This window comes from Homo sapiens, chromosome 8, assembly GCF_000001405.40.
Source record: "Homo sapiens chromosome 8, GRCh38.p14 Primary Assembly".
Lineage (NCBI taxonomy): Eukaryota > Metazoa > Chordata > Mammalia > Primates > Hominidae > Homo > Homo sapiens.
This window is the reverse complement of record NC_000008.11, coordinates 59,998,199-60,142,377: the sequence shown is the minus strand read 5'-3', so window position 1 is coordinate 60,142,377 and position 144,179 is coordinate 59,998,199. Positions and strand designations below refer to the sequence as shown.

The following is a 144,179-nucleotide window of genomic DNA, read 5'->3' as shown; positions in this document are numbered from 1 at the left end:
TGAATGATTTTTATTGTTTTCATTCTGCTATTTAGCTCATTCAGTACACTTTCTAGTTCTGGAATTCTGTTTTCAGTTGTAAAATGTGCATTTGGTTCTTCTTCATAGTTTCTATTTTTGTTCTGAGATTCTCTATCTCTTAATTTATTACAAACAAATTACCTTATGTCTCTTTGAGCATAGCTATAATAGGGGCTTTAAAATAGTTGCCTAATAACTCCAACATCTGGGTTTGCATGATGGTATTAATGTTTGAGAACTGTTGGGAAATTTGTAGGTCATAATCTACAATTAAAGCTCTGCAAATTGGGGGGTAACTCAGCATTCTGAAAATCACAGATTCAGCTGAGCCAAACTCTTTTTTCCTCTTCTTCAATGTTGTTTATGATGCTGTCATATTCCTCATCACTGGTCTGGTTACCATCCATCTGAGATAAAATTCTTTAGGCCTTCTGAGTCTGTCTTTTCTGAATAAGCCATTGAGGATTTTCAGGCAAAAAGAGACAGCCAAAAAACTGTATAACTGCTGGAATTGCTTCAAGTTCCAACATGTACCTATCACACCTGATTACATAATATATAACTTTGTATTCAGCATATCACCTAGTAAAGTATCTTGTACACAGTAGGCATTTGGTAAATGTTTTAAGAAATAATACAGAAGCACCTGTGTATCTAAATTTTCTGTATTAACTAAACAGAAAATAGCTGTGCTTTATACTCATATAGCCTTATTTTTTGCAGCCTCTCTTCTGGATCCTTTAGCGCTGCAAAATTACTTGCACAATAATTCCTTCCAACCAAAGCATTCATTATTCTAGATATAACCAGAGCTCTTCTGGAACAGTCTTCAGATGAGAGTTAGAGATCAGATTTTCCTTGTTTTTAGTGACCTTGACAATTTTGAGGAGTACTGGTCAGGTGTTTCATATAATGTCCCTCAATTTGACTTTGTCTAATGTTTTCCTTATGGTTTGGCTGGGCTTGTGGTTTGAGGAAGATCACAGAGATGAAGTGCCATTCTCACCATATCATATAATAGGTACATGCTGTCATCATAAGTCATGATGATATTAACCTTAATCTTAACCTTCATTTCTAGAAGAAGGGAGTGTTTGAAATAGGCTGTGTTAGGTAAATCTTAGATTTGCAATCATATATTTGCTTTTTATTTTTCTTCTGTAGAAATTGACTAATACTTTAACAAAAGCTGATTGGCACAAAAGGAAAAATTGGAATATAGATAATAGAATTTATTTAATAATCCTGAGTAATTGCATGTTAAATATTTATAAAGTCTGTTGTTTTTATGAGTTTATTTATGAAAGATGGATTTTTTCCCAGGGGGCTTAAACTGATTAAACTTTTTCTGAGGCTATTTGATAAGAAAGGAATAGTTTCCTATATTTTGTTCACAAATAGTAATATTAATAAGTAATATGACAGGAGATAAACAGAATAAACCATGTTACAGCACATATTGCATTTATAATAGTATACATTTGCAATTATGTGTAATGACCAGCATTAAATACAGTGTATTAAATTATTCAAATTGCTCTTCAGTATAAATTATGCCATTGATTAGATTTATGGTGGTAGCTGTGAGATGTAAACTAAATATTGTGACATTCTTTAATTGAAATAAATGCTTGTACTTCAATTAATGGTAATTTTTTAGTTCATTAACTCTAGAAATTTGTTTTTATAGTCTATTTGGGATTTTACAGTCAAATGAATTGAGATATAGGCTATATAGGGTTTATTAAGAACAAATCAATGGTCATATAAACCTGATAATTTTTTTTGATACAATGATAAGGTAGCACATAAGATGTGAAATGTAATGAAACAAAATGTCTATGTCTGTCCCTCTTAAATGTTGTTATATTAAACATGTCCACTTCTCAAAGCATGGTTTGTGGGCAAATAATACCTTAAGGTGTGTGAATTTTGCTCTTCTAAGCTCATCCCAGAATTCTTCATTAGCCTTAGTGAAATGTAGCCACATTCATACCTAGCCTAAAGAGTAAGCAAAGTTAGTGTGGTTTGACCAGAGAGAGATAGTGAGTAGATGTCTTCTGGAGGGATGGCAGTATCTTTATAAATATTTAATGAGACTTTACCAAAACCTTATAACCTCACTTTAGCAGTCTTTAATGGGTAAAATATTTGAAGGAATTGAACAATATCAATGTCTAAATGATATTTCTCGAAGTATGGTTCAAGGAGTACACATTAAAATTGTAGACCCCCTGAATCAGATGCTTAGGAATTTGGGTGGCAACTGCATGTTTACCATCTTTTAGATGTCCTTATGCAAAATGAAGTTTGAAGTCTACTGGTGTGAAGGGTACTGTTTCGTTCATAATATGTAAAGGAGAATAAGAATAAATACATGAAGTTCTCTATTAGAAAGCTCTTCCTACCAAATCAGAGGTCTGTGAGAAGCTGTTCCATGTTTCTGAGGGTGTCGTGTTCCATATAGATGGTCTTCTCTTTGTTCATTTTAACACTTTGTGGTTATTGCCTGTGTTACACTCAGCCTTGTAGTTATGATAGATCTGCAGAGTAGATCATGATCTCCTTGAGGGCAGGAATCATGTGACTTCATTTCTACATCCTTATAATCCTATTTAGATTTGGGGGACATACATATTTCATAATCTGAATTAGGAAAACATTAGCTAATTAGATCAAAACAAAGTGTAACTGCCATCTATTTTTGTTATTGTCATGCCTAACAATACATTATGATAAGTGATACTGAAAACAACCAGCATAGCTTCTGCTCACTAGGAATGAATACAATTAGTTCTCCAGATTCTTTCCTAACATTTTCCATGCAAGCATATACCAGGATAAACCTCTTTCATTACTTTGCTTTTCATTACATTTATATAGCAATTTCTCCCCGCCCTTGAGGGACATTTTTTCTGAGGTGCATATAATGTTTGTTAGGCGATGTTTGGATTAAATATATAATGGCCCTCATAAGTATTATTTATGATTTTTTAAATAATAATAAAGATAATACAGAAAAACATGTTAAAGATACTTAATTCATTCTTACCTAGTAATAACAGGTGAACAGGTTTGATTTGCACTTTCCACCTCTTTCTTGCTAGAAAATTATGAGATCTCCTTCCGTCTATTCCCTCAATGAACTCACATGTTTTTCCTATCCCTTGGAGAGTTGGGCAGGGAGAGCAAGACTGAATAGATACTGTGGTTGTATTTTTTCTGACTTCATTAATCTGGGCTACAGGACTGTCTCTGAATGGCAGGATAATAGCACCATTTTAAAGGTCACCTGCCTTCTGGAGATGTCATCACACATAGGAATTATTACTTTGCAAATGTAGTGCTTTACAGAAAAATTGAAGAATTGCCTCCTGTAGGCTCAGCTCTGTGCGGTCCTGTATGGCCGCTGCAGGTCACGTTAGGGAGTGTATTCAAACTCAGTCCCTCCCAACAGGGTTGCACTAGCCTTAGTGTCCTGCTCTGGGTCTCAGTATCTGGTGTTTGAGGTGAGTCTTTCTTGCTAGCTCTCTGTGTGTGCTCTGTCCCTAGCATTGGTTCTGGTGTGTGCTCTAGCTCTCTGGTGGATGGGAGTCTTTCCATGAACTCCAGCTCTCTTGGATGGGACCCTGGGGCCTACCACTTTCCAAGTTCAACTTCTAGCGCATGGGTCAACAGTGACTGTTGACTGCTTTTATCAAACAAGAGAGAGGTCATTTCTGGTTTCTCCACTTTTGCCTGCCACTCCAAATTGTGAAGCAAGCCTCAGGCAACAATTTTATCCATCGGTTTCTCAGAAGACTTGTGCCACTTTAGGATTAAAAACAAAGTTACAATTTTGAAAATCTGCAATAAGAAAGCCAAGATATTTAAAGCGTACACAGAAAGGATTTTAAGTGGAGTTACATGGTACATAGCTCACCAGTGCTTCATATCCAAGACCAGTTGAAGAGGTGCAGGCTAAGGCAGATGGGTGACCATGACTTGAGTAGGGGGCAATTGACATTCTTTCTGGTTACCTAGCATACATTACCCCTTCTCTCTCTCTCTTTCTTTTTTTTTTTTTCTGTCACACAGGCTGGAAGGCTGGAGTGCAATGGCGCGATCTCGACTCACTGCAACCTCTGCCTCCCGGGTTCAAGCGATTCTCCTGCCTCAGCCTCCCGAATAGCTGGGATTACAGATGCCCGCCACAGATGCTAATTTTTGAATGTTTAGTAGAGACGGGGTTTCACCATGTTGGTCAGGCTGGTCTCGAACTCCTGACCTCAGGTGATCCGTCCGCCTCGGCCTCCCAAAGTGCTGGGATTACACACGTGAGCCTCCTCGCGCGGCCGCATTACCCCTTCTCTATCCAATTTCTCTTTGGAGAAATACTTCTCCACAGTGCCGCGTCTGAGTGGGATGGTAAATTCAAGGGCCAGCTCAGCTGTGAGGGGAGCTGGAGGGATCCCCGAATCTCCTTCCGCCATCTTGAGCAAGGCTCCGAGGAGCTGCTTCTTGACTTTTCCAAGCTGGCTCTTCAGTCTTCCCTCCAAACTTGGGAGATTTCCCAGATTTTTCTAATATATTACCCTATGCTTTATCTAGCCAGAGTTCAGCTTTTGTTTCTTGAAATTGAAGACGCCTCCATCTATAAGAAAGGTAAGTGGTGGAGGGTGATGCATTGTCTTAGAAATGCTGTCAGTTAATCTGTTTTGTTCCAGAGGGGGCAACGGATATTTTCATCTTTATCACAGTATTGTTAGTTTCAACCAATTGTTAAGTTTAGGGTTCTAGCCCATGAATCAGAAAAATATGTTCACTTTGACCTTCTTTACATCCTAAAGAATTTACAAAGGAAAAATTTACACAGCAGTAATTCCTGTGGATGATGATGTCTCTGGGAGCCAGTTGACCCATCAAATGTTGTCATTAGCATCACATTCTGCAGATAGTCATGTGTCACATCTTTTAAACTTTACATTAATCAAAATCATTAAAGAAATTAGCCACACAAGCCAGCCTCATTAGATCTAATTCATTCTATGATGTGTAATAAAACACAAAGAACACGTGGCCTGTTATCAGGAGGCAGGATGTTCTCAGTGGCTCATGTCACTGGGATTAAATGGATATTTCTTCTCACCCAATTCACAGGTTTTGATTGCTACATAAGCTTAATTTAATTCATAATTGACCCCTTAGCCTTTCCATTCCAGAAAGCTGTCATTGCTTACTGATTTATTTAATTTAGGGTCGGGAAAAAACAAAAAAGGGTCTTTGTAGGATTTGCAATTTTGAAGCAAAGCACTAAAGACCACAAACATCAGTTAGAAAATGTCACCTTTTGGGAGGCTGAGGCAGGTGGATCACGAGGTCAGAAGATCTAGACCATCCTGGCCAACATGGTGAAACCCCGTCTCTACTAAAAATACAAAAATTAGCTGGGCATGGTGGCAGGCACCTGTAGTCCCAGTTACTCGGAAGGCTGAGGCAGGAGAATCGCTTGAACCCAGGAGGCGGAGGTTGCAGTGAGCCGAGATCATGCCACCGCACTCCAGCCTGGGCGACAGAGCGAGACTCCATCTAAAAAAAAAAAAGAAAAAAAAAGTAAATGTCACCTTTCAGCTTCTGAACCTCAAACTGTCACAATCGAACAGCTTTTATGAAACTTTAATTTCCATTACAAAGAAATCCAAGCAACGCATTAATAACTTGTTTGTGTTTGTGGAAGTTTGCAAAGAGGTATCATATGAGACTTTGTCTTTCAGAAGCTGATTTGTAAGTTCTCTTTACTTTTCACTTCCAGATTTACACCAGTGGTAGAAAAGAGTGGGAAGCAAGTCTTGTGGCGAGATGGTGCCATCCCGTATTAAGAACTTTCGCAGCAGAATGCCCAAAATATGTGGCAGGGTTGCGGTAAAGTCTTCAAAGCAGGCTGTTTCTCAGTCGCTGCGTGTGTTCAGTCATGGGACTGTTTCCTTGGTAAGTGTCATTCCTGCGGAATGGGGCTGAACAAGGAACCTTCAGTTATGTCAAAAACTGATGATTCCCACTGTCGCCACCAGAGGATGTTCTAGGCACGTTTTTGTCAGCGCAGCTCACGTTGACTAAAATAGCCAATCCTTCCAACAGAAGTAGCATAACGGCTCTGAGGATGTGGAAAATCTCAATGTCAACAGCAGCTCGTAAAATGGAAAAGAACATGGCATCAGCTATGTGTTTAGAAAAGTCTGAGGCATTTAGCCTAACTGTTCTTGAATCATTACCATGATACTGACAAGCAAAGTATTTCTGAGGAACCTGTCGTATTTAGGCCTTGACTGCATGGCTAATAGAGAAAATAGCTTAGGCTACCCACACACCACAGTTCTTTTCAAGGTTTGGAAAGCAGCCATTTTGGTTGATACATTTTTAAAAATTATTATTTTATTGCCTTAATTCTTGTGCTGAGACTTGGGTAGGTAGAGACAAAGAAGAGAAAAAAGGATTTTTTTTTAAAAGGGGAATTTAGTCTAGTGTTCCTTAGATAGGGAAATCCTAGGAAGGATTGAGAAACATGCCTTACATTCATCCAAAAAATAAACTATAAAACACTATCAAAAGGGTAGCAAGATCACCTGTTATAGATAAGAGCTTTAAAAACCGATATGTAATAGCAAGGTCTGTCATCAAATGTCAAGTGTCAGGCACTACTTAGAGGCTGAATCTCACATTGGTGCCAAGGAATATACATTGAAGCTGAAAAGCAACCTGACTCCCATCAGTTTGCCTCATTATAGAAATGATATTCTTTTTGCATGCTGCAAGAACACTGAAGGATATGTAATATATATTAAAATGAGTAACTGTAATATGTTGTTGAAGGCAGATCATTTGCATCTGTGTGCATGTGTGTGTGCATGCAAAGACTAAAAGCACAAACTATAGTTTTCAGGTTTAACGGCATGTTTTTTAATATCATACCTATTTTATGGAATATTCTCTGCTTTTACTAAAAAAGGTGTATTTTACATTTATTTTATTGTGGTAAGAACACTTAAGATGAGAGCTACTCTCTTAACAGATTTTTCAGTGTGCAATAAAGTGTTCTAAAGATATGGTGTTACACAGCAGATCTTTCTTAAGGCCGAATAATATTTGTGTGTGTGTGTTTGTGTGTGATATTTTCTTTCTTCATTTGTCTATCAACGGACATTTAGATTGTTCTCACATCGCAGCTATTAGGACTAGTGCTGCAATGTATTTATTTTTATAAGGTTCTCATTTTTATTAAGTTCCCTTACTAAAATAATTAAATAATAGTGTAAATTTTAGTGACAGCTGCAGTTCTTATGACAAAAAGAATTGACAAGTGGATGTCTACAGGCAGGGAGAGCAGCAGGCAAGTGGACTTCAGGTATGGATCGATCCTGCTTGCTGTTCTATGGGGCTTGAGGAGCATGGCAAATACCTTCTTCCCCAGAAATGCTGGGAGACAGGCAGTGCATAACATAACATCTGGAGTTCTGCTGCTACAATACTTACCTCTTGCCCATTTTTTACTATTATGGAAATTCAAGCCATCTAGGCAACAAGAGACTGGAGTAGCTCACAGGATTATTGTAAAAATGACCAGAAATACTAAGTGTAAACTGAGTAGCCAATGCCTGGACTGCCGTGGGCATTCAATAAATACCAGCTATCATTATTTCATTATTTTTTATTTGTTGTCAGCCATAGTTATACTGTGAAAAGGCCACACTCCATTGCCTTTGTGGGGCAGGGTAGTGGAAACTCTGATCTTCAGAAAGTTTGAAGTATCACCTGAATTATTAGAAAAGAAAATCCCATGAAAGGCCCTTCCAGGCCCCTACCTAGAGTGCACCTCACCATAATCATATCGTTAAACTTTCACCACCCTGATGGTTCAAGATGGGCTGATTTTTATCAAAGGGCTGAGGGTGACACAGGCAGCAGTGAATCTTGGTGTCCTGAGGCTAGCAAGGAAAACCCGAGGTAAAGCAGGCCTGCGCTGGACTCACTGGAAGGCACTGGTGGCAGGCATCGGGGCTTCAGGAGAGCCTGTGCCAAAGGCCTGCCCCTCGGTGGGCATGAAGGGAGGGGCTGCAGGGGAGGGAGAGATGACAGAGAAAAGCTTCTTTCTGCTCACTGTGAGTCCGGTATCCAAGCGAGACCATGATGTTGATATTTACCATTACTGAACAACATAGTTTTCTTTAAATTATTTTAAAAGCCATCTGGAGAAAAAGATCTGAACCTCATCACTACTTATCAGAAACAAATGCATTTATCAAGTCTTTCCCTTCACACCCCTCTTCAATCTATTTTTTAATATTATGCTAGTTACTTCAAAATAACTATGACCAAGGTTGTTAGATTTTATCAGAACCAGAAGGCCAAGTTTCCCATCAAAATGCGATGTTAAAGAGAATTTGGGCCTCAAATTAAGGATAGACTTTACCTTGTTTAAGTGTATTTTGTAGAGAGTTAAATTTAAAATCTGATTTTGAACATACATACATAAATTTGAAGGGAATTTGGTACATGACTTCTTGATATATGTATGCAAACATATGAAAAGCAACTTCAATTTACCTTCTCTCTACTCCATCGTTTCTCTTTAACTTCCTCCAGTAATACCTGTATCTTCCTTAAATTTTATTTTTAAGTCTGGGCATTCTTCTTTGATGAGCCTGGTATTCTTATTTCTATTTTCTTTTCTTTCTTTTTCTTTTTGAGACACAGTCTCACTCTGTTATCCAGGGTGAAGTGCAGTGGTGCAATCTCAGCTCACTGCAACCTCTACCTCCTGGATTAAAGCGATTCTCGTGTCTCAGTCACCCGAGTAACTGCTATTATAGGCGGGTGCCACCATGCCGGATTAATTTTTGTATTTTTAGTAGAGATGGGGTTATACCATGTTGCCCAAGCTGGTCCCGAACTCCTGACCTCAAGTGGTCCGCTCACCTCGGCCTCCCAAAGTGCTGGGATTACAAGCATGAACCACTGCACCCGGCCTTGTCTCCCATTTTGTTGAATCAAATCTCTCTTCCTCCTCTACAGTCTCTCCTTCTTCATTGGTTTCTTTCCCTCAGCCATCAGTGATTCTCAAGCGGGTCACCTAATCTCCTAAAATGCCTTCTTTTGAGTTTATGGCTTTTTTCCTAGCTGTCACTCTTCAAAATGTTAGAAAAGTATATAACACGTGCCTACACTTCTGAACCATGGAGCACTAAAGCTACAAAACTAGTAAGGCACAGTCTCTGCCCTCAAGAAGTTTAGAGTCCGGTATGGTGAGACAGATGTGTAAATGCTTTGGGACACTAAGTGCTGTCAGTGTAAGCTGTCTGGGAATGGTTATCATGTCCCAGGAGTCAAGAGCACTTTCTCAGAGTAGGTGAGATTTGAATAAATGCCAGAGATGAGTTGGTAGTTACCAGTTAGATAGTAGTGGGGGTGAGAAGGACATTCCAGGCACACGTACAAGTGAGATCCAAGCTGGAAGAAATAAGAAATAATAGACACACAAGGGAAACCTTACAAGTGATTCTGTATCATTGGAGTATAATATGCAGAGGACAGTGCTTGGTAATAAGTGAGGTTGAGAGGCTTGACCAACTGCATTCTTTTTCCAGGCATCTAATGGATCTTCAGGAGGTTTCTCATCTCAGCAATTCCCCTTGCATTTACCTGTTTAGGGATGCATTGACTAGGCAGACTTTCTGTAAATTGGGCTTTTCACTACATTTCTCATTCCCAACACATTATACCTTTGGCTATGGGACTAATTACATGAGAGGCCACTAATCAGGAAATGTTAATGTATGTTGATGGTTTCTGGGTCAGGAACTATCAGGTGTCCACCAGGACCATTCTCACTGTTTCCAGTAATAGGATGGCAGGGTATAGGTGTACCGACAAAAGACTCCATTTCCCAGCCTCTCTTGTAGGTTGGTGTGTTCCGGGCAGTGTGGCATAAGGAGAAGTGATGCTGCCATATCTCCAGTTCATGCCTCCAAAAAGGTATGTGCTCACACATCTCTGGCATTTCCCACTCTTTGGGTGAGCAAGACCTGGAGCAGCTGCTGTGGACTCAGAGATAGAAACCATGTGATGAACATGGCAGGGGCACCCAAACAGCTCAAGAACACATTTTCCTGGTCAGTTATATAAGAGAGAAGCAAAGTTCTGTTTGTGTCATGTCTGGGTCTCTTTGTTATAGCTGCATAGCCTATTTTGTAACAAATACAGTCACAGAGTGTTATAATAAATTTTAAAGCATTGACTCAAGATAATATAAATGACTTAATAGGAATGTTCAATAAAGAATGTCTTAAATTAAAGCAGTTATCCAGATGTTGGGCATCCCAGATGCATGAGTATACTGACAAGGCAGCTCTATTCAGGCAATGGGGTCCTATGGTACTCCTCAAACTACACCTCAAAAATAGCAAAGCCATCCTAAAAATAATGTCTGTATGCTCCCAAAATACCAAGGGCAAGAAACACAAAGCAAGTGAGAGGAACTATTTCAGATTAAAGGAAACTAAAGAGACATGACAACTAAATGCAACGTATGGTCACAGACAAGGAAAAAAGAGCTGTAAGGACATTATGAGAACAACTGATAAAATTTGAACATGGACTGTCAATTAGATAATATCAATTCTAAAAATCTTGATTTTGATAACTGTCTGGTAGTTACATAAGAAAATATTCCTGTTCTTAGAATAATTATTTAAGGTTAAAGTACTGTGATGTCTGCAACTTATTCTCAAATGGTTCTGAAAGAATATGCTAATACACACACACACACACACACACACACACACACACACACACAGAACTACACATAAACACAGAATGCTAAAGCAAATGGAGTGAAATATAAGCAATTGGTGAATCAAGGTGGTAAGGGGTAGTGTATAAATCAGCAACTTTTCTGCAAGTTGAAATTATGTCAAAATAAAAACTTAAAAGAAAAACAGATAGGAGCACAATTTTCTCTTCTTTGAAAATCACCAACAGCATCAACAGTCACACACTTGAATTTGAATATGGCTTGCCAATTAGATCATTGCTATTGGCAAAACATTTGGCAGGGCACCCCTGCATGCGCTCTTCCTTTTGGGCCCATTTCCAGCACTCTAACTTTCCTCTGAAGCAAATTTGTCAAAATAATTGTTGAATAAACTCACTTTTTAGAAGTTGTCAAAACAGAACTAGTCCTCATCTTTGATCCAAGGACAGATGTGATCTTTGGGTATGAATTTGAGGTAGAATTTCAGGCTGATTTTTTACCATGGACTGAAATTCAATTAGTGTGATTTTATTCAATTTAGTGATATATTCTATTCATTCCAAATTGAGGGACATTCCACAAAATAACTGCATGTACATTTCAAAAATATCAAGGGTAAGAAACACAAAGCAAGGCTGAGAAATTGCTACTATTCAAGCAATACAACTCTAAAATTTTCCTAAAAACATTCCTTTTTTCCATTCTCTGTGTTTCTACCTACTGTAGTCTCCCCACAATTATAGTTATTTTAAAAAAACCTAACAAGCAAGGTGTTCCAAGATGGCTGAATAGGAGCAGCTCCGGTCTGCAGCTCCCAGCATGATTGATGCAGAAGACGGGTGATTTCTGCATTTCCAACTCAGGTACCTGGTTCATCTCATGGGGACTGGTTGGACAGAGGGTGTAGCCCACAGAGGGTGAGCTGAAGCAGGGTGGGGCATTGCCTCACCCGGGAAGTGCAAGGGGTTGAAGGATTTCCTTTTCCTAGCCAAGGGAAGCTGTGACAAATTATCTGGAGAAACGGGACACTCCCCGCCCAAATATTGAGCTTTTCCCAAGGTCTTAGTGACCAGCAGACAAGGTGATCCTCTCTCGTGCCTTGCTCAGCAGGTCCCATGCCCATGGAGCCTTGCTCACTGCTAGCACAGCAGTCTGAGATTGATCTGCGAGGAGGCAGCCTGGCTGGGGGAGGGGCATCCACCATTGCTGAGGCTTGAGTAGGTAAACAAAGCAGCCAGGAAGCTTGAACTGGGTGGAGCCCACTGCAGCTCAACAAGGCCTACTGCCTCTAGACTCCACCTCTGTGGGCAGGGCATAGCTGAACAAAAGGCAGCAGACAACTTCTGCAGACTTAAACGCCCCTGTCTGACAGCTCTCAAGAGAGCAGTGGTTCTTCCAACATGGCGTTTGTGCTCTGAAAATGGACAGACTGCCTTCTCAAGTGGGTCCCTGAACCCCGTGTAGCCTAACTGGGAGACATCTCCCAGTAGGGCTGGCAGACACCTCATATAGGTGGCTGCCCCTCTGGGATGAACCTTCCAGAGGAAGGATCAGGCAGCAATATTTGCTGTTCCACAACCTCCGCTGGTGATACCCAGGCAAACAGGCTCTGGAGTGGCACTCCAGCAAACTCCAAGACCTGCAGCAGAGGAACCTGACTGTTAGAAGGAAAATGAACAAACAGAAAGGAATAGCATCAACGTCAACAAAAAGGTCTACACCAAAACCCCATCTGTAGGTCACCAACATCAAAGACCAAAGGTAGATAAAACCACAAAGATAGGGAGAAACCAGAGCAGAAAACCTGAAAATTCTAAAAATCAGAATGCCTCTTCTCCTCCAAAAGGTTGCAGCTCCTTGCCAGCAATGGAATGAAGCTGGATGGAGAATGAATTTGACAAGTTGACAGAAGTAGGCGTCAGAAGCTTGGTAATAACAGTTTTTCTCCAAGCTAAAGGAGGATGTTTGAACCCATCGCAAGGAAGCTAAAAACCTTGAAAAAAATTAGATGAATGGCTAACTAGAATAAACAGTGTAGAGAAGAAGTTAAAGGACCTGATGGAGCTGAAAACCATGGCACGAGAACTTTATGAAGCATGCACAAGTTTCAATAGCCAATTCGATCAAGTGGAAGAAAGGATATCAGTGATTGAAGATCAAATTAATGAAATAAAGTGAGAAGACAAGGTCAGAGGGAAAAGAGCAAAAAGAAATGAACAAAGCCTCCAAAAAATATGGGACTATGTGAAAAGACCAAATCTACATTTGATTGCTATACCTGACAGTGATGGGGAGAATGGAACCAAGTTAGAAAACATTCTTCAGGATATTATCCAGGAGAACATCCCCAACCTAGCAAGGCAGGCCAACGTTCAAATTCAGGAAACAGAGAACACCACAAAAATACTCCTCGAGAAGAGCAACTCCAAGCACGTAATTGTCAGATTCACCAAGGCTGAAATGAAGGAAAAAGTGTTAACGGCAGCCAGAGAGAAAGGTCGAGTTACCCACAAAGGGAAGCCCATCAGACTAACAGCTGATCTCTTGGCAGAAACCCTACAAGCCAGAAGAGAGTGGGGGCCAATATTCAACATTCTTAAAGAAAAGAATTTTCAACCCAGAATTTCATATCCAGCCAAACTAAGCTTCATAAGTGAAGGAGAAATAAAATTCTTTACAGACAAGCAAATGCTGAGAGATTTTGTCATCACCAGGCCTGCCTTACAAGAGCTCCTGAAAGAAGCAAGAAAAATAGAAAGAAACAAATGGTACAAGCCACTACAAAAATAGGCCAAATTGTAAAGACCATCGATGCTAGGAAGAAACTGCATCAATTAACAGGCAAAATAACCAGCTAACATCATAATGACAGGATCAAATTCACACATAACAATATTAACCTTAAATGTAAATGGGCTAAATGCCCCAATTAAAAGACACAGACTGGCAAATTCGATAAAGAGTCAAGACACATTAGTGTGCTGTATCCAGGAGACCCATCTCACTTGCAAAGATGCACATAGGCTCAAAATAAAGGGATGGAGGAAGACCTACCAAGTAAATGGAAAGCAAAAAAAAGCAGAAGTGTGCAATCCTAGTCTCTGATAAAACAGACTTTAAACCAGCAAAGATCAAAAGAGACAAAGAAGGCCATTACATAATGGTAAAGGGATCAATTCAACAAGAAGAGCTAACTATCCTAAATATATATGCACCCAATACAGGAGCACCCAGATTCATAAAGTAAGTCCTTAGAGACCTACAAAGAAACTTAGACTCCCACACAATAATAATGGGAGATTTTAACACCCCACTGTCAATATTAGACAGATCAACGAGACAGAAGGTTAACAAGGATATCCAGGACCTGAACTCAGCTCTGCAACAAGCAGACCTAATAGACATCTACAGAACTCTCCACCCAAAATCAACAGAATATACATTCTCCTCAGCACCACATCACACTTATTCTAAAATTGACCACATAGTTGGAAGTAAAGCACTCCTCAGCAAATGTAAAAGAACAGAAATCACAACAAACTGTCTCTCAGACCACAGTGCAGTCAATTAGAATTCAGGATTAAGAAACTCACTCAAAACCACACAACTACATGGAAACTGAACAACCTGCTCCTGAAGGACTACTGGGTAAATAATGAAATAAAGGCTGAAATAAAGATATTCTTTGAAACTAATGAGAACAAAGACACAACGTACTAGAATCTCTGGGACATATTTAAAACAGTGTGTAGAGGGAAATTTATAGCACTAAATGCCCACAATAGAAAGCAGGAAAGATCTAAAATTGATACCCTAACATCACAATTAAAGGAACTAGAGAAGCAAGAGCAAACAAATTCAAAAGTTAGCAGAAGGCAAGAAATAGCTAAGATCAGAGCAGAACTGAAAGAGATAGAGACACAAAAAACCCTTCAAGAAATCAATGAATCCAGGAGCTGGTTTTTTGAAAAGATCAACAAAATTGATAGGTCACTAGCAAGACTAATAAAGAAGAAAACAGAGAAGAATCAAACAGATGCAATAAAAAATGATAAAGGGGATATCACCACTGATCTCACAGTAATACAAACCACCATCGGAGCATACTATAAACACCTCTATGCAAATAAACTAGTAAATCCAGAAGAAATGGATAAATTCTAGAAGAAATGGATACACCCTCCCAAGACTAAACCAGGAAGAAGTTGAATCTCTGAATAGACCAATAACAGGCTCTGAAATTGAGGCAATAATTAATAGCTTACCAACCAAAAAAAGTTCAGGACCAGACAGACTCACAGCTGAATTCTACCAGAGGTACAAAGAGGAGCTGGTACCATTTCTTCTGAAACTATTCCAATCAATAGAAAAAGAGGGAATCCTCCCTAACTAATTTTATGAGGCCAACATCATCCTGATACCAAAGACTGGCAGAGACACAACAAAAAAAAAGAGAAATTTAGACCAATATCCCTGATGATCATTGATGTGAAAATCCTCAATAAAATACTGGCAAAACGAATCCAGCAGCACATCAGAAAGCTTATCCACCACGATCAAGTTGGCTTCATCCCTGGGACATAAGGCTTGTTCAACATGCACAAATCAATAAACATAATCCATCACATAAACAGAAAGAACAACAAAAACCACATGATTATTTCAATAGATGCAGAAAAGGCTTTTGACAAAATTCAGCAGCCCTTCATGCTAAAAACTCTCAATAAACTATTTATCTCAAAATAATAAGAGCTATTTATGACAAACCCACAGCCAATATCATACTGAATGAGCAAAAACTGGAAGCATTCCCTTTGAAAACTGGCACAAGACAAGGATGCCCTCTCTCACCACTACCATTCAACATAGTGTTGGAAGTTCTGGCCAGGGCAATCAGGCAAGAGAAAGAAATAAAGGGTATTCAATTAGGAAATGAGGAAGCCAAATTATCCCTGCTTGCAGATGACACGATTGTATATTTAGAAAACCCCATCATCTCAACCCAAAATCTCCTTAAGCTGATAAGCAACTTCAGCAAAGTCTCAGGATACAAAATCAATGTGCAAAAATCACAAGCATTCCTATACAGCATTAACAGACAAACAGAGCCAAATCATGAGTGAACTCCTACTCACAATTGCTGCAAAGAGAATAAAATACCTAGGAATCCAACTTACAAGGGATGTGAAGGACTTCTTCAAGGAGAACTACAAACCACTGCTCAACGGAATGAAAGAGGACACAAACAAATGGAAGAATATTCCATGCTCATGGATAGGAAGAATCAATATCATGAAAATAGCCATACTGCCCAAAGTTATTTACACATTCAATGCCATCCCTATCAAGCTACCAGTGTCTTTCTTTACAGAATTGGAAAAATGTACTTTAAAGTTCACATGGAACCAAAAAAGAGCCCGCATTGCCGAGACAATCCTAAGCAAAAAGAAAAAAGCTGGAGGCATCAGGCTACCTGACTTCAAACTATACTACAAGGCTACAGTAACCAAAACAGCATGATACTGGTACCAAAACAGATATATAGACCAATAGAACAGGGCAGAGGCCTCAGAAATAACACCACACATCTACAACCATCTGATCTTAGACAAACCTGACTAAAACAAGAAATGGGGAAAGGATTCCCTATTTAATAAATGGTGCTGGGAAAACTGGCTAGCCATATGTAGAAAGCTGGAACTGGATCCCTTCCTTACACCTTTTACAAAAATTAATTCAAGACAGATTAAAGACTTAAATGTTAGACCTAAAATCATAAAAACCCTAGAAGAAAACCTAGGCAATACCATTCAGGGCATAGGCATGGGCAAAGACTTCATGACTAAAACACCAAAAGCAATGGCAACAAAAGCCAAAATAGACAAATGGGATCTAATTAAACTAAAGAGCTTCTGCACGGCAGAAGAAACTACCATCAGAGTGAACAGGCAACCTACAGAATGGGAGAAAATTTTTGCAATTTACCCATCTGACAAAGGTCTAATATCCAGAATCTACAAAGAACTTAAACAAATTTACAAGAAAAAAAGAAACAATCCCATCAAACAGTGGGCAAAAGATATGAACAGACACTTCTCTAAAGAAGACATCTATGCAGCCAAGAGACACATGAAAAAATGCTCATCATCACTGGTCATTAGAGAAACGCAAATCAAAACCGCAATGAGATACCATCTCATGCCAGTTAGAATGGCGATCATTAAAAAGTCAGGAAACAACAGATGCTGTAGAGGATATGGAGAAATCGGAATGCTTTTACACTGTTGGTGGGAGTGTAAATTAGTTCAACGATTGTGGAAGACAGTGTGGTGATTCCTGAAGGATCTAGAACTAGAAATACCATTTGACCCAGCAATCCCATTCCTGGGTATGTACCCAAAGGGTTATAAATCATGCTACTATAAAGACACATGCACATGTATGTTTATTGTGGCACTGTTCACAATAGCAAAGACTTGGAACCAATCCAAATGTCCATCAGTGATAGACTGGATTAGGAAAATGTGGCACATATACACCATGGAATACTATGCAGCCATAAAAAAGGATGGGTTCATGTCCTTTGCAGGGACATGGATGAAGCTGGAAACCATCATTCTCAGCAAACTATCACAAGGACAGAAAACCAAACACTGCATGTTCTCACTCATAGGTGGGAATTGAACAATGAGATCACTTGGACAGAGGTCAGGGAACATCACACACCAGGGCCTGTCAGGGTTGGGCGGCTGGGGGAGGGATAGCATTAGGAGAAATACCTAATGTAAATGATGAGTTGATGGGGGCAGCAAACCAACACGACACATGTTTACCTATGTATCAAACCTGTACGTTATGCACATGTACCTTAGAACTTAGAGCATAATAAAAATAAAAATCCCTAACAACCAAAATGGCTGCTTTTCCAAGAATCAAAAAGAATTATAATGTGAATATTACAGTATTGTTCACTCCTTGAAATTACCTTAATAATAATAATTTAATTATATCATATTAATTTAAATAATTTTAAGTTAACAGTAAATAATATAATTAAATAAATAACATTTGTTACGAACTATAACATTAATGTAACATTTAACATTACTATTTAACATAATATTAAATAATACCATATATGCTTATATAAATATATGTAGAGAGAGAGGAGTACTAGTTGGAGTGTGCATTAAGGCCACCTATATCACAAATGCTATCCTATGTCAGAAATACCTTGCAATCCAGTAAAATCGTCTTACCTATATTGAAAAGACATTCCACAGATGCATTCACATATCAAACACCTCAGTGACTACTTCTTAGTTTATCAATAAATTCTAAAGGATCGTTAAATTACTCAGGCATGGATGCTGGGTAGCATTTTAGCCAATTTTCTTCAAACCCTGGTTGGAAATTTATTCATCATTCATTCAAAAAGTGCCTTTGCGCACTGCTAAGTGGCAGCCACTGAATTAAGTACAAAATTACAGTTTGCCTTCCAAGTGCCCATAGTTAAGAGATAGAAGGAGTGAGAGGTAGGGTTAGGGGAGAACCTTCGTCATGTAAGAATTCATTCATGTTGTGTCATGCAATACTATTGTCATTTTCTGGCATTTCCTCTTAAGATACATAGGTTAAGGAAAGGCATATACAAATATTGTTTACAAATGTAACATATGGAAATCACGTACATTTCCACCTAAAGTCAAAGAGAAATTCAAATAGTAATTTTATAATAACACAAATAAATATAAACAGATTTACTTTCTGGTTAAATATTATGTTAAAATCTCAAGGTGGGATTTTGGTGAGCTTATTACTCATTCCTCTTTCCGTCATGGCTTCATACAAAGAGATTTACATATAGCAATTCTTAGTAAAACACCAACGTATTAATAGCTGGTAATTATCCTGTCATCTCCAATGCAGTCCTGTTTGGTAATACCTGTGCAGGAGAGCACGGCTCAGTCTTAAAGCTTTTCCTCTGAATTCACAAAACTGTATCTGAGAAATCTGTTTACCACATGGAGGCAGGAAATGAAAAATGGCCACACAGCCTGGGTCTTGGCCCCTCCAGTTGATAAAGCCCAGTAAAGGTCCCACATTTTGTCTAATAACAACCTCTCTTCATTTGAGGACAGGAGGTGTAGAAAAGGACATTGGGATGGGGACAAATGCTCCCTTTTTCAACATTGTATAGTGTATTTATGAAAGAGGTATTTATTAAAGATTGGGTGGATTTTAAGTCTCTGTATGATTGTAAGCTTCTTGAGAGCAGAAGCCACATCTTAACACATTTTTGTATTGTCTCTAGCTATAACAATAAAGACTAATACATTTTTGCTGATGGACTGACTTTAATTGTTTATGTTTAGGTATTATTTTGTAAAAGGCATTTTGAGATCTCCAGGTGCCTTCAGGACATGATTATAAAAGTCAGTTTCCATTGTATTTTACATGTGCACAAGTCTTGGCTAATAGATATTTATGAATAAAATAGCTTCTACGTGACTGTAGTATGCAATATTAATAGTTTTACAGTATCTGTGTCAGTATGGCACAACATTATTCAATAGCATAAAGCTGACAGTAATTGCCCAAAATGAAGTACAGTGCTAGCTGCTTTTGAACTGTCTTAATATGAGGTTGACACTGCAGGACTGAGCAAAGGGAAAATTATTCCACATGAAGGGCAACTTTCTGGAGATTGTGTTTCATACAATTAATTTTTTTCTCTTGGGGATCTTATTAAGCATTAACTTTATTATTACATAGTTACTTGTCCCAAAGGTCAAACATTTACCAAGAGGCTTCTGGAAAATGTTCTGAAGGTATTTTGTCCAACTCTTAGCTTAAAATTCTATCCATTCATGATCAATTAGTAAGTTTCTTGTGAGTATGTGCTGTGTCATATATGTTCATATCCCTCGCATGTCTATTGTCTTGTATGTAATAAACATGTAGCACATATTTATTAAATGGATTCATTGCCTTATGTTGAAGAATTGGCTAAAAAGCAAGTTTACACAAATATCTGAGGCAATTCATTCTGTCAACAGCTTTCTAGTTGTCCTTGGGGTCAATGTATTAATCTCAATAACGATAAATTGTGGAGAATAAGATCGGGTCATATAGACTCCAAATTTCTGACAACTTGAAAACACCTAATAGAATCACGCTGCATTCTGTTAAATGGCCAACAGCTGAACACCATGGACATAATCATAGCTTGGAAAAGCTCAGTGAGCACATCTATGTTCAGTGCCAAGAACCAAAAGATAATTATATTATTGACGTATTGCAAAGTGGTGAATGGATTTACTGCTAACTATAGTTAGAAATTAATTCCCTCAGCCCGGCGTGGTGGCTCACGCCTGTAATCCTAGCACTTTGGAAGGCCGAGATGGGCGGCTCACGAGGTCAGGAGATCGAGACCATCTTGGCTAACACGGTGAAACCCCGTCTCTACTAAAAATACAACAACAACAACAAAAATTAGCCGGGCATAGTGGCCGGTGCCTGTAGTTCCAGCTACTCGCCACTGCACTCCAGCCTGGGCGACACAGTGAGTCTCCAGCTCAAAAAAAAAAAAAAAAAAAAAAGAGAAAAAAGAAAGAAATTAATTCCCTCTTTGACTTGCTAATTTATCTAGACAAAAATTATTGCTATTTATTTATTTATTTTTTTATTTTTTTTCGAGACGGAGTCTCGCTCATTCGCCCAGGCCGGAGTGCAGTGGCGCTATCTCGGCTCACTACAAGCTCCGCCTCCTGGGTTCACGCCATTCTCCTGCCTCAGTCTCCTGAGTAGCTGGGACTACAGGAGCCCGCCACCGCGCCCGGCTAATTTTTTGTATTTTTAGTAGAGACGGGGTTTCACCATGTTAGCCAGGATGGTCTCGATTTCCTGACCTCGTGATCCGCCCGCCTCGGCCTCCCAAAGTGCTGGGATTACAGGCGTGAGCCACCGCGCCCGGCCTGCTATTTAATTGTCTTTGTGATAACTGAGGAGGATAATTTGGTGATGAGTTTGTATTCTACAGACACATCTAAAGTAAAGCCATTTCGCCAAACCATGTAATTGACCAAACATTTGGCTTCTGGAGTAGTGTTTTTTTGAAGTGGAGTTCATGATTTTCTTCTCCAAGTTTCAATACTCCTCTAAGAAAATGTCTTATTTTGTGTTTGCACTTAAAAAATACTTAAAAATGGTATCATCAGCAAAGACTGTACTATTAGGATTCTCTGGATCTCTCAGGTGATATTTTTGATTGAGTTTTGCCATGTATTTTTGCTGTCTGTGATTCTGTTTACTTTTGAGACAACAACAAACTTCACACTGATATCTTTGCTTCTCTGGAAGTCTAAAGACATACACAGGTTGAATATTCATTATCTAAAATGCTGGGGACTGGAAGTGTTTTAGATTTTGGATTTTTACAAAAGATTTTGGGATATTTCCATATACATGATGAAGTATCTTGAGCATGGGACCTAAGTCTAGACATGAACTTTTTTTGTTTCATATATACCTTATATCCATAGTATAAAGACGATTTTATACAATTATTTGACGTATTTTGTGCATGAACAAAGTTTTGACTCTGTTTTGACTACGACTCATTATGCTTAAGTAATCAGATGTGGAATCTTCCACTTGCAGCCTCACATTAGTGCTCAAAATATTTTGGATTTTGGAGCATTTCAAATTTCAGATTTTAAAATTAGGGATGCTTAACATGTATTCCTGGGTCCTAGATATCTAAATTTGAAAAATACCACACAAGAGAATAGAGCACTTGCAAAGAGCTCCACTTTTCTTAGGTCAGAGAACCAGTATCCACTCCTTACTCTGCTAGAAAATAGATTAATTAAAATAGATACATACTGTTAATGCCATTGATACTGTGAGATACTGCCATGGAAATTAACTGGAGGAGAATGGCCCTAGTGTTGTTGAAGAAAGTAATCACATCTTCCATAGAAATCCTGAAAGATTTTGTCATTGACTCAGCCACTGAGATTCCATACATATCAAAAAGAACTTAACCACAGTAAGGGGCCTGGAGATTACTATGTGTGATATAGGGGAACCATGGAATTTGTTATTTGAGTGCCTATTTTAGATCCTACAACAGGTAAACTTTAAAACATTCTTTTTGAGTAGTTTAATTTTAAAGTGATCTCTAATAAATTTTTCCTCAAGCACATTTATTCTAGATTTTTCCCCCTTGTAGACATTGAATCTGCATGCCTCTGATTTATTTACACCAGACTCATCAGAATGTGTTTTTAAAGTGTTTGATGTCCAGGGAAACGAAATAACATTTTAAAAATGTTGAAGTCTGGAAATCATGTTTGCCAGCATAAAACACTCACTCCTTGGATAGAGGCAAACTTGGGTATAAAAGCAAGAAACCTATATTCTCTTCCTGCCTCTACGCTGAAGAAACAATGGAGTGCTATATTTAAAAGTGAAATGTTTTATTTGCAATTAAATTCAAACAGCTGTTTCACTTAAGGGAAAATAATCATCTAGTAGCATTATTATCAGTAGTGAGAATATGACAGATTTGGAAACTTTAACTAATTGAAAAGAATATGAGAATTCCCTGAATTTTGGAGAAACTAAGTTTAGGCTAACGCCGGAGCATCTCTCATCTTGCTTTGATCTGAAACAGATGTGTCTTCTTCACTTGGCAAATGTACCACCAGTGCAGTTCATTTAAGATGTTTGAAGCTGCCCTTTGCAAACAAGGAAGATTTTTCTGACCCATCAATTTGGGGTTATTCACTGAACTGCAGAGATGGGCATGCCTCATGTGTCTGTGTGGCCTCACCAGTTCCTCCTCATCATCTCACCACAGATGCGAGAGATAGCCTTGGGCTGCAGCCAAGTCAGAGCCAAGGAGCAGGGTGCATGTAACCGGCTCAGACAGCAACCCTATCCATGACTGTGGTTGGAAGAAGCTCAGTCAATGGGCCACAGCACATGCTGGGAGTGAGCGAGGAACAGCCGGCAGGCATGAGACGCGGGAGGCTGATGAGCTACTTCAAGAAGGTTAATGGTAAAGGCAAAGAAAAATACAACCTGCACTGCCCAGTACAGTACCCGTAGGGCCCTTACTTAAAATTAAAATTAATTAAAATAAACTTGAAAATACATAAAATAAAAAACTCAGTTTCTCAGTCACAATAGCCACATATTAAGTGCTCAATAGCCTCATGTGGCTGGTACCTACCATTTGGACAACATGAACAGAGCATTTACATCATCACAGATATGAACTATCTGTGCTATATTTCCCAATGTGACAAACTTTACTCCAGAGTAAAAGCAGTCTCACTTTTGCCCAATGAAGCATGGTCATACTAGCTGTTTTGACTGAATGTGATGAACGAAGGAGAGATGTTACTTCTAGGAGTCACTGCCAAATTAGTTAGAGACCAGTGTTTCAAGAATGGAATGCAAGGCTGATTTCTGATCTTTCCCTGAGATAAGGCATCTCTTGGGAGTCTCAAAATCTCCAAGTATCCTAAATGCCCTCTTCACATAATTACTTAAAAATACCATGTTTATATATCAAGTTATTCAAAAGATACTTACTGAACATTTAATAGTTTTCAGACTATGCAAGATAAGGGATTCAAAGTCATAATGCATTTTGAATGAATCTAGCTTTTCAGTGTGGCCTGCCATGACCCACATGATATGGCCTCTGTCTTTTCCCACCTTCATCTCATATACCTCCTCTCATTTACCATGCTTGAGACACACTGGGAACTCTTCTGTCTTCTGAATACAACAAGCTAGTTTTTGTACCAGACACATTGCAATTGTTGTTTCCTCTGTCTGAAACATTCTTCCCTTAGATCTTTGCATGGCTGGTGCATGTGCCCTGACACCTCAGCCTTCAGGTGTTAGGTCAAATGTCATCCTTGTGGCTGGCCTTCTTTGACCACCCTGTCTAGAGTACTTGCTTCCAGCTCTGTACTCCTATAGCTCCATGTGATTAATCTGTATTAGTCTCTTTACAGTACTTGCCACTTCTGGAAATTAATTACTTGTTCATTGTCTGTGAGCAGAGACTGTATACTCAGTGCCTAGGACAGGGCCTGTCAATAAGTATTTGTCTAAAGAAAGAATAAATGAATGCATGAAGCAGATATAGCCCTTCCTTTTGCAGTAGGTACTTACACTTTTTTCCTTTTTTTATAAAGGTAAGGTTTTACCATCATCTCTGAAGAGATGGGGTTTTGCCCAGGTTGGTCTCAAAGTCCTGGACTCAAGCAATCCACACGCATTGGCCTCCCAAAGTGCTGGTACTTACATTTCAGTGAAATATTAATAGCTGACAGGTGAGCATGTACTATGTAGAAACCAACTTCCCATGATTTATCTAACTTACTAATATACCAACCTGATAAAAATACTCTTATTTCACCAGCTAGGCCAACATGGTGAAACCCCCGCCTCTACTAAAAATACAAAAATCAGTTGGGTGTGGTGGTGGGCTTCTGTAGTCCCAGCTACTCAGGAGGCTGAGGCAGGACAATCCCTTCAACCTGGGAGGCGGAGGTTGCAGTGAGTCGAGATGGCGCCACTGCTCTCCAGCCTGGGTGACAGAGGGAGACTTCTTCTAAAAAACAAACAAACAAACAAACAAAACTCTTATTTTCCCTGTGTTACAGATTAAAAATTTGGGGTCTTAGATGAGTTAAGTAACTTGTGCAAGATTAAAGAGGTAGTAATGAGTAAAGGCAAAACTGAACACAGGCAGCGTTGCCTCAGAACTATGCCTTAATCAGGGGCCATCTCTCTTTCTCTCTCTCCTCTCTATGTACACTTTTAAATTAATTTCCTCAATTGGTTCTATGAGTCTTTGATGCTTGAATCTTACTTTGAATGAATAACAATAATAATAATCTACAATATTTATAAAATTCTTTTTTATATGGTGGATGCACATGCTATCTCTTTGTAGTTTTCATAACTGTCCTGTGAGCTAAGCAGAAAAGATATTATTATCAACAAAATTACCCAGTGAAGAAGATATTCAGCATAAAGAAAGAAATCATTATTTTTGCATGTGAGAAAAACAATGTCACCCTGATTTTAAATGTCACCCCAATTTTGAAAATAGCCTCTGGCTTCTCCGTGAAATCACTGGAATGAATGGTAGAAGACAAGAAGCACTACTCTGCATGAATAAACCATGAAATATATTTGACAATAAAATTTTCAATTAATGTGGAAATATTTGCTCTGAAATCTTGGCTCTTGAGAATTTAAGTCTCGGCCAAATATTAAAAACATGTTTTATTTCATTTTACAAAGTACATTGCAGACTTTTAGATGCCTGCAAAACGGAAAACTACTGTTTTTGAAAATTCTGAATATAGATTAGGCTGATGGATTGATTGTGTTGGGTGAATTGGATTTGCCCCAACACTTAAAAGGAGGCTTTACCCTTGCGTGGTGCAGCTCTGTTAGGAAAATAGACGCTTTTATCCTGAACAACTTTTAGGTGGCGGTTTTCCTGGGCCTTTTGCTACTCATTAGTATATTTGTGGAATCCTTTTCAATTCAGTAAATGTAGAGAGAAAGACAGAGATTGATCAAGATTTTTGACCAAAGCATTTATTTAGAATTGTGTACTTTAAAAAAAGATCTGTCAGATGTCTCAGACAAATATACAATAATACATTTGAATTAAAAAACATTTCCATGCAGTGATTTTACTCATCATCTTAGTATATCTCTAATTTTAAGAGTTCTGCTTTGCTAAGACTTGGCATTTGCTAGTGATCTATACCCAGGTTTGTTTATTTAAAGTTCTATTTGATGCATGTAGAGTATCTTCTATGTGTAAGTCATTATATGCTAAATGCTAACACACAGCCCTGTACCCAATAATATGAGACAGGAGAAAGGAATAAAAAAGGAGAATGAGGGTGGGGTGGGGTGGGGTGGGGTGGTGGAGGAGGTAGGTAGTGGGTGAAGGAGATAAAATAGACAAGACACATGGCACCTTCACCCACCAGAAGGCTAACTCTGCCATCCCTCAGGGCTTCCTTCAGGTGCATAAGTGCTGCAAAAGACCTTTGGCTTCGCAAGGTAAACCACATAAACATTCTCCTTGAGGAACTGGAGAATGCAGAGCACTTGGTTTTTCTGCATAAACAGTTTCTTGCTTTGTGTTCATTTCAAACAGGTGCAGTTTGTAAAACCATACAATACATGAGAACAGGAATTTGCAGATCAGAAAGTGTAGTTAGGGGGTCATGTCATTAAAACCACGTATTGAAATGGACATTGTCAGATTATTTTTTAAGTAAAAAGGATTCTAAAGTAAGTAACAGGTTATACATTCATGGCATCATTTCATAGCAAGAGCAGCTCTTGCAACACACACTTTTGCAAACCTGGGTTGCTGGGAATTGGACCAAACAGATGACCAATTGCTTTAATCCAGACTCACCTGTTTTCATCATGCCACTCTCATGCATTTGTTTTTCCATTAAACAAATATTTATCATGTGTGTATGTGATGGGGATTCGTTATCCAATAAGAAAATTTCAGATCCCAGATGTAGAGAAAGATGCAGACAAACAACCAGATCCTCACAGAATAATGAGATCAATGTCCCATCGTGGATGCATTTCATGAAGAGCAAGGGAGGGAGGCTTGATGTGGATATCGGTAGTAAATAATAGATGTAGAGCTCCGATGGCCTCTGAAACGGAACTGTAGGAGTAGTGGATGTGGCCACTATAAACATCAGAAATTGATTGAAAAAGTAAATTGTAAATGAAGGGTGACAAAAATAATGCAATACATTTATCTCTACTATAAAAAAAAAGTTGACTAGGGACAATTATGACAAAGGCAGAAGTTGGTATTGAGTTGATGCAAAACAAAAACAAAAACAAAAAGTCTTCTAACTAATCCAACAAAAAAGCTCTTGATTTTGAAGAATGCCATTTGTTTAAGGTCCCCTTCACCTAGGCCTCACTGTCTCTATAGCACAAATGGTTCTTCCAAGGCTAAAAGTAAGTAAAACTCAGGTGATCATGATCAGGTGAGGGAATTAAAAAATGCCTTGTAAGGATAGTGACCTTTGAGCTGGACCTTAACCAACATGTAGGCTTTTAACGGATGAAGATCAAATGAGGCCAGGAGAGACTCTTCAAATGGAGGACAACCTGAGCAAGGAGAGAGGGCAAAGGCCGAAGTTGGATTTAGGAAACATCAGGAAGCCTGATTGTCCGTAGCAGAGAATTCAAGATGGCAAATGTTGGATATTAAGGTTGGAAAAGGAGGTTTCTAACATATTTGGGCCATCTTAAATTTACTAGAAATTAGGGCCACCGAGGACAGTATAAATGCGTAAATATATGCATATTTCAAAAAAAATTCTTTTAATAATGGTGAAAGTTTCATTCAATAAATTTAAATAGAAAAATTTTGTCCAAAATTATTATTCACATTCTCCTTAATAAACCCTCCAAATATTACTGATGCTGAGGTATACCTTTTTTTAGTGTTTTTCTGCACCTATATAACACTGCAGATTGTAAACATTCTGTGGATGTTTATGCTGCTTTTTTTTGAACTCAAATAAGACTTTGCCAATGCCTTTTTATTTTTAATGTGTCTTCTTGTTATACAAGCATCATAATTATTGGATAAATAAAACAGTTTCCTTATTATTCTGTTGTTGACTATTTAGGCTCTTGTTTTTTTTACTTTTAGTACTATACACAACTTTTAAATGAATGTTTTGTGTCTACTGTTCCCCTCATCTTGTTTCCTTGTGTGATTGTTAGGTACAAGATTTTACTTATTCTACTCTATTCCTCTTTTCTAGCCACACAAGTACCTCAGGCCTTTGCGCTCTTTATATAATACACATTTTCTCCAAGTCTATAATATTTGTTAAAAATAATTTTGGTCAGTTAACTTTTGCCCTTCTAAAAGGTACAAAAGAACAATTATATTTTGTGGGAGTTATTTGTTATTAGAGAATTTGAAAATACCATTTTCCATAGGCTAGAAGCCTTTTACAGATTATCTTAATAATTGTATTAATTTATATCTTAATTTTCATTTATTCAGTCTATTTTTAGTACATTTTAATAATTTATATGGTAGTGTAGACTCTAGAATCAAAGAGCCCTCTATTTGAAAGTAAAATCTGCTTTGTGCTAGATATATGACCTTGGGAAATTTATTTAACCCCATTAAGCCTAAATGTTTTAGTCTATAGATTAGACTACTATTACCTAACTCACAATATGATTGTGAAAATTAGATGATATCCGAATATAAAGATTAGTTATTAGTAGTAATGTTTAATTTGCATTTTCTAAATCTGTTTGCAATTTATAATCAAAATCACTAATTCAATAAGTATTTATTGATTATATGTCATGTATTGTTATGTAAGCTGCTGAGACATAAGTTAGATCGCATGTTAGTGAAGACCAACAGACCAACTTGTACACAAACAGTGGGTGACCTCAATTTATGGCAATATGAAATATTAAAAGCATAAAAATCCTCCTGCTACAAAACACCTAGAAATCCTGAATTTATAGAAAAGTAAACCAAATCCATAGAAATCAAAATAAAGGGAGATCTAAGTGGATAACTATTTGCTGCTCTAACAGGGTGTTATCTCTCTTAGTAACCAGGACTTTGGGTTATAGGACCATTCATAGATAGGAGATGGGGCATTGGGCCTAAAGGAGGTAGGGTATTGGGATGAAACACCAACATAAGGTTGGGAATTCTTGTATGTTTTATTTCTCAGCTATAGGGTAGACCTGGCCTGGCAAGGTGGCTCGTGCCTGTAATCCCAACACTGGGATGCTGAGGCTGGTGGATCACCTGAGGTCAGGAGTTGGAGACCAGCCTCACCAACATAGTGAAACCCCGTCTCTACTAAAAATACAAAAATCAGCTGGGCGTGGTGGTGCATGCCTATAGTCCCAGATACTCAGGAGGCTGAGGCAGGAGAATTGCTTGAACTTGGGAAGCGATGGTTGCAGTGAGAGGAGGTCGTGCCACTGCACTCCAGCCTGGGTGACAGAGTGAGACTCTGTCTAAACAAACAAAAAATAGGCCTGAAAAATGATTGGCTACCACACCAGGCTGATGAAAACTGAGCTATTGGCCTGATCATGGAGATGAGGTAAGAAGAAATAAATTAGCCTATTTTAACTAAGATTTGGGTAAGACTTATACTATCTGTTTGATGTTAAAGATCTTGTGCTGAGAAGGACTTTTAAAAAGCACTTAAAAATATTCCAAGCTAAAAATAACCTTGGGACATGAGGTTGAAATAAAGGAAAATCTGTCTGGCACAAAATATCCTCAGCCTAGGACTATCTAAATATGAGTTTACAACACACAATTACAATTCTACAAGGAAGCAATACACCATGAGTGAGTGTCATCAAGCACAGTACACAATCAAATTCAGTCTGGAGGAACTGAGATAAAAGTTTAGATAGCATTTTAAAAATAATTGAAGGTATAAAAGATAAAGTCAAAAGATGAGAAAGTAACAAGACAAGCAAATTTCCCTAACATTTTATTATAAGAATTTTCAAGTGTAGAGAAAGTTACAAGATTTTATGTAGAATACCTAAAACTATGCTATAGTTAACATTTTGTTACATTAGCTTAAAAACATCTTAAAATGATAGACAAATTTATATATCAATTTATCTTATTTCGTGATGTTTTTAAATTGAGTTGCAGATATCAGTATGTTTCATGCCTAAACAATTCAACATATTATTATTAACTACATTTGTACATATTATTAACTACATTTGTTAACTGTATTGAAAGATTACATTAACTATACCCATTTTCATAAATAACATTAAATATATTATAAATAAAAATATTTGTTTATGATTTTTGAAGTAAAAATTACATATATTAGAATTAACAAATTTTAAGTGCATCATTTAATATGTTTGATAGATGCATACACCTGTGTAACTCAAACCCCTATCAAGATACAGAACATTTCTATGACTTCATACCCCTTCTAGCCAGTAATACCTTCTGACTCTACATCTAGCAACCACTGCTTTTTCCTTGTAGAAAAATTCTGCTTATTCCAAACATTCATAAAGATGGAATCTTTAGGTTTGTACTCCTTCATGTAGATTACTTTCACACAGCATAGTTTTGAGATTCATCTATTTTATATTAAAATACCAAGATTCATTTATCTACTCTCTTATTAATGGACATTGGGTTTTTTCCAGATTTTGGCTGCTATGAATATTCTTGTACAAGTCTTTTTGTGGATATAGATTTTCATTTTTTTCTGGGTAAATATGCAGGAGTAGAACAGCTAGGGCAAAGGGTTTGTTTAGTTTTGGAAGAAATTTCTAAGCCTTCTCCTCAATTAAGTTTCCCTAGAGTATATAGAGACATGATAAGGTGGATTAAAAAGTTTAAAATATATCTAGTACAGGTTACAGAGAGATTGGAGAGAATTAGTATTTAAGGCATGAATTTTTCCTATATTTCTGAACAACATGGGATTTTCACATTCAGGAAACCTAATGAGTCCTAAACAAGATAAGTAGAACTAAATCCACACAGTCAAATCATAGGAAAAATGTATAACATCAAAGGCAAAGACAAGACTTTTAAAAGCAAAGACAAAGAAACAACACAAACTGATATGTGACTTCTGAGCAGTGATAAGGGAAACCTGTAGAGAATGGAACATTGCTAAAGCACTGAGAGAAACTAATGGCCAAATTAGAATTGTACACTCAGGTAAACTTTCATCAAAAGATGAATATGAGGTAAAGACAATGAAGATATCTTCAGATTAACAAACATGAGCTAGAGAGAGAGAGAGAGAAGAGAGAGGGAGAGTTTATTACTCTCAGACTCTTGCAGAAAGTATTACTAGAAGACATTATTCAGGAAGAAGAAAACTGGAACAAGAAGAAAGGAACACTGAATAAATAACTTGACAGACTTGAGCAAAATCAAGCCTGTGTAGTATACTGTCATAAATATCGTGATGGTGAAGAGCATGGATTCTGATGCTAGACTGGGTTTGAATCCTGTTTCTGCCACTTACTAGCTGTGTTATGTAGTCAATTAACTTCTCCCATTCTAGGTTTTTCTCACTCGAATGAGGACTCAAGGAGTTAACATTTGTTATGTGTTTAGAACAGTATCTGGTACATAGTTAACGATATATAAATATTTGTTAAATAACACTTAAGGAGAAGTTTTACTAGTTAGCAACAATGTATTGTTTATTTAAAAGTAGCTAGAAGAAAGAACTTGAAATGTTCCCAACACATAGAAATGATAAACACTCAAGATAGTCATCACACATTCTATGCATGTAACACATACTCACATGTACTTCATAAACATGTAAAATATTATGTATCAATAAAGTAAAATTAAAAAAATAAATACCTGATGGGTAATAATATGATCTTTAAGAAGCATAATTATAGGCCGGGCGTGGTGGCTCACGCCTGTAATCCCAGCACTTTGGGAGGCCAAGGCGGGTGGATCACCTGAGGTTAGGAGTTCAAGACCAGCCTGGCCAACATGGTGAAACCCCGTCTCTACTAAAAATACAAAAATTAGCCAGGTGTGGTGGCATGCGCCTGTAGTCCCAGCTACTAGGAAGGCACGAGAATCGCTTGAACCTGGGAAGTGGAGGTTGCAGTGAGCCGTGATCATGCCACTGCACTCCCACTCCAGCCTGGGTAACAGAGTGAGACTACATCTAAAAAAAAAGCATAATTACAAAGCTTGATGTAATGAACATTCTCAAAAATCAGTGGTGAAAAAAAGAAACAGTATTATGTGTCATATGTAAATGCCAATTATATAGGACAATAGTTTTACAGATGAAGTTGGAGAGTCTTTTTAATACAAGTTAGAAATAAAATTTATAAAAATTGTAAGTGAAAATATTAACAAAACTTACCATATAAAAATTTAAAAAATTATGTCCATGAAGGCCACATAAGAAAAAAAAGTCAAAGACTGCCAGAAGATATTGACAGAATATATAAATTCATGGATTACTACCCGGGAAATAAAAAGGCCTCTTTCAAATCAGTAAGCAAAAATCAAACAACTACATTAAAAAGTTGGCAAAGGATAGAAAATAGGTTACTCACAGAATAGGAAATGCAATTGGCCAATAAACCAGTGAAAAGTTGCTCAGCCTTAATAATTCTTATAGAAATGAAAATAAAAATAACCATGAAATACAATTTCATATTCATCACTTTGAAAAAAAAAATCAGCTCTACAGTCCAAAGAACTGACAAGTATGTGAAGCAATGGGGAGTCTTATATACTGCTAGTGTACTGCTAGTGCACACTAAGCAAGATCTGATAATGCTCTGAGATTTAGTATGCAATCCAGGGGCACTCACAAAAGCAGACCCAAACATAAAAAGGTGTTATTTCAACATTCTTTGGAAGAATGAAATACTGGATCCAACCAAAATATCCATCAGTAGAAGAGAAAATACATTGTGCATAGTAATACAGTGGAACAGTAATTAAAGTGAGTGAAGCAGAACTACATCATGGATTATATGTCAAAACAAAATGCAGATTAAAAAGGAGCAAGATGTGGCCGGGCATGGTGGCTCACGCCTGTAATCCCAGCATTTTGGGAGGCCGAGGTGGGCGGATCACCTGAGATCAGGAGTTTGAGACCAGCATGACAAATATGATGAAACCCCGTCTCTACTTAAAAGAAAAAAAACAAAAATTAACTGGGCATGCTGGCATGTTCCTGTAATCCCAGCTACTTGGGAGGCTGGGACAGGAGAATCGCTTGAACCCGGGAGGCAGAGGTTGCAGTGAGCCGAGATCGCGCCATTGCACTCCAGTCTGGGCAACAAGAGTGAAATTCCGTTTCAAAAAAAAAAAAAAAAAGATTAAGATGCAAAAGTATCCATATAGTATACTGGTAATATGAAGGTACAAGCATGTAAACTTGCCTGATTATTTTATACGTGAGTATGAAGGCTAAAGTGTGAGGACACACACGGTAAAAGTAAACATCACCGTAGGACTTGGGGTCAGGGAGATGTACTCAGGAGGTCTCAGCTATATTTGTGAGTGGTAGCTTCCTGGGTTGTTGTTACTTATTTCCTTTACTTTTCAAAAAGCAAAAATATTTCATCATAAAACGACAGAAGCTCCTTTCTCTGAAATAGTTGCAACAGTTTGGTAATTGCTGTAACAGCGTTGTATACAGAAAGCAGGAAACCGCTGCTTAGCACTTCGAAGGTTTCTGAGAAGCGGACTGTGCAGCTGACCTGCAAGATGGATGAGGTTGTCTGGGCAGTGAGGGAATTCCAGCAGAAGAAGGCCACAGCCAAAGTAGCTGGAGCATGACAACACTTGATGTGAATGGAAACCAATGTCAGTAATTCAGTGTGGCTGGAGCACATACCAAGATCAAAACCATTTAAATACATGCAGGGTTGTGAGGTGCTTCAGAAGGCAGAATCTGCACCATCTGGATTCAAATCCTGGCTCTGCCTTTTATACCATCTAACCAGAAACTAGTTATTTAATCTCCCTGTGCCTCTGTTTCTTCATCTTTGAAATGGGGCTGCATAGACAATATTTATTGTTAGGTGACATTGTGGCTGTGATGATGATGAATGCTTGCAGCAATTCACCTGCTCCTACAGGCACACACTAAGTTTTGTGGATTCTCCATATGAATATTTCTAACATGACTCCCTTCCACTCCATGTCAAGTCCTCTGCTTCAATTCATTTGTCTTTCTCAGGATGATTTGCAGTGCCTACAAAATCAAGCAGGGAGTCTTCAGCACCCCATGGCAGGCCTTCCCTGCCCCAGGCTTGCTCTGCTGATCTGGGGTGCCATCGCAAGTGATATGTATGCATCCCATGACTCCACACTCTGGCACATATCATGTGCTTGGTGCAGCATAAAAATTTGGCACAGAGAAAGATAATAGAAAACAAAAGGGAAGTCTTTTATTTTTGTTTGCTTATATGCCTCTTCACTAGATTTAACTCTTTTCCTCTCTCTTCACCCTCTTGTTTTTGTACTTATTATTTCTAGTTTAGTGCAGTTTTCTTGCCCCATATCTGGAGTTGGTACTAAGAATTGGTATCTCTCCTTTCCCTGTCTCATCATTTTGACTTAGGAGGTAGAATGTGCATCAGCTATTAATGTCATTTTTTCATCTCCTCCCATTGACATTCTGCAACCCTTCCTTGACTCTGATGTAAGCTCATTGGATTGTCAACTTTCACTTGTATGCTTTCTTGGATATCAAAAGAGATCTGATCTGGATGAGGCATTTCTTTGAATTCGTTAATTCATCTGCATTCTAATCTAGAAGTTCCATTGAAGGCGTTGTTTTTTAAAAAGAAGTGACATAGTATGTACTCAGTTTAGTATGTGCTGGTAGAAATATGAATTATGGACAGAATGGAATAAAGCCAGAGACAGGGAAGGTAGCTGGCATTATTGGGAAGAATAGGCCAGGATTAAGGGCCTGAGCTAGATAGAGAGCAGAGCAATCATAGGGAAAGAATGAACACCAAATACATTTGTAGGGTAGAATCCACTGCACTGGAAACCAGGTGGATTTGGCTGGATCATGATGAACATTCAACAGATCAGTAAAAGGAATGGTCTCACATTTTTCACCTGGCTGACTGAGACACTAGTCTCTTTCCAGAGCTAGGAAACACGTGATGACACAAAGATGAGTTCAATTATGCACATGCTGAATTTAGGTGCCAGTAACATAAGTCCTCACCAAATATCATCCATAGGTTCTTGGAAACTGTGACTTCAGGTGGAATTACTATAATGAAATCAATTCTACCATAGACTAGTTGATATGAACAAGAGTTAAGTTCCTATGACATATTCCTAGTAACAAAACCATCACCAAACATGTAAATCAATACTCAAAACCCTTCTAACATTAACTTTTGAAATAACTGTGTATTATATATACATTTAAGAAAGATTAATAAAAACAAATAAGATAATGACTTATTCAATTTTTGGCAAATCAGTGAGTTATGGTGGTCATAGCAGTGGTGGGGTTAAATCAAGGAATAACAAGAGAAGGATATTGAACATTCCCAACATAAAAAATAGTAAGTGTTTGAGAAGATGGATATGCTAATTACTCTGGTCTAATCACTATACATTATATGTATTGAAACATCACTATATACCCCAAGAATATGTACGATTATTATTTTCAATTAAAAAATTAAAAAAGGAATAAATATTTTCGAGGAGAAAATTTTCAGGAGCACCTCCTCCCACCACACAGTTCAAAACCAATTCATCACAAACATGGCAGGCTCACTGAGTACTTTCCTCTTGCATTGTTTATTGTTATGCATCTGTATGATTCTCATAGACTTTAAGATTTTTATTTTATAATAATTTGTATTAATTCATTTTCCAACATGCTTATTCCAGTTCAGGGTGTCAGGTAGCTGGGGCCGATCCTGGCAGCTCAGGGCACAAGGCGGAACCAACCATGGACAGGAAGCTGTTCCATCACAGGATGCACTCAACACACACCCATATGTACTCACACCGGGACCATGCAGACAAATCAATGAACCTAATGGGCCCCCATATGCACTCATGCTGGGACCTTGCAGGCACACCAATAAACCTAATGGGCACAGCTTTGGGATGTGAGAGGAAACTGGAGGACCCAGAGAAAAATCCATGCAGAAGTGCAGAGAACATGCAAACTGCATTCAGACAGTGGCTCCGGACAGGAATTGGATTTTTTCCCCATCAAAATTATAATGAAAGCACATTGAATGAAACAATGTTATTCGAGAACCTGCTTCATACAGAATCTATCTACTTTAGTATATTTCTTTCATATTTCTGGAATGGGATTTCCTCTACTATTTGAGAATTCTTTAAATATAATTATAGATTACCCTAATTAATGTAATTATTCTCTTCAAGCAATCACTTGTGCATTTAAAAACATGTATTTTTGTTTATCCAAAGACCATAGTAATAATACAGTGGTAAAGGCACTATGGGCATTGATTTGTATACATTTAGGTGATATGCTATTTTTCATGTGCTCAGCCACTCCATTCTTTGGCGAGAACAAAGCTATTGGCAGTACTTTTTATTTGTGACCGTATGTCATGAAATAGTGAGCGATTCCTGCCAATGGGAAAATGAGACACTGCTAAATATTACCCAATGTGTTAGGTAGTTTTCAAGGAGGACCATCAACTTCTTCCCTCACTATGCTCTCCTGCTATTCCTCCAATCAAAGGTGGAATCTGTTTTCCCCTTCCCTTGAATTTGGAGTGCCCTTGTCACTTGCTTTGGCCAATACCACGTGGCAGATGTGAAGCTGTGCAGCTCCAGACCTAGCCCTTTAAGCGTTTGGAAAGTTCTGCTTTTGTTCTTCAGGAACCCAGCTGCCATGCTGTAGGAAGGCCCAGACGATGTTTCTGGAGAGAGAGTCCACTTGAAGAAGCTGTGGAGGGAAAGATGCCACATAGAGGGGACCCCAGTCTTCTTGGGCCTCGTAGCCCATGGGTGACAGCAGGCTACATCAAATGGAGCCAAAGATTCACCCAGCTCACAGAGAATCCAGTTAAATTGTCCACATGGTTTTAAGCCACTAAGCTTTGGGAAGATTTGTTACACAGCAATAGGTGACTGAGACACTCAGGTAGTTTGTATGCTCATCACTGAGAGACCAGAAAATGATAAACTGTGTGCAGACGTTTATAGGGATACTTTCTCTCACTTCTCTAACATTATCTTTATTCTACTTGTCTGCATCTATCAGGTTTTCATTTTTTTCACTTTCTTATATTTCTTTTTATTTATATATTTTAATTTTAATTGGTAAAATTATATATATTTACTGTGTAAAAGATGAGGTTTTGATATATGTATACGTTGTGGATTGGCTGACTCAAGCTAATTCACATATGCATTACCTCAGATACATACAGATCTTGTATTTTCTGATGAGAACACATAAAATCTACACTCTTAGTAATTTTCAATTTTAAAATATATTTTTATTAACCATAGTCAGCATTATGTACAATAGATCTTTTGAGCTTGTTTCTGATGTCTGAATGGAATTATCAAATTTTAATTTTATTCCACTTCCAAAGGTGTGTTCCCATATCTGGGTTTATTTTTGAATATATAAATTCCCACTTTTTAGTTTGAAATTATTCTGTTTCACGCCTGCTTGAATAAGTATGATCTTCAGGGGAAAAACTCTGCTCTGAGAGCCTAAGAACAATTGTATTGCTTGTAGATTCTAGCCATGTGATGTTTTTAGAGGTATATGCATGGCACTGAACTCATAGCATTCATTGGGATTAAAATTGTTAGGATTTAATGACGATCTCTTTAAAACATTTATTTGGTAAAATCTGCAGGTTTGGGGGACCAATATAATAGCAGAATAATTGCTAAGTCACTGTGAAGGCATTGCTCTATTTAATGTGTGCAATTTTGCACAAGCCAAGTGGAACTAATCAAAATATTGAAGGTAAGTTCTTGCTGCCAGCACTCCCTCAACATTTACCAGTCTAGCTGTTTACAAGGCCAAAAATATGACTTTATATACCATGAGTGAATTGGTTTTTTTTTTATAATAAACTGTGGCTGAAATTAAGCAATAATTCCTTCTAAAGCGAACTATTAGATAGTGATGTTTCAGCTCTTCAGTTCTTACTGCACCTGCCACTGGTCCATCAGGGGTAACACAGGCATAGGCTTAAGCCTCCCCACCATTTTTTAACCCATTTTCGATATCTTTGTTTTTACACACACACAGTCTCTCTGTGTGTATGTCAGAGCCTCTGTGTGAAGAGTGGTCTGGCTTCCTCTTTGCTGTCCCATCCCTGTGCCTGCTCCTCCTAGCTAGGGCTGACCCTGCACAGGTGCACAGCGACTCGAAGGGGTCACCCTCCTATTAATGCTAGTGCTTGCCAGCCTCGCCCTGCCCTGCCCCACTAAAGCTCATGTTCCAATGTTCTTCCTCAATCTGCCCTTTCTCTTCCAGGACACTATTGGCCCTCCCACCAAAACTCAGCTGTCCTTCAGAGCCTGGTTCTCTGACGGTGGGTGGTCCCCTGATCTAATTACCTGATCCAAGAAAATGGGTTAGCCTAGACGAGGGTTCCTAAGGATGGAATTTTTAGGAGTCTGTTTAGTCCACTGGAAAAATATTTTTTGACAACATGCTATTTTTCTTCTCTTAAAGCACAATTATTTGTGGTTTTGTAAACTGGGACTACCACAGTTTATAGACAGACTCATCTGGAGCTTTAGGAATTTCCTCAGCTATGTCTTGAACACAGTAGTGATCTCAGAGGTAAGAGCGAATGCTCAGCAACAGTGAGAAAAATCTGTCAAAATCATGTTGGTGGTTCTCATATATCAGGCCAGAATCACCATCACAGCCAGGGATGTAGATTCAGGCACAGGATGATGGTGTAGCTAGCAGCCATGAGTCCAGGTATCCACAGGGCAGAGTGGATTGAGTGAGGGGGATGGAAGAGGCAAGGCGGGATGGGCTTGAGCACGGGGCACGTCAGGTACAAACATGAATGGGGTCTCAGTTGCTTTACTATTAGAGACAGAGGTCCAGTTGTATTATTATCTATCGCCCCACATCCTCAGAAGAGAAGGGCTTGTATTTCAACACACTTTGTTGAAAATGATAACAAAGTGTAATATGTTTTTACAAAGATTTTATCTTAAGTGTTAACACTTAAACACACACACTTTGTTTTTACAGTAAGAGATAGAACTTGTGTTATTTAAAGAAGTTACTTACAAAGAACAGATCACTGCCTAAAACTGGACATGCCCATGTGCACCCCTTGTGCACTGCACAAGTGCACACACGTCAATCTATATTCTGACAAGGAAATATGTTTGCTGGATCTTGAGCATTTCGTTTGGAGCAGCTTCATTTCTCTTCCCATTTATCTTGGGGATTATACTACTTTGACTTCCAATTCACAGTTTCTAGTGACCGTTTAACCACTAGCTGCTACCTGTCTGTGCTTTTTGGTGTCCCTTTACCCTGTCCTTTAATCCTACGCCCCTCACACACAGACCACCTGGCTGGGTCCTCTGCCTCTCTGTCCAGATGTGTCAGTGGAAGGGGGCTGTCACTCCATATTATGATGGCCTAATTCAGTGGGATACAATGCACACTGGCACCTGCGGCCAGCTGGCCTGGGTGAGGCAGGGTGGAGGGGTACATGTGGAAGAAGGGGCAGCGGCCAAAACCAGCAAGAGCTGGAGCTGCAGGCACTGGATAAAGCCTTCAGGTAGCTAATAGCAAAAATTGGTGTTTTCAATTTTATGTCTTTATTTTTCCTCTTAAGAACAAAACAAACGTTCAGCATCATTAATATCATGTAAGGTAAAGGTTGAGTTAAAAGAGTCTGGAAGATGGGCAATAAATCTTATGTTCAGAATTGTTTTTTCAACCACTGATGTGGCTACGCACATTTAATAATGAACTGCTGGGAAAAGTGTTTTGATAATCTTAAACAGGAGAGTAATTATACTGCAATTATTGTGCATTTTTCTACAAATGATCATCTTGATTTGAAATATGCTACTAAGTGAAATTTACTGATGTATATTTCTTTGTATTATATCCCCGAGATACTTAGAGAAAAAAAATGACATTTTTAAAAGATTCTGGATTTTTGGAAATGTTGTCCATCATATCCTGTGGAGGGTTGGGGAGGAAGCCAGACCTATTGGATGGGGAGCCTGAACCCTCAGATAAGTTCATCAGGCAGCTCTGAGCACTGCCAGCTCAAGTTTAGTTTAGGATCCATCATTTTCTTGCCCTCATGAAAAGGCAATTTCGCCCAAAACCTATAGACTGCAAAATGGAAAGAAAAGTCAGTCAAAGGCTGAATTTTATTATTTAAAATTTTCTTAAGCCCCAACTTCCAAACAAAGTAAGGCTTTTAAAAACCTGCTATCTGGGACCTTTATCAAATGTGTTATTTTGCTTCCAAATAAAAAGCCAATAAAAATTTGGGTTTCTTACAGGTATTATTTCTTGTATTATAGAATTATAGCTATTAACATTAGCATCCATGAAAAAAAAATTGAGATTAATTTCCAGTGTGTGCCTGGAATTTTTCTCTTATCCTCAGCCCACTGCTGTTGGTTGGAGATATGAATTTTTTATACTCATATATTCTTGGTTGGAGCAATTCTATTTCTGATCACATCCCTTTGCTTCTTGGACAATGGGATGCCTTTCCTCCGAAGAGTGAATAAAACTGTGTTTACTTGCAAGTTGTATGAAATTATATAACTTTACTTTGAAGGTTATGTGTGTGTGAACCTCAAGTAACAGAGATCCTTTTAAAAGAATCTTTGTGGGAGAAATGTGATACCTGTTGGCTATCCGGGTTAGTTTCAATAATGTTTACCTAGTGCATTTGTCTTAGACTACTGCCTTTAGTTATTAAATTTTGTTTGTCTTATCTTAGTTTGTTTAACATTTTATTTTACATTCAACTGTTTTCATATACTATAATTTGTCTTTGTATTATTTTCTTCATCTTTATGGCTGTTAACTTTCATCATATTAATATATATGATTATTTTATAGTTTTGGACTTTTTCTCATTTTCAGCTTTAATTTTTACTGATTACATCCAATTTGTCTGTTTTAGTTAGGATTATGTTCAGGGACACAAAACAGAAAATCCCAGATAATAGGGGCAGAAAGAAGATTTAAGCTGAGCTGACTTCTCCCTCATATAAAAGACCCATAGGCAGCATTTGAGAGCTGGTCAGGCAATCCCACTGTCATCAAGGACCAGGGTCCAGTTTTTCTAATGTGCAGCATAATGTGTGCCTCCATATTCCCGGTCAACTAGGGTCCAAGGTGGCTGGACAACTTGGCTGGGCCTCAAGTGGTCCAGCCTGGAAAAGAAATGAAATTAGAAGGTTAAAAAGGTGCTCCTTACAGCAGATTACCCATTTTAAGTAGCCTTCCAGAAGTCCCACCCAGCTCTTAGCTGTACCTAGCTGTAAGGTGGCCTGGTAAATGTAGTCTTAGATTATGGAAGAAAGGGGACACAGTGCCCAGAGAAAATCAGGGGTCTGTCACTAAGTAGAAAACGGAGAAAAGATGTTGGTCTAGGTGTCTAATAGCATCTGTCACTTATTATCTTATTTGATGCTACTTATTTTTAAATTCACTAATCTTTATTTTAAACATTAAAGCACTTTACAATTTTGTTTTACTATTTAAAACTGTTAAATTACATTTAATAATTATTTTTATTGCAGTCTACTTTTTATTTCACTATTTTAACCATTTTGTTGCTGTTCGCACTACTTTAGAAATTTTTATTGATTGTAATTTCTTTCTTTTTTTGTTTTTGTTTTTGACCTGCTATGAAGTTTCTATTTTCCTAGTTTTGTAAGTTTCAGGAAGAACAGAAATAATGGGAATATCTATGTCAGGAACAATTCTGAGCAAAGGAAAAGGAATGGTTTTTCCTTTAGTGTGGCCTGAGCTGTCGTTTGCACACTCTGGAACATACCTATTGATAGGGTTTGGCTCTGTGTCTTCACTCAATCCCATGTTGAATTGTGATCCTGAGTGTTGAAGGTGGGATCTGGTGAGAGGTGACTGGACCACGGGGGCAGACTTTCCTGTTGCTATTCTCATGATAGTGAGTGAGTTCTCATGAGATCTGGTTGTTTAAAAGTGTGTAGCACCTCCCGCTTTACTCTCTCACTCTCCTGCCACCATGTGAAGATGTGCCTGCTTCCCCTTCTGCCTTGATTGTAAGTTTCCTGAGGCCTCCCCAGCCATGCCTTCTGTATAGCCTGTGGAACGGTGAGTCAATTAAACCTCTTTTCTTTATAAATTACCCAATCTCAGGTAATGCTTTATAGCAATGTAAGAATGAACTAATACAGAAAATTGGTACCAGAAGAGTGGAGCATTGCTATAAAGATACCTGAAAATGTGGAAGCGACTTTGGAACTGGGTAATGGGCAGAGGCTGGAAGAGTTTGGGGGGCTCAGAGAAAGACAGAAAGATGTGAAAAAGTTTGGAACTTCCTAGAGACTTGTTGAGTGGTTGTGATCAAAATGCTGACAGTGATATGGACAATCAAGTCCAGGCTGAGGTGATCCCAGATGGAGATGAGGAATTTATTAAGGACTAGAGTAAAGGTCACTCTTGCTATGCTTTAGCAAAGAGAGGGGCATTTTGCCCCTTCCCTAGAGATCTGTGGAACTTTGAACTTGAGAGAGATAATTTAGGATATCTGGCAGAAGAAATTTCCAAGCAGCAAAGCATTCAAAAGGTAACCTAGCTGTTTCTAAAAGTGTATGCTCGTATTCATGAACAAAAAGATTATCTGAAACTGAAACTTATATTGAAAAGGGAAGCAGAGCATAAAAGTTTGGAAAATTTGCAGCCCATCCATGTGGTAGAAAGGAAAACCTATTTTCTGAGGAGAAGTTAAAGCCAGGTGCAGAAATTTGCATAAGTAAAGAGAAGCCAAATGTTAATAGCCAAGACAATGGTGAAAATGTCTCCAGGCCATGTCAGAGACCTTTCCAGCAGCCCCTTCTAACACAGGCCCAGAAGCCTGAGAGGGAAAAATGTTTTTGTGGGCGGGGCCTAGGGCCCTGCTTCTCTTTGCAGCCTCAGGACATGGCACCCTGCACCTCAGCTGCTCCAGCTCCAGCTGTGGCTAAAAGCCATCAAAGTACAGCTCAGGCTGCTGCTTCAGAAGGTTCAAGCCCCAAGTTTGGTGGCTTCCATGTGGTGTTGGGCCTGTGGGTGCACAGAAAGCAAGATTTGAGGTTTGGGAATTTCTACCTAGATTTCAGAGGATGTATGGAAATTCCTGGATGTCCAGGCAGATGTTTGCTGCAGGAGTGGAGCCCTTATGGAGAAACTCTACTGGGGCAGTGCAGAGGGGAAATGTGGGAGTGGAGCCCCCACATAAAGTCCCCACTGGAACACTGTCTAGTGGAACTGTGAGAAGAGGGTCATCATCCTCCAGACACCAGAATGGTAGATCCACTAACAGCTTGCACTGTGTACCTGGAAAAGCTGCAGGTGCTCAACAGTAGCCCCTGAAAGCAGCCATGGGGGCTGTACCCTGAAGATCCACAGAGGTGGAGCTGCCCAAGGCCTTGGGATCCCACCCCTTATGACAGTGTGGCCTGGATGTGAGACATGGAGTCAAAATACATTATTTTGGAGCTTTGAGATCGAATGACTGCCCTGCTGGGTTTCAGACTTGTACAGGGCCTGTCGCCCCTTTGTTTTGGTCAATTTCTCCCTTTTGGAAGGAGAGGATTTACCCAATGCCTGTAGCTCCATTATATCTTGAAAGTAACTTACTTTTTTTTTTTTTTAAATTTTACAGGCTCATAGGCAGAAGGGACTTGCCTTGAATCAGATGAGACTTTGGACTTGGACTTTTGAGTTAATGCTGGAATGTTAAGACTTTGGGGGGACTGTTGGGAAGGCATGATCATGTTTTAAAATGTGAGAAGAACATGAGATTTGGGAGAGGCTAGGGGCAGAATGATGTGGTTTGTTTCTGTATCCCCACCTAATCTCATGTTGAATTGTGATCCCGAGTGTTGGAGGTGGAACCTGGTGGGAGGTGACTGGATCATGGGGACAGATATCCCCCTTGCTGTTCTCATGATAGTAAGTTAGTTCTCATGAGATCTGGTTGTTTAAAAGTCTGTAGCACTACCCCCTTCACTCTCTCTGTCTTGCCACCATGTGAAGATGTACCAGGTTCCCTTTCTGCCATGATTGTAAGTTTCCTGAGGCTCCCCCAGAGACGTCTACTGTACAGCCTGTGGAACTGTGAGTCAAATAAAACTCTTTTCTTTATAATTTATCCAGTCACAGGTACTTCTTTCTAGCAATGTGAGACTGGACTAATATACCTACTTTTTCTGTTAATGTTGAATCCTCTTACACTAAAGACTTTACCCTGAGTAACCCAGGAGACCCTCAGGACGAATGCTTCTCCTCAACATCTCCCAGGATTACTATAATTCTGTCTCCATTAATAATACATTTGAGCTTTTGAAGCAAAACTTTCCTTAGAAAGATCTATGGTCTGTGAATTTTGGAAAAGTAGAGAATGTACTCTTGAATGCACTACTGTCTTTGCTGATTACATTAACATTTGTTGTACACAAACATTTTTAATTGGACTAGTAATAAAAAACACGAGCATTGTTTTTCTGGCTTTATTGTAAAGCTATGAAAACTGTTACTCCAGATCATTCCTATGTAATTTAGTACAGAAACCAAAAATATCACTTGAGAATTAACTTGAGCAAATGCCAGCATGTGAGATATTGTTGTATATCTAATGTAATTTTTACAGAAATGGAGGGAACAATTTAGGTCTTTATCAAATGAAGTAAAATTTTGATTACTGATAGCTATCGACAGATAATCTTGATACCTGCTGGGTTTCAGTAAGCTTTACTAGCTGTGTTTGGTTATGTTAATGTCAATATAGTATATTTTATGTTATTTCTTTACCAACATAATAAAATACCATTAGAAAATAGGACCAATCTTAGTCAATTGTTTAGATTTTATATTGTTACAGGATGTGTTTTATATTTTAGTATATTTTAGACTATGAGAATATACTTGTAAAATATTTTTAAAAATTTCTACTAAGAGCTATTTAAATATTATTGAGAGTCTACTAAATATTTATATGGGAGATAAGATATATCCCTACCGCTCAAGTAACTAAAATTATACTTGGAAATTAATTCAAGTAAACAATATTTGAAAAGTGATAAAATAAGTATCTGCTCTAGTATAGAAGCTGCTAGAGGATCCCTTGGATTGTCCAAGAATGCTCTTCCAAGGAGGAAACATTTTTTACGGGGCCTGAAGAATAAGGAAAGAACAGCCAAGTGAAGGAAGTTGATATGGTTTGGTTCTGTGTTCCCAAGCAAATCTCACCTTGAATTGTAATAATACCCATGTGTCATGGGAGGGACCTGGTGGGAGGTAATTGAATCATGGGGGCGGGTTTTTCCCATGTTGTTCTTGTGATCGTGAATAAGTTTCATGAGATTTGATGGTTTTATAAAAGGGCATTCCCCTGCACATCCCCTCTTGCCTGCCACCATGTAAGATGTGACTTTGCTCCTCATTTGCCTTCCACCCCTATTGTGAGGCCTCCCCAGCCACATGGAACTGTGAGTCAATTAAACCTCTTTATAAATTACCTAGTCTTGGGCATGTCTTTATTAGCAGCGTGAGAACAGACTAATACAGAAGTGAAGTGGCAGTGAAATTGAGAGAAAGGAATAACAGGTAAATTAAATGAGCACCCAGAATGAAGGAAAAACTGCTAAGTTTAAGAGGAAGTGAGTGGTGAATATGCAGAGTGGTGAGAAATGAGGCTGGAGAACACAAGAGCAGGAGGCCTTTGTGGCATTGTTGCATGTTAAAAATGGTGCCCTGAAATAGCGCCCAAGGAGACATGGCTCATGGAGAAACAGGGCTTTAATTATGTTGTGCTTATTTATAAAAGAAACTGTTGTCATTCATTCATTCATTCATTCATTCAACAAATATTTATTAAATTCCTAGAACTTTGCTTAGTCCTAGAAATTTAGCAGAGATGGCTATTGGCACTGTCTTTGCTCTCACAGATTTACAGACTACTCAGGGAAACTAACATCAAACCCATATTATACAATGCTTAACATGAAAGTAGGATTCTGGATTTTCAGGTGGATGAGAGGATCATCGGAAGACAAAGAGTGGGGTTTTGTGTGTTTAAGGAGTACAGAGAGATTATTATGGCTGAGATAATGGAGCTGTGATAAGAGGGCCACCATCCTCCAGACCCCAGAATGGTAGATCCACTGACAGCTTGCACTGTGCACCTAGAAAAGCTGCAGGCACTCAATGCTAGCCGTAAAGGTGGGAAGGAAAGGAGGGGAGTGGGGGTCAAAAGGAATCAGGAAGAAATGGTAGAAAATGAGGCTGAGAGTATAACATGCAGGGACTTGGGGGTTGTGATAAATGTAGTTTCATCTGAAAAGCAATGGGAAATTTGTCTGAGATTTAAAGTAGGTTTTGATCTGATTTATCTTTTGAGAAGTTTCTGGGGCAGGGGGCTGGAGGATGGATGGCAAGAGTATATGTCAAGGCCTGTCTTTCACAAGTTAGATGATGCCATTGTTGTCAGTAGGGACAAACTCTGGGCTACTTTTATAATTGGTTGGTAGAGTCGTATCCACACCCTTTAGCCAGTCTTGCTTATGGCTAAAGATATGAATTTATGGGATATCTGTAGTCTGTGGCAAGACCAATGCAAGGCAAAATGGCATAAAAGAAATGAATCCTGCCATGTGGCCCTTATTAAAAGCCTAATCCATGCAACTGAGCCATTCAGAGATGGATGCACAGAATATCAGCTAACAGGTATGCATAATCAACTTTTGTGATGAAAGTGAAAGCAGATTTTATAATCAGGTGGGGCTACGGTTATATGTGCCTCTTGCACAAACACTATAGGTACCAATTACTATCAAAACTTATCAAAGAAACTTGGCTAAGTGTGCCATTTTCAAGTTCCTTTCAAAACTTGAAGACTTCATTTTTAATTATATTTCCTTTCATGTATGGAAACTGAAGTTTAAAATCTTAAACTATATCTCTCTTGCCTTGTACTTTAGAGATGGTTCCCCACAGGTAAGAAAAAAATTTTATCCTAAAGGATGGTGTGCAATTCATCCTGAAATTCTTACTTAGCTCTGGTCTCTTCCTTTCTACTTTTATCTGTTAAGAGTGTATATGTCATAATATCTTAAACCCCAGTTGGATCTCTGTCAACAAAAGTATCTCTTTTGAATTAACTAGAGTTTCTTAGAATTGCAAACAGATTTAGAAATATGGGCTTTATGCTCCATGGGTTGTTGTTGTATTTGTACTCATTTAATACCTCAAACACTGCATTATGATTAAGCTGAATAATTACGTCTCAAACTGAATATGTGCAAAATTATTCAAATATATGAACATGCATATATGTAGATCTATAAAGACAGTTGGATTAAACTGTGAACGCAACTCTAGGATTCTTAGCAGATAAACACATGTCAAAGGACATGTCTTATTCTCTTGAATGTAATATATTTTTGAATTATATATTTTATCTGAGATTTTCATTTTATAATTAATATTAATTTAATGACATTTTTGCAATTAAAGAATCCTGTCAGTTCTTTTATTCACTCAAGCAAACATTTATCAAGGGTCCGTCATGGGCAGAAGCTATGCTATTATTCTAGTCAAAGCACAATTATTCAAATATTACTTATCTAATTTTAAGATTAAACAGGTCTTTTATTCCTCATTCTTCGTTTTCTGCTTGCTTTTTGAACATGTAATTGTTCATTGTTCTTTAGCATCTCTGCCAGATGATGGACAGGAGAAATAAAATGAAATAAAAATCAGATCAAACAATTCTGCTACTTGTCTGCAAACTTGGTAGGAAAGGACATTGTAACTTTTTTTTTTTTTTTTGGTTTGCTCTGTCTTATGAGTTTTCAATAAGTTTGGTCTCTAAGTGACTAAATGTTTGAGTGACATTTAGATTTCTACTACTCTTTTTCCTGTGTCATCTAATGATTTGGTTTATTAAAATTTCACTAAATTCAGATTTACCTTTTAGATTTTAACAGGGTTATACTGTTTTAACCACTTACCTTGGGTGAAGTGTGGTGAGGCCAGATGCAGATCAAGAGAGAGAAATGAGAAAGATTCACACATTTTTAACATAGCACCCTATCCTAGGCAGGGACACAGGAGGAAGCCCCAGAGTTGGTCAAAAGACTGAAGGAGTCAGGAGAAAATGTGGGCTAGAGCCTTTGTTGTGTTTTTCGTTGGAAGAAATGGGTGAGGCAAGGTACACAGGTTTAGATGGCTGGTTTGAGTATTTTCAGCAGGATCTGGGCATAGAGGCTGCTCCTGGTTGTCTGGTACCTAGCCTTGGGGTGATTAGGATGGGTGTGTTGTGGCCCACGGTGTGAGAACCCAGTATGGGAGGTAGTTGAGGATGTGACCTTAATCAGTTGCTCAGTTAGGGAAATTGACTGATCTCTAGCCAGGGCCTTCAAACTGGTTCCAGGTAAAAGTTTGAAAACCATATTGCATATACCTATTAAAGTACTTTCAAATATTTCATGACAATGTCTGCTTACTGTCTGTCACCTCCCAGGTCCTTGTTACTGTAGCTCTGGCTTGAAGCACCGTGACCAACTTCTATCCAGTGTGTGGACCATTCATTCAGGACCCACTTGGGGCCATTTCTCCATAGCACAGCCAGACTGAGCTTTAAAAATGACAAGTCTTCTCTCCCCACCCTGACCCTAGCCGCAGTCCCACTGGAATGTTTCATGGATTCTCATTGCTCTTAGAATGAAAACACAGCTCTGATATGACCCTGCATGGCTGGATATATGTCCCTGCCTTTGTTGGTTCACTCCCCGAGGCCACGGCTCCATCTGGCTTGCCCGTCTCTCTTCATATACGCAACACTTTTTACACGCTCTTCCCCCATCGCCAAATATGGACTGACTGCATTTTATTAACTTTAATACACTATTAGTTGTAAAAAAAAATCTTATTTTCACATGAAAGGAAAAAAACCTGCCAATTAGACCATGACTCAATGTCTTACCAATAACCCCAAGTAATGCAAAATTAGACCTCCTTAGCCTATTTTTGCATTTGAACTTCTTTCTTGTATTTGAAGGGGTTGGCAGTGTTTCCTGCCCTCAGTCGCATTATGTAGTGTGTGATAAGCCAGCATTTTGCACATTGCTCAGTAACAAGACATCACAGCTCTGTCACTTGTGAGCACCTTCCTTTCTTATGTTGCAAAATGAATTTTGTAGTTGCTCTCAAAGAAAATATGGAATTGTAGTATTTCCTCCAATGACAAATATCTGCCTCACTAATACCAAACCTAGTCCTCCATTGTTTTCACATCTTGCCATATTCACAACAATCTTTCATTTCCTTGGCAAATTGACAACATCTTAAAATGTCTTGACACCTGTCAAAACAACAATGTATATAACTCAATTGAAGAGAGGACAATATGAACAGCAACAACAATATTCATGCACAAACAGGCAATAACAATAATGTCACAACAGGTTCTCTTCTGTTTTTTCATTGGAGCCCATCCTCTCAAAAGCCACTGTTTTATTATTTTGCTCTTTTATTCATGATAGTTAAACTCATTTGTCAATTTTCATGCCACAGTCTCTTCAGATTTAATTGATGCCAGGCAGCTTGTTATTTAGATGCCTGGAAGCTGAGCGCTGTCTGCAAATAGGAAGACTTCACTCTGAAGTTTCTTTTGAGTGATTTATAAAACTGTCCAATAAGATGATTGTAATTAATGCTTCTCTATACCAAGAAAGGTCTTCTTTTTACCATTGTCTCATTCAAATAAAGCATTCCCCATAATCCTATGTTAACTAATTTGAAACAGAACAATCAACTTTTTATGGAATAATTCTCTAGCTACTTAGAAATCTAAATAGATTATGAATATAAATTATTCCTTTTATATAATTAATAAACAGACAAGCTTTTCCTTTATTTAAAGAGACTATGTTGCCTCTCCCCCAAGGATATGATTACATCACCATCATCTTCAACTTTGGCATTTCTATGGCATTTTTCACTTTTGAAAGAATTTTTACATATATTATCACATTATATGCTCCATGTTTACACATTTTAGTTTCTACTACTTAGCCATGAGTATGCAATATATGTATCCTGTTGAATGAATAAATGAGTGATCAAAGAACGATCACCTTCATAATGTAACACCCATGATAATTTGGAGTCGCATTTGGTATGTCTCCTATTCAATAGTGTCTGTTTAGAACTGGCTTATTTTCTAGAACTTCTTCATCATAACTGGCAATGGGCTTTTAATCCAATGCAAATTGAACTCTGAATGAGTTATGATGGGAACATATATTTCTTCCAAGATTTTGTTTTAAAAGTAAGATATAGATGAATAGAACAGTGATAACAAGTAAGGTTTGAAAAAAACTGTCCTTAATCTTATATCAACTTTCAGTTATGTATATTTTTCATCTTGGTGTGGAGAGAGTTAACATTCACTAACTATCTAGTAGGTGCCAGGTGTCTGTAATAAATGCTTGAATACATGATTGCATCTGATCTGGTTATGTGTTGTTTTTCTCTTGCTAATGCTGTGGGTAGTATTTCTTTCAACGTCTCCTGCTTAGTTACAGAAAGAGTTCTTTTGCTGCTTTTCACAAAGGTTCTCTCATGGGTGCTATCAGTCTATTAAAAAAATGGCCTTAATGTACATTGATTCTTCATTTGTTTTCATCTTGGTTGGGTGACTTGCTTCCTATCTGAATTTGCTATTGTTCCAGCATCCCTTGAGTGAAGGGCTAAGGATCAGTATTTCAGCCTCTAAGCTCCCACTCACTCTAGGCCATTGGTTTCCCTGTCCTGTGAGACTTATCCAGCAAGCCTGAGAAGTCATGGCCTGGGTTGAGGTGGCATGTGCAATGAGCTCTACAACCCATCAGTTGCTCCATGGCTCTTTCTTTCTCTTTTGGTATCTGGGAAGCTATTTCTACAGACAGAGAAAAACAATGGGTCATTTGCCTAATGGACCTTCACCCTAGTTGATGTGAATGAGAACATCAGTTGAGAGTTTTCTCTTAGTTTATGTTTTTCTTCTATTTGGTGACTTTCACAGCCATAGGTATGCAGATGGCTTTATATAAAGACCCTGCATCCATCAAGTATCAGAGTGAGTGGCTACTGATTTCACAGTGCCAACTTTGCTGTTTGCTTCTAAGGTTTATACTTTTTGCTGACTGGCAAGCCAGGGAAGAGAATTCCAAAGAATACGTAAAATCACAAAACTTGAAATTAAAAAAAGAAGTTCTCCTAATCTTGGGCTAAATGAGCCACTTACTACATATTCATTGCTGACATAACTAAGAAAAAACATTTCATATGCTTTGTGGAATGTCAAGTACATTGAAAACTTTGTTTTTATTATGACATGCACATGGTAACCAAACACATTGTGTTACCAAGCCAGTTCCCTGAGATTTATACTACCATTTCTCAAATGTTTTCATAAAAAAAATATTAGTTTGAATATTGTTGACCAATACATACTGATTTACTGTGAGCTATAAAAAGTATTAGAGATGACATATTTAACATGTTGAGCTGCTAACACTAAGTCAGGATTTTTTCCTAGAAATTTCTTCTCTTTATAGAAGAAAAAAACAGTTTGAGAATAAATTAGAAATAAAGGTGAAAACAAGTAAAGCCAAGATTTTAAGTATTTCCATGGATAAGACCCTTGAGAGTTGTTAACCTGTACATTAAAATGGTATCCTTTTTGTTCTTTCCAAGTGCCTAAAATTGGGACTAGTCAGTAAATATTTTTTGTTGGAAATTTGATGTCCTACATTTCTCAAAGATCTGGATTTAGTTACTTTCACTTTGACTTTCTTCTGCTACTTAAATTTATTGCTGCAAATCCAGGAGATAACTTTTTCTTAACAGAAGAATTCAATTTTATAACCAAGCGATTTGGTTTACCTAAAGCTATATTTTACACAGCTTTATTGCATGTATTTACCTACTATATTTCTATTCCTATCCTCACTGTTCCTGATATTCATACATTTAGCTTGCTAGGAAATACTTCTATGCCTTTCCCCTTCATTTTTCTAAGTGTACAATTTAAGAAGCTACTCACAGGATTTCATTTATGCTATCCATACCAGATAGATTTTTACTTTCTACAGATAGGATTTTCAAAATAAATTCTTTATGTTCAATTGCCAAGAAAATAGCTTCCTTTGGCACCTCTATGATTTCATATATCTAGTGTTCTTGCACCTGTGCTTAATTAAAAAAATTTGCTAGAGAAATGGCAATTTTAAATAATCCTTACTTTGTCCTAATTAAAGATTTGAAGGTCCATCTAACATGGGAGTCCCTACAATTTGATTTTATTTGCCCCACAACCAATTCTCAGATGGTTCTTATGTTGAAGTGAATGTATTATATTATAATGACATCTTAAGAAGTGACTAGAGCTTTCCAGTGTGTTTATAGTGATGTCTGAGATCTCTATTTAACTACCATTGTGTTCCCTGCTGTTAGCTGGTGATGAGTTGGATATTCAAACCATTTCAGCATAGGCCCAGTAAAGTGGAATATTTGTAAAACCAAATGTAAAACATTTGTAAAGGTGAAGACTATACCTTCTAAATAACAGTGAAGAAGTTCTTGCAAATCATCTCTCTAGGGGGACTGTAAACATTGTCATTGTCTGATGATATAATAGTGGTAGTCAAATTGCTTTCCATAAATTTGCCAGGGTAGAAAATCTGGAATCATATTTTTCGTTATTTTGGAACCTTACCACAGCCAATTTCAAAATCTAGAAAAGCTCTGAAGCATGTTCTGTGTTGGAGATTTGAAGACAGAGGAGAGATTGTGACAGTTATCAAGGAGTGGAGAGGTTGCTAGCATATGGGAGAGTAACATGGGAAGGACAAAGAAGGAGGGAACATTTTATTTCCAAACATAAGATATTCACGTTGTTAACTACGGTAGACAAGAACAACTACCCACTAAGATAACTGGTCTTACTTTGAATATTTCTCAGTTTCTGCATTCAACTCTTCTGCTGGAGTTACATACATGAGATGATCTCAGGGGCCCCCAAAAGCCTTATAGTCAATGAGTTTATTGAGTGAATTGCAGGCCAAAGAGAATGGGAGAATAAGGCAATGGCAGACTGGCAGGGCTATATTTTGGCTGGTGGGTTTTGATATTTCTTCAGATCAGATCATACGAGTGGGCAGCAATTTTGCTACTGTAGGACTGGCCCGGCACAATGTAGCACGTTGGTAAAAAGTAATTGCAGCTTTTGCCAATTCCTGCAGTTACTTTTGCACTGACCTAATAATTTCATGAGTAGAAAGTGATTATAATATTTTTAAACCGCAGAGCATGGGAAATAAGTCCCATCGAAACTCTCAAGTCCCTTGAAACTTTGCTTGACTTAAGTTTTAAAACTTTTTTTTTCAGATGTTTGCCTCTTACTCCTTAATTCTAATTAACATTTGATTGCCATGAACATAATGTTTTGGTTAGCCAGGAAGTACCTCCTTCCAAGACATTGGTATTTGTATTCTATTAAACCGTCTTTTAAATAAGAAAAAAGTTTCTTTGTTGTATTCCCAAACTTCATCTCTTCATATTTCATTACAGCAATGATTTTCAATTCTACCTCCTCTGGGGAGAAATTTAGGTCCTTAGTTTCTATAATGTTTTTTGGTTCTTGGTGTCTGCACTATTTCAATTCCAATTTTGGTTTTAATTTAATGAGTTTATTGTCATAACAAAGTATGTGAATTTTGTCAAAGTCAATACGATGAGTTTCGGTATCTAACCTTTCAGTTTGGTCAATAGTAACAGAGCCTTTATTTTCTAAAGTCTCTATTTCCGATTCAGATCTGGGGATAGGCTGCCACATGGTGCAAAACCACTTTATTTATTGCTTTTTTCCTTCTCCAAAGGATGACAGGACTTTTTGGTTCCAATTCTTTTGTGTCACAAGTTATGCCATTTCAATGATTGAACAACTAGCTTCCTTAACATTTTCTTTATGGTGTTTTGTCACTCAAAAAGGAAATATTTTCTCATTATTTTCTTGCATCATTTTCAATAAGTTGGTCTCATATTTCTTGGAGTCTCATGTTTCAATTGGGGATCATGGAATTCATATTTGATCTGCCATGTATTTTCCATATTTGAAAGCGATAAGAAAATCAGTACTTCTGTAAAAGGGAGTTTTGTTCTAGCTCAGTTAACACTTTAAAGGAGGTAGTGTTAGTATATCTGCTTTAGGGCCTGGCACTAGCTGACGTTCAACAGGGTAAAGGGTCAGCACACTAGTAGAACTCAAGTGGAGCTTAGTATGATTATAATTAGCTCAAACATTTGATTTAAAATATAATCTTGCTAAGCAGGGTAAAATTTGTTTATTAATAAGTTGTGATGAATTGCCTCATCCTTTTCTTCCTTCCCTTTCATACAGTTAAAAGATTCTTTGTCATACCATTCCATCAAAAAATGGCACTCAAATGGGAAAAAATGTAAAGGCATGGATCCTAGCAAATGTTCGCTTACTGATAAAGATATTTTCCTTGATCGTGTTTTCATCACCAGAATGTGAAATTAGATCCACCTGTGTATTCCACCATTGCCTCAAAATACTCCTGGTTTAGGTTATTTTCTTTCTTTCCTAAGGTCTAATGGATTGCATTTATTTGTTCTTATTATTTTTACAAAGCATCTCAATATTACATTGTGTGATGGTTTTCAGAGAGGTTAAGTAACTTGGCCAAGCTTACAAAGGCAATATGTGGGAAGTGTTTTTTCAAATCTAGGTCTGGATTTCTGTTCTTTCTTCCATACAATACCACTTTGGTAGTGAGAACTAAAATTGTTTATACTCATGTACTTGTTGTCTATATTAACATGATTGTATTATTTGTTTGTCTTTACTAATTTTACTATTCCACTGTTTTCATCAACATGTCTTTACCATTCTAGGAGACTCTTGCCTAAGGAGATGAAAATAATATTATTGTTTATACCAGGGCCATTCTGCAAAAATCCACTTAAATGAGCATTGCAGAATACATAGCCTTAAGTTGCTGTTTACTCTCCAGTACTTCTTGTGCATCAAAGCTTTCTCATTGCTTTGTCCACTGATCCTAGACTATTGTACCATGATCTTTACTCAATCCCAGTTAAGCCCCAACACTGAAAAATGTCTTAGTGTCTGGACTCCAAAACCTTACAAATATCCCAACTTCACCTGTCCTTTCCAATGTGTTACTAAGACCACATCAAGGGAGAGTTCTGCCCTACTGTGATAAGTAATAATTTCTGCTCTGCATATATTCAAGTTGGTTTGCTGATATTTTCAGGGAGCCAGAATTTGAAAATGGTTAAGCCTTACATTTCTTTGATTCCATAGAGTTTCTAGGGCTTAAGTGCTACGTGCATATCTTTTAATTAATTGTGAAAGAAACAACACACTGTTCCCTTGTTTCCATTCCTAGATCTGTTTCTCATTGGTTGTGTGCACTGAGTAAAGTTAGGTATTTTCAGTTTTCTCCTCTGAGACATAATGATGTAGGATACAGGATTCTTTTCAGAATTAGAGATAGTATCTTTGAAAATGTGCTGTAGAGTGCTATCTAAAGACAGAATAATATTGTCATTGGTATTATTTATTCCATGTATTGGTGCTAATCATTCAACATCCAACAGAAGTCAGGTTTCTGGCTGGAGTCAATAAGTGTTGATGAGAGAGGCCTTGCAAAGGAGGATAAGCCTCAGGTTTCTGCACTGTGGGGCAGGATAGTTGTGTGCCATTTTCTCAGGTAGGGAAAACAAGACAAAGAGCAGAGGGGAGATTGGGGTTAGGGTGGGAAAATATGTGGGAGGACAGTGGATGAACCCCTTCCAATGACGTTAACTACACCTTGGCAACTAACTGTTTTTTTTCAGGCATGTGTGCTTGGTTCATTTTGCTTTTCTATTTTAAAGGACACTGCTAAAGGCTGAATATTTGTGTCCCTTCAGAACTCCTATGTTGAAACCTAATCTCCACTGTGATGGTATTAGGAGGTGGAGACTTTGGGGGATGATTAGGTCATGAGGGCTAAACCTTCAGGTATGGGATTAGTGCTCTTATAAGAGACTGCAGAGAGCTCTCTTGTCTCTCCACCACGTGAGGGCACAGTGAGAAGATGACCTTCTGCGAACCAGGAAGCAGGCCCTCACCAGAACTCAACTATATGGCACCCTGCAGTCTCCAGAACTGTGAGAAATAAATGTTTGTTGTTTAAACCACCCTGTCTATGATATATTTGTTATAGCAGCCCAATTGGACTAAGATAGATAATAATCCAAATTGATTAGCTGTATCTCAGATCTTGAGTTTGGTTTGAGTGCCATCCGTCCAACAGGAAATTTCCATCTAGATTTTCTACAGTTGCCACAACTTCAACCTGTCAATTACCGGACTAATTATCTCCCTTATCTTGGCTAACAGACCAGGATCCAGTAGGTTAACCAATTATCCTAACCTTTTCCCCTTCTTCCTCCCTTCATTCACTCATCAAATATTTACTGACCACTTTTTGTCTGGCTATTATTTTAGGCTCTGGAGGTACAACCAGAAAGTCAAACAGACACAGTCTTTGACCTCTTGAAGCTAACAGTCTTTTTAAAAACACATTTCTTATATTCTCTGCCCTTGCTTTCTAAGGCTTTTAAAGGCAGTATTTCTCAAAGTCTGCGCATGAGAATAGAGTCTTGGGTTGCCAACAGGTGATATATGAAAAACAAAACACAAAACCCAAAAAACTCCAGAAAGATTCTGAGGTCATATGAGTTGAGAGAAATAGGGTTAATACATCTAAAAATTTCTCTACTGCTGGATTTCTCTGAGGCTTTAATATGCCCTTGGGCCTCATGCATCTTGTAAGTGACATTGGACAGCACTAGTGAACTTACTTGACCACAAAGCCTTTTGTCTACAGACCACTTAGCTTGCACAATGTGCTTCAGAAAAATCTTTAAGCAATGCAGCTCTAAAAAGTAGTTCCACTAATCCTTTTATTTGACAATTATTGTGAGCCTACTATGTGTTTCGTGTTGCTACTCTTTGGTTAAAGATTGTAGAGATTAAACTACTGCCTCTGACGTGAAGGAATTTACCATTTCTTTTATTTCCACCTTTTCCTTCTGGTCCACTAGAATATTGTATTTCCTCAAGCATTTGAGCTCCTTTCTAATATTGGATGATGAACTTAACCCTGAAGAGGAATTCAAATTTCAATGCCCTTTCTCTCCATGCCTTAAATTCCCTTTTTGAATTTCTCTCCTCTCTGTGCCATCTCTTTACTTCTATTTTTGCTCTTGCTGAATATTTCCTAGCTGTTTCTTCTTGATTGTAAGCCCCATGGTGTGGGAACCATGTCAGGCTTTCCTTTGCATGGTTCCTAGCAAATGTGTCACCTCTGGAGGCTAATGAACTGCAAATAATGAAACTGATGCACAAAGATGTGCTTGCCAATGACCATGGCTATGTCTCTTTTTAATAGAGGGATTTCTGTGGTTGAGATGAAAATGGAAATCACTCTTGGGTATTGCTTAACAGATGGAATTTTGTTTGCTTTGTTCTGTGGCTATTAGGAAAATTACTGTATTTTGAAGAGCTGCCATTTGTAGTACAGCAAGTGCAATTTTTCTGTTGGTGTGCTATACCATCTTCTACAAATCTGTAGTATCACTGGACTCTGATTTTTCTCATATGTACTAGGATGAAGTAAATCATGTTGTTGAATAGAATCAACACTAGCTTTATTAGAAGCTGAGCATGTTTAGAGACCCCTTGCAAAAAATCAGTAAAAATTTCTTAAAGCTTCTGTTTAGAAAAAAATTATTTTCTTCCAAGATAATCTGAAATTCCTTAATGCAGTTATTGTGAAGCACAGAGAGAGATAAGTGTGCATCTCTGTGTGTATGAGAGAGGCTGTGTGAGCGTGTATAAGTGTATGCGATTGTAGTTTACTTTATGACTTATTTCTGGCAAAATATAGGTACAATTTTGTATCTTTTAATTTTTCCTGGATCACATATTGTCCACATAAATCACAAAGGAAAGTGATGTTAAGGCTAGGGCCGATTATTACAAGTTCATGAATTTCCAAAAGTGTGATGATCATTAGATGCAATATCAGTGAATATCAGCCTACAGCAGGTACACCAGAGAAACAAATGCATGAACCAAAGGCACTGGTACCTCGTGCTGAGATGACAGGAGACCTACTGGGTCTGTTTTAGTGTACATAGGGGAGCAGAGAGCACAAACAAGTATCATGGATAGACATCCCGGTGAAATAATTCCATAAAAAGCTTGTTTCAGTAAAAACTTTAGATTCAGTCATGTACACTTCATTCCAGTTAACTTCCGCTGAGGGTTGATGAAAATGGACTAAAAGGGCTCAAGTAAAACTGATGTATCTAAATATCAGCTGTTGGAAACCTTCACAGGAACTCATTTAATTTATTGATGGAAATGGGCTATTTATGTCTTGGTCTCTGATGAAGTCTTTTTTTGGTACTTTAATAGAAAAGTAATGCTGTGGTCTGAATGTTTGTCTCCCCAAAATTCATATGTTTAAAATGTAATCTCCAATGGGATAGTATAAGAGGTGGGGCCTTTGGGAGGCAATTAGGTCATGGGGGCTCCACCTTCCTGAATGGGATTGATGCCGTTATTAAAGAGGCTTGAAGCAGCTCACTTGCTGTTTTCTAATACGAGAGGGTGCCATCTTTGAAGCAGAGAGAAAGCCCTGACCAGACACTGAATCTGCTGGCATCTTGATTTTGTACTTCTCTGTCTCTAGAACTGTGAAAAATGCATTTCTCTTCTTTATAAATTATGAATCTACGGTATTTTATTATAGCAGCCCAAATGGACTAAGACAAGTAGTAGATTAGTGGACTGGAAGAAATTTGGAGGGAAAATTTAACAGGAGAGGGTACATGGTAGATGCTGGGGTCCTGAAAAGCAGGCCTGTGTGGGAAACATCAGTTTTTTGGTTATTCAGCCCCCATCCCTGCCTGTCTTTCTGCTTTTGAGGTCTGTGGTAACAGCAACACCCCTTCTTCTAGGAAATGTTCTCTTACACACTCCGCTTGTGGAAGTTGAATGGAGTGGCCATTTCATTGTTGACTCCAATCTGGCCACAGATGATTGGGATCCAAGAGTGGGCTTTCAAACCCGCCCAATCAGAATCCTTCCTTGGAGTTTGCAAACTGAAGAAGGAGAAAGAGATAGAGTCCCCAGACAATGGCCAAGCTGTGAGATATAAAATATAGAAGCAGAGACTGGGGTGGCTGGCAAGATGGCTGAGTAAGAAGAGCTCCAGGTCTGTAGCTCCCAGTGAGATCAACACAGAAGGAGGGTGATTTCTGCATTTCCAACTGAGATACCTGGCTCGTCTCATTGGGACTGGTTAGACAGTGGGTGCAGCCCACAGAGGGCAAGCAGAAGCAGGGTGGGGCGTTGCCTCATCTGGGAAGCACAGGGGGTCAGGGAACTCCCTCCCCTAGCCAAGGGAAGCTGTGAGGGACCATTCCATGAGGAACAGTGCATTCTGGCCCAGATACTATGCTTTTCCCATGGTCTTTGCAACCCACAGACCAGGTGATTCCTTCCAGTGCCTACACCACCAGGGCCCTGGGTTTCAAGCACAAAACTGGGTGGCTGTTTGGACAGACACCAAGCTAGCTGCAGGAGTTTTTCTTCATACCCCAGGGGCATCTGGAACACCAGTGAGACAGAACTGTTCACTGCCCTGGAAAGGGGACTGAAGCCAGGGAGCCAAGTGGTCTAGCTCAGCAGATCCCAACCCCATGGAGCCCAGCAAGCTAAGATCCAGTGGCTTGAAATTCTTGCTGCCAGCACAGCAGTCTGAAGTTGACCTGGGACGCTCCAGCTTGGTCGGGGGAGGGACATCCACCATTACTGAGGCTTGAGTAGGCCATTTTCCCCTCACAGTGTAAACAAAGCCTCCAGGAAGTTCAAACTGGGAGGAGCCCACCACAGCTCTGCAAAGCCACTGTAGCCAGACTGCCTCTCTAGATTCTTCCTCTCTGGGCAGGGCACCTCTGAAAGAAAGGCAGCAGCCCCAGTCAGGGGCTTATAGATAAAACTCCCATCTCCCTGGGACAGAGCACCTGGGCAAAGGGGCAGCTGTGGGTGCAGCTTCAGCAGACTTAAAGATTCCTGCTTGTGGCTCTGAAGAGAGCAGCAGATCTCCCAGCCTGGCACTCGAGCTCTGCTAAGGCACAGACTACCTCATCAAATGGGTCCCTGACCGCCATGCCTCCTGACTAGGAGACACCTCCCAGCAGGGGTCAACAGAAACCTCATACAGGAGAGCTCCAGCTGGCATCTGGTGGGTGCCCCTCTGGGACGAAGCTTCCAGAGGAAGGAACAGGCAGCAATCTTTCCTGTTCTGCAGCCTCTGTTAGTGATACCCAGGCAAACAGGGTCTAGAGTGGACCTCCAGCAAACTCCAACAGACCTGAAGCAGAGGGGACTGACTGTGAGAAGGAAAACTAACAAACAGAAAGGAATAGCATATCCACTCAAAGACCCCATCTGAAGGTCACCAACATCAAAGACCAAAGGTAGATAAATCCACAAAGATGGGGAGAAACCAGCACAAAAAGGCTGAAAATTCCAAAAACCAGAATGTCTCTTCTCCTCCAAAGGATCACAACTCCTCACCAGCAAAGGAACAAAATTGAATGGAGAATAAGTTTGATTAACTAACAGAAGTAGGCTTCAGAAGGCGAGTAATAACAAACTCCTCTGAGCTAAAGGAGCTTGTTCTAACCCAATGGAAGGAAGCTGAGAACTTTGAAAAAAGGTTAGACAAATTGCTAAACTAGAATAATCAGTGTAGAGAAGAACATAAATGACCTGATGGAGCTGAAAAACACAGCACGAGAACTTTGTGAGGCATACACAAGTATCAATAGCCAAAGCAATCAAGCAGAAGAAAGGATACCAGAGATTGAAGATCAACTTAATGAAACAAACCGTGAAGAAAAGGTTAGAGAAAAAAGAATGAAAAGGAATGAACAAAGCCTCCAAGATATATGGGAGTATGTGAAAAGACCAAACCTACATTTGATTGGTGTACCTGAAAGTGATGGGGAGACTGGAACCAAGTTGGAAAACACTCTTCGGTATATTATCCAGGAGAACGTCCCCAACCCAGCAAGGCAGGCCAACATTCAAATTCAGTAAAGACAGAGAACACCACAAAGATACTCCTTAAGAAGAGCAACCCCAAGACACATAATTGTCAGATTTACCAAGGTTGAAATGAAGGAAAAAATGTTAAGGGCAGCCAGAGAGAAAGATCGGGTTACCCACAAAAGGGAAGCCCATCAGACAAACAGTGGATCTCTCTGCAGAAACCTTACAAACCAGAAGAGAGTGGGGGCTCTGGTTGACAATACTCAACATTCTTAAAGAAAAGAACTTTCAACCCAGAATTTCATATCCAGCCAAACTAAGCTTCATAAGCGAAGGAGAAATGAATTCCTTTACAGACAAGCAAATGCTGAGAAACTTTGTCATCACCAGGCCTGCCTTACAAGAGCTCTTGAAGGAAACACTAAATATGGAAAGGAAAAATTGGTATCAGCCACTGCAAAAACATACCAAACTGTAAAGACCTTTGACACTATGGAGAAACTGCATCAACTAATGGGCAAAATAGCCAGCTAGCATCAAAATGACAGGATCAAATTCACACATAACAATATTAACCTTAAATGTAAATGGGCTAAATGCCCCAATTAAAAGACACAGACTGGCAAATTGGATAAAGAGTGAAGACCCCTCAGTGTGCTGTATCAGGAGACCCATCTTACATGCAAAGACACATACAGGCTCAAAATAAAGAGATGAAAGAAGATTTACCAAGCAAATGGAAAGCAAAAAAAAGAAAAAAAAAGAAGAAATAAAAAGACAAAAGAAAAAGCAGAGGTTGCAATCCTAGTCTCTGATAAAACAGACTTTAAACCAACAAAGATCAAAAAAGAAGGGCAAAAAAGAAGGGCATTACATAATGGTAAAGGCATCAATGCAACAAGAAGAGCTAATTATCCTAAATATATATGCACCCAATACAGGAGCACTTAGATTCATAAAGCAAGTTCTTAGACACCTACAAAGAGACTTAGACTCTCACACAATAATAGTGGGAGACTTTAACACCCCACTGTCAATATTAGACAGATCAACAAGACAGAAAATTAACAAGGGTATTCAGGACTTGAACTCAGCTCTGGACCAAGCAGACCTAATAGACATCTACAGAACTCTCCACCCAAATCATCATAATATACATTCTTCTCAGCACCACATCACACTTATTCTAAAATTGACCACATAATTGGAAGTAAAACATTCCTCAGCAAATGCAAAAGAACGGAAATCAAAACAAACAGTCTCTCAGACCACAGTGCAATCAAATTATAACTCAGGATTAAGAAACTCACTCAAAACCACACAGTTACATAGAAACTGAACAACCTGCTCCTGAATGACTACTGGATAAATAACAAAATTAAGGCAGAAATAAATAAGTTATTTGAAACCCATGAGAACAAAGACACAATGTACCAGATCTCTGGGACAGAGCTAAAGCAGTGTTTAGAGGGAAATTTGTAGCCCTAAATGCCCACCCACAGGAGAAAGTGGGAAAGATGTAAAACTGACATCCTAACATCACAATTAAAAGAACTAGAGAAGCAAGAGCAAACAAAATCAAAAGCTAGCTGAAGACAAGAAATAACTAAGATCAGAGCAGAATTGAAAGAGATAGAGACACAAAAAACCCTTCATAAAATCAATGAATCCAGGAGCTGGTTTTTTGAAAAGATCAACAAAATTGATAGATCACTAGCAAGACTAATAAATAAGAAAAGAGAGAAGAATCAAATAGACACAATAAAAATGATAACGAGGACATCATCACTGATTCCACGGAAATACAAACTACCATCAGAGAATACTATAAACACCTCTACACACATAAACTTGAAAGTCTAGAGAAGATGGATAAATTCATGGACACATACACCCTTGCAAGACTATGCCAGGAAGAAGTCGAATCCCTGAATAGACCAATAACAAGTTCTGAAATTTAGGCAGTAATTAATAGTCTACCAACCAAAAAAAGCCCAGGACCAGATAGATTGACAGCCAAATTCTACTGGAGGTACAAAGAGGACTTGTTACCATTCCTTCTGAAACTATTCCAAACAATAGGAAAAGAGGGACTCCTCCTTAACTTACTTTATGAGGCCAGCATCATCCTGATACCAAAACCTGGCATAGACAACAAAAAATTCCAGGCCAATATCCCCGATGAATATCAATGTGAAAATCCTCAATAAAATACTGGGAAACTGAATCCAGCAGCACATCAAAAAGCTTATTCACCACAAACAAGTCGGCTTCATCCCTGGGATGCAAGGCTGGTTCAATATACACAAATCAATAAACCTAATCCATCACATAAACAGAACCAACAACAAAAACCACATGATTATTTCAATAGATGCACAAAAGGCCTTCGATAAAATTCACACCCTTCATGCTAAAAACTCTTAATGAACTAGGTATTGATGGAACGTATATCAAAATAATAACAGCTATTTATGACAAACCTACAGCCAATATCATACTGAATGAGCAAAAGCTGGAAGCATTCCCTCAGAAAACTGGCACAAGACAAGGATGCCCTCTCTCACCACTCCTATTCAACATAGTATTGGAAGTTCTGGCAAGGGCAATCAGGCAAGAGAAAGAAATAAAGCATATTCAAATAGGAAGAGAGGAAGTCATATTGTCTCTGTTTGCAGCTGACATGATTGCATATTTAGAAAACCCCATTGTCTCAGCCCAAAATCTCCTTAAGCTGATAAGCAATTTCAGCAAAGTCTCAGGATACAAAATCAATGTGCAAAAATCACAAGCATTCCTATACACCAATAACAGACAAGCAGAGAGCCAAATCATGAGTGAACTCCCATTCACAATTGCTATAAAGAGAAGAAAACACCTAGGAATCCAGCTTACAAGGGATGTGAAGGACCTCTTCAAGGAGAACTACAAACCACTGCTCAAGGAAATAAGAGAAAACACAAACAAATGGAAAAACATTCCATGCTCATGGACAGGAAGAATCAATATCGTGAAATGGCCATACTGCTCAAAGTAATTTATAGATTCAATGCTATCTTCATCAAGCTACCATTGACTTCTTCACAGAATTAGAAAAAACTACTTTAAATTTCATATGAAACCAAAAAAGAGCTCATATAGCTAAGACAATACTAAACAAAAAGAACAAAGCTGGAGGCATCATGCTACCTGACTTCAAACTATACTACAAGGCTACAGTGACCAAAACAGCATGGTACTGCTACCAAAACAAATATATATTCCAATGGCACAGAACAGAGGCCTCAGAAATAACACCACACATCTACATCTATCTGATCTTAGACAGACCTGACAAAAATAAGCATTGGGGAAAGGATTCCCTATTTAATAGATGGTGTTGGGAAAACTGGCTGGCCATATGCAGAAAACTGAAACTGGACCCCTTCCTTACACCTTATACAAAAATTAACTCAAGATGGATAAAAGACTTAAATGGAAGAGCTAAAACCATAAAAATCTTAGAAGAAAACCTAGGCAATACCATTCAGCACATAGGCATGGGCAAAGACTTCATGACAAAAACACCAACAGTAATGACAACAAAAGCCAAAACTGACAAATGGGATCCAATTAAATGAAAGAGCTTCTGCACAGCAAAAGAAACTATCATCAGAGTGAACAAGCAACCTACAGAATGGGAGAAAATTTTTGCAGCTTATCCGTCTGACAAAGGGTTAATATCCAGAATCTACAAGGAACTTAAACAAATTTACAAGAAAAAAGCAAACAACCCCATCAAAAAGTGGACAAAAGATATGAATACACACTTCTCTAAAGAAGACATTTATGCAGCTGACAAACATGAAAAAAAGCTCATCATCACTGGTCATTAGAGAAATGCAAATCAAAACCACAATGAGATACCATCTCACACCAGTTAGAATAGTGATCATTAAAAAGTCAAGAAACAGTAGATGCTGGAAAGGATATGGAGAAATAGGAACACTTTTACACTTTTGGTGGGAGGGTACATTAGTTCAACCATTGTGGAAGACAGTGTGATGATTCCTCAAGGATCTAGAACCAGAAATACCATTTGACCCAGCAATCCCATTACTGGGTATATACCCAAAATATTATAAATCATTCTACTATAAAGACACATGTAAATGTATGTTTATTGCAGCACTATTCACAATAGCAAAGACTTGGAACCAACCCAAATGCCCATCAGTGATAGACTGGATAAAGAAAATGTGACACATACACACCATGGAATATTATACAGCCATAAAAAAGAATGAGTTCATGTCCTTTGCAGGGACATGGATGAAGCTGGAAACCATCATTCTCAGCAAACTAACACAGGAATAGAAAACCAAACACCACATGTTCTCACTCATAAGTGGGAGTTGAACAATGAGAACACATGGACACAGGGAGGAGAACAGCACACGGTGGGACCTGTCAGGGGGTGGAGGTCTAGAGGAGGAACAGCATTAGGAGAAATACCTAATGTAGATAATGGGTTGATGGGTGTAGCAAACCATCATGGCATGTATATACCTATGTAACAAACCTGTACATTCTGCACAGGTATCCCAGAACTTAAAGTATGCTAATAAAAATAAAGAAAATATAGAAGCAGCTGGTGGCCATATTTTTAACATCTGGAAGAAGCTGTTCATAAGGAACAACATACTGGGTAGAGAGAAGCATGGATAGGAGATAGAGAGTCTCAGAGATTACAAATTCTTCTTTTCAGTTGTAACTAAGATCTACTTAGGCCTTTTTATTTTTACATGTTCAGATTTGTAATAAATTCCTCTTTGCTCAAGCTAATTGCATTGGGTTTCTACTGCTTTCAAGTAAAAGAGTCTTGAATCATAGAACCTGAAAATTATAAACCAGGGAAAGTTGTTTAGGGAATAGCAAAAGCAAGTTGGTTCTGTTACGCTAAGGAAGCTGGCTTTACTAAAAAATATTTGTTCCCCCATTTGAGTGAGGTGCTACTCTATGAAGTATTAGATCCACAGCAAGACTGTGACTAAAACCTGATTAGTGTCTACATGAATCTGTTGTGTGGGACCAAGAAAAATATTAAATTAAAAAGCCTTCCATGTGTATAAGATGAATATTTTGATCATTTTAGCTTTCTCTCTTTCCTATTCTGCAACACGGAGCTCCTCCACTGGGATGAAACTCAAAGAATTTGTATGCAACCACTATGCTGCTCAAACCTTCATTTCATATCATAGTGGGATTCATACTACACAAAGCAGAGGAGAAGCAAAGGAGGTCTTTGCCAGGGGAAAATCCTAGATTGTCTGTATATATTTACTAATCAGTTAGAGAAGGGAATATTTATAATTTTTAAAATGTTTTTCATTGATAAGATAGCAACCTGAAGCCATTTGCAGCCCCTTGCCACTATGCACAGGATGTGAGTCAAAGTCCAGGAGCCTTATGAATTATGCATCACATCACATAATGCACGTTCCACTATGCCCCCACCTGCTCATTAGGACATGGAGGTTGCCTCCAATGTCCATTTCTAACATCTTTCTTTGCGCTGTGCTTTCTAGGTAGCTGTCACACTGTGGCAGAGAAGATTAAGTCCTAGACTATAAATCTGGAGATAACAAGGGCTTCGCCATTTACTTGTTTTAGAAACTTATATAAATTAATCTCTGGGCCTCTTTTCTTCAGTGGAATGAAGAAATAATACCAACCTTGTAACAAATTTTATTAGTCAATTAATGCAAAAATATTTATTAAATGGCTATTATGTGCAAGGCTCTTTTTTTGGGATTTAGCAGTGAACAAAACAAAACCCCAAAGCCCCACTTACCTAAATTTTATAGTCTAATTATAGAGACAGATTATAATGGGTGAGATATATACTATGTGAGAGAATGACAAGTGTTAAGGAAGGAAGTAAAGCAAAGAAATAGATTAGGAACTGCATAGGGGTGATTTAACTTTGCAAATGTGGCTCAGGAAGACCTCTCTGAGGAGGCTGTATTTGGGTAAAGATTGGTTGGAAAGAGAGGTCAAGCCATGCAGGTATCTGGGATTGGAGCTTCCTAGGTGGAGAGAACCATGTGAGATAAGGTTTTCAGGAGATACTATGCACAGTGTATTGGAAGAACAGAATGGACATCATTGTGGCTAGAGTGGAGTGAAGTGGAGGAAAGATCTTTCTAGGTCCCTGTAATGTCTTTGGCCTTTACTTTGAGTGAGATGGGAAGCTATTGGAAGTCCTGCATCAATTGCCTTCAACGTGCCTAGACTAGTTCTGGCACACAGCAGGTATTCAATAAATGCTTGTTGCTTGAACCAAGGGTTTGGTTTGTTTGTATCCTTCTGCTTCCACTTTCAGCAGCAGCATGAGAGTTAGGATTATGGCCACATTGTGTCATGGTCTTTGCAGAGTACAGGAAATCCCTCTGAATTTCTCAGGAATGCCTGCAGGAGCTTGCTGCTTTTTTTTTTTTTTTTTTTTTTTTTTTATCACTGTCATCATTTCCTTCAAAGAAGAAGTGGCCAAAGTTGGCTTAGAATCTGCAGGGCAGTCAATTGATATTTCTACCAATAATCCATTAGTATTGGTGTATATCCCAGGATCATTAACATATTTCCTCTCTGACATCTGATAGTTAACATATTTCCTCTCTATCAATATGGATAGAAGCTTGTTAAATATGTTTACCTAGTAGTTTTAGAGCCATTATGGAAGTTAATTATACAGTGCTCAAGAGAGCATAAAAATAGAAAAAACAAAGTGAGTTGATCGGAGAGAAAGAATCACACCTGCTGGTTTTGTTGCATGACCTTGATCTTGAGATAGAATTGTAATGGGAGGGAAGTTGGCTGATGATGTTGAAAGTGAAGTTTCCACTCCCTCTGTGTTCACAGATGTTCTGAACCAGATCCACTCATCCTTAAGAAAATCAGAAAATTAAGGTTAGAGATGTGCACAAATGAGCACTTGCTATTCAAAACAATAATTTAAAAAACTCCCTTGATAGAGTAAGCAAACGAAAAAAAAAAACAGCTGTGAAGTAAAATGTGGCATTCCCGTTTTTCCTTTTATTTGTTTAGGAAGGCATTTAACAAACACTTGTTAGTTCTGAGCCTTACTGGTTGATGAATGTTCCAGCGACTAAGCCAGAATTTAATTTAGTCCTCTATTTAAGAATGTGTCCGTTAATAGTCTATGTGTTAGTCAAGGTTCTCCAGAGAAACAGAACCAACAGGAGATATGCACTCACAGACACAACACATGCACACACACAGACACACACACACACACACACACACACACACACACGGTGAGAAATAAATTTCATTATATATGATATATTTCAAATATATGATATCATATAAGTGAGATTTATTATAAGGAGTTGGCTCATGGGATTGTGGAGGTTGAGAAGTCCTAGGATCTGCTGTCTGCAAGCTGGAGACCCAGGAAAGCCACTGGTGTAAATTCCAGTCTGAGTCCAAAGGCCTGAGAACCAAAAGCACCAATGATGTAAGTCCTAGTTCAAGTGCAGAAGAAGAGGGATGCTACAGCTCAAGCAGTCAGGCAGAGAGCGAATCCAACCTCCCTCTGCCCTTTTTTTCTATTCAAGCTCTCAATGGATTGGATGATACCCATCTACACTGGAGACAGCTCACTGCTTTACTCAGTCCACCAATTCAATTCTAATCTCTTCTGGAAACACTCTTACTGACACACCCAGAAATAATGTTTAATTAGATATCTGGGCATCCTATGGCCCAGCCAAGTTAACACATAAACTTAACCATCACACCTTATTACATTTTTAAAGCACATTTATTTCTGTCTTCATCTTCCTCACCTGCAAAACAGTAAGATCTATTGACTATTTGGTCACAACTATGTCACCAGATTTTTCAGACTGCAGAGTGTATTTAAAATGAAAAATCTGTAATTCAGTTGAAAAGGATAAATTTCACAGCTATAAACAATCTTTTTATGACATGACTTATGGTCGTGGTGGCAATTATAATATATTCATCAAATGTGTTTGCTACAAATGGGAGTAAACATCCCTGAAATCATGGTTTACTTTTTTGAAATAAACACATTTATTAGTAATGTCCATAAAATATCATATAGAATTTCTAATACAATGATGATTTTTAACATTTTCAAGGTAACTGTGAGAATGAGATTTGTTGAAATAGATTGATAAAAAAGAAAATTGAAGTCAATAAGATTAAGGACCAGGGAATATAGGAGAGTTATATTTTTCCAGACCAGATAATTATGATCTGACTCAGTTTAAATTGGACTCCATGAAAACTGGTCCTTTAAGGGTTGCCTAGGTGAGACCAATTTGTGTTCAATGAATTTTACATATTTTTTACTTTCCTTACTTTTTGTTAAAAGCCTGAGTAATTGGAAGGAAATAGACTTCAGCATATTGTATGAATATTTATTTTGATGAGCCAAAATTGGTAAGAATGTATTAGTCTATTTACATATATTATTAAGTAGGCCAGCAAACTTCCCAGCTTCTGGTAAGAGGACTCTCCTTCTAATTAGGAAAGTGCCCCTTCCTTCAATTCTTTGCCATGGAATTCAGTGGATATCACTATTTTTTTACAGGACTTTTTCTCCCTTGCCAAAGTGACTGGGTGAGGAGCAGGCAACATTCCAGGTTAGGACAGCCCTGTTATCCAATCCCGCAATAGGCATATATGGCCTAAACTGACCTAAATTAGTCTTCCTCCAATTTTTTTTCTTTATGGTGCTAGTAAAAAATAGCTGTCCGTCTTGGAAGTGAGGAGTTGTGGGAAACTGTGTGTCCTGTGTGGAAGAGGTAGGGTTGCATAAGAGATAAGGAGGTGAATAATCAGCAGAGCGGAGAAACAGAGTGAGTCCCGAACTTGAACTAGCACCAGGTTCCGGCTGTACTTGAGACATGATGCTATCCATGTTCTTTCGGGTAGTTGAAACTGGTGCTGTCCTTTTGGCTGAGATTAGGAATGAGTAAGGCAAATGTCCTTGATCTTTATCATATTGTATCTCTGACTGCAGAGGCCGGACAATATTTTCACATGTATTTAAAAATCTTGGAAAACTCAAAGATAAGTTTATCTTTTCAGGTTGAGTCTAATATTTAAATTGCATATTTGTGTTTATTAAAGAGGCTTTAAAATACCTTATTGATTTTTGTCTTTCACTTAGATGCAAACAAATGTCCTGCATATATAGTAGACATCTTAGAAGCTGAAATTACAAACAAACAGGCTGTGTGGAATGTAGCTTAAAATACAACCTTTAAACTTTTTAGTGTATATTTTTGTTTTGCTAGTTCTTATTCTATATAACTTTATCTTTATAAAGAGAATTTTCTGGGCTGATATCCAACAAGGACTTGGACTTGTCTCTGAGCACTTTTATTGTGCCACATATATTTGTTATCATGTAGTAACATAAAACACACACGCACACACAAACATGCCTGCAACGAAACCCATATCATGCAATTTGCCATTACTGAAACTAAGGCCATCTCTCTTCTGATCGCTGGCTCTTTGCAAAATATTCTAATGATAAAGGCAAGCTCACTGGTAAATTTTTAGAAAGTCAGTTTAGATTCTTTTGTCATAGAAAATCCAACTTTTGTTTTTATCATGCACTGGTTTTTATGTTGGCTATTTATGAAAACAGTTATTATCTGTGATCTGCCAAGAATCTGTTGAAGCATCCCACAGTCATCAATGTTGATATGTAGATAGACATATTGCCATCTTTGACATCAACAGATGTAGCATTTTCATACCATACAGGAAGTAATGGAGCCTGACATTTCTAGGTTGAAAGCCCCTCTTTGTTTCTTGCACAAATGGAAATAGACTTTGTGGCCTTGTTGTTCACTTGCTGATTGCATGTAAATGCTTTCATAAAAATAGGGAGGTTTTTCATCTTATTACTTCATGAAATTTGGGAAATAAAGGTAAAGGAAGAAAACAGCCAGACAAACCAAAGATGATTTTTAAAATAGTTTAAATTCTGCAAATCTTAAATAGAATTGCTATGCAAGTAGTAACATTTGCTGCTTTTGTAGGTGGTGAATTTGTATGACATTTCCATAAACGACTAATGGACAGAATACTTTTAAATAGAGGTATCAAAAGAGCTGAACTATACTGATTTCCTGGTATCATTTCATATTTAGGTGTTATTTTGTTGAGGTCTGAATGAAAGCTCAATTCCTTGATTCTGAAGAAAGGGGCCTCAGGATATCAACGGGGCAGTATTAGCATCCGGTGTTTTCTAGTCCCCTTGGATCAGTGATGCTTTGACCAGCTCCCATTTTCTAGTAAGAAATCCTAGCATGTAACCTGAATTTTTGACATGTTGGGGAATCACTTGCAACAGAAAGAATTAGCAGCTGAATATATAGTACAGTTATGAGTTGAGGTAGATAGTTTTTATGTACTGGAGAAAAAGCTACATTTTAATTTCTTAGATAACATTTGGGTGATATTCTCTCATATTGTGAAATCTTGAGGCTGATGGGCTATACTATCTGTACCCAGTGCAGTAGGATGGGGGTTACCTGAGGTAGTGGAAGCAGGTAGGTGAAGGTACTGATAAGATTTTTTAAGAAAAAGAGCCCAAACACTTTTATTGATATTTTTTCTGATCATAAGCCTTAACATGTATTTTTCATTCTTCAAGGTTTTAATATTTATTGTAAAGTTCTTTTAATATCGATATCAATACTTTAGCTTTATTTAAGGACACATGTTTGTGTAAAAATGTAGGGTACCTAGAAAAATAAAAATAGAAAAAAAATTGCTACTCATTATCTCATCATCCAGAAATAATGACTGTTAAAAGATTGGTGATATTTACTTTCAGTCATTTTTCTATGCAAAGCACACTAAAAATATCAGTCTCTTAATTATATATCTTATGGTGTTATTTCCTTTTCTGCTTTTTAAATATAAAATTATATGATAAATATTGCTCAACAAGACCTACAATGGCTACATGGTATTTTATCCTATCAATGTACAAAAGTTCATTTAATTTTGTTGTTTTGGGAAACATGTAGTTTACAGTTACTTGCTGTATAAAATGATGCTCCAGTTTATATTTTGGTAGCAATGTGGCAACATCTAATAGAGTTGAAGCTCTGTATGTTCTATAAACTTGCAGTGTAATTTGGGTTATATACTTGAGAGAAAGTCTTTCCTATATGTAGTGAAAGGAGAAGTGTACATTGATGCATTGTTTATAATGCATAGCTAGCTATTTTGCCCACAGGGCATTATATAGGAGACTGTGGTTTACTTATACCATGGAACAGTGTATAGACTTGTAGTGAGTACAGCACAAAGTAAGTATAGTAAATTGGATAGTATGAAAAGCAAACAGGTCCTGTTTTGCTAAAGAACAGATTAGTGAACCTAATCCACAGAAGCAGAATCTAAAAGGAAGCACACAGAGAAAAAAAGACGGAAAAAAATGGATTCTCAGGTACCTGTAGGATAATATTACGTGGTCTAACATATGTACAATTGGAGTTGCAAAAAAATAGAAAAAAGAGGTGGGCAGAGGAAATACTTGGGGAATATTCTTAGACATATACTTGGGGAGCTTCTTAGATACTTGGGGAGTATCTAAGAAGCTCAACAAATCCCAAGCAGGGCCCACATGCATGCTGACAGAAAACACATCAAGGCCAATCCTAATCAAATAGCTGACAATTAGGGATAAAGAGAAAAATACCAAAATTGGCCTAATTAAAATATACACACTTTGTACAGAGCAGGGTTTCTCGATCTCAGCAGATTGAGAATTTGGGCTGGGTAATTCTTTGTTTGTAGAATCTGTCCTGTTCATTGTAGGATGTTCAGCAGCATCCTTATTCTCTACCCACTAAATGGCTGTGACCACACCCCATCAAGTGACAATAAAAAGTGTCTATGGACACTGTCAAATGTCCCTTGGGGGGACAGTTGTCTCACACTGAGAATCACTGTGTATAGGAACAAAGGTGAAAATGATTGCAGACTTCTTACCAGAAATTTGCAAGCCAAAAGACAATGGCACTGAAAGAAAAAAAAAAAAAAAGAGAAAACCTGTCAAGCTAGAATTTTGTATTCTTAAAAAAAATCCGTTAAAAAACTGTTTTTATTTCAATAAAACCAAAGCTGAGAGAATTTGTTACCAAAAATCTTGCACTACAAGAAGTGTTAAAAGAATTCTTCTGGCTAAAGGAAAAGGATACCAAATGGAAACATACTTTTATAAAGAAGTAAAAAACACCAGAAATGGTCAACATGTAAGTAAATAGAAAATACTTTTTGCACTCACTATTTTCATTTTTAAAAATTGTTCTTGACTTTTTGAAGCAAAATAATAGTGTATTGTGATATTAATAAGAATAGGACAAAGGAAGGGAGGGACAGGTGGGTGTATGTATTAGACATGAAGTGGTATCCTGGGATAAGTTAACTGTGCATATTGAAAGCCATAGAGTGACAAGTAAAATAAGTAAACAAAGACATATTATTAATTCAAGTTAGAGAGTTCAATGAAACATGAAAAAATACTCAGTCAATCTAAAACCAGGAGGAAAACAGGAATAAGAGAACAAAGAAGAGAGGGGGCAAATAGAAAACTCACAGCAAAATAATAACTTTAAACCCAAATACATTGATAATTATGTTAAATATAAATGGTCCAAACACTCCAATTTAAAAATAGAACATATCAGACTGGGTAAAAAAGCAAGACTCAGCTATTTGTTATCTAAAGACACCAGCATTTCTCTCTTAAGAAATGAGGATTTTATCCTACCTACCCGTAATATGATTAGCACACTCAAAGATTTTTTTATTTGGTAACAATGACATTTTTTTAAAGCTCAAAGTAATTGTCTTATAAAATGTCCCATGGTTTAGATTTCTCTGATTGTGTTTCCTCCTGATAAAATTAAAATTTTGACAAGAATAATATATAAATGATCTTGTATAATTCTTATTGTATTCTATTAGAAGGTATATTATTAGGATAATGACCCTATCATTTATCACTCAAAATGGTATACTTTTGCGGGTGAAAGGGTGTACTGTTAATAAGTAAGTACTCTAAGACAACAGATGAAACCAGGGTATGACCCAGGTAAACTGGGACATGGCCACTTAATTATGGATGATACTAAGTTTTATAACTTGGTTAAGATGAAATCTATCAGAGCTCTTCAGTGTAAAAGTACTTTTTTCCTTTGTAATGATTAAGTTCAATGTGAGTAAACATATTGAGAACATGTGAATATCATATTTTACATAATGATTTTAGCACCCATTAATGAGCCTTGCCTAAATAAATGATTACTTTTTTTTTGAAAATGGCAGCTTTATTCTACCATTTTTTTCTGAGTGTATTAGTTTGCATTCTTCTGTAAAGAAGATCTTTCCTCAACCTCCTCGTTATCCTTTTAATACATTTATGGACTCATCCATTAGGGTCATTATTCTTTTTTATGTTCAAATCATTAGAAAAGGCAGCCAGGAGTAACCTTTGTAAGCTGATTTCCTTGCTGTTTTCATCTGTCTCATTTGTATTTAAGTATTTGCTTGTTTTATGTTACCAGGATGTTCCAGTTTTCACTTGTAACTTCCATTTCCTAATGGTTTGTCTATTGATATGACTGTACCATACTGTTTTAATTATTGATCTTTATAGTTTTATCTAGTAGTGGTTGTCCCCTATCATTACTCTTATTTAGGTAGATTTTCCTAGTCATTAAAAAGTGGGGGTTTCTTTTGCATATGCACTTCAGAATTAACTCATATAGCTACAGAAAAAACTAAGTTGTTGGGATTTTTCTTAAAATTGCATTAAATTGATATGCTAACTTGGATAAAATTGGCACAGTTATGATAATAAGTTGCCCTGTCCAAGGAGAAGGAAGATAATTGTATTTTTCTAGTCTTCTCTATTTTGGTGTCTTTCAGGAGAGTTTTAAAGTTTTCTTTTTAAAGTTTAAGTATCTTTTACTGTTGCTATTATAAGTGGGTTTTTCTCTTTCAATATATATTCTAACTGGTTATCAGCTGTGCTTATGAAGGCTATTTACTTTTGTAAGCTGATTTTATATTCAGATACGTTATTGAATTCCTTTACTGTTTGTGTCAGCTTTATCATGTTTTTTTTAGGTTTTGAAGGTCCACTATAATATAATCTGCAAAAGAGAGATAATTTTACTTCATTCCTGACACAATTTTTATGCTTTTAAGTGTTTTCCTTTATCAGATGGCCATGGCTCATGTCTCCAGTGAAGCTGTAAATAGTAGTGGTGGTAGAGGGCATTATTCCTGACTTAGTGTAAAGGCATCCAGTGATTTATTATGAAAGGCGTATATAATATATATTTAAAATGGGTATTGAATTTTGTTGAAGACCTATTAGCCCTTATAGAATTAATTATATACTTTTAAATTGGATTTATTAATGTTGTGAATTACATTAACATGATTTCTTATATTCCTGAAATAAATTTTACTTGGTCATAATGTATTATTATTTTTACATGTACTTTTGAATTTTATTTGCCAGTATTTTATTTAGGAATTTTTCACAGATATTTATAAGTGAAGTTGTTCTGTAGGTTTGTGTAGGTGTACTGTCTTTGGTAGGTTTAGCTGTATACTGTATGTTATTCTTATTTCACAGATAAGGTTTAGAAAACATCCTTCTTTTTCTATGCCTTGGACATTTTAAGAAGCATTGGTGTCGTCTGAATCATGAAGAATGGTAAAATTTGTCATTCAACTGTCTTGGTCTGGCATTGTTTATGGGGGGAGGACAAAGTTTCTTTGATGACTTTATTTTCTCTGGGGAAAGATTTCTCACTATGCTTTTCCTTTACTGGTGTCATTCTTTGAATTTTTTTTTGTAACAGAAAAAAGAATCTTTATTCTACTAGTTGAAATGGATGGTTTGGATAAGCTTATATGTTGAAAATTATTTATGCTGGAAAATAATTCTTAAGTGATGAATTATAATTGACTGCTGTCCAAGCTTTCTAATCTGATTGAGAGAAGCATTCTTGAGTAAGGATGTTAGACAGTGAATAAGAGAATGAACACTGGAGAGTGAAATTTGATTGTTGAGGGGAGGGGAGACCAATGAAGAAAGTAGTAAAGAAAGGAGGAAATCAAAGAAAGAAACTAGCAAAGAATGTGGCCATTTTGCCTTAAACTGATCCATTTCCATCTGAGAACTTGCTCTTACTTGAGGACTTAACTTGAATTTAACTATAGAAACTGTAAAATTAACTATAAAAGCCTTATGTATTAATTCTCACTGAATTTTGTTTGTGGATGCTTGTATGCTCTTTGTTGCCATCAAAAGATACTGTAATCTAATTTCATACACACACAGACACACATATATGATGCATGAAAATTTAGGTAATTTGAGTAACAATCGGGAAATTGAGTAAGAGTTAAAAAGCAACAATTTTGTTTGTATTATAACATATTAGTTTGTGTTCTAAGCATTGTATGGACTAACATTTAATCCTCACACTAACTCTATTAGATAGATGCCATTATACAACATGAATTTTACAGATACAAAGACCCCGGAGGCATAGAGAAATTCAGTGAGCCACCTGGAGTTACCTAGTAAGAGGTGAGTAGAGACAGATTGAAATTTAAGTGTCAACTTTAGAGCCCAGGATGCCTGAGAAAAGGCAAAATTTATTCTCTTAATATTCATTCATCCATTTCATTCCACAAATACCTCTAAGCTTTAGTCACTTTGCTGTCAGACAGAATCAACATCAGGCATTTTATGCCTTTGAGGAACTTGAACACTACAAGGAAGACAGTCCTGTCTCCACCCAGCAGGCCCCACAGTGAGGTGGGATTATGTGGCAGGTAGGGTGAGCTCAGTGTCCAAAACCTGCTGTCACCAGCAGGGAGAACTTGGGTCAACTTCTCAGCCATTCTAAACTCCAGTTACCCACTGAAAAACGGGATAACAATCCAACTAAATTCAGTTTTATGATGAGAATCAAGTAAGATCAACTATCTCAAGAGATGGAGCTCACCAGGTGCCTCTACTAATCCTTTCAGAACCTGAAGCGAGCATAGGCTCTACAGAGTCTAGGATTTTTTTACCTTAAAAAACAGAGAGACAAAGATGTGCTTAATAATGTAGACCTAAAAAGTGTGACTGTACTGCTTTTTCAGGGGAAAATGATGTGATTCTGTGCCTTAGGGTTAGTGAATGCTGGTTGAATACAGAGAAATAACCTGAGAACATTTCAGGATCCCAGATCTGATCCACTATTAAAGGGAAGGAGGGTTGGAAGCATGCTGCCTTTGAGGTGTTCCCCTCCTCACCTTCTTGGGAATCTCAGCCATGTGCCTACGGTAATGACATCCTGGTTTCCTCCAGTCTTGTGGGAAGAGATTGTAGAGAATTTCCTGCTGAGGGAAATGAAAAGCCTATAGCATTGAGATTCTTTCTCAGAAATCCAGAAAAGAAAAAAGAGAAACTCATACATGATGGTGGACTTTGAGCCCAGATGGCTTGGATTTGAATCCCAGCTTGGACACTTACTAGCTGTGCAATGAAGAAGTGAAAACTCATGGGCCTAACATCTTCCTGTGTAAGGTAAAGATAATACTAAAACTCACATGATAATACTGTTGTACTTAATCAGTTAGTATATATAAAGTAGTTGGTGTGTTTGTATAGAGTAAATAATATAAAAGTGCTAGTATAAAACAATAAAAGCTAGCAGCTAAGGGTTTAGCTTTTCTGTTGATGGGAAGGATAAAGAACTCTAAGGTCCTTGTAAGATTAACCCCTGGAGTGTAGCTGTGATGAGGGAGTTCCTGAAAGTCTAGGTGCAGAGAGGACCTGGTGGCTGGGATTTTTCTTTTTTTTTTTTTTTTACATCCCACTGGCTGTAATTTGGGAGATCTCAGTAAAGGGTGCCCTGTGTGAGTGAATGGTGGTGGAGATCTCTGGGGAGGAGTGTTTAGATGAATGTGAAAGGCAGTTCAACTTTCACAGCCAAGAGGAACCCTGTGAGCCTGGATGTCATGAGTCCTCCTTGCAAATGAAGGCATCTGGTGCATCCCTGTTTTGAGAAGTTCTACAGGTGGTGGTACATTCTCTTTGAGGCATAATTCTCCTAGAAGCAGTGTGACTCATTATCAGTCAGTATCTCTTGGGAGAAACTCATCTAGGAGGTTACTCACTCCAAAGTAGGTTTTGAGGTGTGAAAGCACCAGGGTGTTTAGAGGAGCTAAGTGGTTGAGTGGCTTCTGTTTGTGAGAGGAGCCATCAAGGAGGGTTTCTAGGCAACCCACCCCCTGTCCACATGGAAGTACTCCTGATATCACCTTGACTCATGGTCATGGAAGTTGACACATGGTCTTAGTCTTCTCTGGCTGCTACAACAAAATACCATATACTGGATGCTTCAAACAACAGAAACATATTTTCTCACAATTCTAGAGGCTGGAAGTCCAAAATCAGGGTGCCAGCATGGTTGAGTTCATGCCTCTTCCCGGCATGAAATAGCTGTCTTTTCACTTTATCCTCACATAGCAGAGAGAATGAGAGAGTGAGTGAGCTTCTAAGAACCTAATCCCATCATGAGGGCCACACCCTCCTGACATCATCTAAACCAGATTATCTCCCAAAGGCATCATATCCAGATACCATCACAACAGGGGTGACTACACCAACATAGAAATTTGGAGGGAGACATAATTCACTCCTTAGCACACACTTTCTTGGACCATGGCTAATATTTGAGCTGTATTACAGACTCAAGTCTTCAATCATTTCAATGATAATGCATAGTGCAGAGATTTGGAGGTAGCTATTTTTAAGACATCTAGTTAAGACGAGGGGATTCATTTGGGCTACAGCATGTAGTGGTGAGATAAAAGAAGATAATATTCTCTCTCAGTACTCAAGCCAAATGCAATGCTGTGATAGGTTTACTGTCTTAGTCTAATATATTTTTCATTTTACTTTGCATTTGGCTCCTGACACACTTACCCATTGCCCAAGGAGGTCCAAGATTTTCTTATTTTTATGGGCTCTTGACATCCTGATTTTCTCTATTTTCCTCAAAGTATCAAAAAATCAACACATTTTGGAGTTTGCAATGCTCTTTCATGTTTGATGAAATTCTGATATTATAAATATGTTATATAACAAAGAAAAAGTTGAAAAATAATTTAAGACAACATGAGTGGGTGTTTTCATCAGGTGGTTCATGTAATTGCCAGGGAATCACAGGTTAAGAAGCCCTAATGTTGTTTAAACAGAGAAGTAGGTTCTGTGCTTCCCCAGGATTCCAGTGGGGAGCCTAGAACATTTGCCCAAGCCCATTGAATACTTCCTGATATGTCACTGGAGGAGTCACTGAGCTCTGAGTTTTTCACTTGCAAGATGGTGTAAACAATGAATGTTTCCCTCAGAGGTGGTTATTGCAACCTGCATAAACTTAATATCTACTACTTGTTATCTGTTATCTGATGTTCCATTAATTAGAGCATTGAACTGCTTCTTTTCCTTGTTATGAGTGTCCACCCTAAGTCACAAGTGGATTCCGATGTGCTTTTTGAATCACCAAAACAAGATTAAATGATGTTCATTAAATATGAATTAAGGATTCTCAACTGGGAGTGATTCTACCCCCTAGGGGATGTTGGGCGATGTCAAGAGACATTTCTGGTGTTCCCAAAACTGAGGGTTACAACTGGCATCTAGTGGTAGAAGCTGGGGATGTTGCTAACCACCCTACAGTGCATAGGACAGCCTAAATGTCAGTAGTTTTAAAGCTGAGAAAGCCTGGTCTAGAATATTTGAATATATTATAATTTTTTGAATTATGAATGGTTTTGTATATACCCAGAAACTGTCTACCACACGCAATACTTTATTAACCAGAAATCCTTTTCTGCAACCTTACTGGAGAATAAGTTTAATACCTGTTATTGAGGTTTACACCTTAGGAATATCTTATTGATTACAAAGTTTGAGATGACCTGGAATAAATAAATGATTGAAAAAGGATATAGGACACTTTTCTAGAGTGCTAAGAAAGGGGATGTCTCTCTCTGTCCAGGAGGCCCATGGCATAGTCTGAGCTAGAGGGAACAGGGGATGTTAAATGTTTTTGATGTTTACTTTTTGTTATTACTTCCAGTCTTAGGATCCTACTTTCACATGAACACCTGAAATGGCACTGAGCACCCTGGGACATACATGGTTCCTCTGGAAACAACACAAAAATACCACTTCCCTGAAGCCAACCTTGTCCTGATACAGCCAACTTGGTCACCTCTTACTTTAACTTTCTTCATAAAAACCCTAGTGAGTGTAAAAATGAGCTCTGCCTTAATTTTTATCTCCCTTCTCAACATTCTCTTCTTTTCCTGCACACAGGCCTAAGAGAAGGTTTGTGGCAGTCTGGGGAAGTTTTACTAAAAGTGTCCAGGGCATACATTTATAAAAATAATTTTGATTAATTGCCTGAGCTCTGAACTCCCAGAAGAATGGCTTTGAGTCCAGGTGGGTAGGTACAGTCTTGTTACTTGGGAGAAGTCAGTTACTCAGAAAATAAGGTTTATGGGTAGAGGTCAGTGCCTGTGCCAAGCATATAGTAGGTGCTCAATAAGTGTTAATAATAGTTATGATATAATTAATTACAACCTGTCTTGATAACCTTTATTTGTCTCATTTCATGATACCCAGTGCTTGGACTCACTGGAACAGATGGCTGGTGCTGTAACGGTTGGTGCTCTATTAATTTGCTCTTTCTACTCTTCTGGGAACACCCACTCATGTGCCTGTCAGAAGCTGGGTCACCCTTCTGGGCTGAGTTCATATGACATGTGCCCTGGAACCTTCCAATCTGTGCTCCTGTGGCATTTTGGACTTTGCTCACTAAAGTGCTGGTTACAAGGTTTTGCAATTAACCAGATATGGACCCTGAGCTCTATAAGAGCCCACATCTCCATGTGATTTGTTGTATGCTCCGTGACTTTCTCTTGAAGGAATGAATTGGATTTTGCTTTGGTTTGAGCAAGTAGGGAAGTCAAGAAGGAATGGACTTAAAACTTCAGAAGGGCCCAGACTGAGAAAACATTTGACAGTGGAGAGCTTACTTCCGGTTTATACTGAAGTAAGTAGCAGAATGGGAAGAGAAAAAAGAGCAGGATATTTCTAGGAAAGCTTTTTAAAATCCTTCTGTTCCTTATATCATAGATTTTTTCCCACAGACTTAGCAAATATTCACCATGTGCCCACAACGAGCCAGGGACTGTGGAAGGTTCTGGAAATGCATTGATGAACAAGATAGCCAAGATCCCTGACCATATTCAATCAGTCTTTTGCCCTGCTCTACACATAGATGTATTGTATCCTCTTGTAATCTGGTTCGACGCTAGGCATATTTCTCCAGATTTAAGTAAATAAAACTGCAACATGACTGAATCTTTCATTTGGTCTTTGGCGCCTGCAGCAGAATCTCTTGGTGGCATTAGCCCAAAGGGTCAGCTAATCTGAGTTTTTCATGTCACCAGGTTGGGAATCATTATGGTTTGATAGATGTTAACTTGTCCACATTATTCTCTTCCAAAATAGAAGCAGAGTAAGAAATAATTACTTTCTCTTTGAAAACCATGGAAGCTTGAGAACTAACATGCCCATTAAAATAATTGTAGAATACTTGCTTCTATTATCTAGTAGTTATTTGTTTGCAGCTTGGCATCCTGGGTTTGTGTTCTTCAGAGATTCAGGATGTTCTTTAATGATTAGGACTCACTGTGTTTATGATACATATTCACTCACATTTTTCAAAATTGATGTGGGCATGAATTGGGCTGGATTTAGTCTCCTTTTTCTTTCCAGGTGAGCTTAAAAATCCAAAGCGGGGGGAAACCTCTTAACAGAGCAGAAGCCTTGGATGCATTGTCCCTGCTCCCCCCACCCCACCCGTATTCATTTCTAACTAACGCTTTTCATCTCAGAGGGTACATGAATATGTAAGTGCAAGTGCGGCTTATTGTGAACTCCGAACAAAGAGTAGTGCTGTAGATTTCAATGTGTTTGGACCATAATGTGCTGCTTTCTTGATAATGGGCTCTCTTGGCATTGAAATGAAAAGCAAACATATCATTAAGAAGGCGCTCCATAAAAACTGTCTGTCATATATCTTAAGCTTCATTAGTTTAGATTAATGACTTACTTGATATACATGACAATAGGTGAAGCAAATCTTTGTTTATTTATTGACAATTAAATGTGGCTCTGACACGCATAAACAGGCTTCTCTCTGATTAGTTCCATGTTTTAAAGTAACTTTGTGTTATAAAACTTGTTAACTACAGTATCATTTTATTGAGCTCTGCTCGGTGAATGATGTGATCTACATTGAAAGGCATCAATATTGCAGCCATTCCTGGCAGTCACTGGAGCATTGTGCTCACAGATTGGAGTTGATATCTCATTGTACAAATTCAGGGACCCAGAAAATGTCCAGTTATTGAGCCTCTGCCCTGCGAGGACAATGTTCTATTCATGGAATCTGGGTCCAAGGTCACAGACTGAAACCTGAACGAAGGGTAAGATTCAAATTCGTTTCATGATTTTGCCGAGGACCTCCCTGAAATTCAGTGTTTTGAAAGCATGAAGCTTTTCCCAGAGTATCCTGTTAATGCAATGCAAAGAAGCATATACATAAATATAGTGCGTTCTAATTAGGAGGCCGCTAGAGGACCAAACAAGCTTACCTTTAAAAATAGATCTTGATAGGTCTGATATTATATTGATTCAGATGACATAAGAAAACTTCCAAGAACACTTCATAATAAACACACCATTTTAGAAGAGGCTGGGAAACCAGGGAGAGGAAAAGAGGAGGAAAAGGGTAGAAGGGCAATGTGGCATTAAATGTATCTGCATGCTTGGCTCACTGAAATATTCGTGGTTTGCCTTTCCAGGAATTCAAAGTTGGAGGCTGTCAGGGATAATCAGTCCTTCCCATCACAGACACCCCATGGTTCTCCTTAATAGCTCCCTTTTATGTGCCGTCAGTCCTCAAAAATATATTTAGAAAAGACTTATTTAGAAGGAGGCATAAAATAAAATCCATGTTGCAGTTGAATATTACAAATGATACTGGGGCTCCATTCTGTGCTATTAGGCTCCCTGTAGAATTTCCATACAAAGTAAAAAATAAACTCCTAGCCAGGTCGAAGGAGAACTCTTTGGTAAAAGAAACCATCTTCTTCTACACAACCACTCACGACATCGTGGGAAGGCAGATCTCCCCAGACACTGGAATTCAGTAAAACATCTTTGCTTTCCTTAGGAAATATTAGGGAAAAAAATGCACACCTACTTATCTTTTCTATGGAATATCCTGGGACAAAGTTTGAATGCAAAGAAAAGGATAATGTTAATATAAGCATTATCCAATTTTACCTACAGCCCTTGAGGTAGCCTGTCCCTAGAAGATGACTTTGCAATGATTTTGCTCTTAATTGTGGTGTTAGCACTTCATTTGGTTAATATGGAAAAATCCATCGTTATACTATTGAAGAGTAACCACTCTGCTCCTTAAATTACTTTCTCCCTTCTTTTCATTATGAGCCATTCTTCCCCTTCTCACACCACCCCCTCTCCCTTAGCCTCAGTCCAGATTACAGCCTCATCAACAGCCACCTTAGCCTGGGACCATTGGTCTGGTGTGTGCAAAACCAGAGGACAGGGTCTTCAGAGGGCAGTGTGGGGCAGCAATAAAAAAAGTTGCTCTCATTTCATACTCTTCTACAAAATTTGCCCTTTTGAATTGTGCTAACCCCTCCCAGAGGAGGAAGGCAAACACACTGAGGCCTGGGGACAGGGTAGCTTCTGGAGGGACCAGGACTGAATGGGGAACTGGGGATTAAACGGTACCATCTTTACCTGCTCCCTGGTTGCTGACTCTTTTTTCTTCTCAATGGTCAAAAACCAGCAAAAGCATGAATGTGCTGAGTTTTGGGCTTCCCAGGCACTTCGATGCTCAGCTTTTCAATGGTTCAGCTCTCATTCTTGCCCCGGGATCCTTTGGCAGGTTGTTAAAGTTCTCACATAATAATCGCTCTCATCAGTTAACAAGGAAGAGCACCTGGGTGACCAGCTACCAGTTCCATTTCACGGTGGGTCATACACTTCCTTTTCAAATGGTACCCTTCTAGCATAGCCTGTTTATATTCGGAAAGAGGAAAACATATACAGAATTTTCTTAATCAAGAAAAATGTGTGCTATCATCATAAAATTTGGGGGAGCTCATTTACCTACAAATTGATATATTTTATTCTTTGTGATTTTGGAAACATATTTTGAAGTTTTGTTTTTATATCATATTATTATCTCATGAAGAAACAGCAGTCTTTATAGGTTTATCCCATGTTTATGAATAAGTTTTTAAAAATAATTGGGAGCTATTGGATTGTAATATATATCTGAAATGATGTGAGCAACTTGATTTGAAAGATAAATTGATGAAGTCATATTTTATTATTGGATAATGATGTTGAAAATAACACAGAATTAAATAAAGCAAGTTAATGTGATAAAGTTTTGTACTAGCACCAGTGGCTGGATAGCACTCACAAACCAAAATCCTGACCAAACTAAGATCCTTATCAAAGCACAAAATTAAATGTAAAACATCTGCAACTTCAAGACCATAAACTTTTTTTTTCCCAAAAGAAGCAAATGAACAGGTTAGACTTGCCTAGCTCCAGATTACACTGCAGCTTTAGATTTTTTTTTCTATGAGGACCTTTGTTATAATTGTCCATCTTTAAAACTCTGTATCATTAAGCTTGATTTATCTATTAGAATGAGATTTTCATATGCTAACCAGGAGCTCCTAAAGCACTAATTCGTTCCCTAAAATACTTTGGCTATTTTATTTTGCTCTCCTTTGTTCACAAGCCTCAGCTTTTCTTTCAAAATTGCACTCTCTTTTCTCTGTGGCAGTGTTCTGAGGATTAGAATACAAATGATCATTTACAAATTGAAGGTTAACACAGAAATGCATTGTACTTGTGATTTGATGAGTAAAAACAAGTCACAAAATAAGAACAAATAGCAGCATTATTCCATGGGAAAGATCCTTCTGTATTGATCTATTATTTCCCAGCTTGAAATGTGGCCCTATTGTAGTTCCACTTGATTATGAGTCTTTTTTATCACTTCCCCTGGTTGATTCAACTTGAGTGCTTCTGACATTTGCAAAGTTCCTCACATATTCTGCTGAGCAGCAGGGGAAACCTTGCTAATGAAGAAATAACAAGCTGAAGATTTGAATAAATATTTAGCTGATTGAAAGGAGGTATACAGTTAATTTTTAAAAATGCTGACAACTGAGGAAACTCACTGACATGCTTTGCTTATCTTAGCTAAAATGGGTTCTAGTGGAGTTTTTACTGCACCACAGGGCACTTTCATTTCCTGATTCTATTATAAACTAAGTGGCCACCTGAACCTGCCAATGAACTTGTTCTATTGTGTTTTTCTATTTTTAATCCTGAAAGTAAACACATTTCTCATCAGATGTGTTACAGACTGCCATACATTGGAGAGATTTATGAAGGTGCCATTGGGTTATTACAGAACCATTCATTTATAAATAAGTGCCCATTCTGAAAGGAAACTATAAATGATAGCAGCATTTCCATCATTTCACAAATCTATATTATAAAAGTGTGTAGGCACTTTTTCAATATTACAGTGGCATGGAAACAATTTGGAATTTATGCCTTTTTAGGCTGTGTTTTCAGTCCTTATATATGATTAAAGTTCTGGTCTCATAAGCTAGAAGATGTTTTATGTGACTCCCAGCAGCAGCTGTAGGAAGGAACATAATGGCTCCTTTAGGATTCAAGGATTAATTATATGAGCGCTGTGAGCCTGTCTGGCTGCTTAAGGAATGGTTGTTGGTGGATCTGGAATGCCAGTGGAAATCCCTAAGTTTTCTTCCATCATGTCCTGGTAGGTTGTGTCCCCAGGGATAGCATCGCCTGTGTTTTACCAAGATGTGTACCTGTGCTTTCAGAGCATTTTAAGGCATGTGATCTAGTGTCGTGCACTGACAGTATTTAAAATGTCTTCCAAAAAATACCAAATACCAAAATCTTTGAAAAATACTCTTCCTCAAATAAATGTATGAAGAGTGAAAATGGGGAAGAAACAAGTACATTTGGACATGGATTTTACTTAGTACAGGCTTGGTGTCAGGAGAGGTAAATCCTAACACGTTAGGGTTGGAAGGGAAATGTAGCAGTCAGGTACTCTAACAACCCTCAGAGATGCTTGAATCCCCCTTCAAATACCCTGGAAAAAGCTCCAGTTAAATAAGTGATCCCAAGCACAAGGGCAGATATCTGATTGTCAAAGAAGCCTGCACAATCTTTGCACGGCCATATTTGTTGGAAAGTCCTTCTTCATGTCGAGCTAAAATTTGCCTCCTCTCACTTCTGCCGCAGTCCTGGTTCTGCCTTTTGGGCACGGTAAAACCAGGTATGCTCTGATTTTGTGCATTACCCCTCCTAACACTTGGAAGCAGTGGTGGTGCTCCTCATTTGCATGATCAATGTCTTCTAACTTTATCCTCATGAAAATCATTGGGGCAGAGTAAGATGCAGACGGTTTTTCCAGAGCATTAGATTCAGTAGATCCATGTTAGAGTTCAGAAATCTACCTATGTGCTACTCCCAGAAAATATAGATTTGGAAATCTTCCCATTTCCTACATTCGGGGACTGAATTCAATGTAATCTATTTTACAAATGAGGAAACAGACAGAGAGAAAGAGGAATGTGCCCACGGTCCCATTGCTAATAAGTGGCAGAGCTAGGATTTAAACTTCAGAACTTAACCAGTGGCTTTCACTGCTACCAGTATAAGAAGGGAAGTAAGACAGTGGTAAATAGTAATGTATATTGAATTATAGAATGACTTTGGACTGAATCTACCAGACGTGTGTGAATAGGAGTAATATCGTAACAGCAATTCTTTGCTCTACTGAATATTTGTGTCCATTGTAGTGCCTACTAAGGTAGCATTTACCAAACTTTAAAAATACACAAATTCCACAAGATTTTAATAATTTTTGATAAAGATAAATATAAAAACAAAGAGGGGGGTTAGTCTTTAAATACATTTATGGAATAGCAGGTTAAAAAAGTTAAACATTTTTCTTACTTGTGCCACTTATCAGAGCCTTCAATATACTAATATCAGTTTTTACACTCAAAGAAATAATATATTATGTGGGATTCTCAAACTTATTTGAAAACTGGGCCTTCCTTTCTTCTTTCCTCCCCTCTCTCCTTCCCTCCCACTTTCCTTCCTTCTTTCTTCCTTCCTTCCTTCCTTCCTTCCTTCCTTCCTTCCTTCCTTCCTTCCTTCCTTCCTCCTTCCCTCCCTCCTTCCCTTCCCTTCCCTCCCTTCCCCTCCCCTCCCTTCCCCTCCCCTCCCCTCCCTTCATCTCCAACAACCTCCCCTCCCCTCCAACAACCTCCCCTCCCCTCCAACAATCTCCTCTCCCCTCCAACAACCTCTTCTCCCCTCCAACAAGCAAAACACAAATGTTTATTGAGCACTTACCATGAGCACCAGTTCAGTATTTACTCTCCTTTTCCCCAAATTGGCAACATCTTAAGGATAAATTATTATTTGAACAAATGAAAGAAGATTTTCTCTATTTGAAAGGAGTTGGGGGAGTTCTACCTGATTTTCTCTTGACTCTGTGGCTTCTTATTTAGCTCTGAGAACTCTCTAGCATTTTTCTGAGTAAACTGTAAACGTTATTGATCATTCCAACCCAACATGTTGAGTATGAGGTAATGGCAAACCTTTCCAGTGTGAGATGTTTTGTTATGAGTTGTAAATAAACAAATTGAATGCCTAAAATGGTTCACGTGATCTTAAATGTGGAGCCACTTACTGGCTCTTCATGTAATGAATGTTACAATTCAATAAATACATTTCTTGAGAGATCCTTGTGTAGCAATGGTTTCAAGAACTGGCATTTTGATATTGACACTTGAGATATCTAATATTTTAAAAAACAAAACTCTCCTCCATATGATAAACAAAACTCCCCCAGTTTTGGTCAATTGACCAACTATTTCTCCATCCTCATCTAATGAAACAATCCCAGGCTGTAATACAGTGAAGGATATTTTGCCATGGGAGGAAGAAAAATCATCTGAGAAAAAAAATTGTATTATCTTTATGAAAGCTGAATTTTGAGAATTTGGGTTACAAGATTCTTATAAGAAAATTCTATTTATATAATTCACTTACTGAATTTCTAACTGTGTATTTGCTACATTAATGCATGAATAATAATATACACTCTTCCTGAAGAGTTTTATTAGGTGCCCCTTCCCCCTTTTTGTTTCTAACTCACTGAAAGCTCAGGAATAATGCAGCATATATCAGTTCCATTTGCAGAGTGTATGAATTTTATATGTAAATGAATTGTGTAGACTGCCTTAGAGGATGCAAGGCCTTGCTGTCTAGTTTTAATCTTGATGCTGGGAAATAAATTTGGAATTGTTGATGGGTACTGTTCTTGGGTTCAATTATTAGCAGACATTAACTGAAGTACAGAAGCATCATTTGGGTATAGCAACCTGTTAGCCATGGGGATTATCAGATTAAAAATGGAAGAGCACTAATTACTGAATCAACATTATGTGTCGATAGTGCTTTCTGGGTCATGCATAATAAGTAGAAATATTATCTTGGATGAAAAATTTCTGGCTTTTTGCAACACAAAATGTTGAGAACAAGTTTTGACTTTTGTTCTTAATCCTGTTCATAATCTTTTCAGCAAAAATAATGTTAGATCAGTGTTTTTCTGATTTTATTAAGAGGCAATGTTGCTGTAATTGAATGAAACTGAGTCAGTTCTTAAAATACAGATGTTTGTAGAACAGAGAAGGACAATTCATTAGCTCCAGTGGAAATATCCGTTGAGAATATCCAGCTTCCCTTCCTCCAAATTTGTGTTCGTAAAGCAACCTCTGCTTTATAATTTGTTTTCCTGGGGGATTTATGCACCATGATTGAGTTTGCCGATAGGCTCCATTCATGCACCAGGTAGGTCTTTCTGCACACTTGAATTTACATCTGGTTAAGTTATCTTTTGTAAGTTTACTTAGCCTTAGTTTTCCTTTTTAGCTTGCCAATACTGGGTGCCCTTAAAATTTGAGTTTTGGGCCCTGCAATCCTGAGGCCAGAGCCTGGAACTGTGCCCTTCTATGCAGAGTAAAATACCGTGGGCAGTAGAAGCCAGATGGTCCATTTTTATGACATTTTACAAGTTGTGTCAGTGCCATTTGTCTTGCCTATGATTTACTGATAAAAGAAGTATAGATTTATAATATTTTTAACGTAAATTGAACTAGGGAGTTTTCTGATTCCTTGTGCTTGCAGAGCTGTGAACCCTATGGTGGCCTGTCCATTGCTGGCCTTGTCTCCTGGAATTTAGGCTTGCATGCAGTTTTTTTCCACATCAGATGGCTGTGGCTGAGTCACTTGACTTGTTCTGGCCAATGGATTACTAGCAAGTGTGATTCATGCAGCAGATGCAGCAGCCTTATTAACAGTTGAACAACAGGGCTATCTTTCAGAAGTCAGTTGCCTGTATGGAATGTAGGGAAGCTAGTGCTAGATTTCAATAGTGATAGGACACATGGAGGAAGGGCCCTAGAGCATGAGAGGCCATTCTGGAAATTCCAGCCCTAGTCCCAGCTGAACATAGATACATGGGAGACTCCATCTCCATCCTGTGAAGTAGAAGATAAATGCAGAAGAATGGCTCATCTGAGTGTAATGAACTCATGGAACTGTGATAAATAATAAAACATTATTATTTTACACTAGTATGTTTTGATGGGTGGTTTGTTACACAGCAGTTGGTAAATGAAATGATTCTTTTGCCATAGTTATGGATTCCTTTACAAATGTATTCAATAGAAAAATGTTAGATACAAGATGTATTGAATATCAAAAGGAAATAATATCTGATTTCAGGGGCTAGCATAGTGAGTAGTACTTATCCAAGGTCCCTTGCGCCCATTTTATTGTGTTTGTTCTATACAAGAGTGGTATTACACTGCCATCTGGTGGTAAAGACTAAATGTTCTGGACGTTTCCTGGAATCTGGTGCATTTATCCAGTAGCATTTGTGAAATTGTTAAAATACAAAAACGCACACATGAGCACAAAAGACTCCAGAGAACCTAAACTAACAAGAAAAAACCTTTCATGTAACCTTTCATGAGGTGAAAATGATGAAATTTGCTCAAGTATATGCACGGCACAAGCATTCTTTGCTGTGGTCAGTTGCTCTTACTTCCTAATCACTCTGGAACATATTGTGGACTCTAGAGAAATATTGTGCTAGGGAAAGCCCGTTGTGTTTCTTCTCCTCCTTTCTACTTGTCTCCTTCTTTCAACTAAGAGAGGACATGATACTCAGAAGTGAAAATTTTCTTCCTTCTTCTTTCTTCAGCAAATGAGTATGACTTTGTGAGATGTTCCTCAGTACCACACTGAGACGTGATTAACCTTTTTGATGTGGACAGAGACTGCTGTGAGTGGGGTGGGAAGTGGGTAGGCGGTGGAAAATGAGAGTTTTCAGGTGTTGATTTCATTTGGTATTGCCATTGTTCTTTTATAGTCATTAGCAGGAAACTGTACTATCAGGAAACAAGGCAAGGACAGTTGCAGCTAAATGACTCAGCAAGCATGACCACCTGGCCTGGCTTCCCGACGCTGTTATGAGCTCCATCCAGTAGTAACAGAGCTCATTGAGGTTTAGATCTAGGGCTCTGCCATTGGGAATACCCTTTCTTCTTCAAGATAGATTAAAGGAGAAACTCACATACTGTTTAGGCTCAAAAACATGTACTGTATAAGAACCACAAATTTTTTCCTAGAGATAATGTTGTGTCAAAGAAAAATAAATATATTTTTGTTGTATATTTACCACTAAGATACATGAGCACAACACTTATTATCATAAGTAATGGGTACATATATGTGTTCATGTTAAGTCTAGAAAAGAAAAAAAAAACTTTCTTCCAAGTAAAATGATTTTATCTGAACTTATGATGTTGAAGGAAACACAGTACTCATTTTCTCTTTTCAAGTTGAAGTAAATTTCTCTTAACATAATATGTATTGCAATAATAGCATCTAGTTAAGATTTCATTATGACATTTCAGTTCAATATAATACACAATCTCTGCCATGTTTTTATAAAACATTACTCGGTATGAGATATTCACATTAACTACAATTGCTGAAATGACTGATGTTTAAATCTAATGACAGTTTCTATCATTATTAAACTTCATTATAAAATAAAGTCTGTGGGTGGAATTGTGGCTTGATGCTTTTGTAATTTGCTCTCTACCTTTTCAATGTACTTTTCAGTTACATCAACTGAATCATTTCATCTTATAGATGCAAAGATGAAGGAAAAGAACAAAAACATGGCCATTAACGGAAGCAGTGCAAATGTGCATAGTTAATGGAAACCATTTTGACATTTTGTATTTGATTCCATGGTGTACCTACTCAAACAATTTCAATGGTGTATTAGAACAAAATGCTACATTGTGCTCTTCACTAAGAATGCGAGTAATAGACTTCAAAAATTACCTTTTCACTGAAAGTATTATCTGCTGGAAATGAAGAAATGTTTTACATTATGAGAGGCTAATAGCAGCAAGAAGGAGCGAGGGGCTGGCAGGATAATTCAGGCAGGGGAGGGACTTGACTCTTTACTCTCCAAAATGCATTCTTCCAGTGTGCAAAGCACAATAACAATATTCCCCTTCAATATTTTGGGTTCTAATAATACAGACTCTAGTTTTCTACATCTTCTGACTGCGTTGTTACTAATCCGAGTGCAGGCTTATATCCTAGTTATGAAGGAATCAAGATCTCTATTTATCACGGGATCAAAGTGTAAGGCATAATAACTGCTTTTGAATATGTTATTTTTGATTATGGGAGAAAAAATTTCCTCTCTAAAAATACATGAAGAGTTAAAAAAAATCTGAACATAGGAAAAATAACTACTTGGTCCCCATTGCCCATGCTAATAGGCAGCTCATTTATTGGGGGAGTAAATGCAGGTCCCATGGATTCTGCTAAAGATGTGGTTGATTAGGAGCACTCTGATGTAGGTCAGGAAAGAGGATGCCTACGCATTTGAGGAAGTAGTCCCACTGGTGGGAGGTGTATGCACCTTCTATACCATTCATTAAAGTACTTTCACATAGAAATTTCTTATTTGATTGTCATAACAACTCTGTGAAGCAAGCATTATTTCCTTCATTTTTCTCACATGAAAACTGAGGCTCAAAGACATTATGTAATTTGCACAAGTTCACACGTCCAATAAGATACATAACCAGGAAATGAACCCCGCTCTTGATTCTGTTCGGGGAAAATGTGGAGGTGGGGAGAAAAAAGGGAAAACAAATCAGTTTTACAAGACAGAGTGTAAGAAAACTTTTGCTGGGACTGAGCAGGTTTAATTGTGTAGGTTGACACTGACTCAAAGGCAGAAGCAAGGATGATAGAAGAGAAGACAATGAATGATACAACCTGAAGTTGATTTTGTTTGCAGCAGTCTAAATACTATAAATTAACCAGGTAATAAGTGACTTGGTATTTGATAGCATGTTCTAACAGAAAGAAATATCAAGATCTGGCCTCCCTTGCACCCGCTCCTCAGCTGACTGCACTGGTGTGATCAAGTCACTTCCCACCATGGGCAAAAGCCCAATGCTCACCTCAGGGAGTCTCTGCCCTGATGCCTTGGTAATCTCATGGAGAAGAGGCAAGCAGAATCTGAGTCAGAGCTACCGGAAACCCAAAGACTTACTTCTGTAAAAGAGGAAAGGATGATATGCTTTGCGGAGAAAAGACAAAGGAGGGAAACCCCATGGCAACATCTTTTTTACTACTTTCTATGTTTTTTCTTGCAATTCAGCTGCAGCCCAAATTTCCGGTCCTTGGTCCATTGTGAGTGCCAAATGGACACCAGCAGTTCAGTGTGTCTCACAGTTGTGTAGCTCAAGATGGGGCCTACTGTGAACATGCACCCTTTTCATTGCTTGTCTTGTAGTTATAGATTGTTTGGAAGCTGACAAGTGATGCAGGGGAAAATAAGAGGTCTGAATACTAAAAAAATCAATTTTTGTGTTATCTGAGAGAAGCAAAATGATAAATGTCTACAAAAGCCTTAGGTGCCAGAAAAACAGTTTTATATGAAAATAAAAATGAGTCAATTCACTGGTTGTATCTCTCTTAAACATAAAGCAAAGAAGCAATAGTATTAGCTTGTTTTAAAGTCCAAATCTTATTGTCCCGGCCGATTCTTAGGAGGACTGAAACATTGTTATGCATGTGCTGTGTGTGTGTGTGTGTTGTGGGGAAGAGGTGTATAGTGTGAAACTTTTTCTTTTACACTGGCTTCTTTCTTAGTATGGCAAACTTTAGAGCAGTCATCTGCCCCCTTAACATTGGTGACCAGCACACGATAGTAAGAATTTTTTGTACTCAGAATTTTTTATACAACACTGGTTGTATACACCAACCAGTGAGATTCCTTTTTTATCTTCATTTTAGATTAAATATATCAACAACGGGTATGCTTCTGTTAACTTAGATGACATAGTGTTATTTCCTGAGCTGTAACTCATCTCTGCAGATTCTGCTTTTAAATGGGACATTCCTTCAATCCTGAAGTAAAGCCACATCTGCAGAGAGAGCAGGCTCTAGTTTCTCTGTGAAGAAGCAATCGCTGTAGTCTCTGATTGAGAAATTGTAAAGGACAATTCCCAATTAAGGGCATCTGCGGTCAGCTGAAGGGCCAGTGCTCCAGGGCAAGTTAGAGACCTGTCATTAACCTATTGAACAAGTGGCCTGTCACAGAAGGCATTGTGGAGTCTGGCACTTAGTTGGAACAGTACAGTGGTCCCGTCCTAGGAGAGTCAGCAAGTTACAAAGGACTGTGAGAGTTGTGACTTCATATGACCCATGTTAGCAAGGATATGTTGGGTGGGACGTGGAAATCTCATGCTCACGGTGGCCTTCAGAAGCTCAGTCCTGAGCACACTGCATAGAAGGTGAGGAGGCACAAATCAACACTAGACCCATGTGTTTAGTGAAGACTGAAGTCAGGCTTCCAGGATACTCAGGGGCTTGGCTCTTGTTGGCTTATGGTCAGAAAAACACTAAACCTCAAGCACCCCAATGGGGTTGGGGCAAGAAAAAGCTTGTGAAGTTCCTCAAGGACAACAGACTATGGGCAGTCAAAGCAGTTGATCCTTTTATAAAATGGGAGCCATGGAGATATAGAAGGCTCATGTGCCCCTGCAATTCTATCTTGAGAGTAGAGGATTGGTTGAGACAGTTTTTTCTGGAAGATTTTGTTTTTGTTGGGCACTGCTCACAAAGACAACAACCAGGTCTGCAGAGTGCTCTCTGCAGGAGCAATGTGGGTGCTGGCTCAGGTGTCCTAGGTAGAGGGCACAAGCTTTGCTCTCGATTATGTGTGGGCCATGGTGCCAGGTGAACAGGTGGGGAGGCTGAAACAAGTGTCCTATGTAAGCATTTGCTTCTTTGTGGAAGCAGACAATAATAGTTTTCATTATAATTGCTATTCAATAAATGTAAAAACATATATGCTTGCTCACATAAATACATTAGTGCAAAGAATGTGTGCCATTGTTCACCTACTACTTACATTTGGATATTTACCTATTAAGAAACTTCAGAGTTACCTAAAATGTAAAGCAGCATTTGTGAGCAACTTGAGTAAAATGTACTCTAAACAAAACGGCCATTGGATTTCAGGGAAGATTTCTGTCTAAAACTGCTTAGTTTTCACCAAATAGTACTTTAAAACATATACTGTTATTTAAGCCACTAAACCATGCCTTAAGTTCTAGGCATTTCCATTGGCAACTATATGCAATGAAGAAAAAAACCGCAAAAATGATCACCTGATGTGTGAATAGTGAAGGTAGACAATGGTGCCAGGTGGTGCCTGCGCGCATAATCACGAGAACAGTGTGTCAAAGCACAGCAATCAATAACAAAGAAAAATCAACACATATTCAGCATCGTCCTGATAGCGTTAAGCTGATTATCCACTTCAAGTAATTGAGGCAGGAAGATGAATGTGTTGAGCAGCCTTTATTTCTCTTTTGGAATTCAGAGCTAGGTATAAAGGTTAACTGGTGTCTTATATTGCTCATCATTCTCTACCTCAGCCACAGATTTCCAAAAAGAGAGAGATCTTTTCCAACGACTGACTAATGCCCACACAGTTTCTATCATCTTTAAACTATGCTGTCAGTGGAAAATGAGTAGTTTATGATTTTTTTCAATTGCATACACGTATGCATAAATACATACATAAACATACAGAAACATAGAGACACACGTACATATACACAAGTACATACCACTTATATCAATTAATGGCTTCAGGTGCATGGACTTCAGTTACATTAAACTTCAAACAGATCCTCTTAAAACAGACTCTCCTGTTTTACAGCTTATGCCTCTAAAGAGGAAGCCTGGTCTATGTGAACTGAGGGAACACTTCACCCATCCAGCTAAGAAATGGGCTTGCATGACTCCACAATGAGGAACTCTTCTAGGTCTCCATGGGAATTAGAGAATGCTTGTTCCCCTCAGCCTTTGAAGATGCATGGCCATCTTCCTTGGTGAAACATGCTCTTACTGAGTGCATCACTCCCATCATCATTGTGAAAGCTTGAAATCTCTCATGTTAGCTTAGGACCATTGCTGTTTCTTACCCTGTGGGTGAGCAGCCTTCGTGGACAGATCATTATAATTTCACTGTTGCAGCTTCCTCTGCATTAAATCTGAAGTCCTCAGCACATTTGACATCCCATAGAAACCTTACTCTTAAAGATTTTAATCTGACTCTTCTCTAATCCTCCATACCTATGTTAAGCTTCCACACCTTTGTACTCTACCCCTCTTTCAAGGGCCATTTTCAGTTCTACCTCTTCAATAGACCATTGCTCTAAGGAACACCAATGTCTTGTTGCTTTGAACCTCTCATAGTAATTCTTCTTCAGTACATGTTGGGCACAGTTTGTAAGGTTATAGTGTAGCCTCCAGAGTTAAGGGACTTGGGTTTGACTCCTTGTTCTTTCGCTGTCTTTGGGTGAGTTGTTTAATATGTCTAAGCTATGTTTCTCACCTCTGCAGGTCAGAGCAGTCATATTATCTCTCATCTAGGGAATATGTGGGAATTGAAGAATCAAATTCAGATAAAGTACCAAGTCCGGGTACATAATATGTGCTCCATAAAAACTAGCTTCTGTTTTTACTACATACACATCACAATTCTGTATCACATATATTTCCTTATACATATGTGCTTTATCCAGTGTGTGTCCTCAAGGAGGAGCCCAGATGTACACATGTTATGAGGTCAGACATGACCAGGCTTATTTAGAGGGATTTGGGGGCAGCACCCCAAACGTCTATTTTCATGAGGATTCTAAGAGACTTAAGGAAAGAAATGTGCTTTTGAGGGGTGAAAGTCCAGGGGAAAAACCTGGCCAAAAAGGCATATTGAAATACAGCTTTTTGTATTTTTCTCAAATGTTTCTTTGGCCTAGATCCCCAAGGTTTTTTCTGAAGACTTGAGATAAATGGGTTCCAAAGTTTAGCTTATAAAATACTAGGCAATTCAAACTGAAATCAAATGTCTACCTGATTTTGTGCTTAGGCTGCAGACTGATACTATTCCACCTATTTTACTGAAGTAACTACTGAGGCATTCATGGCATGGGTAGAGCAAAGAGGATTCCCCATGGCATATAGTCATCCATAAGAAGAGGGGAAGTCTGCGGTCATCTCTGTGACCCAGGTACTTTTATGCTGGGCTGAAATTTCTACACTGTGGCAACAGCAGACCTTAGAGAATCGAATGGAATTCATGTGGCTGTAGTGAGCACAAATGGGAAGCATACCACATGGTGTGCAGAATAGCTAGATTTGCCAGCACACTTTTGATGCTACAGCAGAACCCGAGCATTTCCTTAATTAGTTGCACAAGTCTAAGTCAGGCGGGGATTGCCGTGCTCTGCAGAAGGAGGTTCATCTGGCACAGGGCTGCTATCGTATTGTTGCTGGATGGCCTGGCCTGGGCTTATGAGGCTTGAGGCAAAGTGGATTACACATTTTTCTCACAACTAGGTTTTGAATCCCTTGAGGACAGAGACTCACCCATCACTATTAGTCTGCTTGGGCTACCATAACAGAATACCACAGACCAAATGGCCTAAGAAACAGAAATGTATTTTGTCACAGTTCTGGAGGCTGGGAGCCCGAGATCAATATGTCAGCAGGTTAGGTTTATTGTGACACCTTTCTCCTTGGCTTGCGGACAGCTGCCTCCGCCCTGCGTCCTCACATGGCCTCTTCTCTGTGCATGCACTCTTGCTGTCTCCTCCTCTTCTTAGAAGCACACTAGTGCTACTGAATAAGGGCCCCACTCTTATGACATAATTTAACCTTAATTAAAGATCTTTAAAGATTTTATCTCCAAATACAGTCACACTGGGGTAAGGGTTTCAACATACAGATTTCAGGAGGACACAATTTGGTCCATAACATCATTTTCACCTTATTAAGCACAGGCTCACTACAGGGATAAAACTTTATTAAGAAATCTGGATTGTTAGAGCAGACCATGAGGGCAATAGGTTGGGTACTGAACGTTGGAAGTGTGAAGATTAAATTGGCTCGAAATAATAAAGTGCCTGGCATATCAGAACTTCGTCAGATCTCATCTGAAAAGCCATCCCAATTTAGCCATGCCTAAAGAAACTTTAATAGGGTGTTTATTAAGTCCCTAGAAGATGAAATACTGGAAACCTTTTATTCTTTAAGTGAACTGATTGAGAAAAGCATTAGAAAGGAACAAAAGTAAGGTCTCTGTGACTGATGGCTGAGAGTATGAGGAAGTGTAGACCCCACAAGACCCAGGAGGGTTCCATTGTTCACATGGCTCTAATGCTGAGTATATCACATCAGCCACTAAAAAACTGAAACAAAGAGTGGTGTGACATGTAAGTAGGTGCCCACTGCTTTTAATACCACTTGTTATATTCTAGAAATGTTAATTCTACTTGGGGAATACATTCTGGGGCAATAATTCAAAGATGTTCACTACAGCATTATTTATAAAGCAGAAAAACTAACAGAGACCATGTCTTTAATGTTTCACATTTGGTTCAGTAAAATTACAATATAATCACATTATAAACAATTACACAATTTTAAAAAGTGATAATTACAAAGTATTTGCGCTAATGTACAAAGCGCTTATTCCTTCCTATGAAAAGAGGCTATCCAGAAGTCAATACACACACACGTGCGCATGCGCGCACACAGACACACACACACACAGAGTTGTATAGTATAGCAACTACATAAAAGGTACATTAAAGAGGCTAGAAGAATGTATGTCAAAATGTAAAAATGATTATCTTTAGCTGGTGGCACTACTTTTCAACATTGTAATGAACATGAAGTATTAGTATCATAAAAATGAAGTAAAAATATACGTATATTTCAATTAATGTTCACTGCTAAATTACCCTATCAAATAGTTGTATCTATTCTGTTCTTGCCATCGGTGTGTGAGAGCCCCTCCCCACCCCTTCAGTGACACGGATCCTGTTCTACTCCCTTCTGCATTCCTTCTCGTGTAGCAAATTGGATGTCACCTGCCTTCTTATTGAATGAATGAATGAATGCTCTAAGAGATTTTCTGTAGTTGTCTTTCCTTTCATTCCCACTCCCCTTCTTCTCCTGCTCCTGGCCCACAGTTTTGGAAAGGCCCAACTAATCTCCCTGCAACTCATTTCCTTTCTTCCTACTGCCCTGGCAACTTGCTTTGTTTCCTGAGTAAGTAATGGAAACTTATTGAATCTCAGTTCTTAGTTTTTTTTTTTTTGAATGAAAAAATTGTAAAGTGCTTGAAAAACATTAGGCAGCAGAGGGGAGAGCAAAGAGGTTTGACTGACTTCTCTGTGAAACAATATTCCCCTCCCCCAGTGCCATGCAGATATGTCTTCTGTGAAAGCTGTGGAAGATTGAAAATAAAAGGGGAAGAAAATGAATCATTTCCATGCCTATGGGACAGGAAAGAATTTAAAGATAAGTAAAGATAGTCTCTGCAGAAAAGAAATAAAATCAAGATTAAAACTGTGCTTTTCTCTCATTCTCCACAGAATACATTCTTGGTTCCTTTATCCTGCAATAATGTGGCACAGATGCTCTGGAATACTATGAGATAGGAGACAAGAATATGAACAATGAGCTGCATTTTTTTCTTGGCTCTTCTAAAATTGGTCTTCAGCAAAGTGAAAAGGAAGGTTTGATTGCTACATCAAAGTATCTCTCCAGAATTCAAACCAAGACTTAATTTCCCTCTAACAAAACTAACCTGAAATACACATACAAACACACACACACACACACACACACACACACACACACACACACACACAGCTTTCATAAGAACCTTTTACTCATTTTAAAAAATATTATTATAATCTGGTTCATTGAAACTGGATGTGAACTAGGCTAAGCATTCATTCTAAACAGATAACAAATATTAGGGACTTAAATTTCCTGGAATGTTAACCTCCGCTCCCACCCCATGTTGGATAGATTCTGAGAGTAGGAATGATTACAAGTTTGCTTTGGAGACTCTGGTGTGGTTGCTATGACAACAAAACTTTAGGGCATTGTTGTCAAAAAGGGATCACAAAATGACAGATGGCCCATTATGGAACTGTACATATTTGAAGATGAAAAGAAAATACATCTCTCTAAAGTCCATTCGTTGTGCTATTGCAGAAAAGTTGGGATACAATAACCGAGTAGGGTGAGAATAAGCAACCAGAAAGGAAAGGTTAAAATAAAAATTTCTTCACCTTGAAAGCTTGTCAACCTACTTAAAGACTGCTTATAGATCACTGTCTCTTCCCATCCATAGAGAGGATTCTATCCCATCAGGTATTTATTTGGCACTGCTTAGTGCAAATTAGAAACTTCCTTTATTATCACTACAGTTATGAGGTCAAAGTAAAACTGATTAAGAGCAAGAGGGTAGAAGTCTTACATAAGTACTAATGGGAAGGTGTAGTTTCCTTTCCCATTCTTGGGGTGGTTTTGGCATGTGCTAGAAGGTGCAGATGATGAAGCAACCAGAAAGGCTGAGTGTGTTTCCCTGTAGTTCTGTCCAGGATAGACCAGTTTGGATTACAGGTCAAAATAAGATCAAACTTCAAACACATGTGAAGTGAAGTTCTAAGCTAGGTCCTTAAAGCCATCACTGTGGATTCAGACAATAAGTTTAGCAGAAACTATTGCAACAAGCTTAGCAAGGCTGGGAATGTGACTCACGCCTGTACTTCCGGCACTTTGGGATGCTGAAGTGGGAAGATTGCTTGAGCCCAGGAGTTCGAGACCAGACTGGGCAACATAGACAGACCTCAACTCTATAAAAAACACAAAAATTAGCTGAGCATGGTGGTGTGCCCCTGTACTCGCAGCTGCTTGGGAGGCTGAGGTGGGAGGATTGCTTGAGCCCAGGAGGTCGAGGCTGCAGTGAGCTGTGATTGTTCCACTGCACTATAGCCTGGGCGACAGAGCAAGACCATGTCAAAAAACAAAACAAAACAAAACAAAACAAAACAAAACGCTTAGCAATTTTGGCTAAGCTGGTGAGCTTGGCATGGGTAAATGTGATATATCTGCTAAATGACACTATTTGTTTTTAAAATCTTTATATTCACTATTTGTTCTTAAAATTGGTTGAGGAAAGTGATAGTCTTTTGTGACTCTGTGAACACTTTCAGTATGTCTACTGAACATCTATTTCTGTCTATTCTATCTATTCATCTACCTATCATCTAACTACCTGTCTGTCCACCCCCATCCTTGCTATTCATTTATGAATAACAGAAAACCCCTGATAACAAGGGGATCTAAAGTCAGGTCATAGGCTATGTGTTAACGGGATCAGATAAATTTCACTTGTTTTCAAATATACCAAGGACAGTGATGCGGAAGAGACTTCTCTGTGGTCCCAAGATGAAATGTTTCAGTTCAAAATTTTGAAAACTTTCTAAAAGCCAGACTTTCTCAAAATAGCATGCTGCCTCTGAAGGCAGTGAATTCTCTCTCATTAGAAGTGGTCATGCATTAGCATTTGGCCTTGGGCAGGTATGTTGTCAGGAGAATTTAATCATCAGGTTGGAACCTTGGCTAGATGGCCACAAGCTCTCTTCCAAGTTTGGAATCTACCATTCTATGTGGGCATAAGGTGCTCATCAGATTCCTGAACCATGACACTCCTGCATTCTTCAGGCCCACAAATCTGGGCCTAAAGATTCTATGGTAGAGTCGACAAATCATTCACAAAAAATTGGATAGTGCAATTGAGAATGAGTGAATATTAAGGACAAGGCCGGTATGACTGCATTTATTCTTTTTGATGGCTACTAGGTATATTTTTAACCTTGGCCTCTAAGAATGTAAAGTCAATACATTAACCCTGATGACACTACCTCTTTTCCAAAGATTTCCATTTAATTAATGGAAACATAAGCCTTGTCAAAATGAGGAAATGAGGCCATTTCTCCTTTCCAAAGAGCTCTGCAGTAAATCAAAACACTATGTTGAAGAATGCTTTCTCACATTTTAGTACCATAACATTTATTGAGAAATAGTCTTGCTGGTTAGAATTTTTGTTGAATGCCATAAAATGTTATTTTAAAAATCTCTAATCTTGGGAGATATCTGTATGTGGTACTGCTAGCACACACACACACATGCACACATGCACACACACAAATGTGTAAGTACTATTCATTTCTCCCATGTTGGCATGTTGTAAAATTCTGTTTTCTTTTCATTCCTAGATGTTGTAAATAAACTGGATCTGTACAGTAGGTTTTTGTCAGACTCCCAGAAAGACAATTTTATTTTATAGCACATCCAAGAGTGACAGCCAGAAACTGTTCTGCTCCACCTCAGCACAAACAAAATTAGCTTTTCACAATATTTTTGCAGATGTTAAAGGTCATTAATAGAATGAAACCAGATGACTAAAGCAATACATTCAGAATGATTGGGTTTTATTTTTCTCCCTAGCTTAAAGACACAGAGTCCCCTTTTCTCTCCTTCTTGGCTACATTTCAATTTTTTTTTCAGTTATTTAAGAGTTCCCAAAATCATAAAACTGGTAGGATATGTATTTCTTGGCATATGCCACGTTTCTTGTTTGACAGAGTTGGAATTTTATTAGGATGAACATAATATTAACTGTTCAAAAAACCACACTGCTTAACAATTGCACAAGCTTTCCGTTTTTACCGAGGTCAAGCTTTATTATGAATCACATGACATCATTTTTTGAATTAAAAAGAAGAGAAGAAATGCTACTGGATTCCTCTTTCAGAATGGAAAGGAAAAAGCTAAAATACGGTGTTTCTCATTGATTAAAAGATGTCATGAGCTTTGTTAGGACAGAATGCATATGATGGCCGTCCATACCTGTTCCTGACGCATAGGTAAAGAAACTGTAGTTAATACTTGCAAACGGATATGTTTATGTTTGCAATATTTACAGATCTGTTTGCAATTAGTATACTTTCTAGAATAATCCTGCCTTTATTATTCACTAGAGGATTTGGAAAATAATTTTCATCACATAGGTAACAAAACAAAACAAACAAAACATGATTCACTTCATTTCTTAGTGAAAATGAAACAGCAACACAAATCTGATCTTGCTTGTGGATATGTGGTACATGTGAAGGAGTTATGTGTTGCCCTCCTATCAGGGATGCAGCAGCTCCACACTCACTAGCAAACCACAGAGTAAGGCTAATTCTTCTGCAGAAGTGAGCAAACAGTGGAAGGTGTGAATATATAGTTCTCATGAGTCAGGGTTATTGCCATTACATAGGATATCTCCTTTGAAGGAAAGAGAAAAGGTTGGAAGTATAAGGGTGAGGAAATGAGAAATTAAAATGTGGGAGTTTTTAGATGTTATTTCTTTTTATCTTGGGGTTCCAGACACAGTGGGCTGTGAAAGCCTGAGAGAGAGTAAGTGGTACAATTATTATCTAAGGTATTTATTGTGATGCTACTGCATGCCAGGGACTCTTTGGGTTGCTGAGAATACCATGAAGAATATAAAGGCATACCTCAGAGATACTGTAGATTTGGTTTCAGAGCACAATAAAGCAAATATCTCAATAAAGCCAGTCACATGAATTTCTTGGTTTCTCAGTGCATGTAAAAGTTATGTTTACACTATACTGCAGTCTATTAAGTGTGCTGTAGCATTGTTATGTCTAAAAAATCTGAGTCTTGTCATCCTTTTTCTGGTGGACGGTTTTGCCTTGATGGTGATGGCTGCTGGCTGATCAGAGTCGTGTTTGCTGAAGATTGGGGTGGCTTTGGCAATTTCTTAAAATAAAACAACAATGAAGTTTGCTGTATTGATTGACTCTTCCTTTCATGAAATATTTCTCTGTAGCATGTGGTGCTGTTTGATAGAATTTTATCCACAGTAGAATTTCTTCCAAAATTGGAGTCAATTCTCTCAAATTCTGCTGCTGCTTTATCAACTGAGTTTATGTAATATTCTTAATCCTTTATTGTCATTTCAGCAATGTTTATGGCATCTTCACTGGGAATAGATTTCTATCTCCAGAAATCATGTTTTTGCTTGTTCATAAGAAGCAGCAACTTAGTCACATGTTCAGGTTCCATTTCTATTTCTAGTTATTTTGCTATTTCCACCACATCTGCATTTACTTCCTCCACTGAAATCTTGCACCCCTCAAAGTCATCCATGAGGGTTAGAATCAACTTCTTCCAAACTCCTGTTAATGTGGATATTTTGATCTTTTCCCATGAGTCACACATGCTGTTACTGCCATCTAAAATGGCGAACACTTTCAAGAAAGTTTTCAATCTACTTTGTCCATATCTATCAGAAGAATCACTATCTATGACAGCCATAGCCTTATGAAATGTATTCCTTAAATAATAAGACTTGAAAGTAAAATATTCTTTCTGATCTATGGACTGCAGAATGGATGTTGTGTTAGAAGACATGAAAACAACATTAATCTTCTTGTACATTTCTATCAGAGCTCTTGGGTGAACAGGTGCATTGTCAATGAGCAGTAATATTTTATTTTTTAAATTTAAAAAAAATTCTTAAATTTTTAGTTTTTGTGGATACATAGTAGGTGTGTATATTCATGGGGTCTCTGAGATGTTTGATATAGGCATGCAATGTAAAACAATCACATCATGGAGAATGGGTTATCAATCCCCCAAGCATTTATCTTTTGTGTTATAAATAATTCAATTATACTTGTTTAGTTACTTTAAAATGTACAATTAAGTTATTATTGACTACAGTATCCTGTTTTGCTCTCAAATAGTAGGTCTTATTCATTATTTCTAACTACTTTTTAAATCCATTAACCTTCTTCATCTGCCCAGACCCCCCACTACCCTTCCCAGCCTCTGGTAATCATCCTACCTTCTATGTCCATGAGTTCGATTGTTTTGATTTTTAGATCCCACAAATAAGTGAGAACATGTGACATTTGTCTTTCTCTGTCTGGCTTATTTCACTTAAGATAATGATCTACATTTCCATCCATGTTGTTGAAAATAACTATGTCTCATTCTTTTTTATGGCTGAATAGTACTCCATTGTGTATATGTACCACATTTTCTTTATCCATTCATCTGTTGATAGACATTTAGGTTGCTTCCAAATCGTGGCTATTGTGAACAGTGCTGCAACAAACAGAGGAGTGCAGATATCTCTTTGATATACTGATTTCCTTTCTTTTGGGTATATACCCAGCAGTGGGATTGCTGGATCATATGGTAGCTCTATTTTTAGTTTTTTGAGGAAACTTCAAACTGTTCTTCATAATGGTTGTAATAATTTACATTCCCACCAGTACAAGGGTTCCCTTTTTTCCACATCTTCTCAAGCCTTTGTTATTGCCTGTACTTTGAATCTAAGCCATTTCAACTAGGGTGAGATAATATGTCACTGTAGTTTTGATTTGCATTTCTCTGATAATCAATTATGTTCATTTGCCTATTTGCTGTTTGTATATCTTCCTTTGAGAAATGTCTATTCAAATATTTTGCCCATTTTTTGATCAGATTAGATTCTCTATTAATCAGCAGTAATATTTTAGAAGGAATTCTTTTTTCTGAGCAGTCTCAACAGTAGACTTAAAATGTTCAGTAAACAATGCTACAAAAAGATATACTGTTATCCATTTTTGTTGTTCCATTTTTAGAGTACACACAGAGTATATTTAGCATAACTCTTAAGGGATCTAGGATTTTCAGAAAGATATACAAGCATTGGCTTCAACTTAAAGTCACTAGCTGCATTGGCCCCTAACAAGAGAATCAGCCTGTCCTTTGAAGCTTTGAAGCCAAGCATTGACTTCTCCTGTCTAGCTATGAAAGTCCTAGATGGCATCTTCTTCCAATATAAGGCAGTTTTGTCTACACTGAAAATCTGTTGTTTGGTGTAGCCACCTCCATCAATGATCTTAGCTAGGTCTTCTGGATAACTGGTTGCAGCTTCTACATCAGCACTGCTTCACCTTGTACTTTTATGTTATGAAGATGGTTTTTTTCCTGAAATCTCAGGAACCACTCTCTGCTAGCTGCCAACTTTTCTTCTGTAGCTTCTTCACCTTCCTCAGCCTTCACAGAATTGAAGAGAGTTAGAGCCTTGCTCTGGATTAGGCTTCGGCTTAAGAGAATGTGTCCAGTTTCATCTATCCAGACAATTAAAACTTTCTTTTCTGAAAAATAAGGCTGTTTTGCTTTCTTATCATCTGTGTGTTCATTGGAGTAGCAAATTCCTGCAAGAACTTTTCCTTTGCATGAGCAATTTGGCTATTTGGCACAAGACGTCAAGCTTTCAGTCTTTCTTGGCTTTCAACATATCTTCCTCATGAAGCTTAATGATTTCTAGCTTTTGATTCAAAGTGAAAGGTGTGAGACTCTTCACTTGAACACTTAGAAGCCACTGTAGGGTTAATTGGCATAATTTCAATATTTTTTATGTCTCAGGGAATAGAGAGGCCCAAGGAGAGGGAAAGAGATGAAGGAACAGTCAGTCAGTGGAGCAGTCAGAACACATAACATTTATCAATTATATTCACTGTTTAATATGAGTATGGTTCATGTTGTCCCCCAAAAAATTACGACAATGTCCAAAATGTAACATCTGAGATCACTGATCACAGATCACCATAACAGATATAATAATAATGAAAAAGTTTGAAATATTGCAAAAATTACCAAAATGTGACAGAGACACAAAGTGAGAACATGCTGTGGGACAAATGGGGCCTATAGACTTGTTCAGTGCAGGGTTGCCACAAACTTAAATTTGTAACAGAGGCAGTATGTGTGAAGCACAATAAAACAAGGTGAATTAAAATGAGGTATGTCTATATCAGACAAATATTGCTTTCGAGGGTCTTATATTTTAGGAAGAAAGATAGACAATAAACAGGTAAAACAAAAACATCAATACTCCAGGCAGAGGGAAAAGAGCAAGTACAAAGTTCTCACCATAGGGTAGAGAACAAGCTTGCTAGTTCAAGGAACAGAAAAAAGTTCCGCTTTTTGTGGCTGTTGAGGGACACAGTGATAGAAGGTGGGGTCAGATCTGGTGGTGGGGGCCAGTTCACCTAGGATTGTGGGGACTACAGTAATGTGTTTACAGTTTTTGGATTCTAAGAACAATGGAAGGTCTTTGCAGAATTTTCAGCAAGGGCATAAGAGACTTGATTCAGGTTTCAAAAGCCCACTTAGCCTGCTGTGAGGACCAGTTAGGAGACTAGAGCAGAGGCTCAGACAAGGTATTCATGGTGCCACAAAAAGGTTGTGGCAGTGAAGAAAATGATACGTGGACCAATTTGGGATATGTTTTGAGGTACAGAGTTAAGAAGGATTTGTTGATAAGCTAGATGTGAATAGAGAAGGAGAAAGAGGAATCAAAGATGACTGGATGGTTGCCATTGCCTTTTCCTGACATGAACTTGGACATTTTGGGCATGGCATAACAATACCAACTAAGAAAGTAGATATTTGAGTTTGATACTCCAGCCTAGAGATTTAACCTTGTGGGTCATCCATATATAGATACCATTTAAAGCCACAGGCTAGATTTGAGAATCTAGATTGGTGACCTTGCTCAGAGCAATTTTAGTGGAGGAAAGGGTATTAAAGCTAAATTATGAGATGAAAGTGATTGACTCTAAATTTGAACAACTTGAGGAGCAAATGCTAACTTAGGAGGTCAATTTATTGAGTTTAGGTAGCTGTGAAGGGAACCAGAGAAATAAATCATAGCTGGAGGGAGATATGGGATCAAGTGATGTTTTTATTTTGTTTTTAAAGAGCTTGTTGTATAGTAAATAGAATTATGTCTTGGTAGCAGAAAAACTGATAATGGGATAAAGGGAGAGATAAAGAGAAGGAGGTAGGTAAGGAGAGAGAAAATCTTTGAGAAAGTGACAGAGACTAGGACTGAAACACAAGTGGAGGGCTGGACTGTTTTGTAGAAGTGGTGCCTCTGTTGTAGCAGAGGGAAAACTGAGAGTGAATAGGCAGTTTGGTAAGTGTGAATGTGAGGGCATCTGAGTAAGGTTGCTTAGAGTAATGGTACTGGATTTATTTTCCCTTTGCTATCTCCCAAGACAAATAAAGCCTTTCCTGATATTTAAAATATTAGTTATAATATTGTGTACTTGGTTGAACCAGTGTGAAGAAGCGACATGCCTCCCACTAGCAGGTTGGTAGTTGAAGTAAACTCTAAAAAAAGAAATACATTTCTAGGAAACAATTGGGCTTGTGGTCTGTGCACCCTCCTTCATCTGAATTTTGGCGGATTCTAACCATTGCAGATTCTGTTGTGAACATTTGAAAATATGTTTTTGCCTCCTATTCTTTTTCTGATGTTGTTAAAAATCTAGGACCAGAAATACCATTTGACTCAGCAATCCCATTACATGGTATATACCCAAAGGATTATAAATCATTCTACTATAAAGACACATGCACACGTATGTTCATGTGTCACAATAGCAAAGACTTGGAACCAACCCAAATGCCCATCAATGATAGACTGGATAAAGAAAACGTGGCACATATACACCATGGAATACTAGGCAGCCATAAAAACGGATGAGTTCATGTCGTTTGCGGGGACATGGTTGAAGCTGGAAACCATCATTCTCAGCAAACTAACACAAGAACAGAAAACCAAACACTGCATGTTCTCACTCATAAGTGGTAGTTGAGCAATGAGAACACACGGACACAGGGAGGGGAACATCACACACTGGGGCCTGTCGTGGGGTGTGGGGGGCTGGGGAGGAATAGCACTAGGAGAAATACCTAATGTAGATGACAGGTTGATGGGTGCAGCAAACCACCATGGCACATATATACTTATGTAACAAACAAACAAGTGTTCTGCACATGTATCCCAGAACTTAAAGTATAATAAAAAAAAGAAAAAAAATGACATTAAATATAAAGCTAAATTTCCCTTTCACCACTATCTCTCTGTCTTTTCTTTGGCAGCCATAATTACAAGTTGACATGTATTCTTAATGTATGCTTTAATATATTGATATACAAATATATATAAAGTAAAAGGTAAAATTGCTTACGTGTATGTGTAAAAAATCTGCATGAACTTTATTTTGTAAATATTGAATGTTTTTCTGCAAACAGATCAATTTGTCCAAAATAGTTCTTACCTTTATAATGATGATACATATTTTCCTATATTTTCTTTTAAATTATTCCAATGTTTTCTTCTCATCTTTAACTTGTTGTTGAGATATTAAATGTGTTTGATGTGAAATAAAATCTACTTTCATACTATTTCATAGAAAAACCAGTTGTCCCATTTATCAAAGAAATAATCCCCACTATTTAAATGCTATCATATCTCAAGTTCACAAATACATAGGGAACTTCTTTCGTCTTTATATTTCATTTCTTTAGCCAGTACTCTCTGTTTTATTACTGTATCTCTGTTATGTATTTTAATTCCTGGTACCTTTCTTATTATATCTAAAAATTATGTTGGTTATTCTTCTGCCTTGATGCTTCTTTACACATTTTATATTCAGTATTTCAGGTTCCATAAAATCTTATTGGCATTTTGAATGGAAATGAATTGAACTGACAGACTAATGTGGACAAATTCAACATCTTTAAAATAATGGCCATGTCTACTCATTTATTTACTCAATTCTTTTATGTTTATAATTAAAATTGTATACTTTTTAACATAGATTTGCTTATATATATATTACACTACTATGCAAATTAAGCCAGATATCATTTTAGGTAATTTGCATGTTTCATTTAATCTGCACATCAATCCTCTGATAAAAGTGCCAATTATTATTCTTATTTTTCAGAAGAGAAAATCAAAGTCCCAGAGAGATTAAGTAATTTGACCAATGTCACAAGGCTACTAATTGGAGGGGCTGAAGTGACACCCAATTAATCTGACTCCATGGCTTCTAATCATTATGTAATGGCAATTTCTGGCATCATCAGTACTTTGTAGCTTGTATTGTTATTTTAAACAAAATATTTTAATTGCATTTTATTTGGGTAGAACTAGTATGTAGAAATGTTATTAATTTTTTGTGTGTTGGTTTGTGTCTAGCAATTTCTCTGGGCTTTCAAACTAGTTTTAAAAGTTGCCTGTTGATTCTTTTGGGTGTCTGTGTAAGCAAACATCTTGTATGCAAATAATAGCAATTTTGACCTTTTTTTTAGGTTTCTACCTATATAAGGTAGATTCTCTTTACTGAGCTATTGAAGTTCCCTTCTAGAACTTGACTACCAGTAGTTTCTTTGTAATAATGATTGGATATTAAATTTTATTAAATGCCTTTTTTCTCTTTAACTGAAATTAACACAAATAAATTACCTGATGTTAAATTAGTCTTGAATTCTTGTGATGCACGCTACTTGGTCACAATATCTTATATTTTAATACACTGTTGGATAGGATTCACAAAAATTTTCCTTCTATTTCTTCCATTCCCATTCTCTGGAACATTTTGTACAAGTTAGAAATTTTTGTTTACTTAAAGTTTCAGTACATTTTAAAATCATCAAAGCATAAGGACTTTTGTGAAGGGAGATTTTTCTTTAAGCCTTATTAGCTCTTTGGGTTTTTGATTTTCTTCTTGATTAAATTTTTGAATTTTTTAATTTTCAAGAGAATTGTCAATTTTAGCTGTCTTTTATTTATTGAAATGTTATTAATTACATTCCATTTTGAATAAAAATATTAAATGTCTGCAGTTATGTCTTTTCTTCTATTCCTAATATTGTTACTTTCTTCATAATTAGTCTTGCCAAAAGTTTACCTTTTCTATTTTTTCAAATATCTAGATTTCTGTTTTGCTGCTCATATATAGTGTTTTGAGTACATATGTGTATATGTTTATTTTATATTTAATAAACATTTTGCTTTAATCTTTACTTCTTTCTTTTTCTTTGGGATGATTTCATTGTTTATTTTCTAGCTTCTTTAACTGAATGCTTAGCTAATTTATTTTCAAATATTATTGTACTTCAATATGAGAATTTAAAAGTATAAATTTTATCCTAAATATTTTTTATCTGTATCATGCAAACTTCAAAATATACTTTTTAATGTTCTAAATTAGTGTAAATTAGGGCAAAATTAAGCTAAAATTTTCAATTATATTCCTTTGTGTCTGTTGCATAGAAAGCAATTTTCAACACAAAGTTAAATTTTAGTATCATTAAGCACTGTTTGATTTTATATTAATTTGATTTCACTGAACTCTATGTTTGGGTACTTGTGGACAAATCATGGTTGTATAAAATTTGTGTTCGTGTTTAACTTTGAATATCAACTGTTGCAATGAAGTGCATTTGAATGTTTCCTTTAATACCTGGGCACAATAAAAGTTAAATAGGTACTCCTCCAACTCCTACTCTGAAGTGCAAATTAGCACTTCCTTTTTCAGGTACAATATGGTGCTAAATAAAGTTTGTCTTGAATGTGTGTTTCCCCTTTTTCAGGTACAATATTGTGCTAAATAAAGTTTGTCTTGAATGTGTGTTTCCCCTTTTTGAAAAGCTAAAAGATTTTTAAAGTGTTTGTTTGGAATGTGTCAAGAGTAGTTCTGATGTGATATATCTAAGGTCACATGCAGAATCACTGAAATATTAAATGCCAAATGGTTTGCAAATAAACATGCAGATAATTATTTTTCTTCCCTAAATTTCAAGTTGGCACTAGCCAGCACTCTTGCCAAATGTTCCATCTATTTTCTTCCATTCTCAGCATCTTGCATGCTACCGTCCACGCTTCTCATAGTGATGCCTCATTACTGATAAGTTGTAATATCACTTGGTTGCCTATGACATTGAATCCAAGCTACTCTGTAGACTTTTTAAGCCCTTCCCAGTCTGGGCCTACATAGCCTGTCTTCACTTCCTAAATCTCCCCAGCCTGCAGCCTCTATTCCTCTGAGTCTAAACTCCTACTTGAAGTCTCCCTACCCCATCTCTTCATGACATTCAACTTGCAGATCTCTTCTTCTCTATCCTCCAGACATTCTTCTGCTTATCTAAGTTTTATTCATCTAAGCACTGCTCAGCTGACATAGATTTGCCTGCTTCCTTGTAGATATCTTCTACTTCATTCATCGCTCATTGATCTGCTGTTTCCCAGTGATGCTTTATCATTTGATTCCTACCTCATAGATTAATAGGTTTGCAGAATACTAAGCTCAGCTTTTTAATGTTTATACATGAGGAAATTGAGTATCAAGGAATTTGGTGTCATTAATCAAGATGGCGCATATGATATCAATATAGTGTTTTGAAGGAAAGACATTGAGCTTCTCTTGGAATGTGGAACTTGTTTTACCTGTTGAGTACCTAAGTTGAAGGTTATTGGCTGTACAGATCTGCTGCTTACAAGGCATGTGTAGACAAGAGATCCTGTCTTGGAGTCCACTACTGTATAAGTGACAGCAGAAGCCAGGAGAATGGTTGAGAGAGCCCAGATAGTATTTGGAACTAGACAACGACAAGGACTGGACCTTGGGGATTTGCTGGGATTCTCATGTACTAGAATACAGCAGAAATCATGCTATTGCTAAAGTGAAACCAAAATCAGGTTTCTGGGGAAGCTAGGGGAGGAGAAGGAACAAAGGTGAATGAGAACGCTGGCGGGCAGAGAGGTGGAGGCAGGTGAGGGTGCTGTCCTGCAGTAGGCAGCCCATAGAGTGCACTCTCACAGAGACCCTGAAATGTCGCACGGAAAAGAGCGCATGCTCTGTATGCCACCATGTGCTACTCGGCTTTGATGTCTGTGTGTATGCTCTTGAATATGCATATTTAAAACGGTTCCTCTCTATTGCTATTCAGCTGTGATAACCATGCATGCATGGTTTTAATAAGACTTGGCCATAGTTTTTCAGTTGCAAAGGTATAGACGGAATCCATGTAAATATCTTGTTCTATCTCCAAATGATAAATTGGGTAACGATATGAAATTCGCTTTAAACATTGCAAGTAAAAGGAGTATGTGATTTAAAAAGTCATGCTTTGGAGGTACCGTATGAGCAAAATTCCTATAATCAATCATCCACAGCAAACTATTATTTAGAAATGATTTGAAAATAGATAAGCTGAAAATATCATATTTTAAGAACAAGAGAAAAGTGATGATGTATCAAAAATTACTTCTCTATAGCAACATATTGGGTTTGGGGTTAAATTTAGTGTTGTTTATAGAATCATAGGAAGTAAGAACTTCAAAATATCTCAGGAAGAAAATAAATATTGGTGAAAACACATCTTACTTAAATTTCTCTGAAACCACTTTAATTTCACTCAAACTTAATGTATTATCAGTTTAAAGTCAAACAAAAATATTTTTAACATTGTAAAGGTTTGGATTATTGCTTTAGAATGTTTAAAAATAAATTTTAGTTGGCTCAAACTTTTTTATTGCACTCCACACACACTGTACATACAAATATACACATAATATTATAATGTCAATATACAGGCTATATGGAAGAATATATTAGAGGTCTGAAATTCTCATATAGTGCTGGGTGAATCTGAAATATATAAATATTGAAAGGCTTATAATCTTAGAAGTTAATATCTGGAAGGGAAATTAAAGGTTATGCTCACTACAGACAAGTGAGAAACTGAAGCCCAGAGATTTGTTCAAGGGAGTAAAGATTTAGAAAGCAGTGCTAATAATAACATAACAACAATAGTAACAACAACGATAATAACTACTTCTATTGAGTGATTACTATGTGCCAGATAATGTCCTAAATATGGTAATATGTTATCCTACTCAGGACTTACAGGTAAGATTATTTTTCCCAATTAACAGGTAAAAAACACGAGGCAAAGAGAGTTAAAGAATTCCTATGTTCCAACTTAATAAAACAAATATAAATTTCATGACCTGCTTTTATGAGATTTGAAATCCAGAACTGATAATTATTATAATTAAAAATAATTCCAGAAAACGGGAAAATGCGTCTTTATTTTCAAACTGCACTACCTTCTCTCCCAACACCCTCTCCAGTCCCAACTCAAGAGTCACTGCTCTAAAGTGAACCATTATTTGTCCAGGTGTGGTGACTCATGCCTATAATCCCAGCACTTTGGGAGGCCAAGGCGGGCGGATCACCTGAGGTCCGGATATCAAGACCAGCCTGATCAACATGTTGAAACCTCGTCTCTACTCAAAATACAAAAATTAGCCGGTGTGGTGGTGCACATCTGTAATCCCAGGTACTCAGGAGGCTGAGGCAGGAGAATCGCTTGAACCTGGGAGGCGGAGGTTGCAGAGAGCCAAGATCATGCCACCACACTCCAGCCTGGGAGACAGAGGGAGACCCTGTCTCAAAATATTAAATTAATTAAAAAAATAAAGTGAACCATTATTTATGTATCCATTCTTAGGAATGTCATCTTGAGAAGCTTGTTCTTCCAATCTAGGAAAATTTGCTGATCATGCAGGCATCTTGGTAAGTATTGTAAAAGAACAAAAATGAAAAGACATGACCCCATTCTTAGGAAGAATGTAGTCCGACAGAGCACAGAGATAGAAATCAAAGGCCTGGGTTTGGGGAGGACGTAAGGGCAGGGCAATCTCATAAGCAAAGGTTCTGAGATAGGAGAGCCAGGGTGGGTTGGGGGACCTGAGGTTTCCTATCAGCTAAGATGCAGAGAACATCTAAAGGGTAATGTGCTAGACAGAGAGAAATGCCTCCCCTTTGTACACACACACAGCACTCTCTCTTATTGTATAACATTTCATTTGGTCTTCACAACATCTTTATGAGGTTGGAGTTCAACCTAAGGGCCCATTTTCTCATTTCTAGCCCTCCATCTTCCACTGAAAAAAAGACAAAACGTCTCTCCTTTATTCTATGCTCCCCACGTCTCCTTCTAACATACTGACAAATTCATGATGTCAAGCACCAATTAATTTTGCTCAGCCTCAATTATACAGTACTCTTGCCCAATAAGCATCAATTTACCAAATTTATTTGATTTCATAAGATCATTTGAAATGAAGGAAAATCCTTAGTAATTTTTAGTTTTCTTAAAATGCAGCAGAACGAAAGCAGAACATAGAAAGAAAGGTTAATGGCTTCCGAGTCACACCAGTCTAAGTTTGAGTACTGGCTGTGCCTCTTGCTGGCAGTATTACTGTGGACAAGTTTCTTAAGGTCTTTGAACTTCAGCTTTTCTATATATTAAATGAAATAGTAATGTTTCTTAGGGTCATGGTGAGAATTAAATGAAATAATGTGTAAATCTTTTTGGCAAATGGTGTCTAAATGTTTCTTGGATTAGTGGATGAAATGAGTTGAACTGAAACAACATCAGAGGCCATACAAGATGGAGAATTAGGTGGAGAGACTGACTGTAGAAGGGTAGACCAGAACCAGGCATGATTATAATACTCTTAGACGTTCCCAGGGAGAGGAGTCGCAGCTCCTGCGAATGCCGAATATCTTGCAGTTGCAAAAGCCTCAGCTGTACCATCAAGCTTAATTTAGTCACAGATCAAATGCCATCATGCATTTGCCTCTTCCAGCTGCTTTTGCTGTGGGCTGGGAAAAGTTATAGCTGTTGTACACAAATCCCCTGCTGACAAACTGTGAAGCATGGGGGCGGCTTTGTGAGTTACTTTATCTAAGCTTAAGCTAATGAGGATGTTTAGCACAGTCCTTAGCAATTTGTCAACACCTTGACATTCTAGAACCATTTCCCAGGGCACTGAGTAAACATTTAAATGTTAGAGACAAAACAAGCTTCTCGTTAAGAATAATGTTATATGTTCTCTGTGTGCTTTATCCTGCTATTTCTGAAGTGAAGAAGCATTTCTTTTCAGCTGGTGATTTAGTAGACATTCACAGGACATTTTTAGAAGAGTTTTGAAAGCTTTCTTACTGGAGATTTTCAGTAGTCTTCTAGACATCTCTGATGGGAAAATCTTTTGCACATCTACCTACACAAGTCCTTCAACAAACGTGTTATTCACAGAGAAAGGATTTCTAAGATGACGCTATATGAAAGAAAACAGAGAGGAAGTGAAACAATTTTAGGACATTCTGTTCATGTTACCATCTATTCTGGGTCAATGACATAAACACATGACCATGAAATTCATAGATGTCTTGGTATTTTATAACTATTCATTTGTTTAAAAAGTATTTATTGAACCTTATTTTCCTAGTTTTGACAACTGTACCATGGCTACGTAAGCTGTTATCATTAGGGGAAGCTGCATATAAGATATACGGGAACTCGATGTACTATTTTTAACTTTTCTCTGAGTCTAAAATTATGCTAAAAACTTGAAAAAATTTAAGAAAACATTAAAAATATATGCAGATGTGGTAAACTGAGACATCTAGGCTTAACCTTGTCGTCTATAGCTTTACATAATCTTATAAAGTGCAAAATAGGAAAAAAGTATTTATTGAACACCTATACTATGCTGTCTTAGGCACTTGGGATACATCATTACGCAAAACAGGCAAAAATCCCTGCTCTATGGCACTGATATTAATGTGGCAGAGAAGACTGACAATAAAGAGTAAGCCTAAAGAATAAAAGAATGAATGATTGAGTGAATAAATGAAGTTAGAGCATGGTAAGTGCTATGAAAAAAAAAATACCAAGAAACCAACAAGTCCAGCGCTGGGTAGAGTGAAGAGTGATGAGGGGTGTGAGGCAGGAAGAAGCAGGGTGTGTGTGGCCATTTTACACAGCGTGTCCTTGGTGAGATGGTGACATTTCAGCCACGGCCTGTAAGAGGTGCGATATGTGTGGATGTTGGGAAGGAAATGTGTTCCTGGAAGAAGAGAAACCAGTCTAAAGTCCCTGAGGTGGACACGTGCTATAAGGAGGAAGAGCAAGGTGGCTGGAGCAGAGGGAGGAGGATGCAGAGTGGGAGGAGATGGAATTTCCAGTCTTTATAAATTTTGTTCCATTTACTTTACTCTAACTCATGGTAAACACATTTGGCTTATGTGGAAGGAGAGAGAAATAACATTTATCAGATACTTATTATGTGCCAGAATTTTATGAGGTTCATTTCACTTATCCCTCACAAATAAACCCATGAAGTGGGAATAACTATCCCCAGTTTATAGGTGAAAAAGCTGAGGCTCAGAGAGATTAAATAGCTTCCCTGGAGTCACACTGTGAATAGGTAGCAGAGTCACGGCTCTAACATCTCTCTGTATGGAGCCCATGACATGTCCATATATCCACTCCACTCTGCTGCCTCCCTTGTGTCATGCAGATTAAGCATGGCAGCATTTCATTTATTTAATCCCTGAGGTATTGCTACTGATTATGGAATATTGAGGAACATAGCATGTGGCTTTATAAATTACTTTCCTTTTATTTTCAAACATCTACTGAACCTGAGGCATTCCGATGGGTAAATGTGATATTTTGCTCCCCAACTGCTAACTCATTCTACATATGAGATTTCATTTTTTGACAAATATACTGAGAGTTTTGGCCTATAATATTTAATGCACATTACAATATGTGAGAGAATAGGGAGTAACTGCTATTTTCTAATTTAAGGATCTTCAATTTTTAAAAAAGTATGAGTTTGGGGTTGTCATTTAAAGAGAAATTATTGCCCAAGGCTTAATAGAACTGAGGAGTGATTTGGACTTGAGAAACACCTTTCAGGTTAGATTTTTATTATTTTATTTTATTTTATTTTTTACTTTAAGTTCTAGGATACAAGTGCAGAACATGTAGGTTTGTTACATGGGTATACGTGTACCATGGTGGTTTGCTGCACCTATCAACCCGTCATCTGGGTTTTAAGCCCTGCATGCATTAGCTATTTGTCCTAATGCTCTCCCTCCCCTTGCCTGCCACCCACAAACTGGCCCCAGTGTTCATTGTTCCCCTTCCTGTGTCCATGTGTTTTCATTGTTCAACTCCTACTTATGAGTGAGAACATGCAGTATTTGGTTCTCTGTTCCTGTGTTAGTTTGCTGAGGGTGATGACTTCCAGCTTCATCCATGTCCCTGCAAAGGACATGATCTCATTCCTTTTTATGGCTGCATAGTATTCTATGGTGTATATGTTACACATTTTCTTCATTCAGTCTACCATTGATGGGCATTTGGATCAGTTTCATCCCTGGGATGTAAGATTATTTCAACATATGCAAATAAATCAATGTAATCCATCACATAAACAGAACCAATGACAAAAACCACCTGATTATCTCAATAGATGCAGAAAAGGCCTTCAACAAAATTCAAAATCTCTTCATGTTAAAAACTCTCAATAAACTAGGATTGATGGAACATATCTTGAAGTAATAAGAGCTGTTTATGACAAACCAACTGCCAATATTATACTGAATGGGCAAAAGCTGGAAGCATTCCCCTTGAAAACCAGCAGAAGACAACGATGCCGTCTCTTACCACTCCTATTCAACATAGTATTGGAAGTTCTGGCTAGGGCAATCAGGCAAGAGAAGGAAATAAAGGGTATTCAAATAGGAAGAGAAGTAGTCAAACTGTCTCTGTTGGCAGATGACATGATTCTATATTTAGAAAACCCCATCATCTCAGTCCCAAAACTCCTTAAGCTGATAAGCAACTTCAGCAAAGTCTCAGGATATGAAATCAATGTGCAAAAATCACAAGCATTCCTATACATCAACAATAGACAAGAACAGAGCCAAATCATGAATGATCTCCTATTCACAACTGCTACAAAGAGAATAAAATACCTAGGAATACAGCTAACAAGAGATGTGAAGGAACTCTTCAAGGAGAACTACAAACCACTGCTTGAGGAAATAAGAGAGGACACAAACAAATGGAAAAAACTTTCCATCTTCAGGGATAGGAAGAACTAATATTGTGAAAATGGCCATACTGACCAAAGTAATTTATAGATTCAATGCTATTCCCATCAAACTACCATTGACATTCTTCACATAATTAGAAAAAGCTACTTTAAATTTCACGTGGAGCCAAAAAAGAGCCCTTATAGCCAAGACAATCCTAAGCAAAAAGAACAAAGCTGGAGACATCACGCTACCTGACTTCAGATTAGATTTTTATAGGACAACACTTTGTTTACATGGGAGATTTAGTCTTACTTGGAAGGAACCCACAGGACCTAATAACACACTTATTTCATTCACATTTAATATTTTAGTTGCTGAGTAGAAAAAAAATGGTTACAATTTGGCAACAATGGTGTGGGACAAAGCAATGTCTGACAATTTAAAGATAAAATAACAGTATCAACAATAAAATCAATACATAAAGAATGAATTTGCTTAATCATGAAAAAATAAGGGGACTATAAGACAATAATATTGTCCTTTGGATAAGGTCAGAAAGAAAATCTCTCAGAGAACATTAGATGTGACCCAAACTAAATTGATGTATAAATATTGGAAGGGTCAGGGATTGGTGTAGTTAGGATTAAAAATTTATTTAAAAAATCAAGTATTTGCAGATGGTTTAAAATTTTTATATGAGTAGTTTTTCTTGTAAAGTTGTGCCTACACTCATAAGAGATTACTGTTGGAAATACCCAGAATAAATATTATTGGTGCTTTTTATGACAGTTTCAGATTTGTGGTTTGATAGGGTGGAAGATTCTGTGCTTCTTTCTTGCAGGTATCATTATTAGTAGCAGAAAGTGGAGATCTTATTATACAAAATGCTAGCATAGGGAATGGAGTCCATCTTGTCAGTGGGAGGAAATTATTGAGAGGTAAAGGTGCCTTCTTTTTCTCTTTCCCTTTCTCCCAATTTTCAGTAGAGTTGTTAATTCAATTTGTATTTTGGACATTGTTCATTGTTTTGTCTACTTAGTTCAGACAATCACAATTCTGATTTAATGTCTTTCAATCCTTTTTTTTGTTGTTTCTTTGTGGCCAGCTCTATCATCTCATCTCTCAGTACCCGATGAGTAATGGCAAAAAAAAAAAAAAAAGGCTCTGTTACAATTTTCTGTTCCAATATTATACTTAAGGCATAGGTGGTTGCTTCACCCTCTCCGTGCACCCTTCTGTGTGCCTAGAAGAGAGGAACGAGTCTGAGCTCTGTCGATATGAACACTGTGTCCTTGAGCCTCTCCAATGTCTTTCTACCCTCCTATTTGGGGCAAGAACCTTAGTTCTGATGAAGCTGCATAGCAAAACAGTTGATCCAAAGGTTAGTCTATTTTAGCATTTCTCAGTAGGATTCACCAAACTTGATGAGTCAGCTGATCTTCAGCTGGGCTGTTGCTGCTTTAGCATTATTTAGAAATATTTTTAGCGGTTTGTCATCTGTTTCTGATAACTTGAGCTAAGGTAGCCTGCTAAAAATCACTCGGGAACATGGAGCCTGCTCAGGACCATGATTCTGAACATATGCAGAGAGATGCAGTACAAGTGCAAATTCTCAGCATGGTCAATTGCTTTTCTTTCCATAGTTCGCTTCAGAGTGGATATTATTAAGGAAATTGTATGTATATTTAACATTTTATTCTGGTGAAAGCAGTGTCATCAAGGGACTTAGATTTATAGTATTAGGCTCAAATTCTACTTCTTTTGTTACCTTTCTTAAATTCTGTTTGTAGTTACAATATTTTCTGAATCCAGTTCAGCATTTCATAAAGTGGTTAGGTTTGATTGCTAATTTATGTTAGCAAAATAATTTGTACTTAGGTATTTAAAAATAATCACTATGTTCATTAATGAGAATGACTTTCTCTTATTTTTTTTTGAAAGTCACAATTGAAGACTTTGAATTCAAAGCCCTGTATTTTGAAAAAGAAAAAATAAGAAAACAAATTCTTCATTATGTCCATGATTGGAGAATATTTTCTATTGTGTAAAAACAGTTCCTTAGAAAAACAATGTTACTACATCCATCTCCATTTTTTGTTTGTTTTATACACAGCAACAGATGTTTGTATTCTATGCTTGAGAACTTTCTCAGTGACTGTCTATCATTTTCCCTTCTTTGTGAAACATAAATCATGTAGTCACAAACTAATAGAAAAATTCATCCACAGATGCATAGTATGATGCCGATGAAGACTGTAAGATAATATCCTCCATTTTAAGAGTACACCTACTTTTTGCAAACATGAAAAAAAGTTCAACATCGCTGGTCATTAGAGAAATGCAAATCAAAACACAATGAGACACTATCTGACACCAATCAGAATGGCGATTATTAAAAAGTCAAGGAACCACAGATGCTGGCGAGGCTGTGGAGAAATAGCAACAGTTTTATACTGTCGGTGGGAACGTACATTAATTCAACCATTGTGGAAGACTGTATGGCGATTCCTCAAAGATCTAGAACCACAAATACCATTTGACCCAGGAATCCCATTACTGAGTATATACTCAAAGGAATATAAATCATTCTATTATAAAAGACATAAAAGATACATGCACATGTATGTTCATTGCAGCACTATTCACAATAGCAAAGACATGGAATCAACCCAAATACCCATCGAATATAGACTGGATAAAAAAATGTATATATACACCATGGAATACTATTAAGCCATAAAACAGGAACAAGATCATATCCTTTGCAGGGATGGATGGAGCTGGAAACCATTATCCTCAGCAAAACAACATAGGAATGGAAAAACCAAACACCACATGTTCTCACTTATAAGTGGGAGCTGAACAATGAGAACACATGGACACAGAGAGGGGAATAACACATACTGGGGCTTGTTGAGGGGTGGGGGAGGTGGAGGGAAGGAGAGCATCAGGAAAAATAGCTACTGCATGCTGAGATTAATACCTAGGTGATGGGTTGATAGGTGCAGCAAATGATCATGGCACACATTTACCTATGTAACAAACCTGCACATCCTGCATATTTACCCCAGAAATTAAAATAAAATAAAAATAATAATATATAGCCACATTATGGCAATTACCACCTTGATGACTATTGTCACTTGCCTTCTGACACTTTCTTGTCTCTGGCTCTTGACTGAGGTGCACCTCTGAAATGGGTAAACCATAAACCACCACCCAGTAGTTCATGCTTCTGCCTCCTGTGTGGTCTTGGCTTTCAGGCCCATCCTCAGGGTCAGAGCTCCCATTCTTCCTCTCCCACGTTCAGGGAGTCTCTCTGTTTCCTGAAGTGTGGGGGCAGGTTGCACGCAGCAAGATTTTGGCAGCATCCTTCTGTAATTTTATGTTGTATTGCTTACAAAGAGATTGCTTTGTTGACACACATTAGCCATATGGGAACGATTCGGATGGTGGTGTTGACAGTCATGTTTACATTGCTGTTTGTGTCTTTTTTCCCCTTAGTTCCAAAACAATCCAGGGCTGGGATATTCTAACCACAGTGCAATAAGCATCATTTTCTTTTTTTCTTTTTTTATCCCCTTCCCCTTTCAAACACAACTTGCTCTTTATTTGCATATGCAGGCAAATTGTTGAGGTGTGTATCAGAATTGATGATGATGAGTGTGCTTCAGAATTTTCTATTTTAAGGGAAAATATTAAGTTTCCACTGGTATAACTGTGATTTAAAAAAAACCCACAAAAAAACCAAGCATGAAATACAGGCTAATAAGATGAGTTATGAGGAGAATGTTTCAAAGTTTAAGAAACGGATTATTACAAATATGAAGACACGGAAATGGTATGAGTGTTCTTATGGGTTTTGGGGATAAGTCAGACTAAAAAAGCCTATTAAAATTTTAATAAAAAACACAGCACTATCACATATTTAGACAGATCACAAATGCTTACTATAAATATTTCTTCTGGCTGAGAAGTAGAGATTTTGATTAAATTTTGGAAAGGAAGGGGGAGAAAAACTCTTTAGATGATTTACAGCCTATAAATAATGTTGGGCAACCTACTAAATTTGGTGGATGATGTTCTCCAAGAAAGGCATTTGCAGAAAATGGACTAGAGTCTCAGGAAACAAATCTGAAAGAAAGAATTATCCAATGTATTTATATTCAACAGCTTCCATGTCATGAAAAATCCTTATTCTAACCACAGAGATGGAATAAGGGGCAAGATTTAATTAATTTTTATGTGAAAAAAATGTACGGTATGATTCCATTAATAGGAAGTACTAAAACAGGCACATCTAACCTGTATTTATTAAAACCAGATCTGTGGTTGCCTGTAGCAGGGGATGAGGAAGATTCACTGAAAACGGACCATAGGGAATTTTTTGGAGTGATAGAAACCTCAGTCTTGATTGGGATGGTAGCTAAACAGATGTGTAGATTTTTCAAAACTTACTGAACTGTACCTTTAAACTATATGTGTATTTTATATACACTAATTATAGCTTAATAAAGTTAATTGAAAAACTGAATTTTTACCTGAGACACAGAAGAGAACATAAATGTTAATTAGGAAAACTATTGAGAGTGAAAGATAATTACTACAGTTATAAAATATGAACATGAGTAGATACCAAATGTCTTCTCAGAAAATTGGAGCACATGATCCCATGAAAATATTATCTTTAGTCAGTTGTTGATTAAAGCTGGCCAGTTTTAAACCAATAATTGCTTGTTTGTTTCTTGCAACTATCATTCATTTAATTGAATGCTGGAATTGAGTCAAAATTTTTAGAATTCAGATTGCTAAGGATTTCTTTACAGGCCTTGACCACATAATGGCACAATCTTTTGGTAAAGAGAAAAAAACAATCCAGACATTCATTTAGATGTAAGCAAACATCCAGAGACTCTTGGCCTCACATTTTAATTTCCTCAGTAAAATACGTATCTTGGTACAAAATTATACATTTGTGAATGTTACAGTCTTTCTCTGGTATTCCTCTGCAGCCTGATTTCTCCTTTTAAATAGAAGGGTACTGTGCAGAAGCAGGTTAAAGCAAGTAAACCTCTGTGATCTTGGGTGATATATATGTGGCAATGTGCTGTCCCATGCAAACAGGTGCTGCCATTGAATCATGTAATTCCCAGAAAAACCCTAACATCAATTAAAGGGGAGACACAGGTAAGTCCCACCCTCTAGGCAAAGAAGGTCACCAGGAGTAAGCTACTGTGTCTAACAGAGGAACTTGAACACATGAGGTGCTTAAACATTCTTAAAGTTTAGAAGTTATGCACTGCCTTTAACAGTCCATTATGTTGTCCAATTGAAACACTACAGTGGTAAGGCGTTGCAACTAGTTATGCTGCTCACCTTCCTAATGCTCTGAATTTCTTTATGAGTTAGAACTTTATTGGACATCTTATGACAGTGTACAGTGCTAATTAATTATTCCACATAAATGACAATAAAATGGGAGCTTCCTCTGCAAGCATTTCTTATCACGATGAATCATTCAGTTATCAAAAGGTTGCAGTGTATTACTCAGCGATCATGGAATTCTACATAGGATAAAAATTAAAATTTATCCTGGCTAGAGAAAAGCTTTTCACATTAATCTAACCCAGCCATAATATTCACTATGATTTGGGCATCTAATTTGGCTTCATTTGTTCTGCTTCAGGTAATGCCAATTTAATGATCCATTTATGTAACCGTAGAATAATAATAAGAATGCCTAATAATTTTAAGACTCAGTGTGTTGTAAAACGTTTCTCATGGAAACCTAATACATCATAGGGTGATCTGAGAGGAAAACAGGAGAATTTTATGTCAAGTAAGTTTGGGAAACACTTCATAATGTTGCAGTTTCACTGTGCTCCATTTAACAAATGAGGGTCTTATGGAAATATTGCAGTGAAGAATTATGGTGAATTTCATTTAAACCAGCATGTCTCAATCATCCATGACACACTTCTGATGTCTTAAGGAACACTAGACTTGGAAAAAACACAGTTTAAGAAATGCTTTTTTATGAAAACAAAATATGTATCTCCCTTAATTCCCAAAACTTAAATTACTTCCCAGAGTAGTAATAGAAAATCAAATTCAGTTGTACTTTAATGTCATCCATCCATCCATTCATACATTCCTCCATCCATCCATATCCATCCACCTTCTTCTCAACAAAATATATGCTTGACTCTGTACTAAGTTTGTTAACTATGGACTAAACCAAGCAAAGGTGGTTGCTGTTCTCATGTGGGAGGGGGAGACATCTGATAAATAAGATGTTTTCATGCAGGGGTCCAATGATGTAACAGGGAGAGACTGGCATGGGGCTGGATTGGAGTACTTCAGACGTGGTGGTCCTCTCAGGGGATGTAAAACCTCTTTTGAGACCTAAAGATGGAGAAGCTCTTCTCACATTCTTACTTTAGCTGGAAGGCAGGCTAATTTTTAATTAATTTCCCACATTTTAAATTTAGATGAAGGACCCCAGCATGTGGTTAAGAGCCTAAGTCTAGAGTCATGTTACCTTCGCGTGAAACACAGTTTTTAATGTTTAGGTAACCTTGGGCAAGGAACTTACCAACTCTGTGCCTCAGTTTCCAGATCTGTAAAATGATTATAGCATTATATATTATATATAATAATACTAATATATAATACTATTATACTGTATAAGATATATGATATATTATATAAACATATCAATATATTATAATTAATTAACTTATTAATTATATTAATTAATATATTAATATACTATACATTATATTAACATATTAATATAATATATAACACTGTTTATGTTATATATAATATATTAATACAGTATATAATATATAATACTATTTATCATTTTATAATATATACTAAATCATATATTATATATAATATCATGCCTCATTCCCCAGACTCCCTGGACTCCATGCCTCCATGCCTCATCTCCCCAGACTCCATATTATATATATAAAATATATTATATAGTATATATTATAAAATGATAAATGGTATTATTACTATTTACATCAGAAGGTGTTGTAGGAAGATCAAATGAGTTAAATAATGTTAATGTATTATTATATTAGTTAAATATTAATAAAATTAATATATTATATAGTATATATTATATATGAGTTAAATAATATTAATATCTAGTATATATTATAATATTTATATATAAGGAGTTAAATAATATTAACGTATTACATAGTATATATTATAAACTGTTAAATAGTATTAATACTATTTACCTTAGAAGGTGTTGTAGAAAGATCAAATGAGTTAATACGTGTCAGAAACTTAAGACACCACCTGACACAGCACTCAATAAATGCTAGTGTTGCCATTACTATTTCCTCATGATTTCTCATATTTGCATTCTACTGGACAGTTGGGGTCAGCCAGGCTGGTGAGCTGGCTCTTGGGACCACATGAGGATTGTAAGGTCTATGGAGTCTGGGGAAATGAGGCATGATACTATCCTCCTTTTATAACTGTGAAGGTGATGATCTTAAAAATGTACCATGATATAACTTATGAGCCCTTTAAGACTTTTTTGGACACTTGAATTTGTCCAACATGGGCATCAGTGTGCTCTGTAGGTGGCTTAAGTTGCTGCTTGAGTGGCAGATCCATTCCCTGGCTGGGTTGAGCAGGTCAGGGGACAACACTACTAATCCCCATATCATTCATGGGGGTTGGGATCAGTACCATCAGAACTGAAGAAGGCCAATCCCACAGCCCCCAGCCTCATCTGGCATCTGTAAGAGCTGAGGGCTCTATGTTTTAGGTAACCTGTTACCCCTTTGTGGCACATGTTGAAGATCTTGGTTTAGTGGTTCTCTGGGAGTAATTAATATCCTGAGGTATTGTGGGGACACTTCTTCATGGGAACCCAAAAGATCTGACAAAGACCTTGAAGTCTGAGAAGGTCATGACACTGGTGCTTGAGTCCAGCAAGTACCCTTTCTCTCTAATTGCAGGCTTCAGGGCCACAGACTGACTTGGCCCTGGAAGGATCGTTAGGAAAGGAGCCATAACCACACTCAATTCAGAGTGCTCCAGATGTAGTGTTACATCTCCCTGCCCCTCTTACCATTCATTGTCATCGTTCCTGTTACCCCATTTGAAACTGTTTTCTTCAACATTTCATATTTACCACTTAAAAATAGTAAAAGCCCACAATCTGACTGGATGGTTTGTGAAGAAAGATTTAATGGGCCAGGGAAAGGTGTGTTATTCTTTATCAATACAAAATCTCTTCATCCATAGCTTGCTTTGTTTTTCTTAAGCATAAGAAGGGCCCAGCTTCAGTAATAAGATTTCGTGGTTTTATTTTTCCTGAAAAAAGAAATGAAAGACAAATAAAACACAACACATTAATAGGTTTTTCAAAATATTATTCTAATAAGGGCACATGGTTAACTAAGCTTGGTCATCTTAGTGAAAATAAAGAAATCACTACTCTGGAGAATTTAGTATTTATAGAATGCTCTCTGGTGAATTTTCCCCATGTCCCCTCAGTAATCTCTTCCCCCAAAATATTGATTAGCTTTGGATTTATATAGTTAGGCTATATGATAATTTCTGCATTAAATTTTTTGTTAATTCATTCATTTATTTATTCAACAAACATTGACTGAGAACCTAGTAATGTCCCTCACACTCTAGTAGATGTTGGATGATAAAAGAATGAGTAAGTTCAATTTCTCTCACTTTAAAGAATTACTATTTGAGTGAGACAAATGTGTAAACAGACAAATTAGGACAGATTATGAAACTTACCAAGGTAAAGGGATGAGCAGAGTCCCGTGGGAATACAGGTGTTCAGTGGCTAAGTCTTCCTGGAAAGGTTGAGAGGTTATCTGATGGGCAGATTCAAGGATTCCTGAGACAGAGGTGAGTGGAGTAGAAATGGAAATTAGGGAGAGCAGGAGTTACCAAGTCAAAGTTGTATTGCAGGTGGTGGTGACACATTTAGTGTCCCTGAAGGTAGGATGTGTGGGATAGAGGGCAAGAGATGAGCTTGGGCATGCAGAACACGGGATGGGCTTTTTTGTCAGGTAAGATTATTTACCTTCTGCTAGCTGGCAATAGAAAGTGAAATAGTTCTTCTGATATGGTTTGGCTCTGTGTCCCCACCCAAATCTCACCTCGAATTGTAATAATCCCCGCTTTTCCAGAGAGGGACCTGGTGGGAGGTAATTGAATCATTGGGGAGGTTTCCCCCATGCTGTTCTCATGATAGTGAGTGAGTTCTCATGAGATCTGATGGTTTTATAAGGGGCTTCCCCCTTGACTTCCCACTCATTCTCTCTCTACTACCCTGTAAAGATGTGCTTTCTTCCATGATTGTAAGTTTCCTGAGGCCTCCCCAGCCATGTGGAACTGTGAGTCAATTAAACCTTTTTTCTTTATAAATTACCCAGGTTATTTCTTCATAGCAGCGTGAGAACCAACTAATAAATCTTCATTTCATTTTTCTCTAGGACTTTATTTGGAGAAAATGTGGCAGTGTGACCAGAAAAAAGACTCTTCAAGATTCCTGCCAAGAAATGAGGATGACCTCAACTGAGAATTAGTGAGAAGGGAAGTGGATGGATTTGAAAGACATTTAGGAAGTAGAATGCATTGAATTTGGAAATATAAGAAAGAAAAGAAATGATGATGATGTCAAAATTTCTTGTTGAAAGTTTATTCAGAACAATAATTTTTGAGAATTTGTTCTATTTCAGGCACATAGTTAGATGTAGGGGTGTAGTGAAGTTTCTAGTCCTGTGGCCATGCATGTATATTTACGTATGCAGAAAATGGTGACAGAGTATGATATGTGCTACATTATGGATTAATTCAGAGATTGAAGGACACTGTTCAGTTCTAGTGTTGCTTAACAAACCACCCCAAATTCAGGGATATGAAACAATGGTTTCACCATGCTCGTGGATTCTCTTGGTGATGAATTCAGAAAGGAACTTTTGTGGCTAGTTCTCTTCTTCTTGATGTCTGATGCCTCACCTGGGAAAATGTGAATGACCCATTAGCTGTGGGCTAAAATCATACAAAGTCTTATTCACCCACATATCTGGCTTCTATATTGGAAAGACTCAAAGGCTACACCTGGGTGTCTTGACCTGGCTTGCTCACAGCAGGGAAACTTTAGAGGAGTTGGGCCCCTTATCTGGCAGCTCAAGGCTCTGAGCACAAGTCTTTCAATGTCCAAGGTGGCATCACCTTTTCTGATCTGGCATCAAATGACTCTGCCACATTTTATTAGTTACAAATGAGTCCCAAGTCCACCCAGATTCTAGAGGAGGGGACACAGGCTCCATCACTCATTGGGAGCATTGTCAAAATTGCATTGTCAAATGCATTTGACTTGGAAGTTATTGTTGTGGCCATCTTTGGAAAATAAAACCTGCCATAGATGCCCAACCAAACCTCAGGATAGGCTTTGAGGAGGAAGTAGTTTTAAAGTGTTCAGGTAGAGGAAACAGCATATATAAAGACCTTCGGAAGGAAAGTAAACATACTGCATAGATGGTAGATTTGAACTACAGGGATGGAGAGAACTCAGCTTATTAAGTAATTCAGAGCTTGATCACAAAGGGCCTTTCAACTCTTGCAAAATAACTTGAACCTTGTTCAGATGGTGCAGGGAATCCATGTAGGGTTTTGAGTGGTAGTGAGGGGGCATGTTTACATTTATGATTTAGGTAGATCATTCTTTCTGTTGGGTCTTGAGTGGTGAACCAGAGTTTTCAAAAGAGATTGGATAACAGAAAGAACAGGACAGATCATCCTAATACAGAGTGTCCTTTGAGCTGGACTGCAGAGTACAGAATGGATGGGGCCATGGTAAGATTAGAGGTAGGGTTGTCAGGGACAAGGTGATTGTAGCAATTTAGCTAAAACAGAATAGTGGCCTACACCAGGAAAATGGCAGTAGAGTTGGAAATAAATGAACATATTTGAGAAATAGAGCATGCAACAGACTGCACCTGATGATGCTTATGTGTGTGGGAGAAAGAGATGAAGAGGTAGGCATTCAATTACTTGAGGGAGAGAATACAGGAGGTGGAAGAGGTTGTAGTGGAAAGAAATGATGAGAAAAAGTTATGTATTTTCAATAATTCAGCATCTAATTGTGTGTGGTTGACATGTGAATTTTATTATAAACACTGAAACATGGTGGTATTTCTTAGAAGTGCTGTTGAACAGGTGAGAAAATTCTCTCTTGAAATAAAATACACATTTTCACATGAAATTGGTAAAATACATTCCTACTCATTTACTTTTGATTTGTCAGTCTTTGGCCACAAAAGCAATAAATGACTACAGAAATGACCCTATAGAATCTGAAAAAAATATTCCCTCCCACCGCAGGTATTTAGAATTTGGCCTGAGCTACGTGGGAAAAATTTCACTGGAAAATCTATGGTGAAAGAGGGACAGCTGGAGGTCACAATTGAAGCTTTGGCCTGTGGTTTTAAAAATCAGAAATTTCATCTAACTCCTTGGAAGATTCTGGAGACTTCAAATTGTAATTCCCACAAACTCAAATGAACAACCTCATTCATTTGCACTTGCACTTCCAGAAGGAAATACTATTCTTGGTTATGAAAATACAATTTCTCCCCTAATGGACTGCCCTTTCTTTGTGAGCATGCTTGCTTTTATTATTCTGAAAGGACAAATGTAGTCAGGCTACAGAATGAGAGCTGCACATTGATTTCAGCAGAGGAAAGAGAGCTTTGTTTCCTTATTATCTTTAGCTTATAGGCAATACACTCATTTTTCAAGCAAAATAAGAATACTATAAGACTTATTAAATAGGAAACTTGTGTAAATTTTTTCTAAATGGAAAGAAAGCCTGTGTATAAAAGTAATTTCTATAATTTTATGTGTGCATATGTTACAACACACACACACAGCCTTATGAAGTTATTCATTAAATAGGTACTAATTGAATGTCTACCAGGTGCAAAGTATCATTTTCTGTGCTTGGAGATACAGCAGTTAACACAGAAGACATAAATCCCTGTCCCAGGCACAAGATGAGCTTGGATGAAGACCGTCTTTGTAAGAATATTGGGAAAAAAATGAACTTCTCTAAATAATTACCATTTAAATGATCTTTCTAAATCTTCCATGAGTGGCTGAAACTATTGAGGTATTCAAAAACCACCTGAGCAATTTACTGAGGTGCAGATCCACACCTCTTTTCCAGAAATCCTAATGCACTTCATCTCAGGAGGGGTCTAGAAATCTGAGTTTTGAAGATCCATAGACTAAGGCACAAATGGTCTACTAGGTATGAGATATGATAAAATTTCCATGTGTTGTCTCTTATGCAAATTCTTTTTCTTATCATTGTCTTTAATATCTTGCTACACCAGAAGAAATCGCAGAGAACCCTGCATGTCCCAGGACTTGAGCATATGGTATTGTAATTATATGGCATTCTTAAAAACAATCAGACATTATTCATTTATAAAAATGAAAATTCTTAATTAGAATATTTCCAAGTACAGGTTGTTGGTCCTCAATCATGTGATTAACATGGCTGGTGTACATTCCTTTATAGCTGATATAAATATGTATGCATTTAGGTATGATTATTTTCCTTTCTTAAAAGTGTCTTTGTTTATTTTATTTAATTTTATTTATTTTTATTTGTTTTCTTTGAGATAGGGTCTTGCTCTGTCACCCAGGTTGGAGTGCAGTGGTGCTGTCATGGCTCACTGCAGCCTCGACCCCCTGGGCTCAAGCAATCGTCCAACCTCAGCATCCCAAATAGCTAGGATCACAGGTGCATGCCACCGTGCCTGGCTAATTTTTCTATTTTTTGTAGACGTGGGGCTTTCCCCACGTTGCTCAGGCTAGTCTCGAACTCCTGGGTTCAAGTGATTTGCCTGCCTAGGCCTCTCAAAGGGATTACAGACATGAGCCACTGCACTCAGCCAAAAGTGTCCTTGTTTATGCTTGCGAGTGCTTGTATGCTGAAAGGAAGAATTATATATTGATAATAAATGTAAACAGCAACTACAAATGGCTCATAATTTCTAAGATCCTCTTTTTAGAACTGCAGATTTTGAAATGCTTGGTCTTATGTTAAGCGCCAACTTTACCTCAGACACGGGTCATGGGTAACTAAGGGTTGGGCAGACAATCAAACTCTTCAATTTCTCTCTTATTGGTCTCTTTTCCTCCTCAGGTCCTCTTTCAAATTGCTGCAAAATTTTCTATTCCCAAACACACCCTTAGAACACACTCTGCTTAAAGGAGTATAAAGTCTCCATGTTGCCCTTGGATTTCACCAGCTCAGCGGTGAGGCCAATAGCACACAGTCCTCCCAGCCTTCCATCCCCACACTGTGCACTCTGTTCTTCAGCCAGAGGGAACTTTATGTGGGCTCTTTGATGCCAACAGGTTTGGGCATATTCTTTTCCTTTATTTTAAAATATACTCTCTTACCTATTTTATTTTAAATAACAGCTGTATTAAAATATAATTCACATACCATATAATTGACCTCTTTAAAGTGTACAATGCAGTGTTTTTAGTAAATTCACAGGGATATGTAAACATTACTGTGATCTAATTCTAGAACATTTTCTTCCCCCATAGAGAAATTTGTATCCACTAGTATTCACTCCTAGGCAAACACAAATCTATTTTTTGTTCCCTATAGATGTGCTTTTTCTGAACTTTTCATATAAATGGATTCATACAATATGTGGTCTTTTGTGATTGTTTTCTTCCACTTATCATAGTGTTTTCAAGGTTCATCCCTGCTGCATCATGGACTTCATTCCTTTTTATGGCTGAGTAATATTCCATTGTATGGTTATACTTCAATTTTATTTATCCATTTGTTAATTTATAAACATTTGAGTTTCTAGTTTTGGGTCATTTTGAATAACACTTCCAGAAATATTCATATATTTCCTGTCTTTTGTGTCTGGTTGTATCCTAGTCATTGTTCAAGATCCAACCCAAATGACAGCTGCTTTGTGGAATCTTCCTTGATCTTTCATGAAGTTACTTGCTTCTCCCACCTTCATTCCCATTGTGATCACTTTGTGCTTTCCTCAACATCTCTGTCCTCTCTCAACTGGGAGCTTCCCAAGGGCAAGGGCAGCATCTCCCCATTCTTTATATCTGCCCTGGTGACTGGCATAGTCCCTAGTCAACAGACACATAGATGTTATCTGTTGAAAGGAAGGAAGAAACAAGGTAAGGGCGAAAGGAAGAGAAAGAGGACGTAGAGTTTTAAAATAACCTTTGTTTTAACTGGATCATAGTGCTATATTATCTGGAATTCTTGCTGTCAATAGTTAAATGAACTGTTGAAGGAATGAGAGAAGGGGCTGTTTGGGACAGAAATAAGCTCATTATATTGTTAGCACAAAATTGGGAGACTTGAACAATTTTATCATGTTTCCAATTTTTATCAGGACAGAAATAAAATGTGAAACCAATGACAGCAGTGAGTCGGAAAATTAAATATACACTAGCTGTAAATAGACAACTTTATATTGTAGCAATTAGTCATAATAGCACTCTTTAACTTGTGTTTGAAAAAGATGCCTTTTTCAGTTCAGAACTTCCTTGGGTAGCTCTTTATCTTGCCTCATTTATTATATAGTTGGGAAAGCATTTATAATATATGAAACTTGTAGAATATATATATGGTTTCATATGGAGCATATATACGAGATTTGGCAAGGACTTTTTTAACCCTAATGAGGGAAAGGTCTTTTTAACCCTAATGAGAGAAAATATACATTAAAATATAGACATATAAGCATGTCTTTTAAAGTGAATGTGACAACTGTTCAGTTCCACAGACTTGGAATAGGCAGAGAAGAGTAAATCTGAGATGCTGGAATCTGTTGTCATATTGGAAGGACTCAGTGGAGCCCTTGTTTAGAGGGAATGGGGGCCTGGGATGAAGCCCCATCTTGGCTGCACCTTTATCTAGCTATTTAAGGGCTGCCAAGGGAGACACCTGTTGGAAGGGGAACATAGACAACTGTCAGTTTTCAGAAAAGATCTGCGTTTTTCATTATGTGTGGCTCCAAGAGAGACAATAGGGGTGATTTCAAAGCAACAAAGACGAATTTACTTACTCTTTACCTTCCCTGGGACACATTCTAAACTCTAACTGCATCATTTCCTTTCTGCTGTTGCTTTTGCCAGAGTACATGAGTTATGAACCTAGCTTGGTGAAAAATGCAATGCGATGCTGAGGGCAATAATCATTACTGATGGATTGAAAGCTAATAGATGTCTCCAGTAGTAAGAATAAGACCTACAAGTCACTGGAACCTGTCATGGGTAAGGGATTTTGCTAACTACTTTACATGTGCAGTCTCGATTCATAACTATTGCATTGCCCCAATAAAACAGGCATTTCTATCCCTATTTTTAAGGAAATAAATGAAGACTTTGAAAGATTAAGTCCATTTGTCTTTCCTCCATCCATTCATTTTATCTACTCTTTCAAAGATTTTTAAGCAGAGTATCTACATTTTAAGAGACACACGTTTGAGCTTTCAGTTTGTCCATATCCAAACCAGCACTTTCTATGCTTTGGATGCTGCCCCCTTGCATCTTCTTAAAGCTTGCTCTGTCATTTATTTTGTCCACCTGTAGCATCAAAACATTTTCTATTTTCTTTTCTCACCATGTTAAAATCTTGCTAACCATTACAAAACGGCTTTTAAAAAGTTACATTTGTCCCTCTGTCTATCTCATCTATCTCTTTCCATTTGGAGGCAAACTTCTTAAAACGCTGCACACTCATTTCCACCTCACCACATATTCATCCCTCAACCCTCCATAACTCACTTTTTTTCTTTTTCTTTTTTTTAACTTTTATTTTAAGTTCAGGGGTACATGTGCAGCATGTGCAGATTTGTTACAAAGGGAAATTTGTGTCATGGGGGTTTGTCATACAGATTATTTCCTTACCCAGGTATTAAACCTAGTACCCATTAGTAATTTTTCCTGATCTTCTCCCTCCTCCCACTCCCTACCCTCTGACAGGTCCCGGTGTCTGTTGTTGTAACCATCTAACTTCTATACATCCATGTGTTCTCATTATTTAGCTCTCACTTATAAGTGAGAACATACAGTACTTGGTTTTCTGTCCCTGTTAGTTTGCTAAGGATAATGGCCTCCAGTTCTATCCATGTCCTGTAAAGGACATGGTATCATTCTTTTTTATGGCTGCATAGTATTCCATGGTGTATATGTACAGCATTTTCTTTATCCAGTCTATCATTGGTGGACATTTAGGTTGATTCCATGTCTTTGCTATTGTGAATAGTGCTGTAATGAACAAACATGTTCATGTGTCTTTATAATAGAATGATTTATATTCCTTTAGGTATATACGTGGTAATGGGATTGCTGGGTTGAATGGTATTTCTGTCTTTAGGTCTTCAAGGAATTGCCACACTGTCTTTCATAATGGTTGAACTAATTTACACTCTCACTGACAGTGTAAAAGCCTTCCTTTTTTTCACAACCTCTCCAGCATCTGTTATTTTTTGACTTTTTATTAATAGCCATTCTGACTGGTGTGAGATGGTTATCTCGTTATGATTTTAATTTGCATTTCTCTAATGATTAGTGATGTTGAGCTTTTTTTCATATAATTGCTGGCTGCATGTGTGTCTTCTTTTGAGAAGTGTCTGTTCATGTCATTTGCCTACTTTTTTATGGTCTTGTTTGTTTTTTTCTTGTAAATTTGTTTTAAGTTTCTTGTATACTCTGGATATTAGACCTTCATCAGATACAGGGTTTGCAAAAATTTTCTCCCATTTTGTGGGCTGTCTTTTTCTCTGTTGATAGTTTCTTTTGCTGTGCAGAAGCTCTTTAGTTTAATTAGATCCCTTTGTCAATTTTTGCTTTTGTTGCAATTTCTTGTGGCATCTGCATGTTGAAATCTTTGCCTGTGCCTATGTCCTGAATGGTATTGCCTAGGTTGCCTTCCAGGGTTTTTATTGTTTTGGGTTTTACATTTAAGTCTTTAATCTATCTTGAATTAATTTTTATATGTGGTGTAAGGAAGGGGTCCAGTTTCAATCTTCTGCATTGTATGGCTAGCCAGTTATCCCAGCACCATTTATTGAATAGAGAATCCTTTCCCCATTGCTTGTTTTTGTCAGGTTTGTTGAAGATCAGCTAGTTGTAGGTGCACAGTCTTATTTCTGAGCTCTCTATTCTGTTCCATTGGTCTATGTGTCTGTTTGGGTACAAGTACCATGTTGTTGCTTTTGTTGTTGTTGTTGTTTTTAGATGGAGTCTCACTCTATTGCCCAGACTGGAGTGCAGTAGCATGATCACGGTTCACTGCAAACTCCACCTCCCAGGTTCAAGCAATTCTTGTGCCTCAACCTCCCAAGTAGCTGGGATTACAGGCATGCACCACCACGCCCGGCTAATTTTTGTAATTTTGCTAGAGACAGGGTTTCGCTATGTTGGCCAGATTGGTCTTGAACTTCTGACCTCAGGTGATCCACCTGCCTCAGCCTCCCAAAGTGCTGGGAGCAAGCCACTGTGCCCAGCCCATGCTGTTTTTGTTACTGTATCCCTGTAGTATAGTTTGAAGTCGGGTAGTGTGATGCCTCCAGCTTTGTTCTTTTTGCTTAGGATTGCCCTAGTTATTTGGGCCTTTTTTTTTTTTTTTGGTTCCATATACATTTTAAAATAGTTTTCTCTAGTTCTGTGAAGAATGGCAATGGTAGTTTATTGGGAATATCATTGAATAGTAGTCAATGGGAATATCAATGAATCTATAAATTGCTTTGGGCAGTATGGCCATTTTAATGATATTGATTATTTCTATCCATGAGCATGGAATGTTTTTCCATTTGTTTGTGTCATCTCTGATTTCTTTGAGCAGTGGTTTGTAGTTCTTGTAGAGATCCTTTAGCTATATTCCTTGTTAGCTATATTCTTAGATATTTTATTATTTTTGTGGCAATTGTGAATGAGAGTTTGTTTGTGATTTGGCTCTTGGCTTGATGCTGTTGGTGTGTAGGAGTGCTAGCAATTTTTTGCACATTGACTTTGTATCCTGAAACTTCATTGAAGTTGCTTATCAGCTTAAGAAGCTTTAGGGTGAAGACGATGGAGTTTTCTAGATGCAGGATCATGTCATCTAAAAATAGGGATAGTTTGATTTCCTCTCTTCCTATTTGAATGCCCTTTATTTCTTTCTCTTGCCTGATTGCCCTGACCAGAACTTCCAATACTATGTTGAACAGGAGCAGTGAGAGAGGGCATCCTTGTCTTGTACTGGTCTTCTCTTCTCTTTTCCTTCCTTCCTTCCTTCTTCCCTTCCTTCCTTCCTTCTTTTCTTTCTTTTCTTTCTTTCTTTCTTTCTTTCTTTTCTTTCTCTCTTTCTCCCTTTCTTTCTTTCTTTCTTTCTTTCTTTCTTTCTTTCTTTCTTTCTTTCTTTCTTTCTTTCTTTCTTCTCTCTCTCTCTCTCATTCTTTCTTTCTTTCTCTCTTTCTGTCTCTCTTTCTCTCTTTCTTTCTGTTCTAGGGTACCTGTGCACAACATGCAGGTTTGATACATAGGTATACATGTGCCATGTTGGTTTGCTGTACCCATCAGCTCATCATTTACATTAGGTATTTCTCTTAATTCTATCCCTCCTCCAGCCCCCTAGCCCCTGAAAGGCCCCAGTGTGTGATGTTCCCTGCCTTGTGTCCAAGTGATCTCATTGTTCAATTCCCACCTATAAGTGAGAACATGTGGTGTTTGGTTTTCTGTCCTTGTGATAGTTTGCTGAGAATGATGGTTTCCAGCTTCATCCATGTCCCTGAAAAGGACATGAACTCATCCCTTTTTATGGCTGCATAGTATTCTATGGTGCATATGTGCCACATTTTCTTAATCCAGTCTATCATTGATGGACATTTGGGTTGGTTCCAAGTCGTTGCTATTGTGAATAGTGCCACAATAAACATACATGTGCATGTGTCTTTATAGTAGCATGATTTATAATCCTTTGGGTATATACCCAGTAATGGGATAGCTGGGTCAAATGGTATTTCTAGTTCTAGATCCTTGAGGGATTGCCACATTGTCTTCCATGGTGGTTGAACTAATTTGGGCTCTCACCAACAGTGTAAAAGTGTTCCTATTTTTCCACATCCTCTCCAGTATCTGTTGTTTCCTGACTTTTTAAAGATTGCCATTCTAATTGGCATGAGATGGTATCTCATTGTGGCTTTGATTTGCATTTCTCTGATGACCAGTGATGATGAGCATTTTTTCATGTGTCTGTTGGCTGCATAGATGTCTTCTTTAGAGAAGGGTTTGTTCATATCCTTTGCCCACTTTTTGACGGGGTTTTTTTTTTTGTAAATTTGTTTGAGTTCTTTGTGGATTCTGGTTATTAGTCCTTTGTCAGATGGGTAGATTGCAAAATTTTCTCCCATTCTGTAGGTTGCCTGTTCACTCTGGTGGTAGTTTCTTTTTCCATGCAGAAGCTCTTTAGTTTAATCAGATCCCATTTGTCTATTTTGGCTTTTGTTGCCATTGCTTTTTGTGTTTCAGTCATGAAGTACTTGCCCATGCCTATGTCCTGAATGGTATCGCCTAGGTTTTCTTCTAGGGTTTTTATGGTTTTAGGTCTAACATTTAAGTCTTTAATCCATAGCTTTTGCCCATTCAGTATGACATTGGCTGTGAGTTTGTCATACATGGCTCTTATTATTTTGAGGCATGTTCCCTCAATACTTAGTTTATTGAGAGTTTTTAACATGAAGGGATGTTGAATTTTATCATAGGCCTTTTCTGCATCTATTGGGATAATCATGTGGTTTTTTGTCTTTAGTTCTGTTTATGTTATGGATGACATTTATTGATTTGTGTATGTTGTCACAGGGATGAAGCCTGCTTGATTGTGCTGTATAAGCTTTGTGTTGTGTTACTGGATTCTGTTTGCCAGGATTTTGTTGAGGATTTTTACATCAGTGTTCATCAAGGATATTGGCCTGAAGTTTTTGTGTTTCTCTGCCAGGTTTTTGTACCACGATGATGATCATCTCATAGAACGAGTTAGAAACTCATGAGTTTCTGTGAGTTTCACAGAAAAAGTTGTTTCAACTTTTTGGAATATTTTCAGTAGAAATGGATTTACTGATCTTTTGGATGGTTTTTAATGTCTTTATCTCTTTCATTTCACCTCTGATATTGGTTATTTCTTGTCCTCTTCTAGCTTTGGGGTTTGTTTGCTCTTGGTTCTCTAGTTCTTTTAGTTGTGATGTTAGGTTGTTAACTTGAGATTCTGACTTTTTGATGTGGACATTTAGTGCTATAAATTTCCCTCTTAACAATTCTCTGGGTGTGCTCCAGAGATTTTGGTATGTTGTATCTTTGTTCTCACTAGTTTCAAAGAACTTTTTGATTTCTGCCTTAATTTCATTATTTACCCGGAAGTCATTCAAGGGCAGGTTGTTCAATTTCCATGTAGTTGTGTGGTTTAGAGTGAGTTTCTTAATCTTGATTTATAATTTGATTGCACTGTTTTCCAAGAGACTGTTGTGATTTGTTCTTTTGCATTAGCTGAGGAGAGTTTTACTTCTGACAATGTTATCAGTTGTAGAGGAAGTGCCCTGTGGTGATGAGAAGAATGTATATTCTGTTGGTTGGGGGTAGAAAGGTTTGTAAATATCTATCAGGTTCATTTGATCCAGAGCTGAGTTCAGGTCCTTAATATCTTTGTCACTTTTGTGTCGTGATGATTTGTCTAATATTGTCAGTATGGGGTTAAAATCTCCTACTATTATTGTGTGGGAGTCTAAGTCTCTGAAGGTCTCTAAGAGCTTGCTTTATGAATCTGGGTGTTTCTGCGTTGGTGCATATTTAGGAGTTATCTCTTCTTGTCAAATAAAACCTTTGCCATTATGTAATGCCTTTCTTTGTCTTTTTAAAAAATGTTTGTTTGTTTAAAATCTGTTTTATCAGAAACCAGGACTGCAACTCCTGCTTTTTTCGGTTTTCCATTTGCTTGGTAATTTTCCATTCAACCCTTTATTTTGAGCCATGTGTGTCATTGCATGTTAGATGGGTCTCTCAAAGACAGCATACCAATAGGTCTTGGTTGTTTATCCGGGTAGCCACTCTTTGTCTTTTAATTGAGGCATTTAGCCCACTTACATTTAAGGTTAGTATTGTTATGTGTGGATTTGATGCTGTCATTATGATAATAGCTGGCTATTTTGCAGAACTGTTTATGTGGTTGTTTTATAGTGTCACTGGTCTGTGTACTTCAGTGTGTTTTGCAGTGGCTGGTAATGGTTTCCTTTCCATATTTAGTTCTTTCTACAAGAGCTCTTGTAAAGCAGGTCTGGTGGTAACAAATTCCCTCAGCATTTGCTTATCTGAAACAGATCTTATTTCTCCTCTCCTTCACTTATGAAGTTTAGTTTGACTGGATATGAAATTCTGGGTTGGAAATTCCTTTATTTAAGAATATTGAATATTGGTCCCCAGTTGCTTCTGGCTTGTAGGATTTCTGCGGAGAGGTCCACTGTTATTCTGATGGGCTTGGTTTTGTAGGTGATCTGGCCTTTCTCTCTGGTTGCCCTTAACATTTTTTCATTTTGACCTTGGCAAGTCTGATGATTATGTGTCTTGGGCATGATCTTCTCATGGATTATCTTACTGGGGTTCTCTGCATTTCCAGAATTTGAATGTTGGCCCGTCTAGCTAAGGTGGGGAAGTTCTCATGGATGATATAATGAATTATGTTTCCCAAATTAGTCCCATTCTCCCCATCTCTTTTAGGTACCCTAATCCATTGTAGATTTGGTCTCTTTACATAATTCCATATTTCTTGTGGGTTTTGTTCATTCCTTTTCATTCTTTCTTCTCTATTCTTGTTTGCCAGTCTTATTTCAGAAAGACAGTCTTCAAGCTCTGAGATTCTTCCCTCCATTTGGCCTGTTCTGCTGTTGTTACTTGTGATTGCATTGTGAAGGTCTTGTAGTGCATTTTTCAGCTCTATTACATTGGTTATGTTCTTCTTTATACTGGTTACTTTGTCTGGCAGCTCCTGTAATGTTTTATCATGATTTTTAGCTTCCTTGCATTGAGTTACATAGTGCTTCTTTAGCTCAGTGAAGTTTGTTTTTATCTACATTCTGAAGCCTACTTCTGTTATTACAGCCATTTTAGCCTTAGCCCAGTTCCAAACTCCTGCTGGAGAGGTGTTGCTATCATCTGGAGGAACGAGGGCACTCTGGCTTTTTGAGTTTTCCACATTTTTGCCCTGATTCTTTCTCATCTTTGTAGGTTATCTACCTTAAATCTTTGAGGTTGCTGACCTTTGTATGGGCTTCTTTTTTTCTTTTAATTATTTTAACAGTCTGGCTACTTTTCCACAGGGCTACTGTGGTTTGCTGGAAGTCTGCTCCAGTCCCTACTTGCCTTGGATTTTCCAGTACCTTGAGGTATCACCAGTGAAAGTTGTGAAACAGCAAAGACGGCAGCCTACCCCTCCCTCTGGGAGCTCCATTCCAAAGTGGTACAGTCCTGTTGCTGGCCTGAACATACCTGCAGATGGTGGCTGGAGTCCCTGATTAGGAGAGCTCACCCAATCAGGAGGAACAGGATTGAGGATCCACTTAAAGGAGTAGTCTGCCCACACTTTTGTAGAGCAGCTGTGCTGTGCTGAGGTACCGCTTCTGTGTCTGGAATTGGTGGGTTCTTGGTCTCACTGACTTCAAAAATGAAGCCACGGACACTTGCAGTAAGTGTTACAGTTCTTAAAGGTGGTGTGTCCAGAGTTTGTTCATTCTGATGTTCGGACGTGTTCAGAGTTTCTTCCTTCTGGTGGGTTCATGGTCTCGCTGGCTTCAGGAGTGAAGCTGCAGACCTTTGTGGTGAGTGTTACAGCTCTTAAGGTGGCATGTCTGGAGTTGTTCATTGTTCCTCCTGTCTGGAGTTGTTCATTCCTCCCGGTGGGTTCGTGGTCTCGCTGGCCTCAGGAGTGAAGCTGCAGACCTTCACGGTGAGTGCTACAGCTCATAAAGTTTGTGCAGACCCAAAGAGTGAGCAGCAGCAAGATTTATTGCAAAGACCAAAAGAACAAAGCTGATACAGTGTGGAAGGGGACCCGAGCAGGTTGCCACTGCTGGCTCGGGCAACCTGCTTTTATTCGCTTATCTGGCCCTACCCACATCCTGCTGATTGGTCCATTTTACAGAGAGTTGATTATTCCATTTTACAGAGAGCTGATTGGTCCGTTTTGACAGGGTGCTGATTAGTGTGTTTACAATCCCTGAGCTAGACACAGAGTGCTGATTGGTGCATTCACAATCCTCTAGCTAGACATAAGAGTTCTCCAAGTCCCCATTAGATTAGCTAGACACAGAGCACTGATTGATGCATTTACCAACCTTGAGCTAGACACAGGGTACTGATTGGTGCCTTTACAAAACTTGAGCTAGACACAGAGTGCTGATTGGTACATTTACAATCCTCCAGCTAGACATAAAAGTTCTCCAAGTCCCCACCCGACTCAGGAGCCCAGCTGGCTTTGCCTAGTGGATCCCGCCAGTCCTGCACCTTGTGCCTGCACTCCTCAGCCCTTGGGCGGTTGATGGGACCGGGTTCCAAGGAGCAGGAGGCAGCGTCCATCAGAGAGGCTCAGGCCGCATGGGAGCCCATGGTGGGGAGGGGCTCGGGCATGGCAGGCTGCAGGTCCTGAGCCCTGCCCCACGGGGAGGCGACTGATGCCTGAAGAGAATTCAAGAGGAGTACGGGCGGGCCAACAGTGCTGGGGGACCTGGCGCACCCTCCGCAGCTGCTGGCCCAGGTGCTAAGCCCCTCACTGCCTGGGGTTGGCAGCACCAGCTGGCCACTCTGAGTGCAGGGCCCACTGAGCCCATGCCCACCTGGAACTCGTGCTGGCCTGCGAGCGCCATGTGCAGCCCTGGTTCCTGCCCGTGCCTCTCCCTCCATACCTCCCTTTAAGCAGAAGGAGCCAGCTCCAGCCTCGGCCAGCCCAGAGAGGGGCTCCCACAGTGCAGCGGCAGGCTGGAGGGCTGGAGGGCTCCTCAAGCACAGCCAGAGTGGACGCTGTGGCCTGAGGAGGTGCTGAGAGCAAGCGAGGGCTGCTAGCACGTTGTCACCTCTCACTTCCACCCTCAGTTGTCGTGGGCTCTCCAAAGCCTGGGGGCTGGAATGGCTAAGTTGCTGAAACAGCAAAAATGGTGGTCCAGTCTTCCCTCTAGGAGCTCTTTCCCAGGAAGTTTTCAAACCTCTGTCAGCCAAAGAACATGAGTGGGAGTGGCTGGAGGCCCTGGTTGGAAAGTCCCACACAGTGAGGAGGAATGGATCAGTGACCCACTTAAGGAAGCAGTCTGGCCACACTTTTGTAGAGCAGCTGTGTGGTGCTGGGGTACTGTTCCTGCCCCAGTCAGCTTGGACTCTCCAAAGCCTGCAGGCTGGAACAGCTGAGTCACTGAAGATGGCTGCCTGCCTCTCCCCCTGGGAAATCAAAACTCTCTTTGCCAGAGAATACAAGAGGGGGTGGCTGGAGGCCCTGGTTGGGAGGTCCTGCCCACTGAGGCAGAATGGATCAGGATCCCAGTTAAAAAAGCAGTCTATCCATGTTTTGGTAGAGCAGCTGTGCTGTGCTGTGCTGGGGGATCCCTTTGTGCCCCCAGTCTTAGGAAAGTCAGTTTTGACTCTCCTAAGCCCACAGGCTGGAACAGCTGAGTCATGCAAACAGCAAAGATGGCAGCCTGCCCCTCTCCCTGGGAACTACATCCCATCCCAGGTAGGTGCAACACCGTTGGTGGCTGGCTCAAATTCTGAGCCAGTGGGTCCTATCCTGTGAAGTGTCATGGTTGTGGGACCTGCAGATCCATGCTGCTCAGCCCCTTGGATTCAGCCCCCTTCCTAGGGGTATGTAGGAACCTCCTGCCTTGCCTGAGTTGCAATCAACTTTGTCAGGGATCCAAGAGCCAGAGCATATAAAGCTCCTGGGTCTCTATGCCCACCTGAGCAACTGCTCTGCTGAGACTCCACACGGCTCTGTGGCAGACTGAAGGCCCTGGTGGCTTGAGCTCACAAGAGGATCCCCTGATATGTAATTTGCAAAGAACTGTGGGAGAAGTGTGGTTTCCCAGGGTTGCACATTCACTCACCACTTCTCTGCATGGGGGGAGGTTCCCTTGGCTCTGTGTTGCTCCCAGGTGGGCCATTGCCTTGCCCTGCTTTTCTCTATTCTCTGTGAGTCGAGCTGTTTCTCTGATCAGTCCCAATGGAGTATCTGGAAGTTTCAGTTAAAAGTGTTGTATTTACTCACCCCTTTCACTCTTCTCTGTGAAAGCCACACACTGTAGCTGCTTCTAGTTGGCCATATTGGCCCCATCCTTCCTCATCTTTTTTTCACTACTCCATGGAAAGCGCTCTAATCAAAGTCATCATTAATGTCATGATTGTCAAGTAATGCCTAACCATTCTCAATATTTGACCCTGTGAACCATTCTTTCCTACTTTGAGTTGTCCCCTGCCCTGACTTCCATGTTTCTCTTATGTTCTAGTGTCTCACATTCAGTCTCCTTTGATGGTTTACCTTCTTAATCCAGCCCTGAAATATTAGTGTTTTTCAGAG

At 38.1% G+C, this 144,179-nt stretch overlaps 2 long non-coding RNA genes and 1 pseudogene across 6 annotated transcripts, besides 4 other annotated features; 1 reads left to right on the top strand and 2 right to left on the bottom strand.

Moving 5' to 3' along the window:
* On the bottom strand, window positions 236–557 carry SLC2A13P1 (SLC2A13 pseudogene 1; annotated as a pseudogene).
* On the top strand, window positions 4,262–7,103 carry LOC105375863 (uncharacterized). The gene is made up of 2 exons (XR_928934.3): window positions 4,262–4,665; window positions 5,813–7,103. It is a non-coding gene; the product is annotated as an uncharacterized LOC105375863 (long non-coding RNA).
* Window positions 11,849–12,350: an enhancer, noted in NCBI's record as "H3K27ac hESC enhancer chr8:61042587-61043088 (GRCh37/hg19 assembly coordinates)". NCBI's record gives its function as "activates a minimal SCP1, AML or CMV promoter by ChIP-STARR-seq in naive and primed H9 embryonic stem cells {active_cell/tissue: H9 hESC(naive and primed)}" and the evidence as "EXISTENCE:reporter gene assay evidence [ECO:0000049][PMID:30033119]".
* Window positions 25,918–95,570, bottom strand: LOC105375861 (uncharacterized). 5 transcript variants are annotated; one of them, XR_001745714.3, is made up of 5 exons: window positions 95,441–95,570; window positions 92,759–92,852; window positions 83,850–84,127; window positions 67,655–67,784; window positions 25,918–26,579 (listed from the first exon to the last, which is right to left on the bottom strand). It is a non-coding gene; the product is annotated as an uncharacterized LOC105375861 (long non-coding RNA). The 5 variants fall into 5 exon arrangements; XR_007060918.1 differs by lacking the exon at window positions 83,850–84,127; XR_002956710.2 differs by lacking the exon at window positions 25,918–26,579 and having other exon boundaries at window positions 66,601–67,784.
* Window positions 69,741–69,941: a silencer, noted in NCBI's record as "peak7046 fragment used in MPRA reporter construct". NCBI's record gives its function as "represses an SCP1 promoter by STARR-seq MPRAs in K562 erythroleukemia cells {active_cell/tissue: K562}" and the evidence as "EXISTENCE:reporter gene assay evidence [ECO:0000049][PMID:32103011]".
* Window positions 143,349–143,448: an enhancer, noted in NCBI's record as "active region_27420". NCBI's record gives its function as "activates an Ori minimal core promoter by ATAC-STARR-seq in GM12878 lymphoblastoid cells {active_cell/tissue: GM12878}" and the evidence as "EXISTENCE:reporter gene assay evidence [ECO:0000049][PMID:35858748]".
* Window positions 143,819–143,878: an enhancer, noted in NCBI's record as "active region_27419". NCBI's record gives its function as "activates an Ori minimal core promoter by ATAC-STARR-seq in GM12878 lymphoblastoid cells {active_cell/tissue: GM12878}" and the evidence as "EXISTENCE:reporter gene assay evidence [ECO:0000049][PMID:35858748]".